Below are 129812 nucleotides of genomic sequence, written 5' to 3' on the forward strand. Positions count from 1 at the left end.
ACAAAACAGACTCCAGTACTCGGCAAAAAGGGAGTAGGATGATGAGAGAATTGCAACCAGCACTTTAAATCTCCCTCCCCCATTCCTCCTTTCTTCCCGGGCCCAGCTCACTGCTCCTGATAGCTCTACCTCCTCCCTCCTCAACGTCTTTGTGGGGGGGGCAGGGAATGGGGGATGTGGTCACTCTCTCACAGATGGGCTCTGCTGCTTCTCTCTTCCCCCGCTCCGATACGGGGTCCCTCCCCCGGGTCACAGTCCTTAACAAACTTCTCTGCGCCTTTTATCAAAATGAGTCTCTTGCCCCTGATTCTGGTTCATTATCAAAATACGTCTCTGCCACTGATGTGAGGTCTTCGGCAAAATGCAAACAAATCCCAGCTTCACCAGTTCTCTCCGTAGAATGCAGGGGAGTCTCTGCTCCAGCACGCCGCCTCCTCTCTTTCATCACTGACCTTGGAGTCTGCATTGTTGTTTCTCTCACTGTTCCTACTCCTTGCACCACCACCACCTGGAAAAGAAGAAGGGACAGAATTAAAAAAAAAGAAACAAGAAGAAGCCTCCTCTTCCAGCTTCTTCTTAAAAAGTGCCTGTGGAAGCGTCTAATTGGCTCAGCCCCAGCAGTGGGTCTCGCTCAGAGCTGGGGAGAGTTACAAGCAACTTCTTACGGGAGCCATCTTTACAGCCCCTTCTCCCTTACCAGAAAAGGCTGTCGTGTCAAACCATGACAAAAAGTTAGCTATTTGATCTCAGGTTTTACTTCCTGTGCATTTATTGCTCAGAGTCCTTTCCTGTCCTCTGGGTTTTATTTATAGATTTGTGTAAGTCCAGGATTTGTTCTCTCCAACCCTGAAGGAAAAAAAGGTATATTTGGAGGCCTCACTAAAGGCACTTTTCAGCTCAAGATGATTGACTGATTGATAGGATTTTCCTGCTCTTATCAGTTGACCCTTGGGTGTGAATTTTCACAGCTGTTTTCACCTGTTGCATTTTACGAACAGAAAGGATTATTGGCAAGTGACCTTCTCTGTAACGGAAATCATGGAATGAAACTCACGTTGGTTTTCTCTGCAGCTGTAGCATTTTGGTTCTGAAGGTAGCTGTAGACAGTGATCATGTCTCCTCTCAGCCTCTTCTCCAGGCTAAACCATCCCCGGCTCCCTCAGCCACTCCTCATTAGACTTGTTCTCCAGACACTTTGCCAGCTTTGGTGCCCATCTCTGGACACACTCCAACACCTCCGTGTCCTTTGTGTGGTGAGCGGCCCAGAACTGAACACAGCGTTCAAGGTGTGGCCTCACCAGCTCTGAATACAAGAAGACAATCACCTCCTTGGCACTGCTGGTCACACTGTTTCTGATACAACCCAGGATCCCGTTGGCCACCTTGGCTGTCTGGGCACACTGCTGGCTCATGTTCAGATGGCTGTTGATTTACACTCCCACGTCCTTGTCTGCCAGACAGCTTTCGAGCTACTCTGCCCCAAGCCTGTAGTATTGCCTGGGGTCATTGTGGCCCAGGTGCAGGACCTGGCAGCTTGGGGGTTTTTTTAAACCTTATACAACTGGCCTCAGCTCGTTGCTTCAGCCTGTCCAGGCCCCTCTGAAAGGCCTTCCTGTCCTCAAGAAGAGCTCTGTTCCCACCCAGCTTGGTGTCATCTGCAAACTTACTGAGGGTGCATTTGATCTCCTCTTCCAAATCATCGATGAACATGTTAAACAAAACAGGCCCCACCACTGAGGCCTGGGGAACACCACAGCTGACAGTCTGCAAACTGGATTTAACTCCATTCACCATTGTTCTCTGGGCGCAGCCATCCAGCCAGTTTTTCACCCATCTCCAAGCAGGTCCATTGAAGTTTCTCCAGGAGGGTGCTGTGGGAGACTGTATCAAAGGCCTTATTGACGTCCAGGAAGACTGTTACATCCACAGCCTTTCCCTCATCCATGAAGCGGATCTTCTAGAAGGAGATGAGATCGGTCAAACAGGACCTGGCCTTCATAAAGCCACGTTGGCTGGGCCCGAACCCTTGGTTATCCTGTACGTCCCTCAGGATTGCACTCAGGATAAGGTGTTCCATAACCTTCTGTGGCACTGAGGTCAAGCTGATGGGCCTGTAGTTCCCAGGATCCTCCTTCTGGCCCTTCTTGTAGATGAGTGCCACGTTTGCCATCCTCCATTTCTCTAGGACCTCCCTGGTGAGCCAGGACTGCTGGTAGGTGATGGAGAGTGGCTCAGAGAGCACTTCTACCAGCTCCCGCAGCTTCCTCGGGTGTAAGAACGGAACAAAGGCAAAAAGGGAGTAGGACGAAGAGAAAATTGCAACCAGCACCAGGTGCCTCTGCCATCACCATTTAAGGATGGGAATTGAAATGTTTGGGAGCAGCTGTAGGAGCGGTACAAGATGGAGGCGACCATGCGGGCCCCACAGTCAGAGGAGGAGAGAGAAAGGAGGAGCGGCAGACCAGAGACTCCTCTGCAACTGTGTCAAGAATGCAGCTGTGCCTCTGCAACCCATGGAGGGCCATGGCAGGACTGAGAGCCACCAGCAGCTCCGGATGAGTGTGCCTGGACGGGCAGAGACTGTGTGAGGAGGCGGCCATGGCGCAGGCCGTGCTGGAGCGCCTGTGGGCCGCAGAGCAGCCCCACACGAGAGGCAGAGAGGAGCTGCAGCCTTTGGGATAAATGCACATCGGAGCAGCCCGTTCAGGGCTGCTGGGTGTGTGAGATACCCCACAGAGTTACAGGGAGGACTGGTGCGAAGCCCACCTGCCCTGAGGAGAGACAAACAGCAGAAGCTATCAGGAATAGACTGACTGAAATCCCTCCTCCCTGCCCCCTGAGCCCTTCAGTGGGGGAGGAGAAAAAGATCGGGAATCTAAGTCCAGGAAGAGGGGAGAGGTTGGGAGAAGGTGGTTTTAAAGGGTAGGTTGTGCTCTTCATCATTGTACCACTCTGTGTTGGACTGTGTTGGTTATATTTTGGAGTTTTACGATATGTTTTAGTTGGTGGTGGATTAAATTATTTTCTGTTTTCTTCCCCAAGCTGAGTAGCCTGATCTGTTTTGCCCTGGACCATAAGCAGCAATTAAGCTGACCCTGCCCTTTGGACTTGAGTCCAATTGTGGTCATTTGTCCCAGGATGAGCCTAAACCATGACGCCATATTTCACACAAGCATGAATTGGACTTTGAATGGAGTGATGAAGAAAGGAACACCTAGCCTTCTGCAGAGAGGAGTGGGATGTTAATGCTGAGGGGTCCTTCCACCTGTGCCAGGTGCCCTTCTGGTGTTCCCTGTGAAGGCAAGTGCTGCCCAGTTCCAGGCCTGCAGCTCTGTGCTGCTCCCAGGGCAGACGTTTCCAGCTGGAGGGTCTCCAGGGCCAGACTGTGCCCCATCACTCCTCATCGCAGACCTGGCCTCCTTCTCACTGCACCTTCTGCCCCCATATCCCAGGGCTCTGCTCTCCCACCAGCCTGCACTGCGCGCTGCAAGCCAAATTGCTTCCCCTGTGTGGAGCCATGACTTGGTGCTGCCCTGTGCATCACTCTGGGGCTGTGATGCTGAGCACAAGAGATGAGGGAATGGAGTGGGCAGTGGAGCTGCACTCAGCCCCATACACACGTGCTGGGGCCACAGCACTGCCGGGATGATCACCAGGGGTGAGAGGGGCCCATTGTGATGTCCCCGAGCAACAGACTGTGACATCAGAAAACAACAGGTTCTGTTGTCACCGAGGGACAGAGTGAGGAGTGCCCAGCTGACAGAATTTGATGTCACTTGGCAATGGATTGTGACCTCACTTCCCCCACTGCTTAAATCCAGGCATCGAGTCTCACCCAGACAGTTTGTGCCCAGACTCCGGCTGAGCAGGTTGCGACGCTTGGGGTGCTGAGCAAGGCCTTGGTGCTGGTGTCGTGCTGGGGGAATTGCTCTGTGCAACTCCATGGCCGACCCCAGAGACGATGAAGCATCTTCCCCGGCCCTGCCGGGTTCAGGCAGCCAGGCCCCGCAGGAGACACGCTCGCAGCAGCAGAGGTGAGCTGGGAGAGGAGATCTCAGCCTGGGGAGCTGGATGGGTTTCCTTCTTGAGAGACCTGGGCAGTTCTGCCACCCCTCCCTGCACCAGCCAGTGACTCTGGCCTCTTTTCCCTTTCCAGCGTGACACCCGCTGCTGCAGCACCGGGAGAGACAGGGAGCAGCGCCACATCCCCAGCTCCCCACAGCCCACAACAGGAGGTGGGGAGCTTGGCCACGGGGCTGGACACCCGCTGCCCCATCTGCCTGGGCAGCTGGAATAATGCTGCCTATGTCATGGCATGCCTCCACCAGTTTTGTTATGAGTGTATCCTGCAGTGGGCTGAGATCAACCGCCGATGCCCCATCTGCAGGGGCAGGATCCGGTCCATCCTGCACTCGGTGCGGGCAGATGATGACTATGAGGAGCACGTCATCACAGGAGCTCTCAGCCACCGAGCTGACAGAAACAGCCGTCGCCGCAGGACACGCCAACAGGGCGCTGCACAACAGGCACTCAGGGATGGTTTTGGCATCCTCTATGACTTTTTCCATCCAACATTCATCCAGTCCCTGGAGCCCTTGCTCGACCAGATTAACACGGAATTAGGGGAAGACATTGTCACAGCCCTCCAGCAGATCTACAGGAGGGATACAGGTCATATGCCCGAGGACTCCCTCCAAAATGACACAGTGACATTGTCACAGCAGAGTGCACGTGCTGCTGAGCCACAGCACAGTGAGGAGGCCCTGGATCTGCTGGGCGGGTGGGAGGGCAGCCCTGTAGCTGCACCTAGCCCTGCTGCTGCCCCTGGCCCTGCTGCTTCCCAGGGACAGTCTCTTGCTGGTAGCCCAGAACCTGCTGGCAGCCCTGTGGGCGCCAGCGCAGATGAGCTGCCCAGCACCTCAAGCGCTGCCCTTGGAGGGGATCCTGGCAGCCATTCCTCTGCTCCAGTTGCCATCTCTGTGGAGCCACAGCTGCCCCAGGAGGAGCCAGGAGAGGCTGTGCCTGGCCCCTCCACTCCCAGCCGAGGCAGGGAACACTCGCCTGGACAGACCCGGCGAGCCCCAAAGAGGAGGGCTCGCAGCCCCGAGGCCTGTCCAGCCAGGAAGAGGACACCCTATTAGAAGCACTAGAAGAAAGCCCCTGGTTGCTGAAAGCCCTGCTGGGCCAGCAGCTGGGGCACTTGCGGTCCTCAAGTGTTCCCCACCCTCTTAGATCTAATTACCAAGCATAAAGGAAAATAAAGACATAAACACTGTGCTGTGACACCCCTGGACTATGCTCTCCAAAGGCGTCTCTTCCCCAGCACCCCAGTGCTGTGGGTGTTGGTCCTCTGCTGCCGCAGGGATCCTCACCCCAATTTGAGTCCCTATGGATGCAAAGGGTGTCTCTGCGCTGACCAGAGCACTGCTGAGTTGCAGCCTCTGATCCTGCTGGGCCCTCTTTCCTCTTACTCAAGTGTTATGGTGACATGAGCTGAGAAAGATGCTGCTGCCCTTGAGCACAGGCTTTCTTCTCGCTCCTCCAGAGTCAGCTTTGGCACTGGCATTTCTTACGCTCTGCTTAGAAAACATATCCCTTCATCAAAGGGGCACCGCCATGTGTCCTCACCCCCAGCACTGTAAGGTGTTGTCGTGGCTTGGCCCAGCTAGCACGGAAGCACCACGACAGTCTCTTGCTCACCCTCCACCCTCGTTAGGATGGCAGAGGCCCCAGCAAAATGAGAGGAAAACGATAAGCAAGGTTGTTGCGGATTAAGACAAGGGCGGTTCTGGACAAAACAGACTCCAGTACTCGGCTTAGAGAGGAAAGTAGGAAAGTTTATTCTACTACCTACAAGAAACAGAACAGAAGAAAGGCAAAAAGGGAGTAGGATGATGAGAGAATTGCAACCAGCACTTTAAATCTCTCTCCCCCATCCCTCCTTTCTTCCCGGGCCCAGCTCACTGCTCCTGATAGCTCTACCTCCTCCCTCCTCAACGTCTTTGTGGGGGGGGCAGGGAATGGGGGATGTGGTCACTCTCTCACAGATGGGCTCTGCTGCTTCTCTCTTCCCCCGCTCCGATACGGGGTCCCTCCCCCGGGACACAGTCCTTAACAAACTTCTCTGCGCCTTTTATCAAAATGAGTCTCTTGCCCCTGATTCTGGTTCATTATCAAAATACGTCTCTGCCACTGATGTGAGGTCTTCGGCAAAATGCAAACAAATCCCAGCTTCACCAGTTCTCTCCGTAGAATGCAGGGGAGTCTCTGCTCCAGCACGCCGCCTCCTCTCTTTCATCACTGACCTTGGAGTCTGCATTGTTGTTTCTCTCACTGTTCCTACTCCTTGCACCACCACCACCTGGAAAAGAAGAAGGGACAGAATTAAAAAAAAAGAAACAAGAAGAAGCCTCCTCTTCCAGCTTCTTCTTAAAAAGTGCCTGTGGAAGCATCTAATTGGCTCAGCCCCAGCAGTGGGTCTCGCTCAGAGCTGGGGAGAGTTACAAGCAACTTCTTACGGGAGCCATCTTTACAGCCCCTTCTCCCTTACCAGAAAAGGCTGTCGTGTCAAACCATGACAAAAAGTTAGCTATTTGATCTCAGGTTTTACTTCCTGTGCATTTATTGCTCAGAGTCCTTTCCTGTCCTCTGGGTTTTATTTATAGATTTGTGTAAGTCCAGGATTTGTTCTCTCCAACCCTGAAGGAAAAAAAGGTATATTTGGAGGCCTCACTAAAGGCACTTTTCAGCTCAAGATGATTGACTGATTGATAGGATTTTCCTGCTCTTATCAGTTGACCCTTGGGTGTGAATTTTCACAGCTGTTTTCACCTGTTGCATTTTATGAACAGAAAGGATTATTGGCAAGTGACCTTCTCTGTAACGGAAATCATGGAATGAAACTCACGTTGGTTTTCTCTGCAGCTGTAGCATTTTGGTTCTGAAGGTAGCTGTAGACAGTGATCATGTCTCCTCTCAGCCTCTTCTCCAGGCTAAACCATCCCCGGCTCCCTCAGCCACTCCTCATTAGACTTGTTCTCCAGACACTTTGCCAGCTTTGGTGCCCATCTCTGGACACACTCCAACACCTCCATGTCCTTTGTGTGGTGAGCGGCCCAGAACTGAACACAGCGTTCAAGGTGTGGCCTCACCAGCTCTGAATACAAGAAGACAATCACCTCCTTGGCACTGCTGGTCACACTGTTTCTGATACAACCCAGGATCCCGTTGGCCACCTTGGCTGTCTGGGCACACTGCTGGCTCATGTTCAGATGGCTGTTGATTTACACTCCCACGTCCTTGTCTGCCAGACAGCTTTCGAGCTACTCTGCCCCAAGCCTGTAGTATTGCCTGGGGTCATTGTGGCCCAGGTGCAGGACCTGGCAGCTTGGGGGTTTTTTTAAACCTTATACAACTGGCCTCAGCTCGTTGCTTCAGCCTGTCCAGGCCCCTCTGAAAGGCCTTCCTGTCCTCAAGAAGAGCTCTGTTCCCACCCAGCTTGGTGTCATCTGCAAACTTACTGAGGGTGCATTTGATCTCCTCTTCCAAATCATCGATGAACATGTTAAACAAAACAGGCCCCACCACTGAGGCCTGGGGAACACCACAGCTGACAGTCTGCAAACTGGATTTAACTCCATTCACCATTGTTCTCTGGGCGCAGCCATCCAGCCAGTTTTTCACCCATCTCCAAGCAGGTCCATTGAAGTTTCTCCAGGAGGGTGCTGTGGGAGACTGTATCAAAGGCCTTATTGACGTCCAGGAAGACTGTTACATCCACAGCCTTTCCCTCATCCATGAAGCGGATCTTCTAGAAGGAGATGAGATCGGTCAAACAGGACCTGGCCTTCATAAAGCCACGTTGGCTGGGCCCGAACCCTTGGTTATCCTGTACGTCCCTCAGGATTGCACTCAGGATAAGGTGTTCCATAACCTTCTGTGGCACTGAGGTCAAGCTGATGGGCCTGTAGTTCCCAGGATCCTCCTTCTGGCCCTTCTTGTAGATGAGTGCCACGTTTGCCATCCTCCATTTCTCTAGGACCTCCCTGGTGAGCCAGGACTGCTGGTAGGTGATGGAGAGTGGCTCAGAGAGCACTTCTACCAGCTCCCGCAGCTTCCTCGGGTGTAAGAACGGAACAAAGGCAAAAAGGGAGTAGGACGAAGAGAAAATTGCAACCAGCACCAGGTGCCTCTGCCATCACCATTTAAGGATGGGAATTGAAATGTTTGGGAGCAGCTGTAGGAGCGGTACAAGATGGAGGCGACCATGCGGGCCCCACAGTCAGAGGAGGAGAGAGAAAGGAGGAGCGGCAGACCAGAGACTCCTCTGCAACTGTGTCAAGAATGCAGCTGTGCCTCTGCAACCCATGGAGGGCCATGGCAGGACTGAGAGCCACCAGCAGCTCCGGATGAGTGTGCCTGGACGGGCAGAGACTGTGTGAGGAGGCGGCCATGGCGCAGGCCGTGCTGGAGCGCCTGTGGGCCGCAGAGCAGCCCCACACGAGAGGCAGAGAGGAGCTGCAGCCTTTGGGATAAATGCACATCGGAGCAGCCCGTTCAGGGCTGCTGGGTGTGTGAGATACCCCACAGAGCTACAGGGAGGACTGGTGCGAAGCCCACCTGCCCTGAGGAGAGACAAACAGCAGAAGCTATCAGGAATAGACTGACTGAAATCCCTCCTCCCTGCCCCCTGAGCCCTTCAGTGGGGGAGGAGAAAAAGATCGGGAATCTAAGTCCAGGAAGAGGGGAGAGGTTGGGAGAAGGTGGTCTTAAAGGGCTGGTCGTGCTCTTCATCACTGTATCACTCTGTGTTGGACTGTGTTGGTTATATTTTGGAGTTTTACGATATGTTTTAGTTGGTGGTGGATTAAATTATTTTCTGTTTTCTTCCCCAAGCTGAGTAGCCTGATCTGTTTTGCCCTGGACCATAAGCAGCAATTAAGCTGACCCTGCCCTTTGGCAATTCTCAAGGACTTGAGTCCAATTGTGGTCATTTGTCCCAGGATGAGCCTAAACCATGACGCCATATTTCACACAAGCATGAATTGGACTTTGAATGGAGTGATGAAGAAAGGAACACCTAGCCTTCTGCAGAGAGGAGTGGGATGTTAATGCTGAGGGGTCCTTCCACCTGTGCCAGGTGCCCTTCTGGTGTTCCCTGTGAGGGCAAGTGCTGCCCAGTTCCAGGCCTGCAGCTCTGTGCTGCTCCCAGGGCAGACGTTTCCAGCTGGAGGGTCTCCAGGGCCAGACTGTGCCCCATCACTCCTCATCGCAGACCTGGCCTCCTTCTCACTGCACCTTCTGCCCCCATATCCCAGGGCTCTGCTCTCCCACCAGCCTGCACTGCGCGCTGCAAGCCAAATTGCTTCCCCTGTGTGGAGCCATGACTTGGTGCTGCCCTGTGCATCACTCTGGGGCTGTGATGCTGAGCACAAGAGATGAGGGAATGGAGTGGGCAGTGGAGCTGCACTCAGCCCCATACACACGTGCTGGGGCCACAGCACTGCCGGGATGATCACCAGGGGTGAGAGGGGCCCATTGTGATGTCCCCGAGCAACAGACTGTGACATCAGAAAACAACGGGTTCTGTTGTCACCGAGGGACAGAGTGAGGAGTGCCCAGCTGACAGAATTTGATGTCACTTGGCAATGGATTGTGACCTCACTTCCCCCACTGCTTAAATCCAGGCATCGAGTCTCACCCAGACAGTTTGTGCCCAGACTCCGGCTGAGCAGGTTGCGACGCTTGGGGTGCTGAGCAAGGCCTTGGTGCTGGTGTCGTGCTGGGGGAATTGCTCTGTGCAACTCCATGGCCGACCCCAGAGACGATGAAGCATCTTCCCCGGCCCTGCCGGGTTCAGGCAGCCAGGCCCCGCAGGAGACACGCTCGCAGCAGCAGAGGTGAGCTGGGAGAGGAGATCTCAGCCTGGGGAGCTGGATGGGTTTCCTTCTTGAGAGACCTGGGCAGTTCTGCCACCCCTCCCTGCACCAGCCAGTGACTCTGGCCTCTTTTCCCTTTCTAGCGTGACACCCGCTGCTGCAGCACCGGGAGAGACAGGGAGCAGCGCCACATCCCCAGCTCCCCACAGCCCACAACAGGAGGTGGGGAGCTTGGCCACAGGGCTGGACACCTGCTGCCCCATCTGCCTGGGCAGCTGGAATAATGCTGCCTATGTCATGGCATGCCTCCACCAGTTTTGTTATGAGTGTATCCTAAAGTGGACCGAGATCAGCTCCCGATGCCCCATCTGCAGGGGCACGATCCAGTCCATCCTGCACTCGGTGCGGGCAGATGATGACTATGAGGAGCACATCATCACAGGAGCTCTCAGCCACCAAGCTGACAGAAACAGCCATCACCGCAGAACACGCCAACAAGGCGCTGCACGACAGGCAGGCGGGGATGGTTTTGGCATCCTCTATCACTTGAACTGGACAAACCTTTCCCAGTACTGTCCAAGATTCCTCCAGACCCTCCGATCCTGGCTCACACAGACTGGGAGGCACATCTTTGGCACTGGAGTGTTGACAGCAGACTTGAGTGAAAACACGCCTGCACCTAGCCCTGCTGCTGCCCCTGGCCCTGCTGCTTCCCAGGGACAGTCTCTTGCTGGTAGCCCAGAACCTGCTGGCAGCCCTGTGGGCGCCAGCGCAGATGAGCTGCCCAGCACCTCAAGCGCTGCCCTTGGAGGGGATCCTGGCAGCCATTCCTCTGCTCCAGTTGCCATCTCTGTGGAGCCACAGCTGCCCCAGGAGGAGCCAGGAGAGGCTGTGCCTGGCCCCTCCACTCCCAGCCGAGGCAGGGAACACTCGCCTGGACAGACCCGGCGAGCCCCAAAGAGGAGGGCTCGCAGCCCCGAGGCCTGTCCAGCCAGGAAGAGGACACCCTATTAGAAGCACTAGAAGAAAGCCCCTGGTTGCTGAAAGCCCTGCTGGGCCAGCAGCTGGGGCACTTGCGGTCCTCAAGTGTTCCCCACCCTCTTAGATCTAATTACCAAGCATAAAGGAAAATAAAGACATAAACACTGTGCTGTGACACCCCTGGACTATGCTCTCCAAAGGCGTCTCTTCCCCAGCACCCCAGTGCTGTGGGTGTTGGTCCTCTGCTGCCGCAGGGATCCTCACCCCAATTTGAGTCCCTATGGATGCAAAGGGTGTCTCTGCGCTGACCAGAGCACTGCTGAGTTGCAGCCTCTGATCCTGCTGGGCCCTCTTTCCTCTTATTCAAGTGTTATGGTGACATGAGCTGAGAAAGATGCTGCTGCCCTTGAGCACAGGCTTTCTTCTCGCTCCTCCAGAGTCAGCTTTGGCACTGGCATTTCTTACGCTCTGCTTAGAAAACATATCCCTTCATCAAAGGGGCACCGCCATGTGTCCTCACCCCCAGCACTGTAAGGTGTTGTCGTGGCTTGGCCCAGCTAGCACGGAAGCACCACGACAGTCTCTTGCTCACCCTCCACCCTCGTTAGGATGGCAGAGGCCCCAGCAAAATGAGAGGAAAACGATAAGCAAGGTTGTTGCGGATTAAGACAAGGGCGGTTCTGGACAAAACAGACTCCAGTACTCGGCTTAGAGAGGAAAGTAGGAAAGTTTATTCTACTACCTACAAGAAACAGAACAGAAGAAAGGCAAAAAGGGAGTAGGATGATGAGAGAATTGCAACCAGCACTTTAAATCTCTCTCCCCCATCCCTCCTTTCTTCCCGGGCCCAGCTCACTGCTCCTGATAGCTCTACCTCCTCCCTCCTCAACGTCTTTGTGGGGGGGGCAGGGAATGGGGGATGTGGTCACTCTCTCACAGATGGGCTCTGCTGCTTCTCTCTTCCCCCGCTCCGATACGGGGTCCCTCCCCCGGGACACAGTCCTTAACAACCTTCTCTGCGCCTTTTATCAAAATGAGTCTCTTGCCCCTGATTCTGGTTCATTATCAAAATACGTCTCTGCCACTGATGTGAGGTCTTCGGCAAAATGCAAACAAATCCCAGCTTCACCAGTTCTCTCCGTAGAATGCAGGGGAGTCTCTGCTCCAGCACGCCGCCTCCTCTCTTTCATCACTGACCTTGGAGTCTGCATTGTTGTTTCTCTCACTGTTCCTACTCCTTGCACCACCACCACCTGGAAAAGAAGAAGGGACAGAATTAAAAAAAAAGAAACAAGAAGAAGCCTCCTCTTACAGCTTCTTCTTGAAAAGTGACTGTTGAAGCGTCTAATTGGCTCAGCCCCAGCAGTGGGTCTCGCTCAGAGCTGAGGAGAGTTACAAGCAACTTCTTACGGGAGCCATCTTTACAGCCCCTTCTCCCTTACCAGAAAAGGCTGTCGTGTCAAACCATGACAAAAAGTTAGCTATTTGATCTCAGGTTTTACTTCCTGTGCATTTATTGCTCAGAGTCCTTTCCTGTCCTCTGGGTTTTATTTATAGATTTGTGTAAGTCCAGGATTTGTTCTCTCCAACCCTGAAGAAAAAAAGGTATATTTGGAGGCCTCACTAAAGGCACTTTTCAGCTCAAGATGATTGACTGATTGATAGGATTTTCCTGCTCTTATCAGTTGACCCTTGGGTGTGAATTTTCACAGCTGTTTTCACCTGTTGCATTTTATGAACAGAAAGGATTATTGGCAAGTGACCTTCTCTGTAACGGAAATCATGGAATGAAACTCACGTTGGTTTTCTCTGCAGCTGTAGCATTTTGGTTCTGAAGGGGGTGTGTTTTGTCATTGTAATGGGATGTTGTAGATGGAATGCCAACATTGTTTCTGTATTTTAAGAAGTTCTTTTGGGAAAGGAATTTGTTCACTTATGGCAGAGTTAAAGGAAAAAAAAAAATCACAATCAGTTCTATAACCTTTCAGCATCAAAGAGAGGAAAATGTTTTGTAGCATTGCCACAATGAGGCGTACGCGGCCCTCAGTAATAAAGCTGAAGAACTGAAAGCAATCACAAGTACCAACAAACTTGGAGCTTCTTAGAGATATAACTCCTGGTTACTTGGTCTTATAAACAGGAAGAGATGAAGAATTTATTATTTTTTTTTAAACATACCTTTGTTTGAAAGGGAGAGCTTCTTTATTTCTCTTTTTTATTTCTGCATAAGTGTTTCTCCCAGAATCTTTTCATGTCCCTTGCTGATGGTATCCATTGCATCAAAGGCCAGTTGTGTGTATCTTGGCCCTGATTCCATTTATCTACTGAGCTGTCATGTTGCCCTGCCAGACTTCCTACTGTGAAACTGAAGCAAAACAGGTTTTAGTAAATTAAATGTAACTGAATTTGAAGTCTCATGTTTGGCAGAACTATACTGTCAAGTAAATGAAAACCCCAAAGAAATCAAGCCTGGAGTATTGTCAATACTGCTTTATGCTGTGACTTCCATCCTAGTTGAATGGAAGGATATAGTATTTCCAAGTCTTCACCTACATCTTCTGTATCAGTTTATTCTGCCCATCGAATGTGCTTTCTTGTCTCCTTCCTAAATGGCTGACATTGCGACTTCCTCTGTTCTATTCCCCTCACTGGCCATAGAAGCGAGGAGTTGCATATCTTCCTGCTGTTGAATCTTGCACCTTCTCAGCACCACCATTTTGTCAAATACCACTGCTTAACCTTTAATTCTCTTGTTCGCTGTTTTATGTAATGTGATAGCATATTTGCTCCAAGTTTACTTCTACCTATGTAGAAGTAAACCCCTCAATCTACATTGCACTTGTCATTAAGTGTGAGTTGCAGTTCACAGCTTGACTTCATACCCTTCAGATGGCAATCTCTATCAGTAAACAGGATGTGAAAGGAACAAAACTGTATTGTGTCTGCAGCTTCTCAGAAGGTTATTTCAGTTGCTTCGGTTGCTGCTCCTTTTACCACTTGCAGTTTAAAATACCGATTTGAATACTACTCCTTCTGTGTAACTTCTCACACAGAAAAGGAATGTATATGGCAAGGCCAGCTGTATGAGAGAAAACCATAATGTGGCTGAGGAGGACATTTCTCTCTTTTAAAATGATTTCAGAGACCTCCTCCATCCTTTCACTAGTTTACTAGTTTTGCTTCACTGGGAACTCTTTAAAGATAGCAGAACAAAGATGCCATTGTACTGCCAGGAGATTGGTAAGCTGTAGCTACTGTTGCAGTTAATTTCATCTTTCACATCTACTTATACAAAAATTAGTATTGCTGCTGTTGAATATTTGCTGTAATGATCCAGTCTTATTGTTAATTGAAATTTGGAATTGGTGTGGCAAGAACAGCCTTGACTACTGGAAGAAAAAGCACTAATCATCAGGATGAGCCTTCTGTGTCATTGTTCAGAGTAGGAATGAGAGTAAGACTTACTATCACCCACCTCCCTGTTCTTATGTTTCAGGAAAAGGAAGAATACTAAGTGTCACAGTATCATAGAATTATGGAATCTTAAGGGTTGGAAGGGACCTTGAAAGAGCATCTAGTCCAACTCCCCTGCCAGAGCAGGTCACTTAGAGTAGGACATAAAGGAACTCATCCAGGTGGGTTTTGAATGTCTCCAGAGAAGGGGACTCCACAACCCATCTGGGCAGTCTGTTCCAGTGCTCCCTCACCTTCAGTGAAGAAGCTTTTCCTTATGTTTCTTTGGAACCTCTTATGTTCCACTTGTACTGGTCTGTGTGCACGTGCCTTGCAGCTTGATTTGAGTTACTGTTTTCCCAGTTCATACTTGAATCGGTATCATACTAATTTTTTGTTTTATGAAACAAAACCGAGAACAGTACTTAAGAATGACACTTCTTTTGTGGGCCATCTTTCTGGGTTATCTCCCAAAGAAGCAAAAGCAGCAACAGAATTCTGACACAAGCAGTACAACACTGTCTGACAGTGTCCTGACCCAGGTATACTTGCTTTATTTCTGTGCCCCTGGCTAGTAGGTTTTCTTTTAACCTGTAACTCTGCTTATGTGCATGTTCAATCTTCTGTCCAGCTAGATAGTTGCCTTTGGGAAGAGGCTTTTTGTTTTGCTGTTAACTTTTTTTTTTTTTTTATGAAAAAGCACTACAGGTTTTAGGTTACCACAAAGTTTGTGATACCCAAGTCTTCAGAATCTTGTAGAGTTTTCTCTGGGAGAGAAGCACGTATTCACTGCCAAACATAAAATCAACCCCTGACCTTATTGTCAGTCTAGATCTGCAGGTTTGCAATATTCTTACACACTTTGGATTGCTGTCAAGCTGGTTTTATGGCTGAATGAGGCTGAAAATGCTTTATTTTATATAAGTAGTTGATTCTTATATCCCCATCAAATTGGCAGTTACAAAGAATATTGTTAAACAACACAACTACAGGTAGACAAGTCGAAAGACAGAGTAAAGCTAACAGATTTGGTTTTGTGTACTAACCTTTTTCTCCCATAGAGCACACACAACATCAAATAAGCTCATGTCTGATGGTAAACATCCCTAATAACATCTTGAACTATCTGAATTATAAATGATTAGCCTTCTTGCTGTGCATTTCTCTTTATTTTCAGTTCCTGCTGAGTTTGGAAAATGAAGCATTGCCATTGGTGGCACTGGCCTCTACATTCACTTCTAAAAATCTGTTTGAAGGGGCTATGTATCAATTTCTAATTCTGGCAGCACTTCTTAATGAAATTTTGTGCAGTTCTGTAAAATAAGTCTGTCTATACAAGTGTGTGTCTTTCCTGAGAGTGAAGAATTGATGAATAAATTGGGCATAAACACAAAGGGAAACAGGTAGTGCCACTCAGGAATAAAGTGTAGTCTTTACACTCCAAATTCAGTTTAGTCACCAAAGTAGGCCATATATTAAACTTTTAAAAAAAGAATTGGCTTAGTCTTAGTGCTAGAGTGAGAGGCCAGGATTTACAGATACTGCATTACATTTACCTGTCAAGCTGGAAATTCTGCGGTTTTAAAATAATGCTCATTTTTATGCAAGACAAGTTCCTGCTTCCTACAACATGTCTAATGATCTCATTCATTATGCATGCAGAGTTTTCCGTAAAAAAAAAAAAAAGTGTTACAATCTGGGTTAATTTCAGCTTGGTGTAAATGCAGAGTAAATTGTCTCAGTCTGAAGTCACATGAGCAGAATGTGCACTTCAGTGCAGACTGTGGTGCATAATTTGTTGCTTCTGAGTGAAAAAAGTACAATTTTATCTTTTTTTTCTGAAGTGCTATGTGCTAGAATACTTTTGAGTAGGAAGGTTATTGCAATTTATGTAATTTCTTTTGCACATGCTGAATTTCCTACTGAAGAGGTTTCCCATCAGAACTTCCACGTCAATTAAGAATCAAAAGATCATTTTCTAATTGCTTTATAACATTTATATAAATAAGCCAATTTGTAGAATTCATTACACACAAATTTTAATAATCCAAAATATTGGTATAAAGGCAGTCTAAGTCAAGTCAACTAGGAGAGTGTCATTGCTGTGCTCTGCGAGAGAAAAAATAGCACTGGTTACTGCTCAGTTGCCTAAAGAAGTAACAATGTAGGAACAGGAACTTATAAAAACAAAGCACTTTTTAAACCTGTTTTACACCGTTAATTATAATCGTTTAATATTTTAAACAATAAAAAAGCTTGCATCACTTGATGATGCAAGTACTAACACTAGTTGGTAAAATTCCATAGAGTATCTGCTAAATAAACAAGTTTGGCAGCTTAGCAAATATCATATGATTGCAGCATCCATGATTTGAATTCAATTTATTCCTCTGCAAAGAGCCCGTAAACCAGAACAGCACTCTTGTGGGTTCTCCATGGTGTCCGACCCCAGCGAGCAGGAGGAAAATGCTTTTAGTGCATAGGCCCTGTGCAGAACTGCCCAAATCAAACGATTGTCTCCTTCGAGTTCCTTTTGAGGGGCTGCAGGCCCAGCAGCGACTGCTGGTTGGAGGGGACGTTGGCAGACTTTGGGATTAGGAGTATGACCTGCTGATTGGTCCGACGCCATTCGTTGTACAGCCTACAGTGATACCTAAAGGATACCTGGGGAGAGAAAAGAGATCTGTTGTGTTTAGAGTCACTGCTGTCCTCCAAGAAATCGTTTGAGGTTTGGAGGAAACATCTTCAAGTGGTACAAACAGCTGGTAAGCAGCCTAATTGGGGTGGGAAAAAAATGAGGAAGAAGTGGCAGACAAGGATGAGACCTACCATGCACATGGCTTGTTCCCAAAGCTGCCACAGCACAGAAGACAAACAGCCTGTGCCCTACCTTCTGCTGCTGCCTACCTCTCATTCCTTTTCCTACAACACAAAAATTCAGACGTCTTGCCTCTGCCTTTCCCAAGAATGAGAATTACTGGCAGTCACACTGAGAATGACTTTGGGGTACCATCATGCTCCAAGGTGTTAACCTGACAAATAACCTAATGGTCTGGATACAGAAGGCTTGCAGGTAGCTGAGCTGTGTGCAAATGCCCACAGGGATGTACGTTCTGCCTTGTAATGCTGTACTGCTGAATGCATCAAATTCAAGACTGCACAGATGCAAAGGGGTGAGTGTGAGCCACCTGCCAACATGTATGTATCTCAGTTTAGATTGTCTTTGAGGGGATTTTTTTGGTACCAGCTAACCAGTTTCAACCTTACTGTGGTTCTCCTATTAGCATAAATGACTGACTGCTATAGATATGCAAGATGGCTTGGCCTTGTATTCTTTTAAAATAACTTAATTTCGATTTTAGTGACAGCCTTGTGAAGACGTATGTCTGTGTAAGACGGTGTACATGTGCAGGGTTGTTTTTAAATACCCAAACTGTAAACTGCTGTGGGCCCATTTGGGTGAAACGTGCACGACAACTGTCATGTTGTTGAGCTGTGTGCAGGAAGGAGCCGTGCAGCGAGCACAGTAGGAGCCTTTCCTTGTTAGCTGTTCTGCCTTCATGAGCAGCCAGTCATTTGCCACTGATTTTTATGCACGCTGGGCCACTTCTGCAGGTCAATGCAGACTGTGCCATAAAGGCTGGAGGTAACAGACTTAGTTTGCACAGGTGAGTGGAAGACACTACTGACTCTGCAGAAAAGCGTGTGTGTGTGCTGCTGTCATAATGGGCTGTGCTGCTTGCTTTCCTACCCCCACAGCAATGACAGCCTGGCTGCCAGTGAGGTGTGGAGGGAGGCATATTGAGTAATATACATGCCTTACGAATGTATCCTTCAAATCCTTTTCCTTACTGCAAAGATGGTGCTTTTAACTAAATAAATTATTTAGCTTCCTATAAGATTCTGCTGGGGACAAAAAAGAGACTTTCTAGGAGGTTTTGATTAGATCTTTATGCAGCTGTCAGCTGTTAATGAAGGAAACCTGTAAAGCTTTTGTTCACCAAGCAACTGCCCAAAGACAGCTTTTCCAACAGATGAATTGATTCCTCACCTTTCAATCTCCCCTGCTCGGCTGAAGGTAAGGCTGTCTGAATCTTCATTTCAGTGGAATATCATTATACGAAAGGAGAAATCTCTTTTACAAAGGCACTGTAGTATCATCAGAAATGGTAGAGGGGAAAAAAAAATACCCACCACCTGCAAAGATGAATGCTATGTAAAATGCAGTGACTGCTTCAGAGCTAGAGTTTAGGTTGAGTTTTCTAGCAGCATCACAGGAGACACTTGATGAAAGGCTGCATGGTTAAGCCAGGCTTTAACTGTTTGGTTGTTTAAGGCATTTTCCCAGGATATCCTAGTTAAGTCTGACAGCTTGTTTACAATGGGCTCTTGCCTGGAGGCAGTTTCCAAGTGTTGTCTGCTAGTAAATTTCAGCAGAGCCGGGTCTACTCAAGCTAAAGTGCTACACTGGATGCAAAACTCGAGGTGCTGAACAAAAGCCTGATTTACATTAGTCCTCAGCATGCTGCTTCATTCTCCTCTACAATAGGATAGCAAGGGACATGTATATCTTTCTAACTTGGGCCAAATTAATTTGGACCAGCCCTTGTTTTAAACCAGTGGTGAGCTAAAGGGCCAAATCCTGTTGTATTCCAACCTGCTACTTTATCTTACAGGAGTAAAGATTACCTGTATGCAAGAGAAAGCAGATCATGGACCTGAATTCTAAGTTTAAATAGCAATCTCTGAGTTGTGCCTGAAGCTTTCTTCTTGGGAGTAGCAGGCTTGCTTTTCTCTGTGTGTGGGTGTGGGGGATGGGGGGTGTGTGTGTGTGTGGGCGTGGGCGGGTGGGTGTGGGGGGTGGGGTGGGGGGGGGGGAGGGAGTGTGGTGTGTGTATATAGAGGAAAACTTGGCTGGATTAGGGGAAGTGATAAATACAGCTTCTTCAATGCCAAAAATAGCATCTCTCCTGTTCTCTGGCCACTGGGGTAACTGTGGTGTGTAAACAGACTATATGCCAACTTTTGCCTCCAGAGAAAATAAGATTATTTATTGCAGGTAAAATGAAGCTTTAGTTTTCTTAATTTTCCCAGAACCTAAAGGAGCATTATATCACACATTGTGTGTAATTTACCCTACAAAACTCAACATATTACCTGCACAGCCATAACTAAGCAAGCAGCACAGCATTCTCTCATCTCAGGAAATCAACGGGCAGGTGCTGCAAAGCACTCGATGGGGTCAGCACTGGCACATTAGAGTCCATTCCTCACTGCTGCACAGTGAGGGGAGGGAGCACAGTGCTGCTCCAGGGCCAGGGCAGGTAGGGGCTTTCCTGCGTGGCTGGTGGGTCCTGGCCCCTCACTGAGCTCGTAGGGGGCTCAGCTGGTTTAAACCTCACTCTGACTTTGCAAATCTGCCCCCTGGGAATGACTGTGAGAACACTGTCACTCAAGCATGCTGACTCAATCTCCTCTCCAAAATTCTTCCATTTAGTACCCATGCTGTGAGGGCAATGAGAGCACCCTCTGCAGTGAGCCTGAGAGCTCTTCCCACCGTGTCTCCCTGCTCTGCCCACTGGATTAATCCGAAGATGGAACAGGAGGGTTACTATGCCCTGAGAGGATTCCTGCCATGATGACCAATAGCTTCATTAGCCCACCCATCTCCTGCTTGGCCTCAATCAGATTAGAGTGGGATTACATCTTCCACAACTCAGTGGACACTGAGGATACCTTGGTTGATTTAACTGAAATACAGCATGCATTTACATCAGGCTCACTACCACCATATTCTCCAGCTGCCAGTAACACATTTCTCTGGATGCCTGTGAAGTTATAAAGTGAACAGAAGGGATTTTTGCCATTCAAGGCAGATGCAGTAGATTGTGACAGGGATTACAGCTGAGAGGCCGCAGAAGTCTTAATGAGCAAGGTCAGATATGTCCATCTGTCATTAAATCCAACTACTTATCCAGATTCTCTTTTTTCCAACTTTCAACCACTTTAGTGCTTGTAAATTGTATGTATTAGGTAAACTGGGACAGCGCTGCACAGAAGAAATTTGAATGACGTTTGCCTGAATACCTAACAGATATGTCCATGTGCAGTTCTACACGAAACACAAGTGCTACCTCGCTGCTGGAGGGAATGGCCATCCTGTCAAGGAGTGCTGCTGCTTCACAGAAAATGGAAGCACAAAACCTCAGCCTCAGGAGGCTGAGGCAAAACTCTGAGTTTTCCCCACTGTTGTGTGCTGCTAAATTAGTCTGCAGTCCTCTGTGGATGACACAGGGTTTCACAGTCATGAATGAAGTAACAGGGATGTTACCTTTCACAGCTTTCTTAGAGATAGTTGTTAGGTGAAGTTTTTGTGTTTTCCCTCCACCTCCTCTTTTCCAAATCTACTGGGCTCAGCACAGGATTTTTTTGATGTGAGCTACCTCTACTGATGCAGTTCTTCAGCTGCTGGGGAAGTAGCACTTTACACTGATCAAACCCTGAAGGAAAGGGTCAGCAACAGAGCGCATGGCCTTATCACTGAGGAGGAAGCTGGGCGCTGTCCCGGTGACTTCAGTGGCTGTTCCAGCACCACAGGCAAGGTGGTCTTGCCCACATTCAGAGCAGCACAGGCTCAGATAAGCTTTTCCTTTCAGAGCATCTCAGTCTTGCATCACTGTACCAGCATGACCTTCCTAGTGTGACTGCTCCCTGCTTGCATCTGCTGTTTCCTCCTTCCTCGTCAGCACTGGAGGTGTGAAGTCTTAAACTCAACAGTCAGTGAACTGCCAGATCAGGGCTTGATAAATACTCAGTTTGGCAGCTGTCCTCTGGGTTACCTTCATTTCTGCTGGGCCAACTCTTTGTTAGTGAGCTGGAGCCAGGAACAATCTCTGTTTAAAAGCTTGGCACAAAATAAATGGCTTTTGGGATGGATCAGCATGTCAACGACAGCACACCTGGGTGCAGGGTAAGAATAAGGCAGTGATTTTACCAGAAATGCAAAGGCAGCTGCACTTCTGCAGACCAGAGGGTGTGTTCTGTCATAGTCTTCCCTCAGTGCTCTGAACACGAGGAATGGGGAAAGCACAGGATGCACTCACATCCAAGGCTTCTGAATTGTAAAACTGGCCAAATGTTAAGATTAGAATAAAATCTGAATCCTCTGTGGCAGCCAGGTTGTTCACCTAAGTATTTTTTTGTGCACTGTGCCTTCACTTCCTGCATGTTATCTTTGATGAAGCTCCTTCTTATAGCATCTATCTGGAACTCCCTCATGTTACTCCCTTGTTGCTATCCCCTCTGGTGTGTGGAATTTGGGAATTACTAACCCCAAAGGCACACTGCCTTCATGATTTTCCAGAGAACTTGAATGGTGTGGAACCAAGAGGCTTCTTGCAGATCTAACTTAAATTTATCAGTACAGAAGGTAAACATAAGCAATGCTTTGCACAACAGTCTACCCACTCCACAGCGCCCTGTGTAATCTTCTGGTTTGCTCCTTCTCATATTCCTGTTAGTTGAATATATAAACCAATACTTACTAGGGTCCAAAAGAGGTAAATAGTGAAGAGTGCGACAGTCAGTGCAATGAGGCCAACAGCTTCTAGCCTACTACTAAAGTGCAGGTGGTCCACTGCTCCTCGTAGACACAACCAGCCCGAGATGGTTGCCAGTGGAGTGATAAACAAGAAGCACACCATGTCTCCAAAGAGAGTTCGTTTCTCGTGCTGGGGCCCTGGGTTCCTCAGCCACTGCAGGCAAAACGCAGACAAAGCAAGTGTCAGCACAGGGGGGATGCTGTACCCGAGATCAGCTGCTTGCTCACTTGCAAAGTGCAGACCTGCCCCTTTGAGGAGGGAGCGTAGACCACATGTAGGATGCAGCTTCAGCTGTCCCCAGAGAGCTCCCACCTTAGCCTCTCCCCTTCACTGCCCACTGATGGACACACACCACATCCTCATGTAGCTGTGGGGGAAGCTGCCCGTGGAAGGAGAAGTGTTTTGCATAGCACAGCCCCTGGCACTCAGCTGCTGAACTGTTTTGAGAAACTCCCTTCTTCATATGGAAAGAAGCACATGCTCTCCTGACAACTCCAGAGTGCAGAAAACATCTGTTAATATTTTGTATGCTGCTCCAAGATTTTTTTTTTCTTTTACATTCTGTTTGTAATATTTGACAAAGCCGTTTTCAACTTGCTTTCAGATACCTGTATGGAAGCAGAGTTGAATATGCTCAAGGTTACTGTTATTAAGAGGAAATTAATCTTGCAAAACAGAGTGACTGAAAGTCCACTAATGAAACGAAGGTTGATTGAACAGCTATCAAGCCCACATGCCCGTGCTTCTACAAACATGATTATTTTAGACAGCAGAGGTGAAAGAAGTTCAGCCTACGATGGTACGCTGAGGCCTTTTAACAAATAAACCTCATCACTCAAGTCAGTATTTGAACAGGAAGACTACCAAACCCTGCAGTTTTTGCCAATGTAAGCTATAAGACTGGGTCAAAACCGCTCTGCAGCATCCTTCTGTTTTCCTTGTTGTCTGAGCATACAACCACATGCACAGTGCTACCAAGGATAGCACGTATTTCTTGCTGTGGCGCATGGGCACCCCAAAAAGACTGAGAGCCATCCTCCTTACCCCAGCCAGCCACTGAGGGTAAGCGCTCTGCATACCGCACAGCCACAGCTGGGAGGGAAGGGGAGGGAAGGCAAGGAGAGACAGTGGGCTATGGTGACTGCAGAGCTGTATGCAGGCCAGGCTCTCACTTTCCAGCCCAGCACAGCCCTCCCGGGCTCCAAGCATGGAGCCCATGCTGGAGGCAAAGGAAAGTAGGGCCTTCCAGGGAGTTGTTGCGCTGTCATAGTTGCAGCAGGACACCAAAGCCACTGACCGCAGTTCTGCACCAAGCAACGTGGGTAAGGCTCATGCACCCTTACACTGGCTACACTAATGGCATGTGACAGTACAAGTCCCGACTCTTTAGCTCCAACATCATCCCTTCATCGGTTACTGCCCTTTATTTGCAGCCACCTTGCGGTTTTTCTCTTCTTCCCTATTACAGTGTTACAGCAATGATCCAGAGAAACAGCAGGACCCAAGAGTTTTGACAAGAGAGAGTACAGCTGAGTGTGTTGTGCAAGTTAATATTTCTCATCTAAGCATCCTACTTCTCTATCATTCTCAGGCACTGGTTCGCCTTTACTCACTTTGCCCATACCATGAAAATAAATACAGCATTTAACTCTCCATCTTCATATGGAGTAAAGCAACAGTAGAGACACTAAGTGCACCAGGAACAGGTAGTCACTAATCTGGCACTCGCAGAAGGACAAATCAATAGACAAGTTTGCCTAAGCCTCACCATCTCTCAGACAGGAATAACACATTATCCACCTCAGGATTTTTTGCAAAGAGATCCATTTTCATGTATGACTCGGGAACTTAGGAGAACACAAAAAATAAAATATGTTCATAAATATTTTTTGCAGGATGTAGGCTCTTAGTTTGCTTAAGTACATTTGAGATCTGAAGGAAGTGGGAAGTATTTCACAACAGCTATGTACTCTTATAAGCAGGAATTTTGAAGACATTAGTTAAAGAGGAAGGCTCAATATTGGTCTTTTTTGTTTTCAGGCAGTATGTTAAGATAGAGATTATTCAAAATACCAGAATAATGGGTGTGGAGGGTTCAGTCCAACCATCACTCACACAGCCACTTGCTCACTCCTCCACCTACCATCAGTATGGCAGAGAGAACAGTAAGAGGCTGTGTGCAGAGCTTGCTTCAGCAGAGCTTGTACAAAACAAGGAGACATTCACTTACATTTAGGCAGCTTCTCATTTTATCAAAACTTTCTTATATAGAGAATGTTTTAAAGTCATGTGTGAAAGGCTCACACCACTTTCTTTGGAGCTTTTATGCCATTTACTTAAAAATATCCCCCAAGGGTACATGCATAACAGTTCGAGGTTATATTTGGTTGCTTCTAGACAGGAGTGATTTCAACTTTCACCTTGTCCAGTTTCCACAAATCCCTGTAATACAAAAGGAGAGGAACTGACAGTACCTGGTAGTGGAGATTCTGCTTTTAAAGGTGACTGTGAAATGGTTTTGTGAAAAGTACTTGTTTGAAAGGTGTCCCACAAAAGAAGTGCTGAGCACCTGCACTTCTTGATCTCAATGGCAATTGCAAGTGTTCACCACTTTCCCAGGGCAGACCTTAAAACACCAGTATCTCCTTATCTCGGTGCCATGTGGTGATCATCCTCCCTGTAACAGGGTGCCGAAGAACACTGCAACACGTCAGCATCCATGTAGCTGAGGCTGCATTCCCAAATCGCAGCAGTCTGTTGCGATCCCTTTGGCACCCCTGCAGCTCAGCTGGTGCAAGAAATGATGCTCATTGATCCAAGTGAGAAGGAGGAACAGCAAGAACACACACAATACAGTGAGGAAGCACATGCATTAAGGCATGTGTTGTCACCTCTGCCCTGCCTTTCACAAAACGCAGTGCAATGCAGCACTTGAATTAAGACAGCATTTTATGATGAGCCATCTAACTTGATTGACAGTTTGAGGAGGAGGCAAAATAGTGTGAGACTCCTTCACACATGAATGGCTCCCCACACTCCTGAGGATGTGCTTGGCCCATAAAAACAAAGAATCAAACCAAGAAATTCAAGTCTTAGGTTAAGGCTAGGACAGACAAGTAGTATTAAATAATAAATAAAATCCCTACCATTATACAGTCTGACCTTAAAAGCTGGAGAAATTTCACTCTCTAGCTCTGAAGTGGAAGTCAAGAGCAACAAATAATCTCAGAGGCTGTAATTTCAGTCACAGCCGCTATTTTTCTACTGAAGTAGAAGTTGGTCCTTTCCAACCAAAATGATTCTATGATTCAATAAAATGTGTTGATGTACTCAATTATTTCTGCAGTAAATTGAGACTCTCATAGTAATAATGTAAATTTGGGGGGAAAAAAATGGAAAATATCACAAAAAGAGTGATACTTGAAGCAAAATGCTAGCCTGCCTGCCTGGCAAAGCAGTACTTTATCAGATTCTACCTTACAGCAAACAGAAATTCTTGTTCCTGTTACACAGATGGAGAGCTATTGTACCACGATAGGAATTGATTTTGGCAAAGGCAGCAAGCAGGACTCAAGGACAGGTAAGTGCAGCACCAGCTGTACATTGGCTCATGATTGACACCAAGAAACCCTGTTCCTGGAGACTCGTGATGAGGAGGTATCTGATGAGTATCCGTCCCCTTGAAGAAATGTGAGATCCTGCCTCTTCCCTCACAGTGACACAAACCAAATGAGGTCTGCTCAGAGCAAAACACTTTGCAAGCCCTGAGCTGCATGGTATGTCTCTGCTCCTGATGCTGCCCAGGCCATTCCTTTGGCAGCAAGTGCTGCTCAGTCATACTTGGCTCACTGGGGCTGGTCTTGCCAAAACGTGTCTGACAACCCGCCCACCAGGGAATGGGGTCTCCCCAAAGGGCAGTGGCTTCAGAAACCACTCTGGACAGGGCAATATCTTCACCCATACTCTTCTTTGCCCAGCAAATGCGTGTGTGAGCCTGCAGAGAGTGGAAAAGCTCTGCTGAGACACACTGGCGATCTCCTCAGGTCTCCTCTTGTGCTCAGACAGGATTGCTTCAACTGGAAAACAGAAAGGACATCAAGAAAAAGCAAAGCCCATGCCACAAGAAGGGACTCTTAAAGCTTCACTCGTTTATCCCAGCAAAGTCATGCTCTAAATACATCTTGGAGGTGGACAAAAGAAGGGAGAACTGAAGAGGGACATCCTTCAGCTGAAGTGCTACTTGAGCTAATGGATAACAATGCTGGCTTAAGGACAGATAAGTAACGGTTGGCCATAAACAAATTAAGGGTAAGAATTGAAAAAAAAATCCCATCCTTCAGAGGAGCCAGCTATGGAATAGCCTCCTGTGAAAAGCAGTGTAGGCTAACCCCCACCTCCCCCAATGCCAAGCTAACACAGTTTTATGAAGGAACTTGCTTACATTTTGAAAGGGATTTACTGCATTTGATGTTGAGAAAACACTAACACGCCCAAGGGGTCTTCACCTCACACATCGACGTGTAGTCCACACACAAGGATTTGTTGCACTTGCTTCACAAAGCAGAGATGAGTTTAAATTATTATCTGCCCTAGAAAGATTCAGTTGAGCTTTTGATGTTCATCAGAGGGTTTCCACACTTCCTTCAACTAAATCCAAACTCTGCTGCTCAGGAGCTTCATGTGAATTTACAACACAAGTCCCTGGGAGACTTCTGGTCTATGAGCCCACTACTGGCTTCCCCAATATTTTAAACCGCACATGAAACCAGATCTATGAAGCTGTCCCAGCATCTCCTTGCACTGTGAATATACAGAGACATTTATTTGACACTATCAAATGATCTGAAACTTCAGACTCAGTTTCCTTGTGACTGACATACTTCATCTCGCCTAAGCAAATTGTCTCACCAGGAGTCTGGGAAACTGCTCCCCTGGCAGGGGGGACTGGCCAAGGCATCCATGCGACATGCCAGCAAAGTCTAGCTTCACATGTGGAGAAGGAAATCGTCAGAACAACCAGGGACCAGAAGAGCCTGGAGAGACCCAGGCAGGGAATTTATCTAACCTAACCAAAACGGGCTGACTGCAGAAACCTGCAGTAAAACACTTCCACAAGTCTGAGCTGGTTCATCATTGCCAAAACCAAAATTCTGGAAGTGCTCACCTCCATAGGTCTAACTTCAGTTAGATGACTCACAAATGCTAAGCATGTGCACAGTGATTTCCAGATCCAAACCCTGTTCTACAAGGAAGCTCTTTTTAGATCACTACATTCTCCTTGGAAAATTGATGTTACATGTTGCTGGAGTTATATAAGCAGCAAAGGAGATTCCACAAAGTACAAAGAAAATCCATCACACTGCTTTTTAACTAAAAGTATTTAAATAGTTATCACATATGAAACTGAGAGGAGAAGACAGGACGGAATTGTGTTCCCTAAATTGTGTTTCCCTTTGAACTAAAAATAGCTTATTGCACATCAAACGTATAAATTAATTTTGCTATTCTCACGCTCTGCGGTGAATCTTGATGAAAGCAGCTTGCTCACAAGCAGAAGTGCTAGTAATCATTGGCATTTCTGGTTTCATGCCAGCAGCGGCCAATGGAAGCATTTTGCCTTGGGCTTTAAGCAAAGACAGATTGATATTGCTTGCGTTTTTTAATCATGTTTCTCCTGAATAAAGGACATTTTTAAAGACCAAGAGGACCACTTATTGGCAAAACAAACCCCAACTCAAAGCCAAGAATAAAACCACCAAACCCAAAAAGCTAATATCCAAACAATTTTAGTAAAATACTTTTCACTTGAAAAATTTGGTTTAACTTTTTTTCAGTGAAATGTTTTGAAACTAAGCTTAACTATGTGTAACTCAAAGTCTCCCAGACCAGAATGGTATGCATGTTTGTATTCAGTGCAATGAAACATTTTGGGTGACTCAAAACTTTTCTAAGTTAATGTTTTGCCAAGGAAAACAAACATTTGACAGTTACTTCTTAGTTAAAAAAATATTTATATTTCAGCTTTTGGGTTTCCTGCTTAGATCAAACATTCAGTTACTGGCACAGTGTTACTGTCTTCAGTGGATGCTTTTAGATGGGCCACAGACAAGTTCCTTTGGTCCCAGAGACAGATATCTGTCTATTTGACAGATAGAAATGAAATGATTTGATCTATATAACTTTATTATGCTAATAGTATGGTCTCTTTGTAACAGAATCTGCCTTTATTTCAGTTTAAGTCTTATTTTAATGAAAGTTCCAGGGAATATTTTTAATTGTGGATGTCTGAATGAAACAAGGTTACTCTTTGGAATGGCAAATAAATATAATTTCCATGTTTTGTAAGTGGAAAGAACACATTATTCATTTTAAGGCTGGTGTGTGATACATCTTTAATTTTTTGTTTGTTTTTATCATGGTTTTGTGAGAAGCCATTTCTGGTAATGGGGAAGGGGCTGTAATGTAGTTCCTGTAAGAAGCTGCTTGAAACCTTCCCCATCTCTGAGTTAGATCCACTTCTGTGGCTGAGCCATTTGAGGGCCTCCAGGATCACTTTTTAAGAAGAACAAGCCAAAAGAGAAGGGTTCTTCTTGTTCAGCCTTCTTTTTTTCTGGCTGCTGGTGATGGAAGGAGTTGGAGAAGAGAGAAGCGACCATGTGGACCCCAATGTCAGTGAGGGAAGAGAAGAGGAGGTGTGCTGGAGCAGAGATGCTCCTGCATCCCATGTGGAAATAGCAGGCTGTCCCCCTGCACCCCATGGAGAGGAGTGGTGAAGCAGAGATTTGCCAGCAGTTCATAGAGGGCATCAGCGCCGGGGTTGTAACTGTGTCCAGAGGAGGCCATGAATTTGTGGGAGGGCAGCATTGCAGCAGAAGGTGCTCAGAATGCTGCCGGCTGCAGAGTCGTCCCATGTGAGGCAATCACAGAATGATAAGAGTTGGAAAGGATCCCTAGAGATCATCTAGAGACCAAAACACCAATCCCCCTGCCAAAGCAGGTCCACCTAGATCAGGTCACACAGGATCATGTCCAGCAAAGTTTTGAAGACCTCCAGAGAAGGAGATTCCATACCCTCCCTGGGCAGCCTGTGCCAGGGCTCCCTCATCTCCACAGTGAAACAGTTGTTCCTTATGTTTAAGTTGAACTTTTTGAGTTCCAGCTTCTTTCCATTACCCCTTCTCCTGTCACTAGATAGAACAGAAAAAAGGGATGTCCCAACTTCCTGACATCCATCATTTAGATATTTGTAAATATTAATGAGATCTCCCCTCAGTCTCCTCTTCTCCAGACTAAACAGCCCCGTCCTGCAGCCTTTCCTCGTAAGGAAGATGCTCCAGTCCCCTGATTGTCTTGGTGGCCCTGCGCTGGACTCTCTCCAGTGGTTCCCGGTCTCTCTAGAACTGGGAAGCCCAGAACTGGACACAGGACTCCAGATGAGGCCTCACCAGGGCAGAGTAGAGGGAGAGCAGAACCTCCCTCAACCTGCTGGCCACACTCTTCTTGATGCATCCCAGGATGCCATTGGCCTTCTTGGCCACGAGGGCACATTGCTGGCTTATGTTCAGTTTATTATCAACCAGGACTCCCAGTCTCTCTCTGCAGAGCTGCTCTTCTGCAGGTCAATCCCAGCCTGTGCTGGTGCATGGGGTCGTTCCTCCGCAGATGCAAGACTCTGCATTTGTCCTCTCTGCCCAACTCTCAAGCCAGTCGAGATCCTGCTGAATGGCAGCACAGCCTTCTGGGGAATCAGCCAGTCCTCCCAGTTTGGTGTCATCACGGAACTTGCTGAGAGTACACTCTGTCCCCTCATCCAGGTCCTTGATGAAGATGTTGAACAAGACTGGTCCCAGAATCGATCCCTGTGGAACTCCACTGGCCACAGGCCTCCAACTCGATTCTGTGCCATGGATCACCACCCTCTGGGCTCTGTCATTCAGCCAGCTCTTGATCCACGTCACTGTCCACTCATCCAAAGAGTTTGTGAGCAGAAGCTGTGGCCCTTGGGAACAATTCACACTGAAGAAGTTTGTTAAGGACTGTGTCCCACAGTGGGGATCTTGTGTTGGAGCAGGGGAAAAATGCAAGGAGTCATCCTCTTCTGAGAAAAGAGAAGTGACAGAGATGATCTGTGAGAGAGTGACCACATTCCTCATTCCCTGCCCCTCTGCACCACTGCAGGGGTGGGGGGTGGAGGTAGAGATATTGGGAGCAGTGAGTTGAGCCGAGGTTGTAATTTTCACATCATCCTGCTCAGTTTTTGCTTTCATTTCTTTCTGTTTCCTGTAGATAGTAGAATAAACTGTTCTTACGTTCTTCTCTAAGTTGAGTACTGGAGTCTGTTTTGCCTGGAACTGTAATTGGCAGTGAGCCGTCCCTGACCTTGTCATGATCCAACAAGGCCTTGGTTATGCTTTTTTTCCCCTCTCATGTTGCTGGGGCCTCTGCCTTCCTAAGGAGGATGGGACTGGATGGGGGGCAGTGAGCAAGAGACTGTTGTGGTGCTTTGTTGCCAGCTGGGCCAAACCACAACAGTTTTGTAAAATGAATAAACCACACTGCAGAAGAACCAACCCTAGGTGACAGCTCAGTGTATGGAGCGTACTGTAGGCTGTTGTTATCACACTGTAACTGAATTTGCAACCTAGACTTTGAGTACTTCAAGCAGCAACAATACAGTGGCCAGTAGATATGGTGTTCAGTTTCTGGACTGCAGAATTTCAAGATTAGAGTGAAAGCAAACAACAGAGCTTGCTAAGATGTGCTATAAAAATCCATGAAATTTATTGCAGGCCCAATTAAACAATATTGTATGCTTTAATGTTAGCCTTGGCTTACTACTATTCTGTTTTCTGACTGCCTACTTTTTAGTTTATATTTCAGGTGATGCTTGTATCAGGTAAAAGATTTCAAAATGCATCAAGAGAATAGATTTTGTCGAACTATAGGATAAGCAGTGTTTCCTTTTATCTGTATGTTTATCAAAGGTCCTTTTCTATTTTTTATGAATATGTGTGTTCCCAATTAGACAGACAAATGTGAGCATTCGAGAGAATCAATCAACACAAAGCACGTTTTGCATTTTAAATCAAAAGCAAAGGAGATTCGCTACTGGCAACACATATTTCAACATACTGAAAATGTCCTGATCTACAAGCTCAAATATAAGGAAACTAGAGACATGAGAGATAATAAATACTTGGTAGCTCTCCAAAAAGACAGATGCAATAAAACTTTTCATCTTAAAGTTTTTTGCTTTTTTTTCCCCTCATAAAAGCAGATTTTGTACTGGCTCCTAGGAAAAGCCACCAGCAGGACAGAGATGATAACCAGGCAGTTTAGAAATGTATTAAAGAATCATGATATCCACAGAAAAGTCACCAACACCATTAGCTAGTACAAAAATAACGGTACCTTTGAAAACTCGTAACATCTTCTTTCATCTTGATAGTCCCTAAAGAACAGCATTTGGCCTCTTCCAGAGAAGATACTTCCTCTCTGACACTTCAGTTACTCTCTCCTCAACATTTTATGCCCTCTTGACATTTAGGAAAGGGTTGTTACAAATGTGATGGTTTGAAGGCACAGTCCGTTCACTGACAAGGAGTTTTTGCTCTTCTTCTTTTTTGTTGAGGGGGGCGGGTTGCTTCTGTTTGCATTCTTGACTGTCAGTACTATGAGAAAGTTTTGTGCTTGCAGAAAGTCAAACACTGTAGCAAAACTTTTCTGTGAAGAACATAAGCTGACTGTTTCATTTCTCTTCGACTGTTTCGGTCTCCAGATTTCTCCGCATTAGGAGTTAATAGAGTATGATATTCTAAGTGCAAAAAGTGTTGTCTTGGATAGATTAGGTTTTTAAAACTACATGTGTTGGAGAGTTTATTACTTATTTTTGTAATACTTTAATTCAGACATACTTTGACTGGAAATCTACTCCACTACTTCAAATTCTCCCTCTGTGATTTGAGTCCTGGGAGAGCATTTTCACACCTGAAGGCAACTAGGCACAAAAGCATCTCCATCACCCTGCCCTCTTAACTTTTTTGGGTCAAAAAGGGAGGTGGGATGTACATATTTAGTTACCTGCGCCCAGCCCTAATATACTGCACTGACAGCTGCATTTCCTCCAAACAGATTCGTGAAAGCTTTCCTTGTGAGTGACTGTGCCCAGTCACCATTTTCCTTCTGGCTTTAAGAGTGATCCTTCTACAAACTTTGTGCAGCAAATCTGGTTTCTGCTCATTACAGTCATTTAATGCCAATGGCTTGCTGCACGGAGCAGTGGAAAGGAATAATAGGTAAAAAGAATGCCAACAGATAAAAACAGTATGACTCAAAGCCTTGCAAAAAATGTAAACTCATATTTTGTGTAAGTCCTCTGGAAGTTTTGAATTACAATGTAAGCTCATCTTAACTACTTCATGCATAAATGTGTGTTTTAGGGCTCTACAGCAAGCAATAGATTGGGAAAAACTGAAGTTAATTTCTGCCCACTATTGTGATGATTATCCTGACTTATTTTTTCCTCCTAGTCATGCTGTTTTGCTTATGAGTTTTATATTGTTAATTAAGCACTTTCTATTTGTTTGCTTGCAACAAAATGAATCAATAGATGTCAAATCCTGGTTGTTTTAAAACATGTAAATAACTTACAAGCAATACAAGCCTGACTTGTATGGTCATATCATGTTCTTACACCATATTTATGTTGCAGCTGGTTATTTTCCAGCAATATTTTATTGTACATAAGTACGTTTGTACTGCCATGTTTTGTATCAGCTTCTGTACTAAGCCAAGTAGAAGCAACATTGATGCAATATGGAAACTGAAATGAAGATGATATTTAATACTTATATGAAGCTTACCCAAACTTTATGCTGAAACACAGCAAAAGAATCTATGTGAATAATGTCACACATTTCTACAGTGGATTTACTACATTAAAAGCAGCTTATAGAAAAGTGAAAGGTCTATCAGAGTCACTAACGGAAACTACTGAAGTTTAATTTCACTATGTTTGTTTTGAGATCCTTCCAGGTTTGTCACAAGGATTATCAGGTCTACATATTTCAACCACTATGTTATAGACTTTCTTTCCTCCTGTGTCTACAGTTCCTGATGCTTTGGCCTTGGTCCTCTGCGTCAAATGTAGCAACGCTCTCAATGGCAGTGGGGTGACCAAGGCCTGGGAGACAAGTTGTGCTACTCAGCAGCAGATGCCTTTTTCCTTGAGATGCACCATCCCTAGGCACACTCATAATGAGATATCCATGTGCCCTACCACACCTCTGTAATGGGTGAATGGTCAAAATTGTTATTGTTGAACAAATCGAGTAGGATTCAGTTGTATTATGCATATTGTTGTGAGTAATGACTGTGTTTGTGTAAGTTTGATTATGTTTTGTGGAACTTTGTAATAGTAGTTAAGTGGTTAAGCCAACACCTGGTCAGCACTGGGATGGTGCAACAAAATAGCGAAGCTTCAAAGGCAGGAACACCCAGCAACATTTTTCACCAATCTGGAGCTGGTAGATGTGCGAGGACAGCGCGTGGACATTGTCGACTGACCAACCAGGGGCCGATTCGTCGGAGTGTCCCAGCCCATGAAAGGGGGGGATAACATATATAAGGACATACAAAGGATAAATGTGTGCGCCGTGGCGGAACTGTTGGACTTCCCCCGGTCACCCAGCGCTGTTTGCCCTTTTATCGCTTGCTACAATTGGTTTAATAAAATTCTGTTTGGTTAAGAAAGCTTTAGAGGCTGATTCCTCTATAACAATTTGGTGCCGTGACTCGGATTCTCGGACTTCGGCGGAGGACCCTCGCACATCGGGACGGCGCGCCTCGTCTTTTTTTTTTTGACGATCCCAGGGTGAGTTGGGGACTCCTCGAGGCCCTTGAATTCCAAACCCTAAATTTTCGATAATTGGGCAAAGAATTGAGCCCCGTAAACTTTGTGCATGAAGAACCAGACGAAGACCCCAGGGAGGGTAAGCGATTCCGTTCAGAACTGGACGAAGACCCCAGGGAGGGTAAGTATAGAAAGCGATTCCGTTCAGAACTGGACGAAGACCCCAGGGAGGGTCAGGATTCCGTTCGGTTTGGGTGGTTTTCCTGGAGTGTGCTTGAGTGAGACACCCCCCTTGGGGGAAGCGTAGCGAGTGTGGATCCTGCCGTGAGGCAGGGCGGGACTCTCTTGTAGTGCGGTTCTCATTGCCTGCGAGGGCGTGAGCCACGAACGAGGGGTGCGTGTGTGTGTGTGTGTAAGAAGCCACTCCAGAAGATGGGACAGAAGGAGAGCAAGCCTTCTGATATCATGGGGAAGGGACCCAAGGAGAGGTTACCGGATATTCCCCGAGATTCCCCATTGGGCCTTATGCTCAGGAAATGGGAAGGTGCGCCTTGCACAAGAAACAAAAGTAGGGAAAAGATGGTTTATTATTGCATGTATGTCTGGGGAAACCAGCAGATTAGACCAGATCACTTGTGTTGGCCAATTTTTGGGTCATATGAGAATTGCATTTGTCAGGCTCTAAACCTTTATGTAAACGATAAGGAGCCCTTTAATTCTGAGGAGAGCGCGTATGCGCGTTGTTGGCTCTCTTCTGCTACTCTTGCTGGGATTTTCACTTTAGGTGAAAATAAATCTGGCCGTAAGAAGAGGGTCCCTGAGGAACCTCCACCCCCTCCCCCTCCCTATGATCCCCCGCCGGTAGAAAATCCAAGACCCCCCTCTCCCCCTGTGCCTTCGGCCCCTGAGGAGGATCCCAATTCTTCAGGGACAGTTGGAGGGACCCGAAGACTCACGAGGAGTCGAGCTAGACAGCAAATGACATCAGAAACGGGGCTACAAACATCATCGAAAACAGGGCTATACCCACTAAGAGAAATAGCGATGGGAGGCCCACAACCCAGGGTGGGATTTGTGTCAGTGCCTTTAAACTCAGGGGATGTAAGAGAGTTTAAGAAGGAAATGGGGAGTTTGTTAGAGGATCCCTTAAGAGTTTCGGAAAGGATAGACCAGTTTCTAGGACCTAACCTATATACCTGGGATGAACTGCAAGCTATTTTAGGGATACTATTTACCGCGGAAGAGCGGGAGATGATCCGAAGGGCTGGGATGAGAGTCTGGGACCAACAACACCAACAGGGGCCGGGTGCTGACATTAAGTGGCCCCAGCAGCACCCTAATTGGGATAATCAAAACCAGGAACACAGGGGCCATATGGGAGATCTCCGTACTATAATTGTACAGGGGATTAAGGAATTGGTTCCTCGAGGGCAGAACATAAATAAAGCCTTTAATGAACAACAAAGGAAAGATGAGACTCCCACAGAATGGTTAGAAAGATTAAGAAAGAGCTTGCAGCTTTACTCTGGGATAGACCCTATGACACCGGTCGGGCAAGCCCTTCTAAAAACTCAGTTTGTGGCAAAGTCATGGCTGGATATTAGAAAGAAGTTAGAAAAGTTGGAAGATTGGCAGGAGAAAGGGTTGGACGAGTTGCTAAGGGAAGCGCAGAGGGTTTATGTGAGGAGGGAGGAAGAGACCCAGAAGAGACAAGCTAAAATTTTAGTAGCGGCAGTTCGAGAAGGACAAAGGATAGCTCCACGGAAGGAAGGGCCACCACGCATGGGTGGGAACAGGCCACCTCAGGGAAGCCAAGTCGGACCGAAGGATTCAAGAGAAATAGAATGTTTTTACTGCCAGAGGAAGGGACATATGCGTAGGAATTGTAGGAAACGTATACAGGATGAAAAGATGTATCACGCGGAATAGGGGTGTCAGGGGCTCCATTTGCTGGGGACCTTTAAAACAACAGAGCCCTTGATAAAATTGAAGTTAGGTCCTCAGCGTCAGGAAATGGAATTCCTGGTGGATTCGGGGGCAGAAAGATCTACTGTCCAAACTGTGCCCCGGGGATGCACCCCCTCCTCGGAGAAAATACAAGTAATAGGAGCAAAAGGAGAACCCTTTTTTGTACCCGTAATTAAAAGAGTAAAAATAGAATCCCCATCCAGGATAGGGGAAGGGTCCTTTTTACTAGTACCTGAAGCCGAATATAACTTATTAGGAAGGAATTTAATCGTAGAATTAAGAATTAGCTTGGAGGTAAAAGATCAAGAATTGAAAGTGAAACTGTACGCTTTAACAACCGAAGATGAAGCTAAGATCAATCCTGAAGTATGGTACACTCCTGAGTCGGTGGGAAAATTAGATATCCCACCGATTACAGTGACAATAACGAATCCAGAAGTACCGATACGTGTTAAACAATACCCTATGTCACAGGATGGGAGATGTGGGCTTCAACCTGTGATTGATCAATTATTACAACAGAGGCTGCTGGAACCATGCATGTCACCCCATAATACCCCCATATTGCCCGTAAAAAAATCAGATGGGTCCTATCGTTTGGTGCAAGACCTCCGTGAAGTAAATAAAAGAACGGTAACTAGGTTCCCAGCAGTGGCCAACCCCTATAACCTGATGAGCCAGTTGTCCCCAGAATTATCCTGGTATAGTGTAATTGACTTAAAGGATGCCTTCTGGGCCTGTCCATTGAGGGAGGAGTGTCGTGACTATTTCGCCTTTGAGTGGGAGAACCCTGATACCCATCGGAAACAACAACTTAGATGGACGGTTCTTCCACAGGGATTTACTGAATCACCAACCCTCTTTGGACAGGCTCTGGAACAAGTCCTGGAGGATTTTGAACCGGAACCTGGAGTAATTGTGGTACAATATGTAGATGACCTATTAATAGCAGGGAAAGACCAAGATAGTGTGCAAAGTACCAGCATTAAGTTATTGAAGTTTTTGAGTCTAAAAGATTTAAAGGCATCAAAATCTAAACTGCAATTTACCGAGGAAGAAGTAAAATATCTAGGGCACTGGCTGAGTAAAGGGACTAAGAGACTAGATCCAGAGCGAGTAAACGCTATTCTGTCCCTCCAGCCTCCCAAGAATAAAAGGCAAGTGCGACAACTTTTAGGTCTTTTGGGCTACTGTAGACAATGGATTGAAAATTACAGCAACAAGGTTAAGTTCTTATATCAGAAGTTAGTGGGGGAAGGTCTGATGAAATGGAATACAGAGGATGACGAGCAATTAGAGGATTTAAAAACTGATTTAGTAAATGCCCCAGTATTGAGTCTGGTGGATACCCGGAGGCCTTTCTATCTATTTGTTAACACGGAGGGTGGAACGGCCTTCGGGGTCCTAACGCAGGAATGGGCAGGTAACAAGAAACCCGTGGGGTATTATTCCAAGTTATTAGATCCAGTTAGTTGTGGTTGGCCTACTTGTTTACAGGCCATAGTTGCTACTGCCCTCTTAGTCGAAGAAGCTGGGAAAATAACAATGGGAGGAGAATTAAAGGTATATACCCCTCATAATATACGAGGGGTATTACAGCAGAAAGCTGATAAATGGATTACGGATGCCAGGTTACTGAAATATGAGGGGATCTTATTGCACTCTCCCAAGTTAGAGCTTGAAACAACTAATTTGCAAAATCCAGCTCAATTTTTGTATGGAGAACCGAGCGAATCTCTTTCCCATGATTGTATCAGGGTAATAGAATATCAAACCAAGATAAGGGAGAATTTAGAGGAAGAGGAGTTGTTATATGGAGAGAAATTGTTTGTAGATGGATCATCTCGGATAGTGAACGGGAAAAGGAAGTCAGGATACGCTATAATAGACGGGAGCAGTTGGACAATTAAAGAATCAGGCCCCCTTAATATAAGTTGGTCGGCACAAGCCTGCGAACTATTCGTAGTATTGAGGGCATTACAGTTGTTAAAAGATAAGAGAGGAACAATATTTACGGATTCTAAATATGCATTTGGGGTAGTTCACACGTTCGGGAAAATTTGGGAAGAGAGGGGCCTAATGAATTCTCAAGGTAAGGGATTAATACATGAGACCTTAATAAAGCAAACTTTGGAGGCATTAAGAGGGCCCTAACAAATTGCGGTAGTTTATGTAAAGGGCCATCGAAAGGGAACCTCCACACGAATAAGAGGGAACAATTTAGCAGACGACGAAGCTAAGAAAGCTGCGTTACTGGTGATAAAAGCAATTGAACAGGATCCTGTACAAACTAAGTATGCTATGAAATTCACAAATTAGGAAAAAGGAAAATTGGAGCAAATGGGAGTAGTTGAACGAGAAGGAAAGTGGTGGTCACCTGATGAGAGAGAAATGCTCCCAAAAGGAGTAGCTTGGCAAGTTTTGAGAGAGTTTCATGGGCAAACCCATTGGGGAGTGCAGGCTCTAGTAGACCAATTTGCCAATAAATATATGACCCTAGGGGTGTATGATCTAGCAAAAAAAATTGTTGGAGAATGTTTAACATGTCAAAGAATAAATAAACAGCACCTTAGGGAAAGAGTCCCTGGGGGAAGGCAACTAGCCAAGAAGCCATTCGAAAGGATTCAGGTAGACTTTATGGAGTTACCAAAGGTAGGCAGATACAAGTATCTGCTAGTTTTTGCAGATCACCTAACTCACTTTGTAGAGGCCTTCCCGGTAGCTCGGGCCACTGCAAGGACGGTAGTAAAAATATTATTAGAACATATCATACCTAGATATGGAGTCATGTCAGTTATCGATTTGGACAGAGGGCCTCATTTTACTTTCAAAATAATTAGAGAAACATTAGAAGCTCTGGGAACCAAATGGGAGTATCATACTCCTTGGCACCCCCAAAGCTCAGGGAAAGTTGAAAGGATGAACGGGGAAATTAAAAAGCACCTAACCAAATTAATGACAGAGACCAAAATGAGTTGGGTGAAGTGTCTCCCCCTAGCCCTCTTGAACATAAGGACACAACCGAGGGCTGATACAGGACTTTCCTCCTTTGAAATGTTATATGGAGTGCCCTATGATTTGGAAAAACCAGTAGAACATCCTAAAGTGGAAGAAAAGATGTTACAAGAATACCTTATAGAGCTCATGAAAAGGAGGCAAGAACTGTTAAAGCGAGGCCTGGTGGTTCAGAGACCACCTTTAGATATAGCAATACATAGTATTAAACCAGGAGATCAGGTACTCATAAAGACATGGAAGGAATCATCGTTAACCCCTCACTGGGAGGGATCTTTCCTTGTTTTACTTACCACAGATACCGCAGTCCACACTGCGGAAAGAGGTTGGACACACGCTAGTCGGATAAAGGGTCCTGTCCTGCACACAGACTGGGAGGTCGCCGGGAAACCGGACGATTTGAAGCTGACCCTCAAGAGGAAACAGAGACGCGACGCATAGCCCTGGATACTAGGCTTCTTATGGACAATTGTAAAGGATCATATAAGTCGCACATCGCATGTCATGTATGTAAGCAATGCAATCTGTGGGTATGTCGCGTGTGTAACGGGTGCGGGATACAGCAGTGAAAAAGCTTGAAACCTTAGATAACGAATACTGTAGAAGAGGTCGGTACAAAACAGTTCCACAATTAGAGGAGGAATTTATAACTAGGGATACAGAATGTAGCAAACTATTTAGGTACCCTCTGGACTATAAGTTCAGGTATTTGGGAGATAACCAAGAGAAAGTGTAAGAAGCGTTTTGGTAAGAAAAAGATACAGGGAACGTTCAAAACCCTGTGGGGATTCAGGACAGTGGCTAAACCCTTGTATTCGAAAATAGCCCTATTGGGTTGAGTATTGGAAAGTGGATTGTGGCAGAACAAGGAGAGAATTTAGGAGGCAGTCCCCTGAAGACTACAACTGCTGCCGAGAAGATAACTCACCCGGCTATTCTGAAGCAACGGAATAGGCCCAGGGTAAGGCAGAGGGGTATCCTTGTGGGGATTAGCAAGTGCCTCCGAAAACTTCTAAAATAAAGTAGCTCCGTTAAGTAGAACAACCTTCAACAAAATGAGCCTTCGCTGGCAGACTTTCAGCCAACCAGGGGCTGGGTCGCTCTCCCTAATCCTCCTTACCTTACCAGTAATAATAGCAATAAATCAGGGGAGTTCCCACCAACCTTTTAAATGGACCCTCTATCGTTGGGAAGACCAAACGATAATACAACAACAGACCACATCAGCGTCACCCTCTTTTACTTCAACCTTATGCCAATTAGTTCAGATTAAGCCATGCCTTAATAAAATAGGGTTTTATATGTGTCCCAGTACAGGGCCCTCATACTGTAATACCCCAGGACACTATTATTGCGCTTACTGGGGGTGTGAAACAATTGCCTCAAACTGGCCAGTTCCTCCGGCAAATACTGATAAGTTTTTAAAGGTCAGATGAGGACCTCCAGGATGTATTCCCCCTACAGGAGTCTGGAGTCGGTGTCACCGTCATGCTTGCAAGCAAAACGAGCGAGAAAAGGACGGCAACTGTGAATATATATTCCTTAACGTAACAGATCCTGAGCATAGTGGGTGGCTTGTTGGAAAAACCTGGGGAATGCGGTATTATGAACCGGGAGATGATAGGGGAGGCATGTTTATCATAAAGAAGGAAGAAATTAAATTGACCCCTCGAGCGATAGGTCCCAATCCAGTGGTGAAATCCTCTTCCCCTCTGAGTAAGGATACAAAGGCAGTAGAAAAAGAGAATATAATAGTAAGAGAGGAAACTGTCACTGAAGTCCTGAAATCTCTAAATACTGAAGCCTCGGAATCTTTGAATCCTTTATGGGAAATTATTCAGGCTACTTATCAAACCCTAAATTATACTCGATCCAACCTAACGACTGGTTGTTGGTTGTGTTATAACGTTAATCTACCCTTTTATGAAGCTATAGGAGATAGTCGCCTGTATACCATAAGCAAAGAGTCTGTGCCTAATCAATGTCTCTGAGAAAAGCAAAAAAGGGGAATAACTATGCAACATGTAGTTGGGATAGGAACTTGTATAGGTAAAGTACCAAATTCCAAGAGGTCACTTTGTGGGAATATCATACCAAGCCTTAATGAAACCACAGGATGTATTATTCCCCCGAATGGAACAAAATGGATATGTTCCAGGACGGGACTTACTCCATGTGTATCTTTAAAAGTGTTTAATAGTTCCCGAGAGTATTGCATGTCAGTTACCATTATTCCAAAGATATTGTATCATCCGGAAGATGTGATGTATAATATTTGGGAAACAGGGATCCATCATACCAAGCGGGAACCCATTACGGCTATTACCATAGCCATGTTGTTAGGGTTAGGAGCAGCTGGCACAGGAACAGGGATAGCTTCACTTGTTCAACAAAATCAAGGATTCAGCTCCTTAAGAACTGCAATAGATGAGGACCTAGAGAGGATTGAAAACTCCATAACCACCTTAGAGAGATCTCTAACATCACTATCTGAAGTGGTGTTACAAAACAGGAGAGGGATGGATCTCCTCTTCTTACAGCAAGGGGGATTACGCACAGCCTTGAAAGAGGAACGTTGTTTTTATGCAGATCACACAGGGGTGGTCCGAGACTCAATGGCAAAATTAAGAGAGAGACTGGAACAGAGAAAAAGGGAAAGGGAAGCTGCGAAAGGGTGGTATGAGTCTTGGTTTACTCAGTTCCTGTGGTTAACTACATTGCTATCCACAATAGCTGGACCTTTGATAATATTATTACTTATCCTAACCTTTGGACCCTGTATCCTAAATCGATTTGTTGAACTAATTAAAAGTCATATAGACCAGGCACACCTTATGCTGCTACAGAAACGTGGTACTAATGAAGAAGCCAAAATGGCCTTATTAGCCTGAGACGCGGTAACTCGATTTGATCAACAAATAAATGAGTAAAAAGGAAAGGGTGGAATTGTAATGGGTGAATGGTCAAAATTGTTATTGTTGAACAAATCGAGTAGGATTCAGTTGTATTATGCATATTGTTGTGAGCAATGACTGTGTTTGTGTAAGTTTGATTATGTTTTGTGGAACTTTGTAATAGTAGTTAAGTGGTTAAGCCAACACCTGGTCAGCACTGGGATGGTGCAACAAAATAGCGAAGCTTCAAAGGCAGGAACACCCAGCAACATTTTTCACCAATCTGGAGCTGGTAGATGTGCGAGGACAGCGCGTGGACACTGTCGACTGACCAACCAGGGGTCCCAGCCCATGAAAGGGGGGGATAACATTTATAAGGACATACAAAGGATAAATGTGTGCGCCATGGCGGAACTGTTGGACTTCCCCCGGTCACCCAGCGCTGTTTGCCCTTTTATCGCTTGCTACAATTGGTTTAATAAAATTCTGTTTGGTTAAGAAAGCTTTAGAGGCTGATTCCTCTATAACACCTCTCACATGCCTCTAACTTCCAGCAGACTCTACAAGGGTGCTGCACACCTAACAGATGGCAGAACACATGGGTTCAGACCTTGCCTGTGCTTCTTGAATTGCTGTAAGCCCTGAGACTAAGGGGAATGTGCAGGTAATGGGACAATGTCTTCTGTGTTATTGACAAATAGCTCCCTTTAACTGGCTTGTGGATGTCTCCAAACAATCCCATTATCTGAAGAAGAAGCTATAAAATCAAACAAAATGGCTAGATTTGCTCTGCTGATGCCTGCTAAGTGCCTCAACAGCAACATGTTGTCTAGCAAAAATGTGACTCCAAATGGCAGCTCCAAAGGTGCTACAAAATGCTTATGCTCCAGTAGACTATGTCTGATTGATTGTGGTGGTTTTCTGTGCCAGAGTTTGACAAGTGCCCTCCAGAAGGAGGATGAACAGAAGGACTCAGTGATCTTCAGTATGAAAAAAAACACATCACTTTTTCTATCACAAATCCTTGCTCCTTTACAACAAGTGCAGCTCACAAGTCACTGACCAATAACGGAGTCCCAGTTCCCAACGGAGAGGTGAGGAGCACCAGTCTCCGAGCAGAAGTCTCATCAGAAATGGGGTCACACAGAGGGAGCTCAGTCCATAAGCAAGGTAATGTTAAGTGCTGAAAGTCTGGTACGTTGGGGATCTGCACTTACCTGGAGAGCATTAGCCACCCGTTGAACAAAACCTGTGAAGGCTCAACAGAAAGCAATTCTTAACTGTAAAATCACACAGCACAACTTTGACATGTAGGTCAAAAGTATGGAGACAAGCAACTGTAAAGGAGACCACTTCAGGTCAGCTAACTTTGGCCTCTTCAAAGACCTGCTTGGAGGGATCTCATGGGATAGGATCCTAGATGGTAGAAATGCCCAAAAGAGCTGGTTGATCTTCAAGTGCCACTTCCTCCAAGCCCAGGATCAGCGTGTACCCGCATGTAGGAAAGCAGGAAAAGGAGGCAGGAGGCCTCCACAGATGAGCAAGGATTTTCTGGGACAACTCAGGCAGAAAGTAGACATCTATGAGAGGTGAAACAGGGACTGACTGCTTGGGAAGAGTATAAAAACATTACTGGGGCATGCAGAGGTGCAACTAGGAAGGCTAGAGCCCTTCTAGAATTAAATCTAGCCAGGAAAGTTAACAAGGGGTTTCTCAAATATATCAGCAGCAAAAGGAAGATGAGGGGGAATGTGGGCCCACTACAAAACACAGAGGGTGGCCTGCTGTCTGAGGATGCAGAGGAGGCCGAAGTACTGATTGCCTTCTTTGCTTCAGTCTTTACAGCCAAGGCTGACCCTCAGGAAGCCCAGTCGGGCAAGGATAACAGGATGGCCAGGACAGCAGAGGACTTGCCCTGGGTGGAAGAGGTTAAAGACTTGTTGGCCAGGCTTAATGCTCATAAGTCAATGGGTCCTGATGGGATGCTTTGGTAGGGGGGTTGGACTAGAGATCCTTTCTAACTCCTACTTTTCTGTGATTCTATGATTCTTCTGCCTGACCAGCTTGCAACAAACAGCTCTGGAGGGGACAAAATGCGTGCATTCCTGTCATGGTTTGACATTGAGCCACTTTTGGTATGGGGGAAGGGGCTGTGACAATGGCTCCTGTACGAAGTTGCTTAAATCTCTCCCAAGCTCTGAGACAGACTCACTTGTGGGGTTGAGCCAATTAGATACCTCCATGATTACTTTATAAGAAGAAGCAGAGATCCCCTGCATCCTGTGGAGAGGACTAGTGAAGCAGATATCTGTTTGCTTTTCGTAGAAGACCCTGCATCAAGGGCTGTGACTATGGCCAGACAAGTCTGTGTCCTGTGTGAAGGACCCTGTATCAGCAGAAGCCGCAGCTGTTGGGAAGAACTCACACCAGAGGAGTTCATTAAGGACTGTGTCCCGGGGGAGGGACTCCATATCAGAGCGGGGGAAGGATGCCAGGAGTTGTCCTCATCTGAGAGGAGAGAAGCAGCAGAGCCCATCTGTGAGAGACTGACCACATCCCCCATTCCCTGCCCTCCCCTGAGCTGTTGAGGGGGGAGGAGGTAGAGATATCGGGAGCAGTGAGCTGGACCCAGGAAGAAAGGAGGGATGGGGGAGGGAGATCTTGAAATGCTGGTTGTAATGTTCTCATCATTCTGCTCTCTTTTTGCTCTTCGTTCTGTTCTGTTTCTTGTAGGTAGTAGAATAAACTCTCCTACTTTCCTCTCTAAGCCAAGTACTAGAGTCTGTTTTGCCTGGAACCATAATTGGCAGCAAACCCTCCCTGCCCTTGTTTTAATCCACAACATCCTTGGTTATCTTTTTTCCTCCCATTTTGCTGGGGCCTCTGCCATCCTAAGAAGGGTGGTGGTTGATGGGGGGCACCGAGCAAGAGACTGTTGTGGTGCTTCTGTGCTGGCTGGGCAAAAACATGACTATTGTGTGCTGCTTTGATGTGGCAAAGGATAAGCCATAGAACTCCTCCAGCCAATATAGCATGAGGCAGAAGACATAAACAGTGGGTGGCAACAAACAAATCACTTTCCCTGAATGCTGAAAGAGAGGTTAATAACCACCATAGTGCCCAATTTGGGAAAAATAATCTAAGTTAAAAAAATCGCAAGAATATCCAGAGATTCACAAATGCAATGTTGAGAGGGTGGATCTGCCTGATAGACAGATGGTATTACTGTTTCCTGCATCTCTGGCTGGGCATCAAACAGTTAGCTGATTGGACATTTCTTGGGAGATTTTCCTCCTCTGAACAGAAGAACCTGTTTTGTGGCATAGATAAAGGAATGTATTCCTTGAGAAGTTTGTACTTTGAAACTCAGTTGACCAGAGAGAAGCTTATGATGGAGAAAAGACACAAGGGATAAAAGGGAACATGGAGGTAAAAATGATTGCTTTTCCTTGCAAAGAAATCCAGGAGAAAAAAGGCTGCTGTGCATAACATGTTGGGAAGAGAAAGCAAAGGCGCGGTCCTTGCATTTTTACATCCTATACATGATGTTCACAAGAAGCAGGATGTAGCTATAGGTCTGTCCTTGTAGTCTGTGCTAAAGATCTGCTTGAGTGCATGGGTACACATTCTTAGTGTGAACATGGGCAACTGCTTTTAAGAAGGCAAAAAGCCATCTTGCAGCACATTTTTATGGAGCACTTACTTTCACTTTGTAATGAACTAATGGCAAACTAGGAATGTTGAGTGGGGGAAGAAATGCTATGAGTTCACTAGTCTGTTCTGATCAAATCATGAAAAGCAGTAAGAAACCCTCTGCTGCTTCCATAATAATGTACACAGGAGAGGAAGGAAAATGGCTGAACAACCAGCCATGCCACCTACTGCTCACTTCATTTCAAGCTCACTACTGCTGCAGCTTCTCTTGGATGGTAAGAGCAAGAATGAAGTCAGATGTGACATTTCTAGATAAAACAAGTGATGTATCTCATTTTTTTTCCATTGAGATTTCCTTCTCACCCATGGCTAAGCTGCTAAGAAGCAACGATCAATCCAGGGAAGGGATGAGGAGAAAACATAATACCCTTTTCTCTTTTTTTCTTTTTCCCACCCTTTAAGAAAGTAACACATATGTCTTCCAGTAGTCACAAATTTTAGCATGCACGCACACGCACACACAGACACACACACAACTTGCGTCTGTTTCAATCATGCTTTCAGATTTGCTGTTGTTATTTACACAGGGAGATCTTTGGATTTCAAAGCCCTATGTGTTAAATAATTCCAAACCTTAAAGACAAAGTTAAACTATACTAACAGAAATCAAGAAGCTTGAATCTTTCTGCCTAGTTTGTCGCCTAGCATTCAACCTGTTGTCTCTGCTGCTCTCACCGTTAAAAGTACAGCTTCAGCTCCCTTCTAAACTGAAAACACAGGCCTTGTGTAAATCACCAAGGATTTTAAAAAAATTATCTGCCTCTTTTTTTACCACTTTTTCTGCAACTGCATATAATTGTTGATTATTGACTAAAATACTGTGGGTATGGAAGCTGAGAAGTAAGAAAAGATTAGGCAGTAAGGAGAAGAACATAAAGTAACAATGTGTGCTATGTTTCAGAAATGTCCTTGCACCTGGTTCTTATTTTTCTGCAGCTGAGAAACAAAAGACAGCTTTGTCATTATTAGTAGTATTATTATTATCATCATCATCATTTTTGTTGCTATTATTTCTAACTATTTTTTGCCGAAAACAAGCCTCGCTTCATGGGGAATGATCAAGCCACTAGACTCCGCCAACCTGGAAACACTTTCAACTTCAACCAACATTAGCTCTGAACAATGTCACGTCCCAGTTGGGCAAAGTCTCAACAGCAGCTGTTGCGAGGGAACAGCTTGAAGAAGCTAGACTCTAAAATCACACTGTTTACATGGAACAGCCTCAGCATCAATTTTCTTTATTTTCAGAAGGCAAATTCAGAGAGGCATCATCCTTGCACCAAAACTGCAGCCGAAAACTGCGTGGTTCCAGGCTCAGAGCAGCTGGCCAAAAGAAGGCGTTATTATCTTCACTGGAGAATGCTCAGCCGCTGACAGCCTGAGAACACTTAACAGCACTGTTTCTCAAACCAGGACCAGCCTCCTGGGAGAGGTCAGAGTCCTGCCAGAAGGATCAAACAAGAGCTACAGGCAATCAAACACAGCTGGCCTAGGCTTGCTCTGGTTAAGCCTTGACAAGACTACAGGTCTTGTGCTAAATACTGTGTAATGTTTCTCTTTTTTGTTGCTCCTAGGAATAGTGAACATATCCTTAGGCTTAGTTACAACATGCACATGCCTGACTTAATTCGGCATAAAGCAATTTGGAAGTCTTCAATGAAGATTGCTTTCTCCCTCTCTGCACGGGCTCCTGACCTGCTTCCCAGCAGTCAGCTTTACCCTGTATTCTCTCATCTGTGAGTAAGAGCAAAACAACATGTCCCCTTTCTTTTTTTCTAAATACCCTGTCTCCTTCAACCAGTCCTGCTGCAGTTTACAGGAACAATGAAGATAGACAGGAAAAACACAGTCTTGAACTCAAACTCAGCATGTGGCACCTGTGTCACCAACTGGTACAGTAAGGTGCTTCTCATTAATTTTGTAAAACAGTTACATGATTTACTGGTGAATGTGTCAGTGCTGGGTTAATGGTTGGACTCGATGACCTTAAAAGTCTTTCCCAATGAAAATGATTCTGTGATTCTACTTGTAATTTCCTTGTAATTCCAACACAAACCTTATTTTTTACTTTTTTTTTCCAAGTTGAAATAAAGAAGGAGAAAGATCATTAACAGCATAGTGACCTTGGCTTTTTTTTTTTCCCTTTTTTTTTTGGTTTTGTTTTAACTTTTCCTGAGAACAAAAGGAAAAAACCAAGCTGGCAATCCCCATGCAGCCACTAAAGCATCTCTAGTTGTCAAAAACTGAATTTTAATTGATAAGGGAGAAACAATTGTCCAATTCACTGTGGCGTCTGTTGCACAGGCAAGAGGAGGCCAAAAGGTCACTCACAAACGGCTAAACACACCAGACACTGAGCAAGAACAATTCCTTCTTGTGGACTTGACACAGAAACTAGGTTTCTATGGCTCCTCAGTTTGTTACCTTGCTCTCTCACAAGCAAGAAAAAAACAATAAACTCCTGACCTACACTGAATACTGACACTTGTCTTGCATTCCATGGAAACTGTTACTTACCTCTCTTCCATCGCCTACCAAGCTGGCTGGTAAACTAGGGAATGCACTGCACACTGTTCCCTAGATCTTCACTTGGGTTTATACTGCAGCAAATCCATCAATCCCATTCTTCTTGCTTGTTTTGATTTGGTCCAAAATAGGGTTTTGATATTCCTGCCCTTTCCCTGCTCTCATCTTGCCAAACCCCAAACTCACAGCTCGCTTTGGCTTCGGTAGAGCTACAAAGGCTATGCAAGGCCTGTATAGAAACAAATGTGATTTGCTCATTAAAGGGGATGTGCCCCATGTACTGACCTCCACCAACGGCTTGGGTTTGCGCTCCACTGCAAACCTGAAGTGGCAGAGTTCACAGTAGCTGGTGTTTGAAGATGACAGCCAGTGCTCCAGGCAGCTGCGGTGAATAGTCCCCAAGGTGCCTGTGCATTCACAGGGGGAAAGCAGGTCTTCCTGACTGCTGCCCTCATGGCAGATCCTGCACATCGGCCGGTCATTGAAGGGGCTGCTGGAGGAGGACAGAAAACTGCTGGTCAGTATACAGGGCTGTGATCTAGCCTCTCACTCTTTCTCTCTGTATGTCATGAATTAACAACCTGGGAAACATGTACAGCTTGCGTACTTTACTCAGTAATTACTACACCAAGCTTCTGGGCTACTGGTTTCAGGCACTCTGGTATACTTGTTTAAAATACCAGTTCTGTAGGGAGAAAGAACGGGAGAGTGAAAAACACATCAAAGTGGCATATGAGAGACAGATGACCAAGCACCTCTGTACCTCTTTATTTCTCACTTCTTCATAGTGCAGCAGAGCAGCCACTTCAAGAGATCTCTAAATGTAGCAGGGAAGTTTAAATCCTGCCTCAGCTGGGCATCTCTTACAATTGTGTTGATCTATGCCACCAACAGGGCAGCATCTCCCATGCTAGTGGTAATCTCCTGACGTACAGGGTAAGCTGTTTTCAGCAATCAACAACAAAAGACTACCTGGACCTGAAACAACAGCATGTTGCCCTGCAGTGGTGTGACAGCATGGCCACAACTTCAGGCAGGCATGCACAGGCAGGAACCTCCTGTCCTGGGGCATGGGGGTTCCCTGTCTTTCAGAAAGCATCCCACAAGCAGCCCAAGGAATAATATTAAGGGCACTGAAAAGGAGGACTGTGCCAAACACATCCTTCCCACATTGTTGCCTATGGCTATTTCTCCTGCACTGTCTCTGCCAAAGCACCCACTTTCTTGGTGGTGCAAAAGGACAGGATGCTAATGTGCAAAAGGAACAGGTGCTGTTCCTGACAGTGAAAATATGAAGATTCAGGCTTTATCTACTGAGATTCTTTGTTTTACAGAGGAATCTTTTGGCAAAGAGAAAGACATTCCTGTGGCTTCCCGAGGTGCTCAGGATTAGCACAACAGAAGGAAAGCAGGAGCAGGCTGTGAGCACCAGTGCTGCTGAACCATGGATCCGTGTCACAGCAGCTTCAACTCATACCCCTGAGACTGCCAAGGCTGGTCTCTTGGCTGAGGTCTTGGAAACAAAACCTCTCCCTACCACATACATCTCAGGTGATCTCAGAAAAGCAAGTGTAGTCACTGTTGCTGACAAAACCTCTTTAGTGGACAGCGTATGGTGGCATGCAGCTGTTTCCTCCTTCCCTTTTCTGTCTCTTTTTAGGCTGCGCCAGGCAGACATCACTCAAGCGTGACTGCAAGGAAGTGTACAGAAGCCAGCTCGTTTCTTTCAGTCTGCCTGGTAAAACAGTACAAAGTTGTGCTCAATGCTCTGCACACAAGTCTCAGCTGTGTGAAATTCACAGGGTTAATAAAAAGTGGCTATAAGTATGTGGGAAAAGGCCTTTCCAGGCTGTCATGTTGCACAGGCAGCGGTAGTTAGTAATTTCTCTCTTCACACAAGTGCAGTGGATTGGATTATGGTTGCTGTTTTGTGAAGATTCAGAGCTATTTCAAGACCTGTGCAGTCTTTCCAGCTTCACATCAGTGAAGTGGAATTGAATTTTGACCCAAATATCAAGTCTGGGTATGGCAAAACCATTAAGCATCCTCTTTCTTGCTTCTAATGAAAACAAAGCCAATGCCAGGTGAGTGCTTTGAAGGTTACAGTTTAAACATGTATTTACTAACCTGCCATTCTAAACTGACAGCAGAAGAGCTGCTCTCAATCACTTGGACGATGCCTGAAGCAGCAACACTTGTGCATGCACCTCAGCTGGAAATAGCTTGTCGAGCCGCACAGGAGCTGGCTGGGAAGCGTGAGGGAAACGTGCTACAGAAGTGCTGGCAACAGACACAGGCTAAACACAGCACCCCGTGCCAGACAGCGCCTGAAGAACAATCAAGGCAAACTATCGCAGCTGGTGCACTTGAGCAGCAGCATCCCCGGAGAGCTTGCTTCCTCATTCTTTGCCGACTATAATGGTGAGGGCTTAATTACATATGTAGCATAACCATTATAAAGTTAGGAAGAGGGTTTAATTACAGGTGCACTGTGGTAAGCCTTCACGAAGCACACCACCACGTTTTCCCTTCAAATGCCTGTGGGATTTGTGAGCAGCATCCAGAGAGGGTGCGCTTGAGCCCACGCACAGAAGGGGCCCATCCCAGCCCGTCCCCTCCTGCCTCCCAGCACGTACCTCTGCGTGGCCAGTGTCCGCACGACGGAGGAGAGCAGCTGCCCATCTTTGGCCGACACCTGCATGACATACTGGGGGCTGCTGCTGGCTGGGCCGCTGCCGGCACCGGGCAGGGTCTTGCTGTCGGGGGCTGTCAGGCGCAGGCGCTCCGGTGGGACTCCCGGCAGGTGACTGCAGTGGCTTGTCTTCATGGCAGTGGGCAGCAGGTCCCCATCTAGGGAGGAGAGAGGACAGGGTAGTGGGGAAGAGGTGAAGAGGCACGTCCCTCCCCCTCTGCCACTCTGCTGCACTGGTCGATACCAGGCATGAGAAAAAGCATCCCCCCCTCTCCTCACCTCCTGGGCCCTCCAAAACCCGCCCAGCAGGGAGAGGACGCTTACAACGTTATGTGTCACAGGAAAACAATTGGTATGTCTCAGAAACAGCAAGCTGGGCCTCTGCACCGTTTTTTTTTCTCTGCAGACTCCTAACACACAAGTGATAAATGGAAAACTCAACCTTTTTGTCTCTCCTCCCCTAGAAGGCTGCAAAGGCATATACAGTCTTTGCCTTGAGGTCTTTTAAATTTAAAGTTTGCCCCTGTCCACCAACAGGGAAAGTTATGTACCAGAGGAGAAAGTGGCCGATCAGCTCCAAATTCCCCGTGGAAACACTTCACTGCTGCTAAGTGCCTTCCATCACCACCCCACCGTAGAGCACAGACCCAGCAAACAATGCTGTACAGGGCTTTTGTCACACAGACCTGCTTAATAACAACCTGTGCGCAGCAGTCATTTATGCCACAAGGTGAGGCAGAAATCATGGTTTGCCTGCATTATCTCTGTTTTGCTCTTTCTCCCATTGCTTAAACTGTATTCTATATGATGCTTTCAGCTGTGGTTAATTGGCAAGCAAGAGTTATGCTGGTAACAAAGAGCTTGGGAATGTAAATTCCTGATACCTCCATAAGATGCTCCTTGCTGGGCTTGTTGGCAAGAGGAGGCTGTGTGGTTCAACAGGCAGAACGCCAGGCTATGTGCCTGTAGATTTGTTCTCCAGGTCAGTCACCAGACAAGAGTATGTCAGGGGTGGACTAATGACTATGCAAAAGGGGGGAGAGACTCTGTAGCATGCCTTGAGACACTTGCCTGCAGTCACATGTAAACGCTAGAGGTTACTATGACCATATTCACATATTGAATTCAGGTACAGTTGTCTGCACTGTATTTAACCCTCAAAAAAACTTTTGTGTCAGACACCACTGTTACTTGCATAGCACCAGTAACAGAGCTGGAAGCAGAGTCTCTCTCTGGGTTTTAAAACACATCTTGTAAACTGATCTCACTGGATTTGAGTAAAAAAAATGCTACCATTCTGAAGCCCCCTGAATGGACATCTTTGGCAGTAAGACTCTGTGGCATGTGAGGATGTGAGGGGTGACTGGACTGCTTGTGCCATGCAAGTTTTCACATAGGGACTTACATTCTTAGAAAGGCATCTAAAATAGGAAAACACTTGGCAAAGGATTTGCTTTATAGGATTATATCAGCTATTTTCAGATTATGTGTACCCTAGACAGCAAACTGGAGGCTGATGAGGCAGCTTACAGGGAATACAGTGTTCAGAGAAAAAAGGAAATCAGACTCTGTCCTTAATTTACAATGAAAAAAATGAAGTAAATGGTGGATTTCAGAATCATTAACATATAAAACATGCAGACTTTTTATGAGAGTATCAGCCACCAGCTCTCCAAGGAGATCATGGCATCAGCAACACTTTAGTTTTAAAACCCATGCTGAGGCTGTTTAACAAGAATATTCAGCAGCTGAGTAGCTGCTTCATTAAACTTAAAAAGCCTAGACAGGACCATGCCTACAGACCCATGTTACAGAATTACATATTTCTTTTCTAGTTTCTTCAGTGACCTCTTTAAGTGCAACAGCGGGTTTATCGTGGCGTATAAAGTGACCACCCAAGCCTTCACAAACACATTCATCAGCCACTTGATGAGTTCAGAGCCTTCGCTGAAGCATCGGATGATGCAACTAAATGCAGAGCTTTAAAGTACACCAGAAATAATGTAGCTATACCTCAGCAATGCTGCTCATTCAAATTTCTGCGTATAGTACTGCACTGACAACCCACCTTGGCATAGCACGTACATGGAAGTTACAGCATATTTTTCTGATTTCAGGAGAATCATTTTCACATAAAATCAGTGTGTGTGCATAAAAGTAGTACAATTACAGAACTAAATACTATGTGTTTCAATACTGTGTTAAATAATGAAGATTAATCATCCTGAGAAGCACAGAGATCCTAAGCAAACCTAAAGTCAAAACTGACATTAAGGAACTGCAAATCTTAAAACCACAAAACCCCAAAGTTAGCATTTACCCATATGTAAGTATTCCATTCTGTCAGAATATTTTACACCTGAAAGAGATGGAAATCTGACACAAATATCTTAATAGAAGAGGAAAAACAAAGAACAAAAGCAGGAAATTGTGATGGTGTTCAAGAAGAAATGCAATATTAATGGGGGAAGCCAGAATAACATTTCAGATGCCAGAAAATTCAGAGAAAGCAGTTGAATTTGGCATGATGGATATATATTTGAAGACACCTACTAATTAGCTCTTTTTTTCTTTTCAGTGTTACTTCACCCACTCCACTTGCATGTTTTTTGTCTATCCGAAATCTACTTTAAGACTACCTTACTACTGTAGTACTCAAAATAGATAATTTCCCTGTTCTGCTTTGCCTTTGGTACCAGCCTCTGACTCCCTCTTCTGATGTGAAGTGGCAAAGTCTAACTGTCTTTCAGAGTGACTCTCCAATTTCAGCACTATCTTTCAGCTGTCACTGATAAGTGTACAGTTCTTAGTATATTTCTTCACTTTCTCCTGCAACTACTTCAATCAGCTATACAAAAACCCCATTTTCAGGGTCGTTTAATGATCACAAATGGGAAAATTCTGATAAAAGAAGAAATGATTTATAATGTGTTACGTAGATGCATGCATGTCTGTGTTTATGAGTATCAAAGTACAGACATTGCATGTATTTCCTTGGTTCCATAAGTGTGGGGGAAAGAAAAAAAAGCTGATAAACTCTGAGAGCTGTTCTGTTGCCTCAGAAATACCAAACTCCTGTCTGGAAAGAGGTCAGTACAGGTTTTCATGGTGGGAGGACACAGTGGAATGGCATTCTATTAGCAGCTGATTAGAGTGTCCTAGTTGTGATTTGTTCCTTCTGCTTCATTCACTGGCTTATGCAGTAAATATCCTTCAGTGAGCACTGAAAGTCTCACAGATATTCATGTTGCTTCTGCACTCAGCACTCTGGTTTACAGATATGAAAAAGCAGAAGTCCCATAATAACAAGTCCTGTCCCTTGTTCAATTTTCACAGTTACAGGTGCAGATGATCACAGTAGTTTGTGGTTATTTATGCTACTCCTCAAAAGAAGTGCAGACACTATAAATACAGTTAGTGTATATATATATAGATAGATAGATAGATAGATATAGATACATATAGTTAGGTTAAAACTAGCTGTCATTGTGAAACAAGAAACTTCAGCAGGGACTGAGATGTGGTGTACTCAAGTAAGTTATAGGAGGTCATGTTGGAGCTGGATAGAAGACACACATCCTTTGCCTTGTGCTACTTTACAGGATTTTATTTTAGCAAATGTTAGGGATATGTAAATCAACATCAACTGACTATCTAGCCTCTCTCTGCCCTCTCCTCTCTGCTTCATTTGTTAAAGCATTCCCAAGTCCAGATTCCTTTCTAGCACTTTAGTAGTTATTAAGAGGTATCTGTAAGCATTTTTCTTCATGACATTATATGAATGACTGTAAATATTTTTGAAAAGTGGCTTAGCCCCAGAAACAAATGTCACCAAACACTGACAATCCTTGATTCAGAGACAAGCTACTTCTGGGCTTAGTCAAGTGCTGATTATTGCTAACAATGCATCTCCAGTGAGCTCATCAAACATTTCTTTACATGCTGCAAGGTATTAATAGCATATTTTCTTACTCATGCTTATATTTCAGAGATTTATAACTTCTGTATCTAGAGAAACCATCAGACCCAACAATTGCCAGTTAGTAAGTCACTCCCACTCTTACTGAATTATATTCAAATAGGAGATGTTAAAACCTAACATTCCCAGAAAAGGAATTTAACGAAGAAATCATCTGCACTCACAGTAAGCCTCTACAGCTGGAATCCTTGTTGCACTCTTTCCTACTGTACCAAACTGACTGCATTCTTAAACTCATAAAGCATTATCACATTGATCAGTTAAAACTATCACAGTAGACTTTTTTTTTAAGCTGATGGAGCTGTAGGCATCTTATATTTGCATGAGACAAAAAGATCTTAACTTCAAGCAGTGTAAAGGTTAAAGAAATATTCATGTAGTGATTGTGTGTGAATTGCTTGCTTTTTTTTTCCAGCATCTTTGCTAAGAATAGCCCACACATTCCATCTCTCACAGTCATCAAGTTTCAAACTTGGAAATCCATTCAGTTTCTTTACTGTATGTTCCCAGGAGTCACCCTATGAGTTTCAAGAAATGCAATTCAAGCATGCATCAGTCAGTTTCAAGACTTAAAGACTTGCATGAAACACCACAACCATCCCCCCTGGAGACATCTTCCTAAGAAATACTGCATCATTAAAAAGCACACAGTCACCATAAAAAACAGCTTTGGGAGGTTTACTTTTGTTTCCTATTTACGTACTCTCACAGACCAGGAGAAGTGTTCAAGATTTAAACAACAACCCATCATGAGTAGAAACGACAAACCAGTTGTCCTGAAGGCCAGGAGCGAAACTAGCTGCATTGTGTGACCCGACAGAGCCCAGGACTGGCTGTCTGCCCAACACATTCTTCAGACACAAACCAATCTCTTTCATAGACTATTCCAGCCATTTGCCCCCCCAGGGACTTGTCTTCATTGACAGATTTTTTTACTTGAGGACAGGTCAGCAGATTTGGAGCACAAACAGAATTCTGCAGGAGCACAAATAGAATTCTGGATTGTACTGCAATGTGGAAGAACAGTGCATCTCATGGAGAAATATGTTTTACCTTTATTTCTTTTATCAGTTGTAGTTCATTACTTAAGCAATGAACAAATTACTAGTTTCAAAAGGTGTCAGTAGCATATTTACCAGAGGCTGTGTGAAAGAGATGTTCTTTGGTGGCTTCAAAGCTATCAAACAAGTATTGCAGTGTAGATGTATGCTTTTTTTTTTGAAATGGAGAACTGGAACTCATCATTCCCTCAACAGAGGTTTACATAATATTTTTATGCCATCCTGTCTCTTAAGACAGTAAGGATTTTTAGTAGTTTCTCAATATAGAATGTGTCCATCTTCCAGTTATCCTGACTTTGCATGATCCCTTTAGACATAAACCACTATGCAAGAAAGACTTCTGCTGTAATTAAACTACTGTACTACAGTAGTAGTCCCTTCACCAACCTCTGAGGGACTCCACTAGATACAGGCCTCCAACTAGAGCCTGCCCTATTGATCACAACTCTCTGTCTTCCCTTCAGCCAGTTAACAATCCAAATCACTACCTGACTGTCCAGCCCACACTTTCTCGGTTTTGCTGCCAGGATGCTGTGGGAGATGGTGTCAAATGCTTTACTGAAATCAAGATAAACCACATCCACTGCACTACCACCATCTATCCACCTGGTTACATCTGCATAAAAGGCTATTAGGTTGGTCAAACATTTCTTCCTCTTGGTAAAGCCATGTTGACTGCTCCTAATGACCCTCTTGTCCTTTAAATGCCTGGAGACAGCACCCAGGACAAGTTGTTCCATCATCCTTCCAGGGATGGAGCTGAGGCTGAACAGTCTGTAGTTTACCTGCTCCTCCTTCTTACCCTTTTTGAAAACTAGAGTGACATTTGCTTTGCTCCAGTTCTCAGGCACCTCTCCTGTTCTCCGTGACTTACTGAAGATGATGGAGAGTGGTCTGTCTTCTGCCAGCTCCCTCAGCACCTGCGGGTGCATCCCATCAGGGCCCATGGATTTGTGTACATCCAGATTGCTCAACTGATCTTTAACTCAGTGCTCATCAACTAAACAAAACTCCTTCTTTAACCTGACTTCCTCTGGAGTCTGGGGCTCCCGAGGACAGTCTCCAGCAGTATAGACAAAGAGAGCACTCAGGAACTTTGCCTTCTCTGTATGCTGTGTCACCAGGGCACCCAGCCCATTCAACAGTGGGCCTACATTGCCTCTAGTGTTTGTTTTGTCTGTAATGTATTTGAAGAAGCCCTTCTTCTTGTCCTTGACCTCCCTTGCAAGGTAAAAAATCCTATCACAGGTAGCTTAAAATGCTCCAGAGACTAAACAGGCAGTTCAGTGACTGGATGGCTTGCTGCTTTCTTTCCCAGATTCACCTTCCCACCGCAAAATGCGGAAGAAGAACAAAATTCTCAACTCCAGAGCGCTGTGAAACCTTCTAATTTTTTACCTATTGAGAAATGATACATGGCATGGCAAGACCCTTTCTTAAAGAGCAGGATACCCTGGGGCACCTGAAACTCTTCCTTTAGTAACTGACACTCATGAATGAGTCTTCTGTACACTATTTTCCAGGCAGTCACAGCTGGAAATATTCTAAATGTTTCTTGACTCTTACCTCCATGCTCCACCACACAGGTCTGCATGGATCCCCTCCTGGTTTCAATCCCACTGAGGCTAATGAATAAAGAAACTAAGGGAACAACTGTCTGTTTCAGTTGTAGCCTTAGATGCTGTCCACTCTTCCATACTCCTTTCAGTATGTTTCTTAGAAATCAGCTGACAGATGTCGGCTGACACTTATAGCTTGGGAATCTTGTGCCATGGGAGTTGCCTGAAGAGGAGGCACAGTTCAGGCTCGCAGCCTGCTGCTCCTGTACCCTTTGTCATCTGGCTATGCTTCATCCCTTCTGCATTTGCCTCCCCAGGACCCCACCACCTCATCAGCGACTCCTGGTTTTTTATTCCTCTGGACTCTGTTCCAGTCCTGTTGTTTGATCCTGTGTGTGTAGCAGGGCTGGTCCTTGAATTAACACATTACAGCAGCAAAAACCAGAACCTGTGATGGGGAATGTCTCCCACAGCTTTAGTAGATGTAAGGATCAGTACAACTGGTACATTTGCTCTGTCTGTTAAAAGAAATAAAAAACCAAAAAGGTACAGAAACTTTCAGCAGAAACATCTTAACTCCAGAGGAGGTATACATAAACCCCTTCAGTCTCTCCTTGAGGAGATGAAATAACTCCTATATCTGATAAGTCACATGTGGCTTAGTACATTGGAGGACATACAAGACGCTGCCTATTCTGTTCACCATGCAGGTGCAAAGCACTCACTGGCATCAGGCCACACATGAGAAAGGCAGGGTGAACCAGCAGGAGGCACAGCAGTTCTGAGACACAGGGACAGCAGAAACAGGTAGGAAAAAATGTTGTTAAGAATCCATACCACCTGGTCAACAGCATTCAGTTCCAAACACCTACACCACCAAACCTTCCCAAGTAGCTATGACAGACAACTGGATGCTGCAAGCAGAAGATGCAATACTTGTTTACCAGTTCAGGAGGGTAGTAAACTTTACATTCCTTGCAAAACTTTGCTTTAAAACACGTCAATATCTAGAAAGCAGTCCAAACCCCGTTGATGTTAGGCAATGTTACTTGGGCTGTCTCAGCCAAACAGCTTACTATTTTTTCATGCTGTAGACAACCTTTTCTGCTCAGCTGGTCTGACTGCAGAGAGCTCCGGGGCCTCTTATAAACTACCACACAGTAAGCTGCATGTAAAGTGTAATTTTATAAACAAGCACATCAAAGAACTTAGTGCTAGTCTGAGGCAGTAACACAATGCAGTTCAGCAATAGTCCTAAAGAGTCTTCCCATTTAAAAAATCACTGCCTGCCCATAAACCAATATTTTTTGTTATGTACTGAACCCTGAACCACTTTTCATGAGAGCAATGGACCACCTTTTTTGGCATTGCAGACTTAAATAAATTGCTTTACATGTCTGCACAGCCACTAATAATTCTTTTGCTTAGGTTTTTATTCTTTTGTTGGTTACCAAAATGGAAGATATCACATGACACTACATACTGTAAGTACTTAAGTGTTGGTGGCATTTTAGTCTTGCATTAATCACAAAAATCCAAAGATACAAATACAGTTTACAACTGATCTGGAAATAGCAGTGGCAGAGTTTTTTCAAAGTATAAAGAAAGACATAATTTTTATTTTCTGATGTTAGTCTTTTCTAGTGAAGATGTTCTTTTCCTCATAGGAGTTGGAGGAAGACCTGTCTGTCTCATTTTTCCTAGAAGACATTTTGGATCACTAGACAAATAGGAGGAAGTTAGGATTCAGCATAGTGAATGATGCGGCCAAGATATTTTTTTACCTCTGGAGATGAACAAGCTGCTTCCAAGTTCCCTGGAGCAATGTGGGTTGCAGAAAACTAGTATTTCCACAACTGCCTTTTGCATGAATGGCCTCCTTGTTTCTGCAGAAGCTAGCAGAACACAAGCATGAATAAAACAGTCTAATGTCCTTAATTGCAGAGTTACTAAGCATAATTCAGAAAAGAAATGAGTGTTTCTGTATATGCTGGCAGTTTTGCATTTGTAAATTCCTGGCCACGGGTTTTTGCTGAGCGCCAGACTTCCAGAATAGCCACTTAATCTACATTTGCCGGTTGCATGCACCAGATGCATGCAGAAGCTCTGCTGAAGTTCATCCTTCTCTGACTACCTGGCACTCCTTGAACCTCTGTCTCCATTTCCCCAGAACATATGGGCATCTGTTGTGGCTTCAAGTCCACACACCATTTGCTGATAGAGGTTCTCCTGGTCTAAGAGTACCTGAGAACTCAGGTCCCTGAAGTGGGACATACACTGCCTTCCGAGTGCTGAGGGCCATCCCATCCTGCCTGTGTATTCTGCCTGATGCCTTAGGGAAGGATGTGAGTCTGAACAGAACCGGTTACTCTGGAAGAGGGTACTAAAGACAGGCTGCTCCGAGCTAAGCATCCTCAGTGAGGAATGATGTAGCAGTTTCACTGACAAAATCTTGAGTGGAGGAGTCCAAATGATGAAGCACTTGCCAGTTTCTTTCCCCAACCTCATCTATGCTGTTTGCCACTACAAAAATCTTTTTATTAGGCTTCCTTAACTGAGAAAGCTGAGAATAGTTGAAACTGGGAGCTAGGGCTTGCCTGGGTACCTATTTCTGGGTGACTACAGTCAGTCTGAATCCCTGCAAAAGGAGGAACACCTCCCTAAATTATGTTTTTTTTCATTACCTCATCCTCTTCACAGTGCCCCCTCCCTTCCCCACGCCTGCCCACAAACTTTCTGCTGATTAATGACAAATTTTTGGAGGACAAGGAGAAAAAGCTTCTTCAAGGCAGCTCCCTTCCCTTCTGCCAGTCTAGCAGTGGCTGTACCTAGTGAGCAGGGCTGACCCTGCACCAACCCTCTGCAGGCTATAGCCACGAGGGCACGAGTTACTCCTTTGGCAGAAACCCAAAGTCACCTTTATTAAAAGAACAAGTCTAAGGCTGCAAAATTATGAATACTGCCAAAATTATGCTAAGTCCTGGGCCAGCACTTTTCTCCATTTCTTTTGATTTCTGCGCTAAAAAGTAAGTTCTAAATTAATTTTCCTAAAATAGGTCACTTCAAGTAGATTTTGCAACCAAATGCCAGACACACACATTTGCTTCTTGGCCTAAAACCTGTAAGATGCAGCTAGCACCATGAGAACTTAATTTCTCTTCAAGAAGCATCAACGGACAAGGAATCCCATGTCAGTGTCTTCAGCCATGATTCATCTCTAAAAATCGGTTGGCTCTGAAGAGCAGCAATCTTTTTTTTTGCACAATACATACTAGTAATATTGCATTTCTTTTAGCACAGGAATTGTAAAACTTTCAGAAATTCCTTCCTCTACAAGCACCTAGGATTTCATCAGAAAACTTGTCTTTTGCAATTTCCAACAGTGGAAGTTTTAGAGTGATCAGTCAGTGAATCTGGACTCTGTTTGGCCGGTCTTCTACTTAGATCCTTCATTTCAGGTGCTTGTTTTATCAGAAAAAGTGTAATCCAAGAGTTCAGGATGTTGCTTTCACACACCACATCTCATTGTGCTCTCTGGGAGTCACACATCAGCACACTTTGGAGCAGCGAAGTACACCAAAGAAATTAAGAGGAATGACAAAACATACTACACCTTGATGTTTTATAGCTATTTTTTTAGCAGACAATGAGGACCAAGACAGTGTGAGGACAAATGTCTATGTCAAATATAAAGTCTTAAAGTCTTCGTTAAATACAAAGTATTAACAGAACAAGTCAAGCCTGAACTGACTCACATGTTCTGCATTTGATGGAAATGTTATTTACCTGCCCTAGGTTTACACTGGACTCACATTCAGCAGCTATAAGATGAAGCTCAACAGAAAATGCTCTCAGTTAAATCTTTATGAACTCCCAAGGTCATGCTGTCCCCAAAGAACATTCAAAAATAGATCTCGTCATTTCCACTGGAAGACTAAAAGGAGGGCTGTTAACGTCACATGAATACAACCCTGTCCCACATAATAAATCCCTAACCGTGCTCCATTTTCTCACACAGGTAAACATCCACTGAATTCAGCTGACTATTCCTGACCAGGTAAGGTCAAACTGCTGACTTGCTTAAATGACAAATTGTGTAAATATTACTTAACTTCACGAATTCCTGTTCATGTAAAGCTTATGAGAATGAACTCTTCAACAAACAGGAGCAGTCTGTAAACCTGTGGTTTTAGATGACACAGAGTGGTCTAGTCCACATAAAGCTTGAGTGGGAACAAGATCAGGCAGCTTCTCTGTACAAGAACTTCTACAACAAGGAACACAGGCAGCGTTGTCTGGCAATGGAGGCAAGAGTCAGAAATCTGCAGGGCAAAGAGAGCTAGGGATAAAATGCAAATTGGTTTTAATTATTGAAGTGGAATGCTTGGAGGAATATGGCTATAGGAGAAACATGGTCACAGTATTTCTACAGATAGATAAGATTAACTAAAACATTCACTCTTTTGTTCAATTTTGCTAAGTCAAATATCTGCCCACCTTTAGTGTATTTGATTTTTCCAGCTCTTACAGTCAAGACTGCACTCAAATACAGTCTCATTAAATATCTCATTTATAGCTGTCACCATTGATGGAAAAACAGTTGAATGCTTGGAAGTTAAAAAAAAAATACACTAAATCCACCTTCAAATTAAATAATAAAATTAAAAACATTTCTTTTTTAAATAACTTTATATTTTAATTCTAGTTTAAGTTTAGCAATATTGGCTATGTCAGTCTTACACTTGCTAGCAAAAACTTCATTAAAAGATCAATGACTGACTTCTCTTTAAGATTTCGGTCTGAAATAGAGAAACAAAGATTATTATCTTACCCTGAACACCTCTGGTTTGATGCATTGTAATTTAACTTGGAGCAATTCAGATACCTTTACATTAATTTATTTTTTTCTTAGTCTTAAGTTGCATAAATATTTAACAGTAACATTTACATCCTTAAGGAGCACCTCTCTCTTTGGTGTGTGATGCATCCCAAACATCTTACCCTGGGAAGTCTCTAAGCAGTGCTCAATGCAAGATACCTGCATTAGTAGAAGAATCGTCTGCTCTGTATTGAAGCCTACATGCATTAAGTACAATAGAAATTTAAGGAAGGCTTCTACCTCTTCTCCTTTAGATACTGTGTTTGTCAGTACTACAATGAGACTGCAAACTCCTCTGGGTAGACTCAAGTCTTCTAATGTTTTATTCAGCAATGAATCAGCTGATGACACTTTGTAAATACATGAAACTTAGCTTGTATGTGATGCTTTGTGAAGCATGCCCCAAACAAACACATTTATATGTAAAACATATGCTTTCTCTTATTCTAAGCTGGTGTTTCTGAAGGTGCCATCTAATAAGCACTTCTCTTTCACAGAAGAGAATTTACTTATTTATTTTATTTATTTATTGCATTATTTTATCTTTAGTGGTATTGCTGGGAGTAGTTGAGCTTTAGAAGTTTAGTTGTGAGGGAATTGGTCTTCCAAAAATATTGTTTAAAAAAAACAGAAAACATTCTTTAAAGAAAAATTACTCAAAATTCAACTTTTTTTTTTTCCTTTTCTCTTTTTCCCCTTCAGACAAAAGGGATTAGAAATACTCTCACTGCATTTTCCTGCACTTAGGAAGATATGCTAACTTGAGGACAAAAACAGTTTATTTTTCTCAGCTGAAGCAAAAGACTTCCCTCTGAACTTGAATTCTTGTGGGTAAAGGTTCTTTCATCAAACTCCTAAGACTTGTGCTCCAGAGATTATTCCAGATGTGACAAGCACAAGGGAATACTGTAAGTTAATTAAAATCTACGATAGCTCTCTACACTAACTAGTTCTATGTGTGTATGTATTGTGCTGTGTAAAACTATATGCTACAGAGACTGGACAGTCCCAATCCTTTTCAAGCAATAAGCGGACAAAGGATGCTTAGAATCACTGTCAAACTAACTTCGTACTCATCAAACAAATCTGACTTGACATGCAGACCTAGGAATGTATAGTAATTGCTGGAAACAAAGCATATAAAATCCAATTTCTGTTCAGTATTTTTCAAACAAATTACCGAAATGCTGCACCAGTGAATCAAAACCAGCCAGAACTAAACCAAAATGGCATAGGTAAAATTTGACGGGACAACATTATTCTCCTTACCCAAACTCAACAGAAATACCAACAAGAAAAATAAGAACAAGAGTTAGAAGTGAATTAGGTGTTAGTCTTAATACTACAAGAAATAAAAGCAATGGAAGTTTGGAGTAGGTGCTGATATAAGTTGGGATTTTAATATCTGTGTTATTGTGACTTCTGCACTGAAATCAGCCCTCAGATGCAGATTTTCTTGTGTGCCCATGATAAACTTGGTATGGGACTGTGATAGTGAAACAGCTTGATGATGACATCCCAGCTTGTGCCAGTCCTGTTAGAGCTTCTCAGAAGCCTAATAAATGTTGTCTAAGTTGTACCATCACCAGCTATTTCTTCAGAGACTACTTGTACAGTATTGTTTACCTGATTTACACCACTATGTAGCTTTTTCAACTGGTGAAATTTGTAGCTAGCCATCGTAGACAGATTCTGAGCTCCTGTCACGAAGATAACATCAGAGTGTTCTTCATCTAATATATTCTACAGCTACAGGAATTTTGACTGTGCTCTTACTAGTCTAGGAAATCGCATCCAGCCACGGCATGTTCCAGATCGTTGAGAAAAATATTTTACTTACTTGCAGCACAGACAATTGTGAAGAAAAAAATATGTAGTTGTCCACTTCAAATGACCTTGAATCAGCTTTGTCAATGACTCTTAGATCATACTTCACAGGAACACACCCCAGTTTATAATTACAAAACTCTGTTCAGAAAGAGTTTCAAGAAATCTACACATACCCATATGTAAAGGGACAACATTCATCAACCTACAGCAAATACTCAATCCCACCAACAATGTACACTGAATATTAATTCTTTTTATTTATCACTTAAAAGGTAATTTTCCCCTTCTGGAAGATGAAGCCCATTTGTCAAGCCTAATATGTGCACAGACAGAGAACAGTATTAGAGACAAGTAGGCCATTACCTCACAAGCAACATGCTCTATTTGGAGTTCATCCTGCATGAATGGATATGGTGAATGTATTCTGTCCAAATTCCATAAGAAGGATAAGTCCTCTTAGGTCAGATGATGCAGTGATCATGATATTCTTCCAGGCACCCTTTTAAAGTAGCATCTTATTATACATTCACTTATGTTTCAACAAAATGTAGACACGTGTATCATTTTGCATATCATAAAGCATCACTGATGGCACAGAAAGCATCCAGGAGTGTGGAAACGCCAGAATTTGGCTAAGCATGTTGGCTCTGTTGCAGGCAAACCTACATGAATTGTTGCCAAAGGGCAAAATAACTAAAGAACCCAAAGTTTTGCCTGATGGGCTGAAAATTCTGGTGTTTACGGAGAAGTTGTGAACAGTCAGAAGTAAAAGCTAAGATAAACAATTATCTGCCTCCAGCAATGCCTTATGCCAGTCTTCTTCACCTTCGAAAGCATTATCAATTTGTAGAAATCAAGTTATTAAAGATTCTCCTGTGTAGCTCCACACTCCTTTCATTCCTTGCTGATGAGTAGGTATGAAGGAACACTCTGACAGAGGTTTAGGATGTAGGACTTCCATAACCTGTTCATTAACTTTCACCTTTCACAACATGGGATTTTGTGAATCTCTGTCCCCTCCACTACACTAAATAATTTATTTTCAGCTATTCTTACCACACGCTAAGACCATGGAAGTTGCAAGAGTCTATTCAGTGACTATTTTGTGACACCTATGGTTGGGTGACTACACAGAGCAGTTCAGGAGAGTACAGTTAAGAGACGATTACCAGTGAAACCTAAAAATGGAAACCTTAAAAGTTCTTAACAGCATCCCCAGCTAGGTACTACAGTTCTATCTCTTAATTGACACCCATTTATAATTACAGAAGATCTGGCTTCAAAGAAGTTGCATAAAACTGGACACTTTTTAAAAGAACAAACATGCATACCACATTTTCTGTGAAGAGCAATTAATGCTCAGGCTTAAGACTGAGCATTAATGATAATCCAAACACGGTAAGCAAACTCACCGGATCAAATGACTAGCTTCCAATTCTAACTGCTTATTTAGCACACGATGAGCCCTGAACTCTGCACCAAGTGACAGAGAGAAAAGATGACATCTCATCCCAGGAGGCTTCAATGTAGAGATGTCTCAAACTCAGTAGTAAATTGATTACACAGGTGATTCTGCTGGTTGTTGCAACCAGAAAAAAAACCCAAACTATTTTTAGCATGGCACTTCATTATCTGTTTAATGGCATCCCAAGGTTTATCAGCCTGTCAGGCCAGGAAAAAAGTACACCTTGTTAGAGGGAAGCACTGAAACAAATTTCCTCATTAAGTACCATGTCTCCTAGCTCTTCCCTATTGCTAGAAGAATCATTTTTCACCCTGTAAGTCAGAAAACTAGGAGCCAGTAATTTTCTGGTTTTTGTTAGGCCAACTTCATCACTTTTACCTCCCTTGTCTTTGTCCACTGCATTTTTAAGTCATTGCTTCTGAGTCTTGATATATTTTCCATCGGTACTTTATAATAACATTGATACTGAAGCAGAAAACCTGATCACTTCATGTGTAAAAATCTTATGAGGCTACTGAATCTAAAATTTTTGTCTCAACATTTTGAGACTGTTATATTGCCAAAGGTTAATTGCATTTTTCATACTATCTGAGCATTGTTCTCAGTCATATGTGTCCCCATATTTTTTCAACTATCTATCAAAAGTATCCCCAGTGTTTCTATTAGGAAGCTTACATCCTCCAACCACTGTCTTTCCTTTCTAACTCCTAGTTTATCTCTTACCACAGCTGTGGATGAAGAATTAATTTCTAGTATCACATCATTCTATAAAATGTATCTTAATGCTCTTGACATACTTGCCTATGTAATATCCTCCAGGCATACAATTTATTTGTAACCCTAACGAAGAATATTGATTAAAATGAGTGACAAAAAAAAGTCTTGTTCAAATACCTCCTCAGCGCAGCTCTCCTTCAAAGCTGAGTAGTTTCATGCAGTAATTAAAATATGTATGTGCACCTAATGTTTATGAGATCAGCCCTTTCTGACAGTTAGCATCTGCTTCCTGCACGTTACATTCCTGGAGGCTGACACACCAGTGTATGGGATATTATGGATAGGTATTTGTGACCAAGTGTTCCCAGAATCAACAGCGTAAAGGATAAGGCAGTGAGGCTGTCCTCATGTGAAGATATTAAGATGACTTTGTCAATACCAAGAGCTTAAACAAGCCTTGTATATTTGCTAATTCCAGCTACAAACATAAACTGATACAGCATTTTCTTTCCAAATATTTTAGAGATAAATGCCTTTGATGCATCTCATGAACAGCCTAGAGCTGATAATCATCCAACCAACACTGACCTTTTGTCATATTTACAATTTTATTTTATTTTGCAAGCCCTCAGAAAACCAATTACCAAAACCCTAAGCTTCTTAGAAGAAAATTTACCCATCAGTCTTCAGCCTAGTGAAGGCCGTAAAGCATCTAGCTGAGGCAGACACAAAACTGCCCTTGAGTATCATGATGTGCCAGCCACTGAATAAGCTCTTTCTAGCTTTGTTGCTCCAGCCCTGGCAAAAGTCAACTACCAAAGCCCACCAAAAAAATCTCCACCAGTCAATCAAAGCTGCTACTGAAGTACTATGGAAGGAGAAGGAACACACAGCAATTATGCTGCAGTTTGTGTTTTCAACAGGTTGAGCAAAAGCTAAAAAAAAGATGAGTCAGATCCACAACTTACATGATCGATATAAATCAACTTTAGCCAAGGGCCATATTCTCTGACTAAAGGAATGAGGGGAAAAAAAGTGACGTCAAGGTAATACCAAGGCAAGTTCTCATGCAGCTCCCACACTGACAAGAAGAACAATATTGTCATAGGTTTGTGTGGAGCCATTTTTTTGCTTGGTAAAAGGGGGATGGAACTGCAGAGCTGCTCCCAGCAAGGAGTTCTTGAAACATCCCCTGGCTCTGAGGTAGACCCATCTCCAGCCTGGCCAGTCCAATCTGGCACCTCTGCCATCAATATTTAAGAAGGGAAATCTGAGGTGCAAAAGCAGGTGGAGGAGTGATACAAGATGCCAGAAAACATGTAGTCTGCACAGAAAAGGAGAAAAGAAGGAGAATCACCGGACTGGAGAGCCCTCTGCAACCTTTGGCAGGAACACAGCCGTGCCCCTGCAACCCATGGAGGGCAATGGCAGGACCGAGAGCCACCAGCAATTCTGAGTGAGTGCGTCCGGAGAGGCAGAGACTGTGTGAGGAGGTGGCCATGGCACAGGCCGTGCTGGAGAGCCTGTGGGCCACAGAGTAGACCCACACAAGAGGCAGAGAGGAGCTGCAGCCTTTGGGATGAACGTATGTCGTATGTTGGAGAAGCCTGTGCAGGGCTGCCCAGCCTGTGAAGGATCCTGTACTGGAGCAGGGAGGCCAGCAAGAAGTCTTGAGGTGAGACAAACGGTCCCCCTGAGCCATTCAGCGGGGTAGGATGTAAAGACACTGAGATCAGGGCTCTGAGTCCCAGAAGAGGGAAGGGGTGGGGGGAAGGTTTTCTTAAAGGGCTGGTTGAGCTCTTCATCATTGTACCACTCTGTGGTGTTTTCTTTTAGTTATGTTTCAGGGTTTATGTTTTTAGTTGGTGGTGCATTATTTTCTGTTTTCTTTCCTCAAAGTTGAGTAGTCCTGTCTGTTTTGTCTGAGACTGTAAGTAGTAAGTGAGCCCCCCTTATCCTTTAGGTTGTTGCAGAGGCCCTTGGTACTTATGGGTACTTTGTTTCCAGCTGTGCATAGACCAGACACAGATGGATTAGAAGAGACTGCAGACTATTGTAGCTTTGACCTCACCTCATACTGCTGCCTCTCCTGAGATAAAGCACTGGTCAACTACAATGAGAACAGGTACATCAGAGCTCAATTTTGATGACCAAACAAGAGGAAAGTCTATTGTACTTTATCTGTAATCCAAACATCTTGGATTATTTCCTCTTCCTTCACATCATTGATGGTGGCTTAGTGGAAAAATGAAGCATCAATGAGGAACGCTAAGCTACAGGTAGACTCCGCACATTGTCTATCCCAAAGCAGCAGTCACCATTTTTCAGTATGCAACTTCAAATTCTTATTAGATGCTAACTCTCTGAATTGCACATCAACAATGTAAGAAGGTCTGTTTTGATGTCTACTAAAATGACCAAAAAGAGAGCAGTCCATCTCTGCAAAAGTACCATACCTCTCTGATGTTACCACCAACTGCTGCTCTCCCAAGAAGTTTCTACCCAGCTGCTCATTGTTTGACTCCCCAGTGCCAGGAGCATTTGCTGTTAGTATTGTCCCTCCAGAGGGACTTGAGGTACTTGAGTCCTAATAAAGACTGTCAGTCACTACATGGTGCTACAACCTTTTCATTGTATTAAAAGTCTTAAAAAAGATGAAATGTCATTGCTGGGCTGGAATATGGTACACTTTTTTCTAAACCATCATTTTATGAAGTACCAAAACTAAAATGCTTCAGACTATCTGGGCTGCAACAGCTTCACAATAGTATTTATTCATTTGTGTTTACTGTCACATCCTAACAAATATCATAGTCAAAGTTCCATGCGAGTTGCCTGTATCCTTTGGCTGAACTTCTGCAAAACTTGTCTATTCATCATGACTGTCGTTGTTAAGCCAGAAAGAAGTGTCTTTTATTTGCTTTTTCATCATGAGTATTTCTAAGTAGAGAACATATTCATAAATTTTGTGTATCACTTTTAAATAATGTGCCCAGTGGTCTCATGACAGTTGCTGCAAAGTTTGGTCCCACTGATATAAATGTACCAAAATATTAAGAGAAGCATTGGTCAATGCTGTGGTATGGAGTTCTTCTCCCAGCTCCCAAAAGGGGGATCTGTGCATGGCCATTTCTAAGATCACGAGCTTGAAAGAGACAAAACACTTGGGCAGCAGCTTATCAAGGTCCTCTGGCAAGCTGTGTGACCCACAGATTTATTTCATGGCTTTGATTATTCTTCCAGATCCTCAGTCCTGAAGGGACTGCCCTGGGGCATGACATGCCTTCACATCTCCCACAAAAAAACAGTAAAATTGGAGAGCACATCAGAGTCAGTGTGCTCTATCCAAACCGCCGTGCTTCTCTATGTGTAACCATGACAGTGAGATATCTGATTCTCAAAACTCAGCAGTTTTGTCTAACAAATCAAATCAGATTCCTTCAGTCTTAAAAATAAAAATAAATCTGACAAAGAAGGGGAAAAAAGTTGCTTGCTCAGCTTCCAAAGCTTAGTCCAAAACCATGAACACAGAACAGCACAAACTTGTTCACATCACCATCCTGAAAGTGGTTTGCAGGCTTAAGAATCATTTAGTCTGGAGCAGAAAAAACTTGAGCAACATTGAGCTGGTGTGGATCCATAGGACAAGCAGTGACTATTCATGGTAGGAGTCGTGGGAAACAGCATGTGAATGTGCTATAGCTAGAAAGATCATTCAGTGCACTATTTTGAAAAGCAAATACACTAGTGAAAAGTTATGGATGAGGACAATACACAACAAAAGGACAATATCTCAGCTGATTTATCTTGTGCACAAGTAGTCGAGTTTCTGACTTAGTTAGGAATGTTGACAGGTAAGATAAACCTCAGTAAAGGTCTGTGAGAATCAGAGAAAAAGGATTCAAATGCTCTGACTTGAGCATTTAAAGATTTTTTAACAAAATATTAGACTAAATATTTTGTCTTTCCTTTGGTAATGACAGCAATGATTAAGAACCACTCAATACTGTTAAATAATGAAAACCAGACCACATTTCTGTTCTTTGTTAATAACATTATTTTATCTTCCTCATTTGTTTTTCTTTAAAACAAATGCCTACCAGTCAGTTATTTAATGTTCATTTTTCTGGGATCTGTTCAGCACAGCCATAAACTAACTCTTCAGGTGAAAGCAATTTATAGATAACATTACCCTCAGCTATTTTCTTTTTTTTTTGTCCTTGGCATAGCAGTGTTGCAATGACAACCAACAAGTTAAAGCAGGACATGCTACTGAATCTTTCTTTTTCTGAGTTCTTCTAATAATAAACCCCTCACCGCTCTATTAAATAAAAATTAATGCAAATATTACCAATTTTATTACTCTTCCTCAAAGAACAGGCACTACTGATAACCAAATATTTGGTTCAGTGGGTTTGAATTACTCCAAAGAATAAATCCCAGGTCCATGAAACCTCTTGTTCTCTTTACTGTGTTTCTTCTAATGATGTTGCTGTGTAAGCCTGAGAGGGCATCTCGGACATCCGTGAAGGAGCTTCTTTGCCATGTAACCATGGAGAAGCACTTAACAGAGAAAGAGGTTGGGTTCCTCCTATAAAAGTTAACATTTGGGCATAAGCTGACGCAGTCTTTTACTCACGGGTGCATCTCGCAATGGGTGCATTCTGTCCAAGCTGCTTATAGGACTAGTGTGTGCAATGACCTGCAGATAGGACTTCACTATGACCTGTGGGATTTTCATGCAGACTTGAATCCATTTTTACAACATAGTAACATTTGCTTCCTTACACACTAATTGGTGGAAATTAACATTGTATTTCAATTAAAAGAGTAATGGAGGAAGAAAGGCAGTTCTCTCAAGCCAAATTGAGTTTTATGCTTAATTTTCGGTATATTTAAAAGCACTTACAGTTAAATTGCAAGGAAAAAATGTGACACAAAAACAAGACTTTTGGTCACATTAAAGTGATGTCTATAGTAATGCAATTTTTTTTTAGGTTTTCCTGGAAAACTCAGGATAATCTAGAGAGCTGGAGATGTGACTTGTTGCAGCAAGTTACTAAATTCACTTTCATTTTAGAAGATCTTCCTGGAATCTCTGTATACTAAGTTTTATGAAAGCATAAAGCCTTTCTTGTTTGCATATCTCCATGCTTGCTTAAAAAGCAGACAAAACAGCTAATTGTACTTGGACTGTAATTTACAGCTCTTCCTATAATATACAATATGGAGGTACAATCTTTATTCCAACACCGGTAAGCATTGTAGATTAGTGCTTAACTTACCAAGTAGAATGATATATTTTCAGAGAATTTACTTCCTCCCATTCTGGGAGGATTTAAATATTATGTAGGAGAAGTTTTCTGTTTGTTAGAGTGTGATGGAAGTAACTAGAGCTTTGTCTATGGGCAGAGGCTGACCGTTGTGCATGTTTTTTGATCTCTTTCACCTTATACATTTGTTATGGGGTTGTGGTGGACAAGTCTTAATACTGTTAGCTACCAATATTTTATTCTTAAACCTGTGTCTGGTGTAATCCAATGTTTCTGTCCCTTTCCCAAGCACAAATTGTTAATGCCTTTTACTTTATTTTATGCTATTTAGAAAAAAAAAAAAGTAGGGAACTATGGATTCTCAGGAACAGTATTTGACCTGATTGCATATAAAAGTACTTACTTTTCACAAGAGCTGAAGTTAACAAAAATCATGCTATTTTTAATTTCAGACCTTAAATTTTTAAATAATTGCATCCCTAGGCACCATACAACAAAACCTGACACAGAACAACAGATATGTTTGTCTCCAAAGTTTATTGCAACAGAATGAGGTCCAGCAGCTTGGTCCTGTGAAACATCGTTGGACTGGCCCAAGAACAGCATCAGCCACATTACACCTGAAAACAGTGACAGCTTTTTCTAAAGCTCTGGATTGGGAAAAACACAGATTTTTGTAAGATGTGTTGTTACAGGGACTGAGCATAGCAGCAGACAATGTGGCATGCTCAGCTGGAGAGAATTCAGTCAGGTGCAAATCCTGTAAAGTAACATAACCAAAATAAAGGAAGAAAACAAACCATCCTTTCCTGGTGGCCTTCTCAGCATACGTAGTCTAGCTATTTCACCAAGAGCTTTCCATCCAGCATCTCTCAGGACTGTTTTTTTCTGTAGGGATGCAGCCTACAGAACCACAGCGGAAAGATGTTAGCCACTTGCTTTCCTAATTTAAGAAGCACTGATATCAAGCCCCAGTATTACTCTTCAGCACATCTACCATTAGAAATGTTTGAAATTATAAGTCTACTAGCAAACACATTTGCTGTCACTGAGGCCAATAATTGTGGTAATGGATTTGGCACTGCCCTCATTATGCATCAGGTGTGAGGGATCCAGTGGAGATATCCAAGTATCTTTGGTGCACCACACGTTAACATCTACCTTAGATGTTCTCTAAAAGTGACCCCCCTTCAAAAAAAAGTTTTGATGCATACACAGCTCTATCCCATAGGACATGAAGCTGTGTCCAGATTGCAGATGGTTTGCTCCCCACCCATCCTCTAGATGCAGCTGCTGAGGTGGTGTCTAATTTCCACTGGCTTTTTCTGTGGGACATCTTGTTTTCCGAAAACTCTTCCTGAGGCCTCATCATCTGATATCATTCACTTCCTGTCTCTTAGAAAATACAGAAAATACTAGCTCTGATCCAGCACCTACACCTGACTTTTGAAGCTACTGACTTTAAGGAGAAGTTTGCATAGACTTCAATGGGGACAAGATTCCCTTGCTGTTAAACAAGACTTCATTGCATTAGCCATCTTGCTGCTTCCTAACAGGGCCATCTCTGTAGGCTCTCAGCAAGATCAGTTATTCTTCATGCTTGCAGAACAGGCTTTGAAACTCAGTTTACAAAACTGCTAATTAGAAATGCTAATAATCCTAACGAATAGAGTTTTCCTCAATTAAACTTAGTTCCTTTGTTCCAGCTGACAAAATTAACATCAAGCACTTCTCTCTGATTCTTCTCTTGATATTCAGCTATCATCTGTCAAATATTTGGTGGCTAATTTTACTTCATTATCTCCAACCTCAGAAATTCCAAGCCAGCCAGAAATGCCTCATACCAGTCTTGAGGAAGACTAAGCAGTTTTCTCTAGAAAACTGGTGATATTAAACCCACCACGATTAAAGTTATGCTGTATGTGGATACAGCAGGACAAAGATTTGAAGCAACAAAGATTTAGTTACCCATCCAACCTTTCATAAAAAAATAATTAGTTAAATTCAGCTTTCTGCTCTTTGTTTTTTTGCTCTACAAATTTTTCAGTGGCATTTGCACACGAGGACAGCTGCTTTAGTCACTGGAAGTCCAGGCTGCAAATTCATCTGATCAGTGAAGTAATCAAGAAACACCTGGAAAGCCAGGAATGTAAAAGCTGTTTGCAAACAACCTGCCACACAGAAGTCAACACCTACTACATTCGTATTTGTATACCTGATAAGAAAAAGCAGCTTACCATTGCTTCAACTGTACAAATCCACACAAATACAGAGCTGCTCGTGTTCCCAAAATGCTGACAGAAACGTGATAAATGCTTCCAAGACTTGATAAAGCTGAAACTTAATACATATAAGGTAAGCCTATGACATTGTCCTGGATGTGGAATTAGTATCTAGGCCACTCATTTCAAGGTTATGCAATTATTAACCATAGACAGAGAACAATGCAAATGAACCAAGAGCTGTTAGTCAGCATTTCTGACACTACTTTACCTCAGAGAGGACAGTGCAACTGCTTTCTTAAATGTCTTAAAACCCCAAAGCACTATGGATCTCTGTGAGCTTAAACTGAGAGCACATGCTCTGTGTGCAGTCATCTTCAGAGATGCTTCAGACAGAACAGGGAGGAACCGCTCCCTGCTTAGACATCATGCCTCTTTAAGAGAGATGGCAAATGTCTGGTCACTTTGAGGAGACTCAAAGTGGGTTTGGTTAGACATTGTCAAAAAACAAAACTGCTGAGGAAAAGGTGGGTTACGTCATTGCAGTACTGGGTGAAGAATTTCCCTGCAGTGAGACTTGTTTCTGACCCTGGTCTTGATGTACTTTGTGTACAGAGGGATAAGCCCTTCCCTGGCCCTGTTGGCCACAGTACTTCCGACACAAGACAGGATGCTTGCACTACTGGCTCATATGCGGTCAGCTGCTGACCAACAGTACCAAGTCCTTTTCCTCCAGGTTGCTTTCCGGCCACCCTGCCTCAAGCCTGTAGCGTTGCCTGGGGGTTGTTGTGGCCCAAGCGCAGGACCTGGCACCCAGCCCCGTTGAACCTCATACAACTGGCCACGTCCCATCACCCCGCCCGTCCAGGTCCCTCTGAAGGGCCCTCCTGCCCTCACGCGGATCACCGCTCCCGCTGAACTCGGCGTCACCTGCACATTGCGGGATCACTCGATCGCCACGGCGCAGGTCACAGACAGAGCCGCGCTCCGGGGCTCCCGGGCCGGGGCCGCGCGGCCCTTCGCCCGCGCCAGCGGCGGCTCCCGGGGGGGAACGGACAGCGCCCCCTACGGCCCGCGCCGCCTCTTCTCCTCCCGCCCCGCGGCCGGGGCGCCGAGCACAGGGGCCGGCACCCGCTCGGGGCCCTCCGGGGCCCACCGACGCGGCTCGGCCGCCCCCTGCCCGCCCGAGAGCAGGGCCGGGCCGCACAGGAGAGCGCATTAGCTTCGCTTTTGTCGCGCCGGCGCGCGCTGCCTCGGGGCCTCCCGCGCTGGAGCCTCGGCCGCCGCGGCTTTGAGCGGTGGCAGCCCCTACTCGCCGCACACCGCGGCCTCCACCTCTGCAAACCCACGCGGGCCCGCGGGCACGGACACCCTGCTGCCTCTGGAGTCGGCCTGGCTACAGTTCCTGACCCGGCGTGCCAGACCATGGCCAGGTGCTTCACAGAACGGAGCTTTCCTTTCAGCGATGACAAGGAGCCGAGCATGTGGGAAACAGGCTCTGGCGGTCAGATGATGGGGTTCACGCAGAGGCTACAGAAACACTGCTTAGCTAGGGATGAACGTGAATCATCAGCTTCCTTGTGTGAACCTGAATACTCTGCATCCTTCAGGAGGGACCAGAAACTGGTGAGAAGGTAACCTGCTGCCTCAGGAGGCCCAAAGGCCGCACAGTTGCCTAATTAGCTTGAAGTCAGCAGAAGTCTTGGGTGGTTAGGGGAAACGTAAAGGCAACAGGAGATCGGGACCACTGACTGAATGTCTCAACTCAATTCAAGACCAAAGATTTCCTTCTGTATCTTTCTCCCGTGCCTATAGGGAGGATGGCAAGCGAGAGTAATTTAAATAGAACTGACCAATAGCAGAAGGAATGGTAATTGCTATCTACTCTGTAAATTTATGCAGGAGTTTGCTCGTGGATTAACAGGATAAGTACTGAAAGTTCTTTTGTGTGGTATGGTAGCTTTGTGGTTTACTCCTTGACACACATCCTTGTGCAAATATGCAATAAAATACCTCTGCTCACTCTGTGTGCATATATTGGTGTCTCGCACATCAGGAAAAGGAACCCACTTTTGGGATAACAGCCTTCCTTGGAGTCAGCTAAGTTTTTGCAGGGAGGAAAGAAAACTTACTGCAGAAAATGCCAAGATGAGAAAGGGAAAACAATGTTTACAGAGAGATACCTGTAGTTAGGAGCTCTTCAGCACTTCAGACAAGGACAGTAAGACCTATGCACTCCTAGCTAAAGAAAGAAAATACTCCAACTCGAGAGGTATTTTAAAGGGGAAGGACTATTAGTGGATTAATACCAAGCAGTTTTATTTGCCTGCACCACTTTGAGGACTGGATCTCTACCATCTAAAAAAAAGAAATCTGCTTTAGTGTAATGTCTTGACATTCACATACATATCTGGGGGAGAAATCTTCCACGGGATAAAGCTTTATGGCATGAACTTTTGTAGGTACTTCAATGAAAACAAAGCTCCATTCTCAGAGGACCAGTTCTGCACCCTTTGCTCTGTAGTACTAGAAGAAGGAAAAGGAACAAAAGTCTGAAAAAATACCACAAGGAAAAAAACCCTGAAATATCACAGTCTTGCAGCCATTTTACAAAGTTACAGATTGACAAGAGAGCTGTGACTACATTCAGGAAGGAAATGGAACATGCTATCAGTGATACATTGCACAAGATTTCAAGGCCTTGGTGCTTCGTTATAACTTAACGTATCATTAGACCAGCAGATGGAAGAACAGACTTCCGTGTGATGCATTACCCTAGCAGGCCCAAAGTGACTACTTAAACGTGAAGCTGTGGAGACAGATTCTTTTATCAGCTGGCTACCTTTTTTCTATTAAAGTTTTAGTACCAGAAAAGATGACATACAGTTTTATGATATCTGGTTTTGTTTAGAAATTATAATATAGTTCCAGAATAGCATTAGAAACTACCAACAGCTTTGCTGCTTGACCACAGCTCATTTAAAAGGACAGATGGTTTAACTTATCATTATCTCTCTTCCTGAATGCATCGCTTTACAAGACCATCCCAAGTCAATTCTGCAGAAGCAGAAGTGCATTCGGCTGTGTGATGCAAAAGAAAGCACCAAGTACTCATAATCCATTTGCTTATTCCCATGCTTGATAAACAGCTTCTCTGAACTCATGGTAATGAACTCAAAAGACTGATTGTTTAGCACTTTCCAAAAAACAGCAGCACTATCTTGTTGACTAAACATAGTAAAGTTACTTAGAAAAACCTTGTGAAGAGTAGCTGTCTTCTGGGGGCTTCTTCCACTAACTGAATTCCAAGCATGCACACAAAGCTTAACGTTCTTCAATATTTTAGAATGCATTTAACAAACCCAACTACAATGTAATCAGGAGATTTTTCTGCAATCCCAAACAAATTCAAAAGGGCTGAGTTTGTATCTGCTCGTGAGTACACAGCCACACCTCCACACTAACATTTCACAAAACCCTCCTTCACTTAGCTTCGTGTAACTTTGCACCCCAAAAATATTGCTTTCTCAAGATTATTATAGGGTCAAATAAGGAGTTCCTATTTATGTTGTGAACACATAAGTAACTGCTCACTGTACAAACTCATCCTCTCCTGCCTAGATGTACCATCTTCTACTGGAAGCAGATTTAATACTTTCATCTGTCTGACAACTGTGGCATGTGTCTTCTCCAATCCTTTTACATAACTTCAGGAAGGTACCCAAGTGAGAGCTCTTTTTAATTCAGATGAGGTAGTTGAGGTAGTTAACAAATACCAGATGTCAAAGAACTCCTCAAAACTGAAAAGGCATCTTCAGAAGTTACGTTTTTCATTACCATCTAACAGGAAAAGTGTTTATGGCTCATATGGTATAGAACAGAGATAAGAGCAAGCACAAACTCCACGGAGACTGAAGTAAAAAAAATCAGCATGACAAGTTTGTTACCCTACCCACCCTCCCAAAATCTGAGCATTTATGAAATGTACTTCTGCATTTATGCATATTGCGTGAGCAGTCAGAGTGTAATGGAGTCTTCAACAAAACAGACAATAATGAAATGATGTACAGGTAGATAAATTTACATAGCTTACAGATCACTGTAATTTCTGTCTGGTCTTCAGCTTGGAACTTTCAAATATTGCAGCTTTCAGTAATTGTGATTTCTGTCTTTTACAGCAACTACACATACTTTCTTGGAATCTTCATACAAGCAGCAGGAAAACTTTGCAAGGAGATTTCAAAGCTTAGAATGCCTAAAAAAAGGACCCCTTTCCACTCCCCAAAACAGCTCCCTGCTCTCTCCCAGATAGCTTGGTAGACTGCATATAACCCATTTTGTTTCATATAGTGGAGGGTTTAAAGATAATACAATATTATCTTTAAATAATACAAATCTTGTGCAGAAATCATTTACCTTACAGACCACAGTCATATAATTCAGCATCTGAAAATCAAAAACAAAATCAAGAAGCAGGCAGCACCCTGGATTTATTTCCCTTCCTTTCAACTAAACCCAAAATGACAATTCCTGTGCTATAGCTCCCTGTGTACCATTAGATGCTTGCAATTCAAAATGAAACATATGCATCCCTGGTAACTTTATTCTTTTTTGTTAAAAGCTTTCTCCATGCTGCTTTATAAATTAAGTACCTTATAAACTCAGGAAAATGTACCTGTGAGTCCTTTGCAATGACTAATTGTGCATGCAAACTGTACAGCATGCAAACTTGTCCCCATAAAGGCATTCAAATAGAGAAAAATGAATGCATTGTGAATTCCAACACTCTTCCAAATAACTCAAGATTTTGAAAAAGTTTACTATTATGTAACTTTCTACCACTTCTTGTTCACAGATGACATTCAATGGGTTTGGTTTTAAGGTGATATAGTGAAGACAGAACTGATGAAACAATGGAATTCTATCTGGGAGGACATCTGTGCTCCTTCTGGATCTCTAGTTTGTGTTAGTATTAAAGAAAAAGTACGTAAAAAATTTAAAAAGATAAAACTCCCAACAAAGACTGTTGTGTCATACCCATGTGGTCTACGGATATATGGGTATATTCTGTTGTATATGGTAAAGGGAGCAGGTTAGCTGCAATCTCACTCTATTTCATTAAACAGTTAAAAAGTTTTTTTGTCCTTTTTTCTCATGCTTTTAACAGAGGCACAATCATCTCAGCATATACAGCTGCCTTCAATTAAATTCTTAAGGCCCTCATTTGTGCACACAAAGCCCTATCTCCTTGTTAGTCATTAATGCTGCAATTTTTCTTTCAGCTGAAAGGATTAGATGTGTAACTCCATTAGGAAAACTGCATGGCCAGAAAGACTGCTATAAAAAGGCAGAAGACAAATGTAGCATTCTTTTTTCTATAGAGAAAGTGCATCTCTTAGCAGTGCTGTCTATAGAGCCTGGCTGTTTTCGTTCCTACCAAGAAACATATACATGAAAAAAGGATCCCCACTTCACCACTGTATATGTTACACAGTGGTACACACTCTAAGTGTTACACCAGAGGTGTTCATGTCATATCACTCTAAAGAAAATAGCCATACTTTTTCGTAATTCCCCCTCAAAGCCTCACAGCACATTTTCTAGCTTATTGTGCATCCAGTAGCAATCAAAGGCATCTATGGTGCTAAGGACCATCCACATCACACAGATGACTCCATGACAGCTCCACATTACAAAATTAAAGGAAAATGAAAGTTAACATATTTTTTTAAAAAAGAAAGAAATAAAAAAGCCTTCAAAAGGTTTCTGTTTTTATCTGAGACCACAGAAGATGCATTCCAGCAAATGGAGAGACTCCTCTGCTGTAAGGAGCTCACCTACTGTACATGCTCATCCACATAACACTCAGTAGCAAAAAATTACTGAATGTGTTAGGACTTCATTTACTGCCTCACCTTCTGCCTGAGTACAGAACCCAGCACACATGGCAGTAACTTACATAAAGCATGACTTACAGGCCAAGCTCAGAAGTGTGTTTTCCAGCAACTGAATGGATCTGTGCCAGGTCTCATGCAGCACTGTGACTAAAAATCCTCATAGCTTCAGCTACTAAACAGCAAGCAGCAATGGTTTACTCTGAGGTAGCTATTTATGTAAAAAAAAGTTCAGATGAAGATTTGCTATGCATACTTACAAAGAGACTTCTGTAAAACAAGGTATATTCCTTATCAGTGTCATTCTTTGTCTTCCAGTTTGAAAGAAGGAAACAAAAATCCCAGATAAAAGGTAAAACTAAAATTGTGCTTTCAAAGTACATCCACAGCATTATCTCATCTGATTTTGATAGGCCAATACCTGGTAAATGTCAGCTCCTAACTCAAACGAACAGTGAAACACAGTTGCTTCATGCAACATCCCTAAGAAGCAGATGAGCAAAATTAGAGCAACAAAGTTTTCTCTCCTGTATAAAGGAGCACTGAACAATGTCATATCTGAACTTTCCCCTACAGCACACAGAAGGGGAAGGTACTTAAAACAATCCAAATTACTATTACAATATAATACTCTGGACTAGTGGGCACTAGGATTGGTAAACAGCAATACTAGGAGTGGTAAACAGCAAGACTAGAACTCGTGAGTTACCTGGGGACTCAAGTCCAGTTCCTAGGCACTTGGAATCTAAGCTCATGAAGTGGCTAGAATTGCTTCTACTGCCATTCCTATAGACATTCTCCCTGTTCTTCGTTTAATAGTAAAAAATTCTTAAAAGAATTCCAAGTCTAAAGGCTTCTTTGTAACTTGTTGAGCCACACTGTTAAATCAGCAAGAGACAAGTAAATTACTCTATCACCTTGGCATTTTTCGCTCTTCCTCCTGGCTTTACCTTTTTTTTTGGAGGGTGGGGTAGGGGATGGAGTGGCCTTTTCCCAGTTGAATTCAGTGCCTTTCATCTTTTTCTTTTAGACATACGCAATATTTGTACCTTCTCTTTTCTCTGTTCACTCCTGCATCTCAAGCTTAAACTTTGTGTGCCATATTTCTCTTTTGCAGGGTTTCTTCTCTTCCCCTCTTATCTTCAACCAGCAATTATTTTCAATCCATTTTACAGACATGCTGTACAAGGAAGAGCTACAAACGCTGGCATCTAAGAACCAGAGAACTCAATCAACTCAACTAATGAGAAAACAGAGGTTTATGAACACTTACAAAGCTAAGTCTCTTTCGCACCAGCTCATTCTAGGAAAAGAACAAAATACTAGGTTTTAAGTGCACATTGTATCCATAGACATTCAGGTGCAGAAATCTCTTTTCCAGAAGCCTCCACTGGGGAAGGAAAACTTCTTAGGAAAAAAATAAACCTCTGACATCATGACTACTGCAACACAGACCATTTTTTTCTTTCTCTCCTTACCCTTTTCCATCACAAAATCTTCTGGTCACAACAGATGTCCTTCTCTGGGGACATTCAAAACCTACCGGTATAAGTTCTTCTGTGACCTACTCTAAGAAGTCCTGCTCTGGCAGGGGGGTTGGACTAGATGATCTTTCAAGGTCCCTTCCAACCCTTGAGATTCTGTGATTCAGTAACAGGAGAAGGAGGACAGGTCTCCACAACACTGCCTTTTCCCAGGCTGGTTTTAATCATTCTCCCCATGAATGACTAAAACCAACCAGAAACTTGCAGCTTCTGCATCTTTTGCTGATCTCATTTCAGCTTAATGGTAGCTCCACACCAATCATGTTAAAAGAGGACACAAGTAGCTGGAAGGACAAACAGAAGGATGACTGATCTCTGGTCAGGCTTGCTGTTCCATCATGTTTCTAACATGCAACTCCTGTAAATCTTCACTGTTGCCTAGTTAATATCTTACAGAGATGTTGGGATGGAATGAGCTGGGCTTGGAAGGGCGTAACTGCCTGACATCATCACAGAAGAAAAGCAGTCTCTACAAATACAGAAAGCATTATGACCAATCTTTCTATGTTAAAAATCTATCTTCCCTCTTTTCTTTTTTGAAAGCTACATGTGAAATTCAGAAGATTTTTAACACAACTGAAAGATTCTGCCCCTTGTTACAGTAAGGACAAATGTAGTGCTTGCAGTGAAAACAGATTTAAGGCAACACTGAAATTATCCAGACTTAGGACTGACACACAAGACTGCCTGTATGGATTTCAGCACATTAAAAAGATGCAAAAATGACAAGAAATGTGTTGATGCACTCAAGTCTCTCTTTTCACATAGAAAGACCCAGCTTTATCACCATGAAAGTATTTATGCCTGCTTTTAGAAATGGTAGACATTTGACTTCTTTGTTTCTGAATCAAGAAACTTCAGCAAGCTAAAAAATCCCTACTTGGTAGCATTTTAAAAATAAAACTCAAATCAGGGGTGAAGGATTTTAAACACTGGGTTTTGACTTCCTAAATCTAAATATCATCTAATAAAAAAATAAAGGGCACAGAGACACTCTTCCCTGTTCTTGCAAGCAGAGGCTGAGCAAGCTCTCACTCCCATTTATGAGTAATTCAATGAATCCTCGGTGAGAATAAAAAACATAAGAGAAGATTGAAAGGAAATACCATGCCTGCATGCGACACTGAATTGAGCTGGAGGCCTGTGGCCAGTGGAGTTCCACAGGGATGGGTTCTGGGGCCAGTCTTGTTCAACATCTTCATCAACGACCTGGACGAGGGGACTGAGTGTACCCTCAGTAAGTTCCCTAATGACACCAAACTGGGAAGACAGACTGATTCCCCAGAGGCTGTGCTGCCATTCAGTGGGATCTGGACTGGCTTGAGAACTGGGCAGAAAGGAACCTCATGCAGGACAAGTGCAGAGTCCTGCATCTGGGAAGGAACAACCCCAGGCACCAGTACAGGCTGGGGGTCAAACTGCTGAAGAGCAGCTCTGCAGAGAGACCTCGGAGTCCAGATTGATAATAAGCTAAATATGAGCAAGCAATGTGCATTCAGGGGAATGGAACATCTTTCATACGAGGAAAGGCTGCAGGAACTGGGGCTGTTTAGTCTGGAGAAGAGGAGACTGAGGGGAGATCTTATTAACATTTATAAATATCTAAAGGGTGGGTGTCAGGAGGTTGGGACATCCCTTTTTTTCTATAGTAGCTAGCAACAGGACAAGGTGTAATGGGATGAAGCTGGAACACAAAAAGTTCCATTTAAACAGAAGAAAAAACTATTTCACTCTTCAGGTGAGGGAGCCCTGGCACAGGCTGCCCAGAGGGGTTGTGGAGTCTCCTTCCTTGGAAGTCTTCAAGACCCACCTGGACATGTTCCTATGTGACCTGATCTAGGTGAACCTGCTTCTGCAGGGGGGTTGGATGGACTAGATGATCTCTAAAGGTCCCTTCCAACCCCTACCACTCTACGATTCAATGATTCTATGATTCTACATGCTAGATGCCTAAGAAAAATATTTTCAGGCATAGGTGGTGAGGAGACACAAAGTGCATCCTTTTTTCTCCTTTAAGCACTGTGCCCGCACGTAGAGAGAATTTCACTTTTTTGATAGTGCATAATACAAATCTGCTGCTACCTCCTCCCAAGCTTTATGAGAAATCGATACTTCAGTTTTTATTGCACAGTTCTCGTTTTCTTCAATAAAATGAGGCATCCTGGAAATCCTGCTTAAAGATGTGTATGTGTATATATATTCACATGCATATCACAGCTTCCAGTGGGATCCTAGAAAACTGGGAAGGAATTGGGCTGCAGACTCTTCTTTCACTCTAGTTAAAACAGAGACAACCCTTCCAAAAGATGCATCTAAAAATCAGCTCTCCCTTCTGACAAAATTAGTCCTCCAGGCTTTGTTTCACTTCATCTACAGTCCTGTCCTAAGATGCACGAATATCACATTACTTCCAGATTTAGAATAAACTATTTTACAAGCAGCATTAAAAGATGAAGCACTGAACACTGTTGGCTTTGATTAGTTATGTCATTGTTTATCTAAGATTGAATGCTTACAAATAAAGAAGGAGGGAACAAAAAACAGAGAAAATCAGCATCAGTTTATAATTAAATTAAAAAAATTCAAAAGAAAATTGTCACACTGCTTGAAGGTGGAGTTTTCAATTATTCATGTATGTAATGCTTTATGAACATATACTGGACTAGAGCCATCATTGATGTTTCACCACATAACCTCTTATGTAAAAAGAAGGTATTAACACACTGCCATTTAGCACTTGGCAGAATGATTACAAAGATGCAGGCAGTCTGTGAATTAAGTGTCATACTTTTATTTAGAGGTGCTTTTTGCAGTTCCATGTATCTGTTTTTCGCATGCTTCCTCCCTTTCTTAAATTGGTTCAGAGAGCTTTGCATAAATAAAATACAATAATTCACAGATGCTCAGTGTTCAAATATGAAGATACAAATGTTGTGATTAATTTCTCAAACTCTGACAAAACTTATCAGCATGTTTCTTCAAGAAATATTTTCAATCTTACAAATAACAAAAAGAACTTACTACATGCTGCCTTTGAACCACATTCCTATCTGACTGTTTTTTGACAGCAGCAGAGTGATGGAGACGTGAGGGGTAACATAAGATGTTTCTTAAGGAAGCAATATTTTTTCTTTTCCCCTGTGGTTACAAGTAACACCATCTTACCAAACAAAAGGGAGCTTTTGGAAGTAGTCTAGTAAAAAAAACCATTCCGAAATCTCACTTCCTGTTACAAAAGCAGAACAGATCCAAATCACAGAGCAGATCATATCTAAGACATGGATAGTACTCAGGTCCAAGACTTTGTTTTGGGTCTTTACTGAGTTTTCTGGTTGTTTTGTTTTGTTTTTAATTTCAGCAGATATACACTGAGAAACTCCACAGGTGCTGTGAATATCAGTGAATGACTGCTTGCTAGATACCATAAATTGTACCTGTAAGAAAACTGAACAAACCAACATTGCATTACTTGTGGTTTGGCACAACTTCACTTTGGCTGCTTCTTCAGCAGAGAGCACAGGGTTTGGAGAGCTGCCAATAGTGCTGATAAACTGAACCAAACCATAAAACATAACACACAGGGGACCCAAAAAAAAAAAATCTTTTGCCAAGAAAATGCTGTTGGCAACAGCACAGCAGCCTCATATACACATTTAAACCACCCCTATATTATTGCATAACACTTTAAAATCTTTAATATGGTATAAGCTTCTCTTTCTTAAGTAACAAAATTAACAGCTGATAGCTACTTCCATTATTGCTTTCCCCCATGTTCATCAGCGCTGTCTTATGTTCCTTGTTAAATAAGTCCCCCAGAGTGACAAATGTGCCTAGTGGATGTGGGCTTAACACATGAAGCTAACATAACTCCCCTTAGTAAGATTTTTCCCTGTACTAAGGACCATTCAGAATTGATTTATAGCTCCTGTCAGTGGTATTTTATTCATGCCATGTGGAACATGGAGAAGCCATCTAGTTAGCTTCCCATGAAAACACTAAAGGTTACAGAAAAACTGTTTACTCAGCTTAGAAAAGGAGCACTGATTCTTCATCCAGCACCTACAGTGTGATGAAACAGCTCTATCCCTGTTACTGAGCCAGAATAGTCAGTACAAACATACTGTTACTTATACTTTTGCATATGGTGGAAGGCTAATTACTCCACCTTTGGCTCTTTATAGATCCACTACAAACTTTCAGATAAAGATCAATAATTAGATGCAACCAAACACCATCACATGCATGCTACTGCATGTTTACAATCCTAAAGCTACAATTTGTAAGGGTTATTCTTGTTCCTGTAAAACAACTCAAGACCCCTTCCAAATAGCATTCTTACCTCTCTTTTGGTAATCATAATTCAAGAATTTGTGCTGAATGACCGCTAGCCAAGCTGCATCAGAGTAGAGCAGTACTCAAAATATTTTGGTCACACCTGCTAGAATGGGAGATTCTGCTCTTGTGCCCTCTGTACTGGAGTGTGCATCATGACAGTGACATAAGAGGAGAGGAATATAGGTTGAGATTCAGGAATCAGTTCACTACTCAACCTTTTTTGCCCCTCCTGTTATGTCACTGTCATGATGCATACTCCAGTACATGACAAATCATAGAATCTTTTCATCTAGAAGAGACCTTTAAGATCATCAAGTCCAGCCTTTGTCCAAGCCCTATCAACCACTAGACCATTTCCCCAAGTGCAACATCCACACATCTCTTAAAACACCTCCAGGGATGGTGACTCCACCTCCCTCAGCAGCCCGTTCCAATGTCTGACAACCCTTTCAGTAGGAAAATTCCCCCTCATATCCATCCTGAACCTCCCCTGGTGCAACTTGAGGCCATGTCCTCTTGTTCTATTGCTTGTTACTAGGGAGAGCAGACTGACCCCCACCTCACTACAACTTCCTTTCAGGTAGTTTTAGAGAGCCATAAGATCGCCCTTGAGCCTTTTTTTCTCTGGGCTAAACAGCCCCAGATTCCTCAGCTGTTCCTCACGGGAGACATGCTCCAAATCCTTTACTAGCTTGGTAGCCCATCTCTGCATCCTCTCCAGCACCTCCATGTCCTTCTTGTAGAGAGGGGCCCAAAACTGGACACAATATTTGAGGTGTGGCCTCACCAAAGCTGAGTGCAGGGATATGATCACCTCCCTGCTCCTGCTGACAGCACTGTTCCTGATGCAGGCCAGGATGCCATTGGCCTTCTTGGCCACCTGGGCACACTGCTGGCTCATGTTCAGCTGCTGCCAACAAACACTACCAGGTCCCTCTCTGCCTGGCAGCTTTCCAGTCACTCCTCCCCAAGCCTGTAGCACTGCTGGGGGTTGTTGTGGCCCAAGTGCAGGACCCAGCACTTGGCCTTATTGAAACTGATGGCATTGGCCTTGGCCCAGCCATCCAGCCTATCCAGATCTCTCTGTAAATCTTCCCTAGCCTCAAGCAGACCGACACTTCCACCCAACTTGGTGTCATCTGCAAACTTACTAAGGGTACACTCCATCCCCTCATCCAGATCATTAATAAACATGTTAAGCAGGAGTGGCCTGGGGGACACTACTAATGAACAGCCACCAACTGGGTTTAACTCCATTGACCACAACTCGTTGGACTCAACCATCTAACCAATACTGCATCAGTCTTCCAAGGGGATCATGAACTTAATAGTGTATCTCTCTAAAGTTCAGCTTGCACACGTGTTGAGAGGAAATAATTAAACCTCATCCTCCCATATAAGGTTTCAGTGTAGGCTCATGACAGCCTTAGAGAAGAGAGTATCTCATTGCTTCTTTATCTGTAACATTCCTTACTTCAAGAAAAAAGTAAAGAGGTGTTATATCAAGCACCTATCCAGGAACGTGTCCCTCCTGACAAAAAGCAGGCCAACCAGGAGAGCTTTCCTTTATCTACAGGCTTCCTCTCTATCTGACAAGATCCCTACTCTGTGATGACAATCCTATCTCTTGTTACCATAAACAGATCTACTGCAGATGGCTAGAGTTTTACATACATAATAGTGAGTTGTTTATGGACCGTAGCCTGGATACATGACCATGCTAAATGAAGTAAGCATTGTGTTTACGTTTCTACTCCTCAGTCTGGAAGGGTCCACAGATCCATAACTGGATTTTATCAGAAGCAGATAGCTACAGAGGACAATTTTTTCCCCCTGTAGGTAATGAAATAAATTCTGCATACTGGACTGTTTCTGATAGGATGAGATGCAGCATATACTACAAAAAACCCAAAGGTTTGCTCATTGAAATGTTCCAGAGTAGGTTTTTATCTTGCCAGTCTGTTCTCACAGGCTGTGCATGTCAAAACCAAAAACCGCATCAATACCCTTTGTGAGCATCTTGAGTTCTTAAAGAGGCAGACCCTGAGCACCAGCTACCTTGGATATTCACTGTCAGATTTCCCTCAGCCTCCAAAAACTTTTTGTCTCATTTCAGCTAAACAAAAGAGAAGAATGATAAGCCCCTTCAACTTGCATTTATTTATTTTTCTGGGTGTAATTTAGCAGCCTTTGTATACTGCTACAGAACACCAGTTATGAGAGTCTAAGATGTTAAGATCACAGTGCTATTGCCAGTTATTTATTGTACATGCAGTTGACATTAAAGGTGAGTGTCATGAGAACCTCTTTGTCAGCAAGAAAAATGCACTGCAAAGGCTCTGCAGTCAGCCTTTCACTCTAGTGCTTGTCTGGCCAACATGAACTACTGGAATGAGAAATGAGAGATGCTGGTAGCAGCTGAAGCCCTGAAGGGTGTGGATGGGGACGATCACCAAGGATAGCAGAGGAAGATAAGGAGAAGCAGCAGAGAAAGTTACTGGTAACAAAGCAAAGCAGATAGAGAGAGACAAGGAAGATAATGAAATGGTAGTAATCTTCCAGTAACTCGTCAATTACAAAGCCAAAATAGAATTCAGGAAAAAACAAAAATACACAAGGTGCTTTTTTTTGAAAGGAGAATACATTTGTAAGACTATGAAACAAACCAAGGGCTGGCAAAGTTTAAAAAATCAAGACACTCTATTCTGTCCTTGTTAATGACCTTTCCTAACTCCTTTATGAAGTGAAGCCTTGAATGTATGTAGAATAGTGAAGTAACCTTGAAACAGAATGAACTGTGCAACTGCTTTGCCATAGGAAAGTAAAATTCAAACCTAGAGAAAGACAACTCACTGTTCCTTTTAGCTATCATTAGGAAAATCTAGTGTTTGGTTATCACTGACAAAACAAATAATAATCTACCAACATATGAGGCTACTAGAAGTAAATCAGCTTACCTGGTACAACTTCAGAGTCGTACCAACACCTAGGCATGACTTCTGAAGTCACTAGCAACTTGCAGCTGCTGTGACAGTAAATTCAATGTAACTCTGGCCACAAATGAGTCTTTATGCAGCTGCAAGTATGCCTCAGAAAAGGTTTGTTGCTGAAATTAATCTTACAGATTTTTCACCTATGACTCCATTGCAAACTGCTTAGGAAAGATGAAAGAACACATTTTTCTGCCTTATTTACAGATGCTTAGAAACCCCTTGATTTCTGCTTCACAACAGTGATTATGCTCTGATAAAGGCACAGCTCCAGAAATTGTCTGGGATATACAGTTCAAAAGAAAGTCAAGGGGTACTGGAAATATTCTTGAGCATTAGTCCTGTGACTGAAAAATACTAAATCCTAAAACAAGTACTAATTTTTTTTTCAAAAGTGTTACAAGTGTTCCCCTTCAAAAATTAATCTAGTCAAAAACAGCATCAGGTTGAAGTTGGTTTTAGTATTATTGGTGAGCACAGAAAGGAGGAGAAATAGATACTATTTACTTTTTTATTATAGTTAGCAAGCGAAAGCAGAAAAAGTGTGCTCACCTCTTTACAGATCAGTATATATATATTCTACAGAATCCATAGAGAATATAGAGATAATCATGCTACAGTTGATCACCCATAAGACATCATCGAGCTCTGAACTTGCCCAGTGAACAAACTTTAACTATTCTCAGCCTTTTGCAGTACAGTTACTGAACACAATCAGCAATGCTTTTGTTGTTGTAGGCTGCTGCTTAACCATCTTGAATATTAAAGGGACTAGTGAGCAGCTCAGAGAGAATTCAGTTATCCTTTTTTCAGGTTAATCAAGATGTCACGGTTTTTCCCACTCAAAACACTAGGCACCTAAGGTAGGACATATACTAAATTAAATTGCTCTTCCCAAAACACATCCACCTTTTTGTCAGTGACTTTCCAAATGTCTAGACAGCAAGAGGAAACTACTACTTGCAGAAGTGTGCATCAGTCTCAGTTAGATTGATAATACATGAAGTTAGAGCCTAAAAATAATCAAATGGTCTCAAGTAGTTTGTTATCTGACAGCATGATGGGTAACAGTACACGTGCAGGCCTGCAGCCTCGACTAGGTCTCAAGTTGTAGTTTTGTTTTGGCTTTCTGGAATCTGGCAGCATATGATAACAAGGACACCACACAGAAAATTACATCAAAAATCCTCTGGAATGCCACAGCTGCTTAGTCTGTATTGACAGTGGCCTTACAGTCAAAGATGATTTGCTGCTTGCTTTTTAATGGTTGTGCTAAGATATGAAAAACACTCAAACCTGGAAAAACAGTAAAACTCCTTGCTCTAGAGCATTTCTAATCCAAATAGAAAAAAAACAACAAAGCATAAATTAGAGAATAAGGAAAGTTCTTTGGGTAAAACGTGCTCACATGTAGATAATTCACCTTTAAAAGTGCTAGGGTGATTATTTACAAGATGGGGCTCTTGTTTAACTAAAATGGACTGTTAGCTCTAATCATATATAGCTAATGTTGAGAAGTGCTGGACAAGTAGTTGAGGACAGCTCTTCTAATCACTGAAACACAGAAGGATTGAGGTTTGAATAGACCTCTGGAGGTCATCTCCTTCACTCCCTTGATCCAGCAGTTACATAGAAACTATTTGCAATTACCCTTTATGTGTCACTGTCTGTCAGCAAGTTTTCCTCTAGGCATCGTGGTAGGCATTTGTCTTCCAGAGGACCCTGGAAGACGAAATTCAAGAACCTTCTGAAAACAAAGTCATGAGCAGCTTCCCACATATGGGAGCACAAATGAAAGCACAGACATGATAGTAAGAGAATCAGTAAAACACTGTAATGCAGCAGGTCTGAACGGTAAAACAGATGATCGAAGTGGCTGTAATATACTAAAGACAGGTATCAAGGAGGTAAAGTTATGTGGGACTTTGAAGATTACTTTAATTTGGTTCCAGAGAGGCATTCAAAGAGCAGGTAACAAATCCATGTCAAGGACTACTGTGGCCACTGGGAAGAACAAGGTTAAGCACAATCTACAGTTAATTGCCTAAAGGATAGGGTCAGAGAGAAAATTAACAGTCATAGATAACACAGAACAAAAATTAAACACATTGTTCTCCATATGCAGTACAATTAAGCAGGAGATTAGAGTACAATTGTCAGACCCACCAAGCTAGACAGAGAACAAGGAGAAGCAAAAACAATATCTAAATTCACATACAAGGGAAAAGATAAGCAGTCTAATTTTTTTGTGCTCAAGTTTTTAAGAGACCCTCATTCCGAAAGCCTCAGAAGGATGGGCTAACAAAGAAATAACAGAGGGATAAATGCTAAGAGAGATAGGTTTAATTGTTACTCTTCAGTGACAATTGTAGGGGTCATCTAAAAAAAGATGGTGGAAGGCAAGCAACAGGAACATAAAGTACTGAAAACAAACTATGTCTGCAGAGCAAGGCAGAACTGCTCTTTCCTGTGCTCTGCACGTTTAGTCTTTGTGCAGGCACTAACACATCCTGATGGTGAAACAGGTATGATCCACAGTCTATCTACACTGGCCAGTCACCCTGCAGCATCCCTCAGAGTACCCTTCCTGCCTGCAGACAAAGTTTTCTTTCAAAGGAAATTAGGACTATCCTTGAGTTCTGACATATCTACAGAGCCAAGGGAAAAAGAAAGACAACTGTCTGTTAAACAGAGAAGACAGTGGGATGTCCAGAGAGAGTCAAAGAGACTCATGTTAATCTGACACGGACGATCTGTGTCATTCAACGAAGCAGGGGGACCAAAGAGCAAGAGTTGCCTAGAAAATGCATTAAGAGCTTGGTTTTAAATGGACTGATTTACATTAGGCTTTGGTGATAATAATGTCAGAAAGCTAAGTTCAGGGATTCATTCCACATGATCCAACCAAACTGTTATCTCTTGGTTTAGAATATTCTTGAATTAAAAGATTCAACTTCTTAGCCTTCCCTTATCTGAGGAAGCAGAGCCTATTCAATAATTTTTAACTAGTTTTCCTACTTTGACATCTTCACCTACTGTTGCACAAATTTTTCAGCATGAAATGCCTCTGGCTAACAATAGTGACTCTTTCTTTAGGACTGGGGACAATGACAAATGCTTTAGGAGGTCAAAGCAACCAAATCAGCTACAGCAAAATTTCCCACTGAAAAACAGGGTGAAAATTAAGGCACTAATGTGGCTAGAGATCACTAATGCAGCACAAGCCACCAATCCAATAAGTCACTCTCTCATTGCAGCCTCATATTAAGTATGCAATTTAAGGCTCTCTTTTTTGCCTTCTGAGGAATTTGTCACAAGGAAATAAAAAAAGTAGTTGATTAGATAGCTACAGTTATTCAGAATTGCTGGTTCATTCGTAAATAATAAGTGTGACTGCAGTATACACAAAAGGGAGAGATTAGTTATTCCTCATTAGGAAAGGCATATTTACACTACAGAGGACAGCATTAAAGTTAACTTCTCTGTTTAACTACTTATCTATTACCTCACTTCACAAATAGAAACAGGTTTTAGCTTGTGTTTGCTGTAGTACTTAAAGCAAAGAAAATAAATGTTTTGTTGTGCCTCCCATGTTGGCTCCCAGGTGCTGCTGAGGTCCACAAGATCCTAGACTGCACTGGATCACAGGATAGAACTCAAAAAATCCCCATGTTAATCCCATCCCCCAGCTAATGACTTTCACGTCTGTATTTAAAGAGGAACTACAAGCCTTCTACCTTACCTCAATCAAATTATTGTCCATAGTGCTTTCTGTCCCATTAAGAAAAGCAATGAAAGACAGTGGCACCTCCTGGGAGACCAATCCCATTATCAGTCCAATGCTCTAGTCCTCATCTCCTTTGTACAGGATGGTGGTGTGCTAACCTTGCCCAGGAGCCAAGCACTTAGGTAGCTTTGCTCACTCCCCACCCCACCTGCCCCCAGTGGGACCACAGAGAGGACATGAAGAACAAAACCAAGAAAACTCACGGGTAAACATAAAGACAGTTTATGAAGGTGAAGAAATGAGGAACTGGGGAACAAAAGAAGTGATTCAAAGGCAGTCAGTTGCCCTTTCCCACAGGCAGATGGATGCCCAGCAACGTCCACCTCGAAGGACAACATCCCCACTCCATTTACCCTTGCCCCACGTTTTGTTGCTGGGCATAAGACTCTATGGTATGGAAAACCTTTTGGCCAGTCCAAGTCAGCTGTTCCCCTAAAACCTATGACCTGCTCACTGTAGTAGGGAGCAAAAGTCTTGACACCATCATCCTAGCCACAGACCCAAACGGAGCATGTTGAGGGCTGCTATGAACAAAGTTATCTCTGCCGCAGCCAGATGCAGTACAAATATGAGAAGCATAACAAGGTAGCACAGTACCACCCTACTGCAGCTGGCAGGCCAGCCACAGACGTGCTTACAGTTTCTGTCAAACCTCAAACTCCCTCAAGCAGTCCTACACCTTGTTTGAGGAGGAAGAGAATTCCAGATCACGCCTACAGACCTGACAAAAATTATGGATTTGAAACTTCAATTAAAGGATCACATGCTGTTAAAAGCTCCCCAACAAGAAGAATGCCCTCTGAATGCTACTTTCAAAATACACTGATTTGAATTTTGTCGCCTGAAGTTAAAGGTGTTTAATCCAGAGAACTGCTGTACATGAAATTGTGAGCCTAGAAATTTCTGCAGCAGCCATCTCCATGGTGTACTCTGTATTTATAAGCTTAGGACATTTCTGCTCAGGACTTTCAGTGAGTGAATGAGTACAGTCTCTCGTAACAGATTCAAATTCAATCATCACTGCATGACTCTATCTACCCATCCAAATAGCCCCAAGCTTTTTGGGCATACATTCAGATGCTTTTATCTAGCATGAGGGGACAGTTCCTGTCAGTAACCAAAGCCAGTCTCAGTCTGGCACCAGCAAATGTACTCCTGTGAGCAGACAGGAAGCAGTAAAGATTCTGCTACAAAATTCTGCTTAAGTTAATATCACACTTGTTGTCTATTTTCTTTTTTTCCTTTCAATAATTACAATTTTTAAAGATAAACTGAGTTGTGTTCTTTTACTTTCCTGTAGAATCTTGGAGATTCTCCTATGAAAGGTTGAGAATTCACATGGATCTGTGAAAGTATGGATCTCTTGCCTCTCACTTTTCTGGATCACAGGTCAATTTCTTATACACTGTGAAAATTAAATATAAAAATATTATTTAGCAAGAACTTTAAGTGATTCATACTTCTTAAAGAAAAAAAAAAGTTAAGTACAATTAAAGAAAAAAAATTAAGTAAAAGTATCTACATAAGTTTTATATGATTTGATCTAAGTACTTTTCCCGTTAAAATCGTATCACATTCTTTTCATAATTAGTAGATTAAATTAAAAACTATTGTTAATAGAGGCATTAGAATTATTTCAGATTATAAGGATATGCATTTAAATAATGTCTTGACTTCCATCCACTAACTAATCCCTTCTAAATGTATTTGCAGACTGGAATACTAAGCTTCAGCTATTTCACAAGGAAGCAGAGGCAGAAATGAAAACCCTGTAAATCGGAGAAAACCCAAAGAAGATTCTGCTGTACAGAGTTGGTTAGCAGCAGACAAAACCACACAATTCTTTTTTTTTTCCTCACTGTGGAACTGAGATGTCTGGAGAGATGAGGAGTGACTGAAAAAAAGCAATTCAGTCCATGCAGACTTTCAGACGCGCACAACGGACAACAGCATGGGTGACAAGATGCATTGGTCTGTCTTCTGTCTTGTGTTACATTACTGAGTAACCTCCTTGTTTAGTTTTTACATGCGATTTTCAAAGCTTAAAGCTCAGATCTGAAACCTGAAAACCTCTTGGCCAGAAACCCACTACGACTATTATCGGCAAAATCTTCCACTGAGATACTGGAAGTGCTCTTGTAATTTACTTTTGCATCATTGAAACTTTGGGGATATAAGCAATGCTCAAAAATCACACCACTTCTTATTTCCATTGTTTACCATTTAAAAAAAACATAGATTGAATTATCTTTGCCATTATGAACAGTCTTGTAGAATGGGAGAGGAAAATAACTCCTTTGTGACAAAGTTTTCCAACAGCAGGGAAAACCCCACAATTTCTTCAACTTATTATTCAAATTTTTACAGTGGCTTACACAGAAACCAATTAGTTTTAATCTCCATTCAATTTTATGGAATGTCTTTGCAAGAGCTCTTAACACAAAGCTAAGACTTGAGCAAGCACAGTATAAAGATGATGAGAACTCTGTTAATATATTCCCTCACAGAGACCAAAGAATTGCAAATTTCACGTGTTTCTGATAAAGCACATTGTGCTCACAATGTTCAGACTTGTCTTAAAATTGCTTCTGCAGTGTACCTTAGCCACGGCTGCACGAAAGCAAACTTCCTAGTACAGTCACTGGAAGTACTGACAGCAAAATTGAATCCCAAGGGACAGATGCGCAAAGAAAAGGAACAGATACAGTTCTGGAAACCAAAATGAAGAGATTAAAAAGTAATTTTAATTAATCACTGGGATTAAAAGACTACATTAAATACTAATACTTTTTATCAGGGGTATTTGAAGAACTGTAGATACCTGTTTGAATGCAAATTACCTTTCTGAAGACTTGTTGAAGCTACAATGATTACTTATCTGGTGAAGCCTACTCAATATTTGGGTTTTTTGCTAGCTTTGATTCATGGGCCCTAAGCAACCTGAGAAAGGACTACTTCATTATGAACCAGTAACAAACCTGTACCTCACATGCCACTGCTGCCAGCACACACACACACATTCACAGAATCACAGAACCTCAAGAGTTGGAAGGGACTTTTTGTGTTTGAGCTTTTGTCCATTGCCCCTTGTCCTGTTACTGGAGATAAGAGAAAAAAGTGCCATCTCATCTTAACATACACTTTTAAAATAACTTGCGTCTTGCTCAACATCTTCATCAACGACCTGGATGAGGGGACAGAGTGTACCCTCAGCAAGTTGGCTGATGACACCAAACTGGGAGGATTGGCTGATTCCCCAGAGGCTGTGCTGCCATTCAGCGGGCTCTTGACTGGCTTGAGAGTTGGGCAGAGAGGAACCTCATGAGGTTCTACAAGGACAAGTGCAGAGTCCTGCATCTGGGAAGGAACAACCCCATGCACCACCACAGGTGGGCGATTGACCTGCTGGGGAGCAGCTCTGCAGAGAGACCTGGGAGTCCTGATTGATAATAAGTTAAACATGAGCCAGCAATGTGCCCTGGTGGCCAAGAAGGTCAATGACAGCCTGGGATGCATCAAGAAGACTGTGGCCAGCAGGTCAAGGGAGGTTCTTCTCCCCCTCTACTCTGGCCTGGCGAGGCCTCATCTGGAGTCCTGTGTCCAGTTCTGGGCTCCTCAGCTCAAGAGGGACAGGGAAGTGCTGGAGAGAGTCCAGCGCAGAGTCACCAAGATGATCAGGGGTATGGAACATCTTTCATATGAGGAAAGGCTGCGGGAACTGGAGCTGTTTAGTCTAGAGAAGAGGAGACTGAGGGGAGATCTTATTAATATTGACAAATATCTAAATGGTGGGTGTCCCTTTTTTTCTTTAGTAGCTAGCAATAGGACAAGGGGTAATGGGATGAAGCTGGAACAGAAAAAGTTCCATTTAAACAGAAGAAAAAACTATTTCACTGTTCAGGTGAGGGAACTGTTCAGGCTGCCCAGAGGAGCTGTGGAGTCTCCTTCCTTGGAGGTCTTCAAGACCCGCCTGGACATGTTTCTTTGTGACCCGATCTAGGTGAACCTGCTTCTGCAGGGGGGTTGGACTAGATGATCTCTAAAGGTCCCTTCCAAACGCTACCATTCTATGATTCTTTGGTTAAACTGGTTCTGGTGTGATAGCTGGACAAAAAATAAATTGTTGTAAGCAAGAAATTTTCCTTACACAAAAGTATCTGTGGTTAAGACAATCTGCTCTTGTTTTCAAAAAGATGATGTTCCTTAAATTGTTCTGACAGACATGGTAAGAAATGCATACAATCATTTTTGGCAGCATACACAAGAACTCGAGGAGAATCAGAAATACTCCACTTGTCAAGATCTGGAAAAATACATTTGCTATTCTGTCACAAAAAGTGTTTTCAGTTTCCGAGATATTGTAGAACAAAGGGGTAAAACACCAAATTTGCATGCCTAGAAGAACAATGTTCCCAGAAGAACAATTTCCACTTGCAAAAAATAGGTTTAGTTTCTTGAAACAAAGATTAATACCAATATCTTAAGCTTCCATGTTCAGGCCTGAACATGACTCTATGATAAAACAGAGGAACATTAGAAATGAACCCAAAAGACTTACAGCTATTCATGCATATTTCCACATAGCAGCTACCTGGGACAAATTTGCTCATAACCACCATTTATGGAAATACTGAATTTAAAGACTGACAAACTGTAGATATTTTTGCCCTCGTTTCTTTCCTTGTTTTGTCAGTCCGTATAATTTACAATTTTTTTCACTATAATCTCTTTTATAAATAGACCTTTCATCCTTTCTGTTTATTTTGAGAAATTGTGTTGTCAAACACTGCATTTCAACAGCAGAAATAAGTTTGGTATTGTTAGTGATTATCTGTGGTATATGGAAATCGAACCGAGTGACAACTAGAAGAGAGAGATGGTTGTTCAGGACACACATACTAGTAATCAGCACTTCTCAGAAGAAAACATTACAAATACGTTGCTGTTAGATAGGAATGTGTTACAGCACCCATTTACCAGATAACATTTTACACAACTGTGGCCTGTTTTTAAAAAAATCAGCTTATAACAATCTGGCTGGCAGCAGCAAAGTAACAATAACAGAGTGAAATAAGCCAACAAAAAGTGTAAGAACAGAACAAATTACATGTGCTGCAGCAGAGCCCAGAAAAAACCTTATGGCTTTGTCTAGTCTTGTTGCCCCAGGTGCAAGAGACACACCAGCTTGCATATCTGTGCAGGGGAACCTTCTCCAAACACTTTTTGGCTGCTGTGACAACTGTAACACTGTCTATGTGTTTCAGAGTTGTGTCCATATGCACATGTTGCTGGGCATGCCCTGGATCTTGTTTTATAGATCTGGGATGTGAACACTTTAGTCATTGTTAAAATGGTCACTTTTCTTTGGTGATGGCCAAGGCTGTCTTTCTGCACCATCCCTTTATTGCACATTTTGTTAGACCAGCCAGATGCACTCATGCATGTTATCAGAGTTAGCAGGGTTTCATGCCCTCCAAAGGGTAACTGCTCTCTGCATCTCACAGCTACAGACTGATCTTTGCAGGCCTGTGTGTACCTGCTTGTCATATTGGTGCTGCTGGAGCCCAGAAAACCTCCAGCCTGGGGTCAGTGTGGGACACCGCACCAGTGATGATGCCAAAGAACGGTAAGTCTACACAAGCTTTTGCAGGCAAAGAGGAACTTCAATCTACCTAATACTCTCAGCCAAGCCAGAACTGTATGACTGGTTTTTGGCATGTGGGTGGATATGAGGTAATAACTCTAATGCAGACTGAAGTAGAGGCAGAACAATTTTTCCCCTATCTGCAAAAATCTCCTTAAACGTCCCTTGAGGACCCATTAGATGGGGCTGGGTTGCATGCTAGCACAGCTATACAGCATCTGAAATAGAGCTAGCTTGTCTCTACTGCTCTAAGCATGGGAGAGTGAGTCGATGCCTGCCTGTACCTCAGGATGCATCCAATACCAATTAGTCTTACAGGTACAGTGGATTTGAAGAAGCACACTGGATTTGCAGAAGACCTTAAGTGAGCTGTGGTTTCCACCAGCAAATAAACACTATTCCACTCCTGTTCAGATAAAAATCTAGCTGGCCTGAGAAGTAATTCAAAAGCTCATGTACACACTGCAGTTGCTTCCAGCCTAAAACCAACCCAGGGCCCAAGCTTGTTGAACTCTGTTAAATAGCTGCTCTTTGTAGTGCTGAGTGACACCTACAGAGGAGCTTTGAGGCTGTCACCTCCCAGTCCTGCTTCCTGTAGCTAACTGCAAATGGCAAGGCTCGTAAAGCTTCGGTAGACAGGTTGTTAGTTGCCTTATCCACCAATACTGCATGCATGGCACTGAAGTCTGGCACATCCCCCTGCTGAAATTCCCACAAAGTTTCAGGACTGGCTCCACTACAGCAAGACAAGCGTGTCTGCAGGGTCTGCTAATCTGCTCTCATAGTATGAGTATCTTCAGTTTCTCCATCAGCTCGTACCCTCTGTATATTTCCCTACAGTGGGGGAAGACATTCCCCACACAAGCAGCTCAAGAAGACCGTTTCCCACACTCAGAAGCCCATCTCTGTTGCAGTGTAGAAAGGACATCCACCAGTCCACAATGCTTAGCCAAATTGTTTGACTCCTATTTCACATCTTACAAGTACAAACGTCTTGGGCACCGAAAATCTTTCTGTATGACTTAATAGTCCCAAGCACAACATGCTCTGCATTTGCTGTTTCTCCATATAATGTTTGTTTGTTCTTCATTTAAAGCACACTGCTGAGAAGGGGACGCAATTCAAAACAAATTCTAAATGAGAGAAGATATAGAAAACACACATGGAATGTGATGTTTATCTCCTTTACTCATCTCCCTGACATACTCATGATTCATACAGCATGTAGTACACTCTGGTGTCCAAGTGCAAGGACCTACTGTACCAGGCACTATACAAAGAAAGAAGGGTGACCAAAATCCTTGTCCTGACTTGTTCAGAATACACAGGCTGACACCGAGCAGAGAAAAGGCAAACAAAAAAACATAATGATGATGTTGGCAAATATACTGGTTCTACCACCTACATTTTAGAAGGGGAAGGCAAGTAAGGAAGGAAAAAGTGTAAGGCAAATGCCAGCAAAATGGAAAAAGAGAAAATTGCAAGAGCTCAAGGCACAAAAAAAGATGACGGAAGTGTGGAAGGATCCTAGAATGCCAAGGCCAGGGACATAGCTCTACTACAGACCTGTCTGAGACAGACTTAATATGTGGTTTTGTTACAATTAAGTTTTGTGTGGATGTTACCATTTTCCAACCATTCTTAAAATGCTGTTTCTCAGATTTTTCAAGAGGAACAAGGTTTGGTACAACTATTTTGAATTCATGAGTCTCACATAAAAAACACAGGATTTTCAACCTAAAGTCTGCCCACAGGATACCACATTCTTACACTGGCAAAAATGCTGAGCATTTTGTCTTGGTTCCTAATCTGAAACTAAGCATTTTGTTTCTGAGAGCAATCAAGCTGTAAGTATGTCTAAGATCACAGTGTCCCATGGGAAACGCAGCCCTGCTTTGGACCTTGACTAAGAGGGGATGCCAAGGGTACCCAAAAGACCAAGGAATGTTGTTGGGCTGAAAAGGATTCGTGCTGGGATTTGTGCTGACCTCAAACACAAAGTTCAGAAACAAAATATTTCACAGAATCACAGAAGGGTTGGAAGGAACCTCGAAAGATCATGCAGTCCAACCCCCCTGCCAGAGCAGGCCACCTAGAGTAAGTCACACAGGAACTCATCCAGGTGCGTTTTGAATGTCCCAAGAAAAAAGCCAAACCAAAATATTCTGGCACTTCCAAAGGGATTTTTTTCAGTTTTCCATTAAAGAATTTCAAGATGGAAACAAGTATCAAGATACTAGGACTTTTATCATAACAAGAATCCCCATATTGAGTTTACCCAGGAAAGCTGTGGCAGAGTCATACTAATCTTCAGGAAGAAATAACTCTTTCCTCTCTCTCTCTCCATCCCTCTTCCTCCCTCAAAACCCCAACAAAACCACAATGACTTAAAACTGCCATCAGGCTAGCGAGAATTTTATATTAAACGATTGCCCTTGGCTACCCTGGCCCATTCAACTGAATTAAGTCAAAGGGGCTGCTGGCAGACTTAAAAATAGGGATGTGTTTAAGAGCTTTGCTGGCTTTGCTACTGCATTGAAAAAAAGGAAATTGGAGTAGCATCAATCTGGAATTGAAAATATCATCAATATCTCCAAGACACAAAATATAATTGGAATTAATAATTAATTTTGGTCTACAGTGCCTTGCATTAAGCTTAACTGAGAGCAAAGTGGGAAATTCTAGTGCTTTTTCCCCTTCATTTTATCCTCATGTGAAAACAGATTCAGGGATCGGAAGAGAGATGTAAGACACAGTGCTGTGCGAAGGGGCGTATCATACTAAGGGAACCAAGGAATAACTACACCACAGCACTGAGTGGACAGACACAGTGAACATGACATATGGGTACAGAGAGAATGCCTTGATAACTGTTCTACTTTGTATTATCACTTTGGTGATTTTCTGTACTTCGATTTTGTGACAAGCCTTCCTGCACAGTGCCATTAATATTTCTCCTCCCTTTAAGACTGTGGCTCCAAGCAGCAGCAATATTTCTTCCAGCTGTCTTCCAGGAGGAAAGGAAGACACCCCCATCAACAGTAGAAATCCACTGTGTCTACCTTAGTAATAGTCTCACGTACATTTCCTTGGTCTGTAATCTATTTTAAACAAAGGATGCCTACAGTGGCTCTTCTGGGCTTACTTTAGCTAGCTGGAGTCATCTTTAGGTTAATATGTCATTTGATCAATGACAGTCTGAGGATGAATCCATTCAGAAGCTTGGCAAAAACAACCCTTCTAAAACTTGCATTGAGTGATATGGTGAAAAATGTAATTGCATAGAACAAGCTAAGCATATGCTAGTTGTGTTCCCAAATAAAGATGGAGTTTCTAATATTACACATTTCTCTGAAAAAGTTTGTAGCTGCTGCAGAGAAGGAACAAGTAATACTCTATTTGAATTCAGGAAGGTGTTGTAAGAGAGAGAGTGGACATATGTTGATTTTCCGCTCAGACAAGCCACATGTTTCAGCAGCTACGTGCCAGATTTCCTCTCCTCCTCATTGTCTTTGTTTTCTCTTTCACTCCTACTTTTCCTTCTGATGTTCTCCAATGTAGCCCTGCAGGCTATGAACGTATACATTACAACTAGAGTTACAGGGGTCAGCTGAGGCACCATAGACAGCCTAAGCCTGGTAATACAGGAGACAAATTAGCACATGTGAAGACCATGGTAAGAGCACAGCTGGCCCCTGAGCTTGCCCATCTCTACCTAGTGCTGCAGCCAAAGGTGTAGCACAGCCACAGCCAGGGCTCTCCCACAGACAGGGCTGCCCTCTGCAACAGCCTGCTGCTAAGCTGCATCATACGTTTGGCAGGACTCTGCCACAGGGCTGCATTATATAGCTTCATCTTTAACCACTTAAGAAACATTTGAAAGTAACACAACTCCAGTAGTGTCAAAAGAAGATGCAAAATAAACATTTGCATTCCTCCCTGCTGTCCAGCCACTGCAGACAGCTGGGAGTGGTTTCAGGCAGGGTCCTGAAAGTCAGTACTCACAGCACCTGCAGCTAACCAGTGGTAGGAAGAGGAATTTTAGAAGAAAACTTGCAGCTACAACACAGAATGTGCTGCTATTATTATTATTATTATTATTATTATTATTATTATTATTATTATTATTATTATTATTATCAGTGATATTTTTTGAGGACCCTTCTTGGGTCCTATGCCATTCTGACATGCTCCAAAAGTCTTAACTATTTGCCCACACAGATGTGGTGTTACATCACTCTGGTTACTTTGCCGAATGCTCTACAGCAAGGTTCATCCAAGGGGAAAATTAGTGGGAACCATTTTACAAGCCACATCTAATGGGAAGACACAATGGCCATCAGCACACCATGGGACAGCAGAGGCAGTACATCTTCCCAACCCTATGTAGGGCTGAGAATTCCAGATGGGACCCAAAGCATCTCCTCCTCTTTCTGCAGAAAGCTGTGGTAGGGTAAGGCAGAATGCCTCACCAGAATCTGACTGTTACATGACAGATGAATTCAGGAGAGCAGAAGAAATCAGCAGAAAACAGGCTGTCATTTTTGCACCAGAGCTTAGAAACAGTACAGAACTTTCCAACAGTAAGTCCAAAGTCACTTTGAGGAGCTCCTTCAGTGTTTTATCCTCATGCAAAAAGCAGAGGAAGGTTCTGCCAGTACACATGCCACAAGAACTGTAATTATCCCCATGCGTTTTAATAAGCATTATATGCAAAGTCGTATTTTGATAGACCAAAATAGCTCTCATCCTAATTACAGATATTTGAAGCAGTAGATATTACTCACCTATTCAGAGCTCAAGCCTGTGAGCCACTAAGTAGTTTTAAACATGTTTGAACTCCTGCTGTGGATGGAGCCTATCTTTATCGACAAGTGAAGACCACACAGAAGTTATGAGCTTCATGCAGAATTTACTTGTGAAATCCTGTGGCCTATAATAATAAAGAGATTGGAACAGACAATAGACAAGGTCCTTTCTGTCTGGGAAATCTGGGAACCTGCTAATCTATATGGTTCCAGATGAGTCTATTACCTGAGTAAGCCTGTAACTACCACACACAAGTACTCCGTCATCTGCAGTTTTCAAAACAGACACCATATGCCCTGAGATACTGTCACAGCTGCCATTAACACAGAACAACAAGTTGCAAGTCCGCTGCTTCACCAGACTAACAGACATCAACAGACAAAATCATTAGCAATTAATTACAGGTCACTGACATTTAAAACCTGAAAGAATGCATATCCTAGACTATTTTAAACCAGCAAATACATTTTGATATAGCAAACCACAGTCCCGCTAGCTGTTGCCTGCTGCTGCTCTCCACCTTATCCCCCTCCCTCTACAAACTGTGGGGACTGTGCAGGAGTACTCCGCTGGGGATCAGCACCAGACAGTTTCCAACACCGTGCACAGGCAGCCTCCTCTGAAGCCCACGGGACGTGAGTCATCATCAGTGAGAGCTTTTCTGTTTCTTTCATTGGGCATTGGCTGGGCTGTAAACTTCGTTGTCAAAACAAGTAATTTCTAACATAAATACCCTCAGCTTTCACTGTTTTCATGACTTTGAAATGGCTAGATTACTCTGTACAGACAGAGCTGAGATGTCACTCAGCGTATCTCCTGCATCCATTATCAACAGCCCATATCCAAAGACAAATGCAACACGGAGATAAAATTAAGTTTAAAAATTTGTTGACATTGAAAGTTAAAAGTCCTATGACATATGTGGGTGGTACTGCTGAGCAGTTCCATAATCCCTTATATCTGCAAAGAGCCATATGATCCCTAGCTATCAAAAGGAAAAGAAAAAAGGGCAGAAGGGTATGAAACTCCAAGGCTGAATCTCAGAATGGCTAGGGATGGTCACAGTCCCTTCGACTGAAAGAAAATGTGCTTCTTGTCTTACCTTCCCTGCCTCAGGAAAGTCCTGAAGATAATTCTGGCTCACGGAGTCTTCATCTAGCTCTAACATTTTTACTGTTGGGGTTTTGGTGTGTTTTTCAATGCCAGAGTTAAAATTAAATAACAGCTACAGTACAAAAAAAAAAAAAAAAGGGTGGGGGGGGAGAGGGGAAGCAAAAAAAGGAAAAAGAAGTACTAGTTCATTGCTGTACTTGTGTTTGCATGTGCCCGGTTATACTTACTTCATTTATCTGGACCCCCAACTGTCCTTCCAAAACACAAACTAAACTGCAAAACAAACACTGAGAAAAGCCACGAACCGAGGCTGCCAGCCCACGAGCGACCCACGTACCATGCCTTCGGCTCGGGCCACAGGACTTCGCTGCTATCAAGCCACGCGCGGACAGACTCTCACGATCTCCTCCTCCTCCCGCTGCTCGCGGGGACGGGACGCGTCCTTTCCCTCTACTGGGGCTACAGATGCTTTCCCTGCTGCCGACGCGCTGTATTTCCACAGACGGGCTGTAAAAGACGGCGAGTGAGCCCGAGCGCTCGCCAAGTTCAGGGGCGCAGGCGGGCTCTCGGCGGCGGCCCCTCGGGAAGCCAGGGGCGTGCGTGGGGACGCGGCGGCCTCCGCCCGGGGAGCGCCGCCGGGCGACGCGGCTGATCCGCGGGCGGACACGCGGACCGCGGCGCGGCTGCCCGCCCCGAGGCGCCACCGCCACGTACGGGCCCGCGGCCTCGACACCCCGCTCCCGCGGCGGGACGGACCCCTTCCTCTCGCCGCCGGTACTTGCCGCGGCCACCTGCAAACGCGGGACGTGCTTCCCAGGCGGCCGGGGAGCCCGAGCGGCAGCCGCTCGCCCCCGCCGCGCCGAGCGGCCGCCCCGCGCCCGCTCACCCCCGCTCCGGCACGCAGCCCGGAGCCCGGCGGGAGGGAGCTGCAGCGCGGCGCCGCCGCCTCTCACAACTCACTGACCCGCGCGGGCGGCGGCGGCGCGGTGCGCTCCCAGGCCCGCCCCCGCACGGCACGGCTCCGCACTCGCGGGGTGGCGGCGACGGCGAGACAAAGGCCCGGTCTTCCTCCGCCCTGGCTTCCTCGTTAACATGAGGACGCGCCCGGTGGCCGGCGCCGAGCTGCGCGGGAGCCGGCAGGTAGCGAAAGGCGCCCGTGCGTCGTGATGTTAAAGAGCGCCAAGCCTAGATTTAATAAAACCCCAAACAACTAAAAACCTTCCCCATCTCCCCAGACGTGAAAAAGCAATTCATGAGTTGTCACAAAGAAGTTAAAATCTCAAAATATCCGTTTCTCAGTAGTCCGAGGGAAGCTTTTCTCAAGCCTGCTGTGCCTTGACGCTCACGGTGATGCCACTGAAAACGTCCAAGTTGCTGAAACTCAGTTAAAGCTGCATCTAAAATGTCAGCTCTCAGCTCCTAATGAATAACCTAAAGGGAACCTGGAGGCTAATATTGTTGCTTGCCGAATTACAGTTCTCCATTTCATAGGCTTTCTCAAGCAGCCTTGTTTTCTGTGTTCAAAAATAAAAGCACATTGCAGGGATGAGATAGTATCTCTTTTCCTATATTTCTGTAAAATTGCTGTGTCCTGTTGATATATTAAAAAAACAGGATGTGCTCCAGTTTTGCTAGAAGCCTAATCTTGTAGAGGGTTTTGTCTTTGGTCTCTTTTCCCTTCAGTAGAGGGAAAAAAAAAAAAGCTACCTATCTTTGCACCCAGGTGTGTGTTCAGACACAGGCGCTGTTCCAGGAAGAAACAGAAGCTGCATACAGGTGCAACCTGTGTGTTCAGATGCAAGAAGAGGGCCCAACACTGGTGGATGGAATCAGTCTACCTTGGCAGGAGGCTGTTGAGTTGAATTAAGCAGAAATGTAGATGTTCACTGGAGTGGGAACATTAATAAAATCATTTGGAACCCAGCCATGCAAAGTGGTCTGCAGCAACAACCCTTGCCACCGTGGCGACCTTGTTGCAATTGTTGTCTCACCTCTTATTGAAGTAGAAGTTTAAAGACACACCTTGACTTTTACACACACAAATCTATGTGTATAAATGTGGTTTCTGACCACTTTTTTGACTTTAAGCATCTGAATTTTGTAGTGATGCTCTCAAGCACCTGTCTCCAACTAAGCAGACTGTTCTGTGAGAAGCAAAATTAGTTAGCCTGGTTACGAGTGGATTGATGTCCCTTATCCCATAAAGCTTCCTTCCACTAAAGCAGTGTGACTTCTTGGCATATTTGCTGTGATTTGCCTTCTGGATGAGAGATGTTAAATGTCACAGTCAGTACAGAGCTACCCTACTGCTCTTTGCTTGGGAGCAGACAGCTAGCCAAAACGTGTGCTGGCTTTGTTTAACATGCTTTTCCTCCACTAGGGGACACAGATGGAGAGATTCCTGTCACCTTCCCAAGAGAAGATCTTTGGGAAACTTGTAGCAATATAATAACTGAAAGAAAACCCCAAAACCTGCAGCTGGATCACTTTGTTGAACTGGTCTCTGGGTTAAATATTCCTAGGAAGGAGTCAGAAAGAGGAGAGGGGAAGGAAAAAAAATGGACTGATACATGATTATATGGTCCAAGTCTCATTTCTTTAGAAGACAGCCTGAAAATGTATGGTCTATAGTAAGATGCTGAATTAAAGCTGAGAGTTTTATATGCTCTGATCACCATAGTATCTAGGTGCATGCCAATAATGCACGTCATGTGGTGTTCTTTCATCTTCTTCCCAGGAAGCTGTTTCATTGCAGTAAGATTTGTGTGTGTGTAATTGGGCGGATTTATTTTATGTCCTGTGCATAGTTTTGATCAACAGTGTACACACCAGAAGGTAACAACATGGGAAAACGTGGAAAGTCTGTTATGCCATCAGCCCCTGCAGTTCATTCCCTGGACAAGAAAGACACCTGAGAGTATTTGTTTCCTGGAGGAACTCATTTCACCTTTTGGATATCCTGGACACGTGTCACGTATAACCCGAAGATAAAGAACTATAGTTTTACCTGAAATGCTACAAGACAGTGGGTGGTTCTATTGTTCTTAACATGTCTTTGCCAAGGGAGACAGTGCTTAGTTTGAGTTCTCTAATTGCTGAAACTTTCCTGTTCAGGTGTATCACATGGCTCCTGACCTGCCCTGCAAGAACCTCCTGCCCTCCAAGGTCTAGCAATTTCCGAAGAACAGGACAGAGCCTTCTTGCCAGCAGGACTCAATAGAAATCAGATATTTGTGCAGTACAGACCACAGTTGACTGGAATGTGATGCTCTCACTGAGAAAAAAATTAAGCTGTGATCTTGCAAACACTTGCACATGTGGCTTTGTTTACTTCCATGTGTTGCTGCACTCCTAGTTAATGCAGATGGCCATGTGATTAAAGATGAATGCATGCATAAGACTGAAATGGAGTTTAATACTTTTGGAATTGGCTAAGCCTATGCACAGATTTTTTTGTTATTTTGAGGAGTTAGAGGCTAATAAGAGAGATTAAAAATACAGTAAATACGAGGACCATATTTTATGAAAACATCTTTCTTTGAGGAGCTAGGAGGGAAACTGAGATTATGTGTTACAGGCCAATTTGGATGGGAAGACACTGTGCTAGGGGTGCTACACTCAACAAAATGAGACAATCCCTTCTATGTACTCTGTGTAATTTAAGGACACAAATAAAGAGTCGGAGAAGTAGAACATATAAGCAAGTAAGCCTGGTGGATATTTGTTATTTATAGTTGCTGGAAGAAGACAGGACTTTCTGTATGTGCTTTTTAATTGGCCAGAAATAGGAAATAAGTTCATCTTGTATGCGAGCTCGTTTCTTTACATTGCAGGGTTAGCACATTATGGAGCTTTGAACTCCTGCCAACATTCACTGTCAAAAGAGTAAATTGCCAGTTTCCACAATGTTGCATATGTCTCCATAAATATATATTCAGCAGGGGCATATGTCTTCTGGTTTTAATACTTTAACACATTTTATTAGAGATGCATGTGCTAGGAGCTTGGTGCATTTATTCTGTTCAAAAAGAAGAAAAACTCACATTTAGGTATGATACGTACTTTCCTGTTTTGGGGAAATGAACGTGGCAGACCTGCTTGTCATGAGAAGTCTAGTTAACTATTTGAGGTAAATAGTTTTAAAAATTTGAATTTAACACAGTATTTTGTCCATATGATCACAAAATCCCATGACTATTTTTAAGGCTGATTACGTCAGCTGATGCTGAAGTACATCTCTGTCTATCTATGTAGAAGATGTGAACTCTCAGTGTTCACATGTGAAGATAGTCTTTGCCTTATTATTCCACCAAACAGGGCTGCTGGCTTCAGAATAGTAGGTGGCCTCCTGGAGTTTTTACTTCAGTATTTTGTGTTCCTCGGAGAAGGTAACAGAGAAGGGAATAACATCTTCAGCACCACAATCTTGACACAACCTAATTTTGCAATGAGAAACTGTCAGTAGCACCAAAATGAACTGTCAGCCTCTTCCTCATCACCTTGTTCTGTGGTGCTTTTAACTGGAAATGACTACAGCACAGCTCCTTCTCTGAGGTGTGCCACCAACATTCCATATTGATGTGTTTCCACTTCCTATCTTTGTGTCCAAACAGATGAAAATTGGGCTTCCGCTCCCTGAAAAGAGTAGAACAGTGTAATCTTCTCAGATACTGCTGGAAGGTTTTGGAAGTATATTCCATGTTTTGGCTTTGGAAGGACAGACTGGTGTTTGCAGAGGAGTGGCTAGCAACGATCTCTCCATACCATAAAACATTCACCCTGGAGTCCAGGCCTGTTCCTTGCACATGGGTCTACAACAACCTTTGCCACATACCTGAATCTGCTACTTATATTGACAAGGAAAATAAGGTTGATGCCTGCACAATATGGGCTTGAGTTTGATCACACACTAGAAGAAGAGCTGGAAGAAGCAGCAACCCATTCTCTCTACATTATATGCCACTAACACCTGCAGCCAGAACAAATGGAAAAACTCCATCTCACTGATAAAGGCTATACCATAGACAAGAGCTATTACAAAAATCCCATTAACATTCACTTTACAAAATAAAGGGGCAAAAAAATCTGGCACTGGCTGCAGAAGAAATCCTTCATGGTCTGAATGAATAAGGAATGAAGGATTCATTATTTCTTATATGATTAAGAAGTTTGCTTTTAGCTTCTTTTTTTTTTTCCTTCCCCAAATAGACCTCATTAAAAATAAAACAAAGGCAAATTGCTCTCTGATGACTATTCCAGCCTCTGTCAGTGATGTATATTGCGAAATGGTACAAGTCCACATGAACCTCTGTCCTCCATATCTCTGAGATAATAATGCTGTATTTTAGAAAAGCGCTTGAACTATGGTTGACAAATGCTATATATCTGTTCCCTTATTACAAAACCTCAGTAAGGAAAAACCTGAGCCCTCTGAAACCCTCTCAGATTACAGAAGGAAAGCAAATGCCACTTGCTTGCTGATACAGATGTAATTCAGACCTATTAACATTAACTTGTGGTACAGTTAAAAGTTGGACTGTGGCATTATTAATTGCAGGCAAAGTAAAAGTTTTTGTCTCTAGGGTCCTTTTATTCTGTCAATGGTGATGAAAAGCACTGCAGTTAGGGCACAGTTATGCCGCAACACACAATTCAAGTATTTTGACTAGTTGGAAGTTTTGCCTTTTTTTTTCCTCTCTCTTTTTTTTTTTTCTCATGTAGGTAAAGCACCACTCTTAATGCTTTATTGGGTTATTCAGGTTCTGCCACTTACTCCTGAGGAGTTTCAGCCACAAAAAGAATAAATTGATTACTAAAAGTCAGGATGAGGGTTCTCCTTTAGAAGTAACAGTTGTCTGTAATTTCAGTTTTGGATCAAGCAGGTACCAGAATTGCTGATAAGAATCCTTAAACAGGTTTAAGGAGATGTTTCTCTTTAGTTCATGCAAACCTAGTAAATCCATCCTGCTTGATGCCACTGTCTTTCTGCAGAGCTTTTGAGGAATGTGAAGTGCTGTGAAATTGAAGTTTCCGATTGCAGAATATAGTTAGGTGACACTTAGTTAAAGCTCTCTGCGATACACATGACACAACTTTCTCTCCTGGGAACTCTTAGATACTTTCGGACCCATTCCTGAAAGGACTCAAGTTATTGGACAAGAAGAAAATTTTGATTTCTCAACACCCACGGTCAGAAATATTTCATCTTGCAAGCTATATTAGAATTGGGTTACAAATGATCTGTCAAACACTAAACACACTGTAAGATGGGGCCACATAGGAACCACTCACATTACCACAGCAAATCAACTGGCTTTAACCATAGTCCAAAAGCTAAAGTCCAAAATGAATCCTAGTGAATTTCAGTTTGCTGTTCTAACTGGGCACTATGTCTGGATTCTCCCTTTTGTGAAGACACATCTGTCAAGTGTCCCTGTTTGAATTCCTTGTGATGAGAGAAGGTTGAATATTACTACAGCAGAACAAACACAAATTCAGTAGGTGGGGATTAGTTTCTAGTTTCTGTGTAAAACAGATCTACTAAGTAGATTAAAAATACCAACACCTTCTCCAGTGCTTATTATAGACTACTGAACTTAAAACAGTTGAGTTTCCCTTAATGTCTTTCTCCTCCTCCTGAAAACATGTTTAATTCAGGCATTCTCTCAGTTTACCTCTCATCTCTACACTGCCAGGGATGTACTAATAGAACTGCAGTAACCCTTTGTAAAATGGCATTCTTGCCACACAGTAAATGGATTTGCAGTTGTGTTGCAGGCAGAACTGAAATGTGATGCCTTTCTGTCAGAAAACCTAATGACTGGACTTGATTACCACAGAACTCTAGCCCATGGGACCAAACAGTGTTCCCATAGTATCAGAAAAATACGTTTTCTCTGTTCAATGGATTGGTAATGATGGAGAATTAGGCCACAAGCAACCATAAGCAGGGTGAATGACCATATGTTAGCATGAGTCTTTTTACGAACACAACTGGAGTCCAAGGGAGAAGTCCTAAATCTTGGGCCATGATATTTCTGAAAGACAGTCTCAAGGGTTTCTTACTTTCCTTTTTCACTCTGAAACCAGTAGCATCCAGAAAGACATGTTTAGAACCAATAACTACCATTTTCATTACAGATTTAGTTCTTTCATCTCAATTCTAATTTACCCTCTTTTCTTCTTGTGACTAGTACTAAGGAATTCAAAGTTTGCTGTAGTAGATAAAATAGCCTTAAGTGCAATGTATGTTCATCGATTAAAAGAAAAATAAACTACCAGTGTTCTTGTGTTGGTAGTGGCTGTATCAAATTCTGTGATTGTCCTATAGATATGACTCTGGTGCAGTGAAAGTGTGCTGTCTTTAATCAAGTGTTCTTTTAACTGATAGGAAATATTCCCTTCTCCATTTCCTTCAGCACTTAGGGTAGACTCCTAGACTTCTCCAAGGAAGTCTCTTACAGACCTACATCTTACATGTACTGACAAACTTGAAACACTGTGGTGGGCTGACACTGACTGGATGCCAGGTGCCCACCAGAGCACAGCCTCTTTTGCACATCCCCCAACTCCAGCGTGGGGTCCTCTCCAGGCTACAGGTGGATCTCTGCTCCCCTGTGGCCTCCATGGATGCAGGTGCAGGGCCTCACCATAGGCTGCTCCAAGGGCTGCAGAGGAACCTCTGCTCCAGGCTTGGAGCACCTCCTCCCTCATCAACCTTGGTGTCTGCAGAGTTATCGGCACCAGTTCTCACTCCTCTCTCTTGGCTGCATTTGCCCAGTTTACTTTTTCTCCCCATCTTAAAAATGTTATCACAGACGTACTACCACTGTTGCTGATGGTCTCAGCCTTGGACTGTGGTGGGTATGTCTGGCATTGCCTCTATTAGATACAGCAAAAGCTTCCAGAACCTTCTCAAAGAAGCCACCCCGTACCTCCCCCACTACCAAAACCTTGCCACAAAACCACATTTTGCTTTACCTGCTATTATGGAGCACCATTTATTCTGTCAATGGAAAGTCAGCCTATGATACCAGCATGTGTATGGTACAGAAAAGGCTGCTGATGGTGCAGATGGGCTGGACGATTAATACAAGTCCCTTGAGGTTTTTAAAACACTGGCACCACACTTTCTAAGAAACTTTCTAAGGCCAGATAATGAGTACTGCTTTTTCACACAATTTGTGTTGCACCGTCCTTTCAGATAAACACTGGAACAGCTGCATTTTCTTCACTGGTTTCCACCACTTTTCAACTCCAGCTTCCTAAGCTGGTCTTCAAATTTTTGTATGTCTACCTGATGCTTCATTAGGAACTTCCCATTTAAATGAAAAACGGGTATGTCATATTTGTATTTGTCATACCACGCCGAGTTCTCTGGAAGGGTAATATCCACCTCCTGCAAAACAAACTGTGACAGAAAAGAAGTATGTTAGTATCCACTGGACGCTAAAAGCCACTAAGCCCCACTTACTATCACTTTTTCCAAATGATACTATTATCTTCTTCACAAAGTTGCAAACTCTTCTATCAGAAAAGGCAACAGTACTTACAAAAGCAGTGGTTTTAAAAACTATTGCGACAAGGTATACATTGGTTTAGTTTGCCAGTACTTAATTTGAGTAGCATTGTCGCAAAATGCTTTTGGATAATGAGTTTTATGGAAATCAGTGCTGGAATTGTCTTGAAGAGGTCATCCATGAAAGAATAACAGATGCAAATAAATCCAAGCAATTTGCTTCTACAAAGAGAGAATGCTGATTAACTGTTCTTTCTATATAGAAAATGTATCAGTATTGTTATACATTACCCTTCTCTTATATGGCTCAAGCACTTCTTTTGCTTCATCACATAGAGGACATGGTTTCTAAAGGAAAATATTCAGACCAACTTAAAGCATACATTAAAAGAAAAGGATCATTTGTACTGTAAAGTAACATACACAGATAAGAGGGGTCACTACTGTCAAGGTGGGTTCCCTCCCCTGCACCACCCTATCTTACTGCTTTCTAAATCCTTACTTTATCAGTGCAGCATGGATGAAAAGGAAATCAACCGTCCAGCCACGGAATTTAATTATTTCTCATTTGCATTATTTTTGTCATGGTGAAAACTATAACAGTTTTCAACTGCTTTTCTAAAGGCTGATTCAAAGGCATGGTTTTGAAGGTCATGCACAGACCCCTACATTTGCTCAGCAGCAACGAATATTCAAAGCATAGCCACGATCAGCTGAAAACAACTGTGAATACAAGTCTTGAGAAGAGAATAGATAGAAGGGGACTGAGGAAGTCACAAGAGTAATTTTTAATCTATTTCAGATTGAGTCGCTAGAGTCAGTTCAAACAGCAAAAGGAAGTGATTTAAGATAACCCATCTAGTTTTGCCTGAAGGAAATAAAGCATGATCCTCCAATGTGCAGAGCTGGGAAGTTAGCAGCCTCCAGTAGGGAGAACTGGCAAACAGCTGCAGTGTTTTGATCTGTAATGGAGTCAAAGACAACCCTTCATTTTTGAAAACTCCCTTGTGTTTCACTACAGTTGCACAACTGACTTCTGCTGATCATGCATCATGATCATCACAGTGGTATGCACCTGAAGAAGCGACTCCCATGAAGGCAGCATATGATTCTATGTTGCTTCATTGCTTGTAATGGCAGAATTTAGCGTGTAATTCGCACAGCAGAGTATACAGTGGTGGAGCAGATGGCTCTGTCCCTCTGCCATGCCTTCTGTCCTTCCAACTTAAAGTCTTCCTAGGGTGTGTTTAAACATGGAGCTAATCTGAAACAGCTATTTCTTATTTCCTGTATGCAACTCAATTTTGATTAAATACTCTACTTTTAATTCACATCTTAACTAAATCATCTTTCCCACATAGACAACTTCTTATGCTCTGAAAACCTATGCAAGACGTTGAAGATCAACAGTGATGTGTTCTTGATAGTTCCTGTTGCTTCTGGAGGGACTGAAACACCTAATATGGGTGACTAAAAGGAAAATCTCAGAATCCTGCGGATCAGCTTTATAATATGCCAGGCTCGTTAAAGAAGGATGTGCTTGGTTCCCCTAGGCTTGTGGACAGCTTGCTAATGTAACAGTCTATCCTGATTTCATCCTAGGATAGTTAATTTTCTTTCCAGTAGGTGCTACAGGGATGTATTTTGGGTTTACCCTGGAGAGAATGGTTATTTGCACAGCATCAGGACCTTTCCTTCTTCTCACCCTGTCCTGCCAGTGAGTGGGCTGGGGGCAGGGTGAGGCTGGAGTGTGTATATTTTGTGCACTATTATGATACTTTATTCTTCTTACTGTTACTATATTTTAGTTTAATTATTATACAGTGCTTATCTTAACCCATGAGTCTTGATTCTCCTTTCTGATTCCCCTCCCCATCCTGCAGGAGCTGTGGGGAAGGGGATTGAGTGAGCGGCTGCATGAGGCTTCGCTGATAAAATTTGTATTACTGCAGATTTTTCACAAGAACAGTGCAACAGTAGGTCCTTCACTTCCTTTATGTTAATTTGTAATAGGGCTGGATGAATAAAGCTATTTTGGACAACCTTCTCTCTCAGATGTATATTACAGTGGCAAAGGGAACTCTTACTGCTCAGGTAGTAAAAATCCCTTCCCAAAGTGACATGTGCAGTGTTGATAACTAGATTTGTTATACAATACACACAGTAAAAAGGACAGTTTTATTTCTTCAGATAATTGTCATTTCCGCTGCATACTTAGACTGCAGCTTGGTTGTCATTTTAAGCTGGCCCTGATGCTGAAGAAATCTTCCTGTCACTGCTTCTTTTGTGCTGGCATGAGAACTGAAACGGCTGCACAGTAGAGCCAGACAGGAGAATTGATCTGAGTTAAATAACCTCACAAAAAAAAAAATTATTTAAGCTGGAGCTGTTGTTGCATGAATGCTTGTGTTGGCATAAAAGGAGCCTGCGAGGGGAAAACCATTTGGCAGTGCTAGCTTCTAACAGTTTGAATTGGCTGCAGAAGTCATAGCTCCCTCCTGCCCTCTGGTCCTCTTTTCTCCTTATTTTTAGAAACAGGAAGGACGAAAAAAAGGAGTTAATTAGCATAAACTAAGAGTACAGATTAGATTTATTTTAAAGTAGTCTGCATTTTTCTTTGCGAGTGCCAGTGTATCAGGCATGAAAAACATTGTAAGTTAAAACCACATTCTACAAGAGGCCACTTGAGAGTACTTGAACTCTGCTATTAGAAAATTTAATTTCATACAATGTCTTAGTAGTTTGAAATTTTAAGACACAAAAATCATACAAAGAGCTTTTTTTCCAATTATTAACCTAAAAGTAGGCCCATTATTCCCTACCTTATCAGATTTGGATTATGAATGAGTTGATGCTGAATCATGCAGGGGGAGAGAGAGCTGTAACTTTAAAGTATGGTTCATGTAGCAAGTATTGCTCTGATTAATAAACAGATGGTGACTTTTAATTTTTCTAACCTATTCATACAGTATACAGTTTAAACAGTCCTTCATGGCTAGGGATGGAATGAACAAACACTGTGCAGGAGGACGAAATTATTTTAATCACATCTATCTCAAATACCACCATATTGATGTCAACATTTGCAGCCCTCTGCATTTCTGCTTATTTCCCTCTTGAAGGCTACATCAACCATACAAATGCACAGTGTGCCATGCTACCTCAAAGTTCAGAACACCTCTGCAAATAACACAGGCTCCTGATGACAGAGCCTATGGAAGGTGACAATTCAAAAATGACCATTCCCGCTCAGCACATTTGTTTTCTAAATATAGTTAAGAATCCTACCTGCTCATGCCACAGAAAAACCTTTGCCTGCCTTTTATTCCTGTTAACCATTACATAGCCAATAAAGCAAAAAATGAGGGTAAAGCACAATGTACTTTTTCCTGGTTCACTACCAACACTACTTGGATATATTTCCAGTCTCACAGGTATTGCTGAAATTAAGCACAAGTGCTTCAAGGAGCCTCCTCTGGCTGTAGGTGCTTGTCCTGGGTAGGTTACATTATGACAAGTCATCTTTATTCTCCATTCCCAGGATGAAACACTAGCAGTTAGAGAAAAACTTTCAACTAGTAGACAGACTGTAGTGTGACTGAGACACAACTACGTGGAAATTTTCCTTTCTTGGTTTTAACTACTTGCTTGCTACAATATGAGAAGGGCAGTGCTGTGAAGCCTGATGTAAAAGACATCCTCAAAGTAAAATATCCAATACCACACACATTTGAAGAGGACAGAAAGCATGGCCAAGCCATTTCACCTGGGATTCATGTAGATCAAAGCTAAGATAAATATGCACTGTAGCCTAGGTTTATTCCATAAGGAACTTTTACCTTGGTGAATAAAGTCAACATCGGCTTATTTGTGCTGTCTGAACAGAGTTGTCTTCCCAGCAGACTGGATGAATGTCTTGCTAGCTGCAGTGCCCTGCTCAGAAAACAAAGCACCATCGTCCTGCTATGGCAAAAAGAAAATGTTTAATAGTTTTGTGGCAAGTTTTAGCTTAAGTTTGTCTTACATAAGATAAATGCAATACTTCAATTGCAGTTCTAAAATACAACCAACCACACCATTTTCCCATGATTTTTATGTTCACAGTATCAACACATTAATCAGAAAAATAGTTTATTATGCAGCAGGCCAGAAACAATGCATAGTTCAAAAACTGTAGTTCAATTAGAAAAAAAAAACCCCAAATCCTATATTTTCTTGCTGAAGTGACTCTCTTAATTTCACTAACACAAATGAATTACACTGTTTCAACCACTTAGATGCCAGTAAGAATTACATGGTATTAACAAAATGCAAAGTGCTGTGCTTTGAACCTCTGTAATCTTGCTGCAGTGCTTGACGTATTCTACTTAGTCAAAATGATTCTGTCAAAAAAGTAATCTGTACCTCATCAGAATATTTATATAATGCTTTCTGCAGTGAAATAAAAAGCTACAACCAAGATAATTTAACTTGGTAATATTAAAAGCATGCACATTGCCCTGAGCCGTTCCTCCAACACCAGGAACGGCACTATGAGATGCTGATGGGCTTGTGATTTCTCTGGGAATGTTTAAGTAAACTTAATGTTGTTTAAGGGTGCCATAGGGGAATCACCTGTTCATAATAACACTGGTAACAACATCACTTCCTCCAAATTTGTGTCTTAATGAGACCTTTGCAAGGCATTTTAGGACTGAAAGGCAAAAAACAGAGGCAAAAGGGAGATTGCACAGTGACTATCAACAGACATGACACTTAACATCAACAATTTACACCAGGAAAATCAAGTCCATTTTACGTAAAGTCAAACTCCTTCCTCTCAAGCTTCCGTTCAGGTATGACTTATCCACAGCTAACCATGACCACACAATGTAATGGCCAGGTTTAAACAACTTAACTGTGTGCAGAATTACATTGCAACTGCTAAGCATGTTTTTAGCATGTTCAGTAAAAAACAGCCTTGTGCATTCACTGAATCATACTCATATTACATAGTTTTAAGAGAGACAGTTTAGCCAGCCTAACTGCTAAGGAAGAAGAAAACATTGCAGTGGATTCTAAACTCAAGGCTACTGACATGGCACTGCTCCACCAGCCCTACTGCATTGTTTCCAAAAGTTTCAACAGATTAAATGCAAAGAAAAGATATTACCCTTTGAAAACGATAAACCAATTACCGAATTCAGATGCTAGGAAAGATTTCTTTTCCTTCCTTTGGATCACGTAAAAATAAAGTTGTCTAAAATAAGAGCACTCTGCAATGAACAATATTTTGGTTTACTGTTTAGTTTGGAACAGAAAGGGTTCTTAATCTGTATGTGTCAGGCTTGACACCAGCAAGAATTGACTGCTGGGGCAGAGCTGTACTCTTGCTGTCACTGCAAAGTTGCAAGTGACTGGTACAGCACACATGCCATCGGTCATAGTCCTTGGCAGCTACTGTGTTTGTTTTACTTAGCCAGGTGGCAATCCAATTGTCTGAGATTTTAGATAATAAATACAAAAATGAGCTTGGAACCTTTTGGAAAAGTGTAAATCTGCATGACTGTAAATAGCCTCAGTCATATTCAGAATTTTATGTCCACAGTAAATAGGTGCCCAGAATGGATTTGTTTTTGGCACAAAAAATTGCAGCATGTCAGCCTGCTCACATGCAAGATAAAAATGCCAAAAACAAAGAGTTTGCATTCTGGCAAGTTTTTAAATGAATGCTTTGATTGCCAGTAAAGCAAGCCAAACCTTATGCCTTCAAAACAAGGAAAATATCCCCAGATTGTTCTGTGAACATAAGAATGAATAAAGGTTAGATTTCCATGTCATCTTGTTCCCCCTTATATACACATATGTGTGTAAAATAGCTCTACTTCTCTCCTTTATACTCTCTTTTTTGATTCTGCACACCCTAGTAAATTTGAGACAGTGGACAACTCCTAACCAAACCACCAACTGAAGGGGAATGCATAAGGCAGTATCAGCACCTAAGCTTCAAGATCTCACAAAAAGAAACTAGCACAATGTCTTACTTCCTTAGCAATCTAAAAAAATTATAAGCAACACCATCTTTGGAACTGAGGAGCAAATCTTCATTGACTAGTACTCTGCTGATTCCAGAGGTAGCATAAGATTAGTTGGATGTTTTTATAACTTCAGGAAAATAGAGTCCTGGCTGTCAATTTATTCACCTATTAGAATGATAATGTAATTCCAGTTCAGAAAAGACTCAAAGTATTAATCCTGACTTATAACACACCCCCGGTCTCCACCTGGGCCCCACTCATGCTCTGCTCTTCCATCAGCATAAAGCAGTGCGAGACATCCAGCCCTGAGGGAGGTGAAACACTGTCAGATGGCATCAGGTCCATACCATGCAGATGATACAGCTTGGCTTCCCTATGCTTCTAAAGTCCACAGCTGCCAGACAGCATCATTAGGAGGAGAGCTGTCAGACCTGCTGCATTTGACCTGGGCTAAAACACAGTGCAACTTCAGCTTCACAGGACTGCAACAAAGGGTCAGCCGCCATAGAACGTTGCTTCCAAATCATCAGAATTTACTAATCTTATTTGATTGGATTAAGTAAAAATGTTGTGGATAAAATCAAATGGTAGTGGTTTTGCAAAACCACTGAAGGGCTCTGGTACTCTGGTGGGTTAAGTATATTTACTATTGAACAGGAGCCGATGAACACGAAGCAAATCTACTGCAGCAGCTTCACTTTTCTGAACACCATCCCAGGGCCAGACAGGTGCTTAGTGCATGCACGCTACCATCAAGTGAACAAGTGGATTTCCCCTGCTTGTTCCCCCGCACAGGCTTGCTGGCCTGTGTTAAGCAGAGCAATGCTTCTGGAATGCAGAGCTCCAACCTCAGAGGTCACTTCCGTGCCAGTTTTATGACTGACAAAAGGGAAAGCATCACACAGATGCCACATGTTACTGGCATCCTGCCCACATTTCTATCATATCGTCCTTTGCTACAAAGAAACTAAAACGCTAAAGGCCCACACAGCCTTTCAACATGATTATTGTGGAGCTCTCCTTAGCCTGCCCTCAAGTGATTATAAATATTTGTCTGAAGAACAAAATTAATACATAAATGTAAATAAGGCTGCTTGAAAACTTCAGAACTTACCCTCCCCTATACTATGGTGCTACAGAATGATTTAACAAATGATGCTTCTAAGCCTGGACTTGGCCTGTGCCGTATTTTGCAAAGCCAAATTGGACTCGTTTTCTGTGAAATAATTTCCATTGCCTAATAAACCCTCATCTGATGGAAAAATAAAAGGTAGCACTAAAACTAGCCATTATTTAGATGAGATAATTACCTGCATAAACCTTATATTGGCATAAATCAAGTAAAGACAAGTATGGCTGATTTTCCCCTCCAACTATGTACCTTCTAATGATGCTATTTAGTCTTAAATAAGCTCCTCTTCAGTCACCAGTACACTCTTGCACTGTGGCTGTGAATGTTTTATATCCATAGTTATCAACCTATTTGGACAGGATTATGTCCTGTTTTCTATGGCCTTGTATACATATACAAATGGATGAAATGATTATGAAATTACAGGTACTTGTCTTTATACACTTTATGTACACGTAGTATTTGATTTTGGAACCCTAACCTGAGTTTAACAGAAGATGGGGATTGTCTGGACAAATCACACCTTTTTCTGCAAGGTAACAAAAACACATCAGAAACGTGGAAGTTGGTACAGTGAAAATGTCCTAGGCATCTTCTAGCTATTTGTTTTAAGGAAACTTTGTAAGTATCTATTAAACTGACTCCCACTCCCCAGTGTCATCCTCATTCTAGTGTGACAAAGGAATAACAACTGAAAGAGAATGAGGAAAGCACGCAGATATAAAGCTAAGAATATGTGCTGAGGGCTTAAGTCAGTGGTGGTTTGAAACATCCTTCTCCTGTGTCTCTCATTTGAAACCAGCTATGGTCATCAAGAAAACCAAACTTGCAGTGCCACAGCAACAAAGGATCACATCTCAGTAGGGATACCAAACCCTTTACTTATTGAGATCCCCACAAGGCTTTTACCCCACCAGCCTTTCAGAAGAGGCATGTATAATACAGGAAGATCTTGAACATCCTTTTGCAAATCCATGTAACTCTAAAGGTCTTTAGGGAAGGATCTGATTTTGCATCAATGCAAAATTCACCACCAGTAATACCACCTGTTTCTATGAGGTGATGTTATATTCCAATCAATGCGTATTTCTATACATTTTCTCCTCCAAACTAGAATAGTCTGGGGTGAATGCGATAATCTACTGCATTACATGTCAGAAAAGATTTAAAAGTATAATTTCATCCTAACATGCAACAAGTTTTGTTTAGCGGTCACTCCTGATATATTCATTCTAGATTCTGGTCCAAGGCCTGTACTCCAAATTTCAGATAATGTAAAAGAAATCCAACAGGTAATGCTGTAGTGGCCATTTCTGAAGACTGAGGAACTTGGACATATGAAAAGCTGATATCATAAAGTAAAATTACAGTAGAGTTTAGAAGCCTGTTTTAAACATCTTCGCTTTAAAGCTTTCCAGCTAAATGATCCATTACCCCCAAAGGGACGTCCTGGGGGCGGGACAAACCGGGTAAATCTTTTGATGGTGTTTTCTGAATCGGTATCACCCTCTACAGACGTACGGCGTCAAAGCCCTCTAGGGTACAGGGCGCCGCAAGCCAGCCGGAGCCAGCTACGCGCGCTTCTGCCGGCGGCGTCGGGCACCGCTCGTCGCAGTGTGCCGCCGCCTCGCCTCCTCTCCCTCTGCCCGGCTGCCCTCCCGCGGCGCGGCCACCTCGACCCAGGCCCGCCGCCGGCGACCCACCGTGTCCCCGGCCCGCCGCAAAGCCCGCAAAGCCCGCCGCCCTTCCGACAACGGCGACGGGGAGGCCCCTGCCGGCCGCCCCCCAGGCCCCGCGGCTTCAGCTTGGCCCGGCGCTCAGCACCGTGTGGGCGTTCCCCCGGCCAGGCCGAGGACACTGACGGGACCCCGCGTCCCGGGCCGTGCCGAGACTGCGGACACCCACCTTTGCGCGTCACTACCGCCTCCCGCCGCGGCCGGCCAGCTGGGAGGGCCGAGGGCGGGGCTCGGCTCTGCGCAGGGACGGCCCGGCCTGGCGGGAGGCCGCGCCCGCCGCCTCTACGGCGCCCCCTGGTGGGCGCCTGCCCGCGCCCGCCCTCCCTCCCTCCCCTTCATCCCTTCCCTCTCTTCCTTCCTTCCTTCCCTCTCTTCCTTCCTTCCTTCCTTCCTTCCTTCCTTCCTTCCTTCCTTCCTTCCTTCCTTCCTTCCTTCCTTCCTTCCTTCCTCAGCCTGAGAGCCGCAGTGTGGCCCCACGGCCGCTTGCAGCCGTTTCCCCGGGTTCCCCTTTGCCACAAGGCCGCTGTCTCTTCAAGAGCGTTCCGTTCCCCTTCTTTCTGTGAGGCGCACCGTCCACCGATCTCCCCGGCGGGACGTGGATGTCATCCCAGGGCGGCCAGCCCTCCTCGTCGTCGCTCCCGGCTTCGCAGGTGCTAGGGGCACGGTCAGAGCTGAGTGCCCCTTTTTTTCTGCTCGAGAAGGTTTCTGACAACTGCCAGACTCTGTGCCGCACTGAAATCCCCTGCTTCTCTCACACCCTTGCTTATCAAAAAGCAGCCAGCTGCCTCATCACCTGCCCATCCATCCCGCAGTAATGTGTGGGACCTGGATTTTGGCCACTCATACAGGCTACCTCTAGATACAACGGAAAGAAAACCCACGTTATTAGAGTCTGTCATTAAAGCACAGAGTCACAGTACTGAATGCACATAGGGATCATAAAATAAAGGTACAAGGAAAATAAACTGGGAAATTGCAGGCAGCACAGGTAGAGACAAATTTCCCCTTAAGCAAATGGCCAATCCTGCAGGTTTGGTGTTTTTTTTTTTTTCTCATCCTGATTCTGTTGGCTTCAAACAGAGTACATGGGCTTTAATTTAATTCCTTTCCTTTGAAATTGCAGCAAGTTTAATGTAATAAAAGAAAGCAATGGATCTCAATTGTGTTTTTGACAGAACATAGTTCAGTTTTAGTGAGACTTTCCACTTCCCCATGAATCAAGTAGCAGCAATGTAGATACAATAGATTTTTATTAAACATGTGATATGTCAATTTTTTAATTTTTACCTTTTAAAATTTAATACAAGCAGCAAGTATAGTTGTGATAGAGTGCAATGTTGGGAGAAACAGTGGGAGACTACAGACATCTGTTTGAAACACAATACTCTACTGTTTTTGTTAACAGCTGGAAGCATTACATGGTACATATGCTAATCAAGTTAGAGGGTGGTATGAAGCTGGGAGCAAATGAGTATTTTTAAGTATGTGAATAAAACCAAATTAAATTTGAAATAGGCTCAAATTAACACAATGCAATTCAATAAAAGCAGAAAAGAGATTAATTTAAGGAAGTTATCAAGCTGACAGTTCCAGGGAGAACTCTTTCTCTCCTGAAGTGCTACATTAGTGGCAGAAAGATGTTGAGGGGGAATGTGGGCCTGCTGCTAAACACTGAGGGTGCCCTGGTGTCTGAGGATGCAGAGAAGGCCGAAGTACTGAATGCCACCTTTGCTTCAGTCTTTACAGCCAAGGCCGACCCTCGGGAAGCCCAGTCCAGCAAGGATAACAGGATGGCCTGGACAGCAGAGGACTTGCCCTGGGTGGAAGAGGTTAAAGACTTGTTGGCCAAGCTTAAGGCTCATAAGTCAATGGGTCCTGATGGGATGCATCCTAGAGTGCTGAGGGAGCTGGCTGATGTGATTGCTAAGCCTCTCTCCATCATTTTTGAACAATCATGGAGAACAGGTGAGGTGCCTGAGGACTGGAGAAAGGCCAATGTCACACCAGTCTTCAAAAAGCTCAGGAAGGACAACCCAGGAAACTACAGGCCAGTCAGCCTCACCTCCATCCCTGGAAAAGTGATGGAACAACTCATCCTGAATGGTATCACTTAACACATGAAGGAAAAGGTGGTTATCAGGGGGAGTCAGCATGGCTTCACCAAGGGGAAATCCTGTTTGAGCAACCTGAGACCCTTCTATGAGGGCATAACCGGCTGGCTAGATGAGGGGAGAGCAGCTGATGTCATCTACCTTGACTTTAGCAAGGCTTTTGACACTGTTTCCCGTAACATCCTCATCAGAAAGCTCAGGCAGTGTGGCTTGGATGAGTGGACAGTGAAGTGGATCGAGAGCTGGCTGAATGACAGAGCCCAGAGGATGGTGATCCATGGCACAGAATCCAGTTGGAGGCCTGTGGCCAGTGGAGTTGCACAGGGATTGGCTCTGGGGCCAGTCTTGTTCAACATCTTCATCAATGACCTGGATGAGGGGACAGAGTGTACCCTCAGCAAGTTGGCTGATGACACCAAACTGGGAGGACTGGCTGATTCCCCAGAAGGCTGTGCTGCCATTCAGTGGGATCTCGACCGGCTTGAGAATTGGGCAGAGAGGAACCTCATGAGGTTCAACAAGGACAAGTACGGGGTCCTGCATCTGGGAAGGAACAACCCCCTGCACCAGTACAGGCTGGGGATCAAACTGCTGAAGAGCAGCTCTGCAGAGAGAGACCTGGGAGTCTTGAAAAATAAACTAAGCATGAGCCAGCAATGTGCCCTGGTGGCCAAGAAGGCCAATGGCAGCCTGGGATGCATCAAGAAGACTGTGGCCAGCAGGTCAAGGGAGGTTCTTCTCCCCCTCTACTCTGCCCTGGTGAGGCCTCATCTGGAGTCCTGTGTCCAGTTCTGGGCTCCTCAGCTCAAGAGGGACAGGGAAGTGCTGGAGAGAGTCCAGCGCAGGGCCACCAAGATGATCAGGGGAATGGAACATCTTTCATTCAAGGAAAGGCTGCAGGAACTGGGGCTGTTTAGTCTGGAGGAGACTGAGGGGACACTTTATTAACATTTACAAATATCTAAATGGCGGTTGTCAGGAGGTTGAGGTGTCCCTTTTTTCTATAGTAGCTCGTAACAGGACAAGGGGTAATGGGATGATACTGGAACACAAAAAGTTCAATTTAAATACAAGAAAAAACGATTTCACTCTTGGGTGACAGAGCAGTGGCACAGGCTGCCCAGAGCGGTTGTGGAATCTCCTTCCTTGGAGGTCTTCAAGACCCGCCTGGACATGTTCCTGTGAGACCTGATCTAGGTCAACCTGCTTCTGCAGGGGGGTTGGACTAGATGATCTCTAAATGTCCCTTCCTACCACTCTCTGATTCTGTGATTTTCATGAGTAAGGATGGCCCACTGTGATGTCCCTGAGAGACTGTGGCATGCCAGGCAACAGGTTCTGTTGCCCTTGCAGCAAGACAATCCGCAGTTTTGCCTGCTGGGTAAAACACAGCCAGGTTTGACACCAGGTTTGATGCAGCCCAGGATTTGCCCTCTGGGCTGCCAGGGCACTGCTGACACATTTTGAGCCACCCGGCACCCTCAGGTCCCTTTCTGCAGGGCTGCTCTCCAGTTTGTACCTATGTCTGACATTTCACTGTCCTGAATGCAGGATCCCTGATTTGTTTCTGTTCAATTTCATGCCACTGATGACTGCCCAATGCTTCAATCTCTACATCCCTCTGCAAGGCCTTTTGTCCCTCCAGAAAGTCAAAAGCACCTCCCATCAGCAAATTCACCAACGGCTTTCAACTGCTGCCTCCAGAACATGAATGGAAATACTGACTAGAAGTGGCCCTAGAGCTGAACCCTGCAAAGCACTGCTGGTGACTGGCCACCAGACAGATGTAGCCCACTTCACTACAACCACTTCAACTCTGCCACTCTGTCAGTTTCTCACCCAGTGTGCATATACCTCCCCATCAGTACAGGCAGTGTTCCCTCAGTCCCCAAAACAGAGAGCCTTTGTCTTTCACAGAATCTCAAGGACTGGAAGGAACCTTGAAAGATCATCTAGTCCACTCCCCCCCACCCCCCCTGCCCAGAGTAGGACCATAGAATGGAATGTATGCAGAGGACAATCTACGACCCATCTGGGCAGCCTGTTCCAGTGCTCCCTTACCCTCACAGTGAAAAAATGTTTCCTTATGTTTCTTTGGAACCTAATCCTAACTAAACTTAAACCCCAGCTAACCTCAACCCCAACTCTAACCAACCCCAATCCCAACCCCAGTGCTAGCCCTAGCATTATCCCTAACCCTACCCTAACCTTATCTTCTGAGTGTACCATCCAGGGCTCTCCAGTTGGACCTGGCTTGCAGTGCAGGGATGATGCACAGCAAAACGGCAGTCACATGTTCACTCAAGAGCATGCATGTCTCTTATGTTAGCTAGAAACTGGCAAATCTGAATTAGAATCTTTACTGCTCCCAATATTTCTACCTCCTTCCCCCTCAACAGATTGGGGAAGGTAGGGAATAGGGAATGTTTTGTTTCTTGTAGGTAGTAAGCATGGAAAAATATCTTCATCTCTACCTGGGCTTTTCTCTGTGTCATGGTAAGCCCAGCCAGCAATGACCCACCACAACAGTCTCTTGCTCGGTGACCCCATCCACCCCCAAACCTCATTAGGATGGCTGCTGTGTTGCTCTTGTATCAGCCTCTTATAGCAGACATAGCATAAGTTCAGCCCAGTCTAGTTTACTGTGCTTCTTGACTTTAGTGACAACCGAAAAAATAGACTTAATACTTGTGTGATTGAAGAAATTGGATTACCAAGCTGAAAAGACTATGCTATTCAGATAATGTGATCTAGTTAAATATGATATCACTATGATTTTTTTTCATAGATTAACTTTCTGTGTAGAGTTTGTTTTACTAAAAATGGGTTGAGCAATGTGATCCTCATCATGTAGACATCTCAAGGATTTGGTTTGACAGCAGCAGTTATGGTGTACCTCATGGATCACTGAGTGGATTTGACCTCACACTGTGTTCAAAGCCAAACTTTTAAACATGGGTATCTCCCTAGCATGCAGGAGAGTACTACCCTTGACACTACAGAGACAAATGATGGGCTAATACTTTGGGTGTTGCTGTATTTAGGATCCTGTGTCAGGAAAGCTGTAAGGTGGTAATGATGGTGACACCTGATAATTGCTACTGATGGAAAGCTTCTCATTGTACTTTATCAGCTGTCCTTGGATCTTCATAAAATAAATATCCAGAAAGGATAACAGCTTTATTTCAGCAGCTTAGCTCAATAAAAGCAATTCTGTGGTAATTTGTGCACAGATGTTATAAAATATGAGCTTTTCATGATATTCCTAATCAATACAGACATATCAAGCCCCCTTGTTCTTTCCGTTTGATTTAATTTCACAGCATTTCTGTGACTCCACATAGGAATTTCTTTGAATGGTTAGGTTAAATTGGAGAACGTACAACTTAAAAGACAGCATACATATATTCAAGAGTGGACATTTTGTCTTTTCTATCCAAAAGTCGATATTTTATTCAAAAATAAGAGCCTGTAAGACTATACATGTTTCAGTAGGGATAAGTGAGAAGGGGAGAAAGAATTTACTGTTTTCTAATTGCTCCTTCAGCGTTAGGCTCTTCAACTTCTGCTCAGTTTGTGTATTTGTGCATATATGAATGCATTAGCAGGTTGAAAAGAGGTAAAAGAGGGAAGGTCCCATAGTATTCACTTCTTTCTTAATGTCTTCTTTCTCTGTGAGTGGACTCTTCAAACATTTACCATTTTAAACTGAAAAGTCTTTATTCTAGACCTCTCTCTAATATTTAAATGAAAATGTCATTGGCTAAGTACTTTTTTCTTTCTTTCTTTTTATTTGTTTAGTTGTTAGTTCTGCAGAGTAAACCACCATTAATCTTTCTCTCAGCTCTTGATTGCCACTTCTTTCTCTTTGTCTCTGTGGAATATCACCATACTGTGTATTACTAAGGCTCATAACTTGGCAAATTCTTCAACTCAGACCTCTCTTTCCGTTATTACTTCTGTGGCCTATCTGGATCTTGTAAAACATCATAGAATCATCTTTAATCCATGGCCTTTACTGTTTATTTATGCAGCCGAGCATCTTGCCTGGGATGCAAATGTACAGCCTGGCTGATGCAAAAGCCTTTCTTCCTCCTTGTGAAGACGAAAGATGCAGTCTTACTTCCTATGCATCTATTCTCCATGTGAATAAAATTTTGTTAGCCTGTTATTTTCATCATGTCATCTCTCCTGTTTCTTTCAACACATGACTCTTGCTGTCATATTAAATATAAGTATTTTCCTTATTTACACAACCCTCAAAGCTTACCTGTCATCTCTTATTTTTAATATAATTTAACATTTATATATATATATATACCCCAGTATTTGCTTTGCTGTGATGATTGCTTACTCAGTCATACTAATAATCCAAGCATCTCTGGCTGTCCGTGTTTATCTCTGGCCTTATGCTGTAGGTTGCTTAGATCTTTGTAGGAAATGTCTTTAACATGTGGCATCTTTATATATATGTCAACTATATATATAGCTGACTCTTGGTTAGGTCTCCAAAACTGCTACAGTTAATGTGAATAATATTATCTATTGCACACTGACAGCCAGAAGAGAGATGCATGTGTTGACCTTGTAAAGTTTTCATAGCAGTTTCTCAACTTTACTAAAGACAATGATGTAGTTTGTTAGAAAGACTTTCTACAGAACAGTCTACATGTTTGTATTAAAGACAGCTATTTTGATTGTTTCAGAAACTAAGTGGACACATAATATATAGCCAGTTGGTGCCCATACTATTCATACATGTGCTCTTTATTTTCTATGTTTTTCTTCCAGTTCCTTCAACTATTGTTTCATATTCAAGGAAAAAAAAAGGACCCTGGTGTCAGGCAGTCTGAAGCTTCAACAAAAATTGTAGCTGTCCTCTTGGTACATCAGTACCAAGAAATGATGTTAACTACAGCCTGTGTACTGCTCAGGCTTCTAAATAATACAGTAGATATTTGCACAGCTGATTTCTGAGAATATTTGCAGAGGCTTCTTGCAGTTTTATTATAAGACTTTCAGTCTCAGTTTCAGTATGATGTGTTGCATTGTATTTATTTTTGGTGAGACAAAGGGCAAGACAGATATTGAAAGAGTTATCCTGAACAAGGTCAAAAGATTCCTAAGTAGAGCAGGATAATTAAGCTTTATCTGAGCAGTACAAGTAGAAAGTTTTAAAAGAAAATGCATAACTCTTAGTTTGGCTTCAGTGGGGTTATGTAGATAGGGATTTGGTGAGTCACCTTGCATAAAAAAGGAGCTCCATCAGATGTCCCTCATGAAAAATTTATTTCCTTGATTTATCTAATTTATTAATCTCTCAGACATGCTGCAAATTTTTTTCTCTGGACACAATTTTAGGTAAAATCTTAAGAGCTCTGGTCCTGTTTTGTTATCTTCCTGTTAACCAGTTGAAAACTGGTATCCTGGGAAAACAGTGTTAAGTAGAATCAGGATGAGTTCATCCTGCGCTACATGTTTTTAATTCATAGCTGGGTGCTATAGGATAATGCATGAGAACTTATATAGTCAACACAATATCACTGATCAAAGAAATGAAATAACAAATAGGTATAATCATAATTATAATATACTAGCATGGATAAAGAATTATATCAAACTTGGCAGACATTTTCTTTAGTGATAAAGTAGCATTATCTGAAAAACTGGACAATTGTTGACAGTGAAATAATCTTGAAAGTCTTTGAATCCTTACTTTTAATCCTTAAAATCACAAATCCAGCAGCATCACTGGAAACTGTTATTAAAGTTTGTGGAAAATATCTGAAAAAAAAAAATGATAGCATTTCAAACCCAAATGTAGGATCTCTGCTTGAAGAGTTCAAACTAAACAGCAAAGTAGACCAGTTGGCAAATGAAAAGAAAGTGGTAAGTCTCAGCTTCATCTAAAAAAGGGCAAACCACAGCTGTATACACAGAAATGAGTTATGAAAACTAAGTTGTGAATGAAGACTGTCTGAAGAGCTCCAGCTCTTTGAACAAAGGGGTTTTTTGTACTACTACTTGTGCCTAAAGTGACTCTAGTAATTTGCTGCCTCCTCTTTAGAGTTGCTGAGAAACAGCAAAGCTTTGATTGACTTATTGGTCTCCCAAATACGGCTTGTAGCTGTCTCATAGTTGTTAAGAGTTTTCCTTTCATGTTTAGCCTTCTCATCCTGACATTTGATCAGAAAATTTTCACTTATGTCCCTGCAAAACATTGTCAAGTAGCCTAAGCAGAAGTGAAGTGAGGATTTAAATGCATTTGCAAACTTGTTAAAATATCCAACATTTGTTCCTTTTGAAATTGTTAGATAGAAACAGATGGCTAAAAATGTTTTGACATCATAAGGCTATAACGTAAATTCAAGACAACATACTACTGAGTTTTACCCTCAATGATTGCGCTGATTGCATTGACCTACCTGATGTTTATGAGGAGCTTGTGGATATCTCTTGTTACAACTGATTATTCATTACTGAACTTAAAAAAATTAAATATTTCCCTTAAATGTGAGGAAAACTTTCTGTGTCACAACAAAAAATTCCTGAATGCCATGGAGCTGCTGGAGATTTACAGGAGTGATTTCCACAAAGCATTCAATGGTTTGTCTGAAAATAATA

At 43.4% G+C, this 129812-nt stretch overlaps 2 protein-coding genes across 4 annotated transcripts; both read right to left on the bottom strand.

Moving 5' to 3' along the window:
* Positions 1 to 16651: 16651 nt before the first annotated feature.
* Positions 16652 to 104143, bottom strand: LOC104562009 (E3 ubiquitin-protein ligase MARCHF3). Its single transcript, XM_062018559.1, has 5 exons — positions 104012 to 104143; positions 50518 to 50731; positions 48167 to 48374; positions 21857 to 22066; positions 16652 to 16976 (listed from the first exon to the last, which is right to left on the bottom strand). The coding sequence occupies exons 2-5, from the start codon at positions 50706 to 50708 to the stop codon at positions 16818 to 16820; spliced, it is 768 nt and encodes a 255-aa protein (XP_061874543.1). The 5' UTR covers positions 50709 to 50731; positions 104012 to 104143; the 3' UTR covers positions 16652 to 16817.
* A 7413-nt stretch (positions 104144 to 111556) lies between these two features.
* On the bottom strand, positions 111557 to 121293 carry CZH5orf63 (chromosome Z C5orf63 homolog). 3 transcript variants are annotated; one of them, XM_062018929.1, is made up of 4 exons: positions 121247 to 121293; positions 116032 to 116152; positions 112484 to 112540; positions 111557 to 112084 (listed from the first exon to the last, which is right to left on the bottom strand). In XM_062018929.1, exons 2-4 carry the CDS (start codon positions 116146 to 116148, stop codon positions 111905 to 111907), a joined length of 354 nt encoding a protein of 117 aa, XP_061874913.1. In that variant the 5' UTR covers positions 116149 to 116152; positions 121247 to 121293; the 3' UTR covers positions 111557 to 111904. The 3 variants fall into 3 exon arrangements, with proteins under 3 accessions (XP_061874913.1, XP_061874911.1, XP_061874912.1); XM_062018927.1 differs by having other exon boundaries at positions 116032 to 116155; positions 121247 to 121284; XM_062018928.1 differs by lacking the exon at positions 121247 to 121293 and adding an exon at positions 121045 to 121123 and having other exon boundaries at positions 116032 to 116155.
* Between the last annotated feature and the right edge of the window lie 8519 nt (positions 121294 to 129812).

This window comes from Colius striatus, chromosome Z (assembly GCF_028858725.1).
Source record: "Colius striatus isolate bColStr4 chromosome Z, bColStr4.1.hap1, whole genome shotgun sequence".
Taxonomy (NCBI): Eukaryota; Metazoa; Chordata; class Aves; order Coliiformes; family Coliidae; genus Colius; species Colius striatus.

Bases quoted from the DNA above. Each gene is read 5' to 3' on its own strand.
- LOC104562009 (XM_062018559.1), bottom strand. From the start codon at position 50,708: ATGAAGACAAGCCACTGCAGTCACCTGCCGGGAGTCCCACCGGAGCGC. The intron at 22,067-48,166 runs GTCAGTACATGG...TTTTGCCTGCAG, and splicing joins AACCCAAGCCGTTGGTGGAG to TGGCTGAGGAACCCAGGGCC. The intron at 16,977-21,856 runs GTAAGTATTGGT...TTCTCTCCCCAG, and splicing joins TTTACCTCTTTTGGACCCTA to GTATCCTTTAGGTATCACTG.
- CZH5orf63 (XM_062018929.1), bottom strand. From the start codon at position 116,148: ATGGTGCTTTGTTTTCTGAGCAGGGCACTGCAGCTAGCAAGACATTCA. The intron at 112,541-116,031 runs GTAAAAGTTCCT...ATTTTCCTTTAG, and splicing joins TGTTGACTTTATTCACCAAG to AAACCATGTCCTCTATGTGA. The intron at 112,085-112,483 runs GTAATGTATAAC...TTTCTGTCACAG, and splicing joins TTGAGCCATATAAGAGAAGG to TTTGTTTTGCAGGAGGTGGA.